The sequence below is a fragment of the Haemorhous mexicanus genome, chromosome 26 (genome assembly GCF_027477595.1).
Source record: "Haemorhous mexicanus isolate bHaeMex1 chromosome 26, bHaeMex1.pri, whole genome shotgun sequence".
Lineage (NCBI taxonomy): Eukaryota > Metazoa > Chordata > Aves > Passeriformes > Fringillidae > Haemorhous > Haemorhous mexicanus.
In genome coordinates, this window is record NC_082366.1 from 3,262,929 (window position 1) to 3,384,824 (window position 121,896).

At 49.1% G+C, this 121,896-nt stretch overlaps 4 protein-coding genes across 16 annotated transcripts; 2 read left to right on the forward strand and 2 right to left on the reverse strand.

The window, feature by feature from the left end:
- Positions 1-10,361: 10,361 nt before the first annotated feature.
- On the reverse strand, positions 10,362-69,402 carry COL6A3 (collagen type VI alpha 3 chain). 11 transcript variants are annotated; one of them, XM_059868131.1, is made up of 46 exons: positions 68,987-69,402; positions 60,279-60,426; positions 58,791-59,408; positions 54,399-55,001; positions 49,870-50,472; positions 47,036-47,635; positions 45,216-45,782; positions 41,861-42,481; positions 40,138-40,737; positions 38,959-39,561; positions 37,963-38,565; positions 35,964-36,310; positions 34,778-34,856; positions 34,282-34,427; positions 32,987-33,079; positions 32,539-32,592; positions 31,547-31,618; positions 30,624-30,650; positions 30,462-30,506; positions 30,298-30,351; positions 30,069-30,131; positions 29,604-29,669; positions 28,865-28,918; positions 28,093-28,128; positions 27,524-27,586; positions 27,180-27,242; positions 26,430-26,492; positions 25,914-25,976; positions 25,677-25,727; positions 25,519-25,554; positions 25,359-25,421; positions 25,163-25,225; positions 24,495-24,527; positions 24,366-24,402; positions 24,243-24,254; positions 23,609-24,102; positions 22,939-23,038; positions 21,748-22,446; positions 20,524-20,632; positions 19,496-19,776; positions 17,900-18,154; positions 16,271-16,345; positions 14,524-14,703; positions 14,355-14,405; positions 11,356-11,526; positions 10,362-11,236 (listed from the first exon to the last, which is right to left on the reverse strand). In XM_059868131.1, exons 2-46 carry the CDS (start codon positions 60,364-60,366, stop codon positions 11,196-11,198), a joined length of 9,645 nt encoding a protein of 3,214 aa, XP_059724114.1. In that variant the 5' UTR covers positions 60,367-60,426; positions 68,987-69,402; the 3' UTR covers positions 10,362-11,195. The 11 variants fall into 11 exon arrangements, with proteins under 11 accessions (XP_059724114.1, XP_059724113.1, XP_059724115.1 ...); XM_059868130.1 differs by having other exon boundaries at positions 14,355-14,408; positions 68,987-69,401; XM_059868132.1 differs by lacking the exon at positions 14,524-14,703 and having other exon boundaries at positions 14,355-14,408.
- A 13,870-nt stretch (positions 69,403-83,272) lies between these two features.
- MLPH (melanophilin) lies at positions 83,273-108,353 on the forward strand. Its single transcript, XM_059868214.1, has 17 exons — positions 83,273-83,755; positions 87,677-87,898; positions 88,988-89,124; positions 90,544-90,582; positions 91,161-91,255; positions 91,936-92,064; positions 93,637-93,823; positions 94,110-94,261; positions 97,563-97,646; positions 99,275-99,466; positions 101,635-101,820; positions 103,587-103,742; positions 103,850-103,942; positions 104,141-104,206; positions 104,348-104,405; positions 105,926-106,023; positions 106,337-108,353. Exons 1-17 carry the CDS (start codon positions 83,520-83,522, stop codon positions 106,361-106,363), a joined length of 2,157 nt encoding a protein of 718 aa, XP_059724197.1. The 5' UTR covers positions 83,273-83,519; the 3' UTR covers positions 106,364-108,353.
- Positions 108,354-110,946: 2,593 nt separating this feature from the next.
- On the forward strand, positions 110,947-111,477 carry PRLH (prolactin releasing hormone). The gene is made up of 2 exons (XM_059868163.1): positions 110,947-111,083; positions 111,335-111,477. The coding sequence occupies exons 1-2, from the start codon at positions 110,984-110,986 to the stop codon at positions 111,475-111,477; spliced, it is 243 nt and encodes an 80-aa protein (XP_059724146.1). The 5' UTR covers positions 110,947-110,983.
- Positions 111,478-112,121: 644 nt separating this feature from the next.
- On the reverse strand, positions 112,122-118,700 carry RAB17 (RAB17, member RAS oncogene family). Of its 3 annotated transcripts, XR_009489485.1 has the most exons (7): positions 115,824-115,987; positions 115,054-115,213; positions 113,649-113,800; positions 113,288-113,413; positions 113,004-113,097; positions 112,313-112,650; positions 112,122-112,279 (listed from the first exon to the last, which is right to left on the reverse strand). XR_009489485.1 is itself a non-coding variant. In XM_059868296.1 (6 exons), the coding sequence occupies exons 2-6, from the start codon at positions 115,208-115,210 to the stop codon at positions 112,538-112,540; spliced, it is 642 nt and encodes a 213-aa protein (XP_059724279.1). In that variant the 5' UTR covers positions 115,211-115,213; positions 118,468-118,700; the 3' UTR covers positions 112,122-112,537. The 3 variants fall into 3 exon arrangements, 2 of the variants coding, with proteins under 2 accessions (XP_059724279.1, XP_059724277.1); XM_059868296.1 differs by lacking the exon at positions 115,824-115,987 and adding an exon at positions 118,468-118,700 and having other exon boundaries at positions 112,122-112,650; XM_059868294.1 differs by having other exon boundaries at positions 112,122-112,650.
- Positions 118,701-121,896: the final 3,196 nt, after the last annotated feature.

Below are 121,896 nucleotides of genomic sequence, written 5' to 3' on the forward strand. Positions count from 1 at the left end.
TCCTTCTTTTTCTCTTTTTTCTTTTAAATTTTCCTTCTATTTTGTCTTGCTCCTTTTTCCTGTTGTCTTTTTCCTTTTATTTTCTTTCTTCTTGTTTTTTTTTTCTTTTCTTCTTTTTTTTTCCTTTTTCCCTTTCCTCTTTTCCCTTTCTCTTTTTCCTCTTCCCTTCTCCATCTCCCTTTTCCCTTTCTCTTTTTCCTTCTCCATTCTCCCTTTTCTCTCTCCCTTCTCCATTCTCCCTTTTCCCTTTCTCCTTTTCCTTCTCCCTTTTCCATTCTCCCTTTCTCTTTTACCTACTCCCTTCTCCCTTTTCCCTTTCCCTTTTTTCCTTTCTTTCCCCTTTTACTTCTTTTTATACCCACATACATTTCCCATTTCCCTTTTTTTTTCCTCTTTCCTTTTTGTTTCCTCTTTCCTTTTCCCTTTTCCCTTTCATACACCTTATTTAAATACACATACATTTCTCTTTTTCCTTTTCTCCCTTTTCTTTTCCTTCCTTTTTTTCCTCTCCAATCCTCCTTTTTGTGGTGCTGCCTTCCCTTCCCTTCCCTCTCCGTCCCTTCTGGCGCCGCCCCAGCCATGAGCTCATGCAGCTCCCGGCTGGATCCCGGATCTGCGTGGGAGGCAGGGAGGCGCTGCTCAGCCCAGGGCTGGCCACGTTTGGGATCTGAGGGGGCTGATCCCGACATCCAAGTGCTCTTCGTGGCTCTGGGAAGGGATGGCAAAAGCCGGCTGCAGTCTGAGCTTGGGGTCAGACCCAGCTTTTCTGGAAGGGAAAAGCAAAGGGGTTGTGCTGTCTCATTTGGGATAACCATCCCAATCCATTTACAAGGGGCTTTCCAACATATCCAACTTCTCCAACATGATAAACTTCCAGCAATACTCCTTGGAATGAGTGTGTGCCCAAATATGTATCTCCTCCAACATGCCCTGCTTGGAACTCAGAGGTGCTGGTTGTGTCTGAGATCACCCACTGGGGCTCTCTCCTGAGGCCAGAGGGGTGAAACTGCACTGAGGGACCTGTTGGACCTGCAGGGCAAATCCAGGACCTGTGGAGAATGTTTGTGGTTTGTGCTTCCCAGTTCTGAGCTTGCCAATCCATGGGAAGCTCATTGCCAGCCTGCAAACCCCTGGAAGCAGGGTGGAGCCAGGGCAGGATTGGCCTCTTCCCCCAGGGAACAAGGGACAGGATGAGAGGAAAGGGCCTCAAGCTGTGCCAGGGGAGGTTCAGGTTGGACATCAGGAAGAATTTCTTCATGGAAAGGGTGGTCAGGCATTGGAAAAGGGGTCCCAGGGAGGTGGTGGATCCCACATCCCTGGAGGTGTCCAAGGAATGCCTGGACGTGGCACTCAGTGCTCTGGGCTGGGGGACAAGGTGGGGCTCAAGGTTGGACTCAATGGTCTTGGAATTCTTTTCCAACCTTCATGACTTTTTCCAGCCTTTGTGACTCTATCATTTGCTGCTTGGCCCCTGCAGGATTGTCCTTTCCAACTCTTCCAAAGTCAAACATGGGCTGCTAGCAACATTCCCAGGCCTTTACAGCTGGGAAATAGCAGCGACCTCCTGAGAGAGCCTGATGTCACAAGACTGTTCAGCCTGATTTCCAGAGCAGTGGTCTGGATGTGCTTCAAACTTCTGACTGCTTTTTCCAAGCTGCTTCTTTGTTGCTCAGGATTTCTGTCTCTCCTTTTTTTCTAGACTCAACCTTGCCCAGCTCTCAGACCTTCTTGTGCAATCCATGTCCCATCGCAGACACGTCTGGGAGAAATGCGGAGATTTCCTGAGAGCGCTGCCATGGAAATTCCTGAGATTTCTGCTGTGGATGGACACGTAGGGAAGGAGGAGGCAGCCATTTAGGAGGTGCATTTTCCACAGAAATAAATCCTTTCTGCTCACCCTCTGTGCTCTGCACCTGCCAAAGGGTTTTGCACCATGTGGTACCCCAAACCCAAGGGAAGGCTCAAGCATTCGCTGCTGCACCAACTCTGTATCTGCTTTGTGCCTCTGGCAGGTTGAGGGCTTGGAAATGTGGCTTGGAGCTCTCCCTGCCTGCTGGAAATACCAAGGGAGCAAAGGCATGATGAAAACTCCTGGGGAGGTGGTGGATTTTGGCAGGGGGCTTCTCCCAAGCTGCTCTGATGCTGGGAACACTCATCATGTCTGCCTCTGGCATGCCTGAAAGAGTTTGGTGGGATGCACAGTTGTGGGGTGTGTAGGAAGGGAAATCAGAATGGAATTAGATGATCTCCGAGGTCCCTTCCAACCCAAACCCTCCTGTGATCCTGTGAGTCAGGATGAGCTGCTCCTGCATAGGGAAACCCATATGGAGAAAGATTTGAGCCTCGTGGGCATCCAGGGATCAGCACAGCCCCCTTGGAAAAGCATTCCCTGCCACAGGCTGCCAAAGGAAATGTGCAAGGGGGATGTTCTCCTCCCCATCCTTACGTGACCACCAGCATCAGATGTTCCCAGGATGGGACACAGCTGTGGGGACAGTGCACGGGGCTGACCAGAGTACAGCCTGCTCTTTTGCAAGGAGCTTGGCTCCAGACTGCGAGCAAAACTGCCTTTTTATTCCCAAAAAATAAGATTATAAAAGGGAGGCAGTGTTCCAGCTGCTGCCTGTTGCAGCAGCAGGAGAGGAGGGGTGGAAAGGACGAGCAGTTTTCAGTCTTCCCAACCCAGCAATGCCCAAACTCCTGGGGCAGGACTGGGGGCTCAAAGTGGGGGGCTTTGAATGGAGAGGGGTCAAATGGAAGGTTTAAAAAAAGCTGTGGAAAAGCAGGAAAAGACCTTCTGGAGTGTTAAGTGCAGGTGTGCAGGGGATGGTTGCTGGTTCCCAAAGAGATGGGGAGCTGCAAGCCCTGGTCAGGAAGAGTCACCATCCCTTTCCCTATGCCCACATCCTTTCCCAAGGCAGCTGGGGCAGGAAAATGGGGCAGATGTGGCTGTTTAGGTCAGATTAGGGGAGAAAATGCTAAAATTGGGAGGTAACTCTCAAGACAGAATCATCAAATCATAGAATATCCAGAGCTGAAAGGACCCATGAGGATCATGGAGTCCAACACCCCAACAACCCCACCCTGGGCATCCCTGAGTGTTGTTCAAATGTTCCTTGGGATCTGGCAGCCTGGGGCTCTGCCCATTCCCTGGGGAGCCTGGGCAGTGCCCAGCACTCTCTGGGAGAAGAACCTTTTCCTAAAATCCAGCCCAAACATCCCCTGACCCAGCTCCAGCCATTCCCTGGGTGCTGTCCCTGTCACAGGGAGCAGAGATTGGAGCTGTCCCTTGGGAGGCCTGACCTCAATCTCCTCCTCAGGCTGTTTAATCTGAGATTAACCCCATCCCTGCAGGCCCCTGCCCTGCACAGCCATCACCATCATCCTTCCTCAGCTCCCACCTCCAGGGTGGAGCTGGCTTTAATCCCAAACACTTCAGATCTCCTGAAGCTCTTCCAAGCTGCCTGTGTTTTTCCAGCACTTACCAAGGCCTTTGCCCTTGGGTGTTAAACCTGGCTCAGCTGCCCTGTCCTGCTGGGAAGGAGGCAAAAAGGGGCTCTGGGCTGCCTTGGGAGGATGCTCTGACTTGGCCAACTTCAAGAAAGGGGGAAGAGAATTCTAATTCTCCTTGCTTAGTCAGTGTCCTACCCCTGTGTGACGAGCTGTGGCTGTTCTCAGACACCCAGGGGCTTGTCCACTGTGGTTTTTCAGGGTGACATTTCCATTTGTGGGTTTCCCATTACCCAACTTGCTGCTTTGGATCCCAGATTGACACCTACAAGCTGCAGGCTTTGAAGGTAGGAAGAGGGGGTGCAGCTTCCAGGCTGATCTGGGGGTGCCCTTCTGCCTTCCTCCCATGGCTGTTTCCATCCTGGGGGGAAAATAGCATTCCATGATCCATCTTGGGAGAGAAATAGCATTCCATGATCCATCCTGAGGGAGAAATAACATTAAATATAATGTCCCTGACATTCTGGAGCCATCTGCATCCATTGCAGAGCTGAGCTGCTTTATAAGCCCAAGGAAAAAGGGGTGGAAAATGAGAAAGCACAGAGGAAAAAAAAGGAGAATTACGGTGCAAGTGGGGATTTTGAGTGATTATTTTAGATCTGGATCTCTGACTTTTTGCTGGGTGTTTTGTCCAAAATCCACCCCTTCATCACTCCAAACACTGGAGTCCAGGGATCTGGATGTTTCACCCAGCAAGCCATGCAGGGACCCAGGGCAAGATTTTGGCTTTTCCAAAATAATTTCTCATTTCTAGCAGCTTTAAAAATTAAAAACAAATATGAACTGGAGCAGAATGCAATGCCATGATATCTGTGGAGCTGTGGGAATGGTCAGGCTCACTGTATGCAACCCTCCTACTGCAAAACTCCTCTTTTAACAATTTTTACTTAGAAAGCCATCCTTGCTCCCAGAATCAGCAGAATTCCAGGGATAAATAGGTGAGCAGTGAGTGAGATTGTTGGCTTGCCCTTCCCAATGGCAGCAGTTTAAGCTTTCAGCTGCTGGACAGTGAGTGGCAGTGCTGTCACCCCACATTCACCATCAGTAAATGGAGCAGGGAAGCAGCAGGGGAGCCTGGAGTCCAAACACTGCAGAGGAGCAGCCACAGTGCTCCCCTGATTTCCAAAGGCTGTGTCATGGCCCTGCAATATTCCAGTCAATCTCATGCAATTCTCATTTTTTTTCATTAACCTCCAACGCAACCTCCCCATCTGCTGAATTAATCACTGCTGGAAAGCCAGAGGAGTATTTTAGAAATAACAAACTACTGATTCTGTCCCTAACAACCCCTTTTTTTTTTTCTTTAGGCCTTTCAGTTCCACTCCAGTTCATTGCCCATGCTCTTGCAGAGCCCATTTGCAAGGCATAAATATAAAATATATATATTAACTCTCACACACTTAAATAATTTCTGCCTTTTTTTTCAAGAGCAATGGCTTATTTGGCCTTTGCCCACTCCCATCTCAGAGGGGATCCCCAGCAGCACATTGGGGTGCTTTCATCCCAGTTTGGAAGCTAACTTTTGCTAAGTGAGAGCTGGATGTTATTCCTAGAGTGCTTCCCTGGCTGCAAGGCATGAAACTGTGAGTTTGGAAATCAGAAAATCATAGAATGATTCAGGTGGGAAGGGACCTTAAAGCTCATCTTGGTTCCACCCTGTGCCAGGGGCAGGGACACCTTTCACTATCCCAGGCTGCTCCAAGCCCTGTCCAGCCTGGCCTTGGACACTTCCAGGGATCCAGGGGCAGCCACAGCTGCTCTGGGCACCCTGTGCCAGGGCCTGCCCCCCACCACAGGGAGGAATTTCTTCCTAATTTCAAAGGTAAATTTAATCTCTTTCAGTTTGAGCTCATTCATGTCAGATTGAAGCCATTTCCCCTTGTCCTGTCACGCCAGACCTTATAAAAAATTTCTCCCTGTGTTTCCTGTAGGCTCCCTTCAGGTACTGGATGGCCACAATTTGGTTGCCTCAGAGCCTTCTCCAGGCTGAACTATCCCAATTCTCCCAGCCTTTCCTCACAGCAGAGCTGCTCCATCCCTCTCTGATCATCTCCATGTCCTTCCTGTCCTAGGGACCCAAAGCTGGACACAGAACTGGGATATCCACATGCCCTCTGAACAGAGAGAAGAATGACCAAAACAATTCTTATCTCATCTGCTACTCCTGTGTTTTTGAACCATGTGGAATGTGTTGAAGATTGTTCACCCAAGGTGATCACTTAATTAGATTCTGGAGAGAGTGTTTTAATTCATAGACCTGTTGGATCCTCGTGTGGGTGTGGGGAACTGTCAGCAGACAGTCACAAATTTCTTCAGTTTAAGGTAGTTCTTGTCAGGATAATACAGTGTGAAATTAGAATAGAATAGAATTAGAATGGAATAGAATGGAATTGAAATAGAATAGAATAGAATAGAATAGAATAGAATAGAATAGAATAGAATAGAATAGAATAGAATAGAATAGAATAGAATAGAATAGAATAGAATAGAATAGTTAATTAACCTTCTGATAGCATAAAGTCAAATGCACATCATTCTTCCCTGTGTCTGGGGTCATCATAAATCCAATACAAAATTCCCTATTTATGGTTTTCTCTCAGCACAGCCTTCTCCCCATAGGTGACCCTGGCATCCCCAGGCATCCCCCATCACTCTCCCACATCCCTCCCCCTTGCACCTTGCTGCCGGGGTGGGAAAATCCCCCAAAAATGGATGAATCTCCTGCCCTTCCTGGGGAGCAGAGCACCCGGCTCATCCCCAGCCCCCTGCCGGGTTACATCTTTACAATATCAGGTTTTTACGGAGCAGCACGGTGAGCTCATCGCGGCCGGCACCGCTTTTATTTCTCCGCGGCAACGGAGGGAGGAAACAAAACACGGGGCTGAGCAGCTCCGAGAAGTTTCCTGGCTGCCAGGGCTGGTTTTTCTTGGTGAGCTGGCTCTGGGAGGCTGCGGGGCGGCCGCTCATGGAAACTCAAACGTCTTTCCCTCTCCCCTGTCTGCTCCCCCGTCTCTCCGCGCAGCGATGGAGATAAAGGTTACACATCTGGTTCGGATCTGCTCTGCTTAACCAAAAAAAAAAACCCCTAAAAAAGCCGTGCTGCTGCTGTCCCATAAATCATGCCGCAGCTGGAGGCACTGCCGGCTCTCGCTGGGGCTGTTTGTCCCGCCACGTCCCACCGAGCCCTGGGGTTTGCTTTTGGGAAGGCTGCGCTTCCCCAGAGCTGCCTGCTGCCGTTTTGGGTGATCCCCGGCCTCTGGGCGAGGTCTGAGAAGGTTAAAGTTATCGTGGATGAAAGTTTTGGGATTTAGAGCCCCCCGGGATGCTCAGCTCGGCTCAGGGGAATGGAGCTTGCTTGCAGCGAGCTCCCTGCCAGGTGCTGCTCCCCAGGAGTAACTATTCTGCCCCCAAACACTTGTAGGGCTGCAAAACATTGGCAGAAAGCAGTGGAGCAATAGAAAATCAAGGATCTTCCAAATCCCCTTCTTTTACCAGGTCATCTCCACCTTACTGCAGTGATTTTGGGGCTGGGAGTTGCAGTATTTCCATCCCACAAGCAGCAGACCCCTGGCCAAGGAAATGCCCACACTTCTGTGCCCGTTTCCCAAAGATCCTTTGCTGCAGGCTCAGATGCTCCAGGTTTATCTGCATCTCTGCTCAAGCACGTGGATTCATTCCTAATTCCCAGGAATGCCCAGCGTGGCAGGATGTCCTTCTCCTTGAACTCCTGACCTTGGAATGTCAACACTGGCTGTGTAGGGCATTGCTGGGAAACCCAGGAAGGATCTGGGCAGGTACATCTGAGCATCTACAGACTTCTAGACTGGGTTCTTTTAGTGATGTAATAAATTTAATAGTGGCTAATAAAATGTGTCAGAGCCACTTTGCCTCTCCTTGTAAAGGTCTCCCTGGAAGGCTGTGATTAAATGCAAAGCTGCAGCATTGAGGGAACCTAACCAAGCATTAAATGCTGATGCTGTCCTAAATTTAAGGGTCTGGCTTCGGTGTTGAACTCTAGGACACATCCTGCTCTTGGTTTTTATGACACCACTGGTACCATAAGTGGTTATGTCTGTGCTCTAGGGTTGATCCCTGGAGTTCTCACCAGGAGGCTTGTAGCTTTCTGGTCTCCAAAGGCAGCAGAGGCATCCAAAACCCTCTGGATTTCAACTGGAAAAAGTGAGATTTGACAGTGACTGTTTGTAATAATTTGTCCCAGGGACTGTCCACTATCACTCTTTAAGGACGAAGTGTGGGTGTAGAAGGGAGTGTAGGATTTTGTGGCTTCTTCTGGGCAGCCTGACTGGGAAATGCTCCATGAGGAAATTCCCTGCTAGAATAAGGGCTGGTGGCTCTGCTGATTGTGCCTCACCCATCTCCCTTCAGGACCTGAAGGGACAATACAAGAAAGATGTATTGACAGGTCAAGAGGGAATGAACTCAAACTGAGGGTTTAGATGGGATATTGGGAATGAATTCTTCCCTGTGAGGATGCTGAGGCCCTGGCACAGGGTGCCCAGAGAAGCTGTGGCTGCCCCTGGATCCCTGGCAGTGTCCAAGGCCAGGCTGGACAGGGCTTGGAGCACCCTGAGCTGGTGGAAAGTGTCTCTGCTCATGGCAGGGGGGTGGAACAAGATGATCTTAAAGGTCCCTCCAACCCAGACCTTTCTGTGGTTCTTTCCTTGGGTCAGAATCAGCACTCAGATTTGAAGCCAGTGTTACGTTCAAGGCTCACCTGGACTATGCAGGTGAGGGAGCCTATCCCAGCCCTCTGAAAGTCTCCCTGACCCAATCCTGGAAAACTCCAGAGATTTGGAGCAATTCCAGTGACACTTCCATCTCACGAGGTGCCCTCAGCTTGAAGGGAAATTCTAGCCCTGCTCTGCCTTTCACGGCGTGGCTGGTCCCTCTCGGGGCAGAGCTGTAAGACTGAGACCTTCTGAAGCAGCTCCAGGGGCATTTTTGAAGCATCTGCAGAAGAAACCCTGCTCAGAGGGGGATCTGAGGCCACCCCAAAAGCAGCAGGGCGTGGCTCTGGGGTCTCCCCAGCGGCAGCCGGAGCGGCACGCGTGGCTCGGGCCAGGTCAGGCTATTTTTACTCCGGGTCCGGTCCCGCAGCCACGCTGGCAGATGCGCTCCCAGCTGCAGATGACTTCCATGTGCAGCCCCTCGTGGCCCTGGCCGGGGGCCCGGGGCGTAACTCGCTTCCTTAAAAGGCTCGGGAGGCGCCTGCAACGCCCCGGGGATGGGAGGGGATGGGAGAAGATGAGGGGCCCCTGCCTGAGCTGCTTCTCCCCCTTCCCGGCGCGCTGTGGATCCCCGGGATGCGCTCCGGCATCCTGGAGGGCTGCACGGGCCATGGAAAGCAGCTGCCCCGGGAAATGGAGGCGGCGCAGGCATCGGGAAAACCTCTCCAGTGCTGCAGAGGGCTGGGAGGACGGAGGGAAGGATCACTTTAACCTAAGTGCAGCTTTTGGGAGCAGAAAGTGGGGGGGCCTTGGCCGTGCTCGATTCGCAGTGAGATGCAGTGAGGACTCCTGAGTCCCTCGGAGCCACTGCAAGAGCCAGTTACAATAATAAATAAATAAATAAATAAATAAATGAAATTTACCCATTCCCCTCTTTTTCTAATGAAGCCCTTGTGGTGTGCTCGGGGAAGGTGCCAAATAAACAGCTCAGCTTCCCCAGCTCAGCTGCCACGGCTTGGCTCGTCCCCAGACGAGCTGTCCCCTGTCCCCACGCAAGCGGCTCGGTGCTGACTGGAAGTTTTGGGCTCTGGGCTGCTCTTCCTGCCAAGAATGGGATGCCTGAACTGTAAATCCCCACGAGGACAATCCCAGAGCAGCCTTGTGAGCTCTTCTTGCACCCTTGGAACCCCCTTGGATCCAAGGGGGTGCAATAATTCAGTCTTGTAAATGATGTGGTGAAGGGCAAATCCTCCTGGGAGACGCCTCCAAAGGCATCGTTGCTGTGTGTGCAGCACACGTGGAACATCTCCTGCCTATGGGGACCTGCCTGAAGTGTTTCAGCAAGCAGCAGGACAGCACCAGGTGACCTTGTTCTCGTGCCAGCCCCACCCTGAGCCCTGGAAGAACACCTGGATAAGCCCTGAATGGCAAGGGTCTCCTTTCCAAGATTTCACCAGTCCAACCCAGTTCTCCAGAAGTCAGTGCCCTCCGCCAGTTCTCCCTCACCAATGCCCTGGTTTTGATGTTCCAGCTGCCCTCTCCATGGCATGTGCCTGCAAGGCTCCATTTGTCCTTCCAGAGGTCATGGGAAGTGTTATCAAGCCCTGGCTGGGGACAGCAATGGAGGCTCAGGGAAACTGAGGACATCAGCCCCACAGCCCAGAGCTGCCCTGTGCCCTGGGGTGACCACTTTCATCTGCTTTGTGCTTTCAGGGGGGATTTTTGAAGGGGCAGGGAAATGTGCATTGTTTCTGGAAATTTTATCCTCCTTGGGTGAGCTCAGAGAAAGAGAGCAAGGGTAAAAATCATGGCTGTGGAAAGTGAAGGAGACAGATGAAAATACTTATGGGGTCATTGAGTCACACAGGGACACCCAGGACTGGCTGAGGCCAAGTTGCTAATTGCCATGTCCAGCTCAGTTTAAATTCCTTCAGGATGGAGATTTCACAACCAAGACATCTCTGTTTCCACCTTTTTTCCAAGCTGGAAATCTCCAGGTTGCCAGCAGCCTCCCAGTGCTGTCCCCCTGAATACCCTTACTACATCTATCCTCCCTTTGAGGAACAGTGGGATTTTCCCCCCACCCCAGATAATTGCTTTCCAGACCCTGGAAAATGATTCCATTCATACCCACACTGGCTTTAACAAAGACAAACCCACAAGTTTCTCAAAACCTCCATTAGACTTTATTTAAAAGTTCTTTGTATAGACTTCCTGACACAGAATCCACAATAAAAATAAAACCCCCCTCCCTCCCACTGCTCCCCCTCCCCAGACTGCTTTGCTTTGTATTTTATAAAACATACAACATCAGAAGAATGCCAGAGGCATCCTACACCACAATTTAAAGATTTGTTAACTGAGGCCTTGGTCCCAGCAGTGCATTTGCATTTGGAAACTTTGCTTCCTTTTCCTTGCTAGTTCGGTTGGCCATATGTGGTACAAATGCATACAAGGGATCTAGTCTGAGACTGAATCCAGCAAAAGGAGGGAAAAAAAAAAAGAAAAAAAAAGAGGAAGAGTAGAAATGGAACCAATTTTTTATCAGAATCAGCCACTCTCTTACACAAAGGCTTCCCCTGTAAAGTTACACTCAGTTATGAGAAGGATAAAAGCAAGCAGGTAACAAGTTGCAGTGAAATTATTATGATTTTTTTTACTCATTTTTGTGATGCCTTATATAGGCAGAGAGCCAGAATTGGGGGGAAAAAAGGCTAATTTAGAGACACGTTGAGAGACAACAACAATCTGCACTTGGGTAAATATTTGGCAATGTTGAAGCTATACAATATAACCCGGGCACGTGTAGCACTCAGTCCACAAACAGTTTAGCACCATATTGATAGGTCATGCAGCAAAACCCTCTCCTCGGGGTTTGCCTGGGAGTTAAAAGCATGAAATATTACAGTGCAAGGTTGTCTATACCCTTAGCTTCTATAGGGGCAAGGTGGCAAAGGTGATGCTGTCTCAGAGGTAAGTGTTGGCCAGCCCCTGGCTCTATGTCCCCATCGCCGTCACCGCGCCGGGGTTGATGGTACCTGGTGGGGAAAGAAGGAATAAATAAGGTTTTGATGCAGGATTTTGAGGGAAGATAAACGAGGTAACTGCCAGGAGGAGCAGAGGGGGGGATTTCAGGGATTTGGCTGGTCCCTCTTACCAGGGCTGCAGAGTTTTTCACATTCTTTCTGCGTGTTGAACCTGTTGTCGTTGCCGCCGCAGCCGCCGTACCAGAAGCGGGCGCAGCTCTTGGTCTCGGGGTCGTAGTACCACTTCAGCACAAAGTTCCTGCAGGTGCCCTCGTCCTTCTGCAGCCGGCACACATCCATCACTGTGGAAAAAACCAGGAGCAACAGTGGTCAGTAGCACTCCTGGGTGAAGCACAGCCTTTTCTGTGTGTCTGCAGGGCAGGGCTGGAATGCGGGCTGAGAAAGGGCATCCACAGCTCAGACTCTGCAATCTCCTGATTTGGATGACTAAATCCCATCTCCATCTTTGCAAAGAGAACCTCTTTCCCTGGAGGTTACCAGTTTGTTTGTCTCCTGTGTTGCTGCCATGCATCCAGGAGCGATGAAGGAGGAGTGATGCATGGCAGTGGTTGTCTGCAAATCCCTTGGATCTGTAGGAAAGGAGTTGGCAGGTCTCAGAACTGGGAGAGGACTGGCTGGGCTGCAAGGCAAGAAGTACTGGCACCACTAAAATGACTGACTTCATTTAAATGAGAAATTTTCCATGTGAAAATGCTCCTGGGTCCACCACACTGCATCTTGCATCCCTGGCTGGGTGAGCGGGGGACAAAACAGCAGAGAGCTTGGATTGTGGCTAAATGAAATCACCAAATAATTTTTTAAAAATAAAATTTAAAAAATATCTGATATCATCCACTGATTTGCCATCAGGTCACACACCTCCCTTCACAAAGGAAAGGAGAAGGAACTTGTGCCCCCTCTGCTCAGCACAGCATAAACACCACAGATAAGGGGGAGTCAGAAATCAGTATTGACCTTCCAGTTCAGCTTTGCTTTTGGGCTCCTACAGCCTAAAGCTTCCCCATGCCTTAGGCAGGCTCTTTGCCTTTTTTATATTCAGATTTTCTTTTTCCAAAGCCCATCTCCCTTCTTCCCCACCTTCCAAAACACTGAAATCCAGCAGATGTGAACACAGGAATGACTCTTCCCCAAAGAAGAAGATGCACAGGAATTCCTGCACAGTAATGAAATCCAAACACCAATCAAAACAGAAGGAGTTCTTTTGTGTATATAACCTAATTTTACCCTATTTCTGTCTGAAATTAAACAAAAGCTTACCCAAAGATTTCCAAGAATTGATGGAGAGCAAGAATTAGGGAGTTAAAATGTGTTTTAAGCTGTAGCAGATAAGGAGAGACAGGGTTTTTAGTCATCCCATGAAGAAAATGTGCCTTGGCTCCTCAGTTACACTTAAGAGTTACTTTTGTCATAGTAAAAAGTTAGTAACAATAAAAAAAATAAAACCATTGAACCATTAAGGTTGGAAAAGTCCTCTAAGACCCTTGAGCCCCGCACTGCCAAGCCCACCACTAAACCATGCCTCATGTTCCACATCTACACATGAAAAATGATCTATAAAAAGTCCATAATTAAAGGGGATCACAGCATTTGAAAGGCTTCCAAAGGGAAGTGGGTCTGGTGCAGGTTTTTGCACCCAAAGTGCCTTAAAGTTTGGGAACTCAACTCATTTCTCATTGTTGCACCTGCTGAGAGCTGAACCCAGAGCCTGGGCACCTTAAAAGCTGAGCTGCACTGAACTCCTGTGTCCATTTTCCATGTGGATTCAAGCTCTGGCTTTGCAGAAAATGGAAAGGGAATAAAGTGAGCAGAGCACAGCAGGCAGAGACCTGAACATCCCTCCAGGGCCCCCAGGCTGCTTTTCTTGACTCTGTGCCCAGGGCAGAGCAATGCCAAGTTGATGAAATATCACTTTAGCCTCAGAAACAGTTGCTGGAAACATCATCAAAGCATGTGACAGTGATCAGGAGGGGCTGGCCTGTGGGACAGGGCTAGCAGAAACTCATGCCCTCCAGAGAAAACCTCAAAACCTCATCAGGGAGGCTTCTCTGCCCTCCCAGGGTGGAATCCTGCTCTGGAGTGAAGCTGTGTGCTGCTTCCCCTGGCAGCAAAGTGCTCAGATCACAGCCAGAGGGTCCATGGTGCCCATTTGCTTCCCCAAAGCACCTTGAAACCCCCTTCTGCCACCCCAGACATCTCTGTGGCTGGTGGTGGCCGCCTCCTCCTTGCCTCCACATCTTTGCCAGGGACAAAAATTCCCAAATGCATTTAAGGATCTTAAAATGAACCTAAGAAAGTCAAATGAGGTGGAAGGGTCTGTAATTCACCTTTTCAAACCCTGTCATGCCACTGCAAGGACTAAAGCCCTGCCTTTAGGTACCAGAGCTGTCTTCACTCCTTGGTTTCCCTCCCAGCTCCACAAAGGGCCCTAAAACACCTCTGGGAGGGGGAGGCTGCTCTGATAAGGATTTTCTGGGCTCTGTTCCCATCCCAACCCCTTGCTGAACCAACACAGGGGATTTCAAGCCTCTTCTCCCTTCCCAGGTCTTGAAGGGGTTTGCAAACATAACCCCTTAACCTCAGAAGCTCCTTGAGGAGAGGAGGGCATCACCGTTTTCCTGCAGGCTCCTCCCTCAGGCTTGGCTTTCCTCTTTTGGTGATGAAGGAAAACATCTCCATGCAATGCCCAAGCCCCATGGAGTCACTTTCCATCAGGTGTTTTGGTTACAGGCAGTGAAATGTTGGGAATTCTCTACATTCCAGCAGAAGGGTGGCACTTCTTGGGCACACAGAGATAACACAAACCTGTTTGGGACCGTGCCACGCTCCAGTTCAGCAACCCCAGGTCCCTGATGAAATCCAGTGAGCTTTGCCACTCAGGCTGTGCCAACACAGCACATCCTGGTGGGACAACACACCCACAGCATGCAAAGTGACTGGCTCATGCAAAGCAGATGGAAGGGCATGGTTGTGTGAAGGAGCAAGTGAAAACTAAGTCTGTGCTGCTTTTGGTCTGGGGTTGGACAGGCTTGGATGCATGCTGTGAAATGGTCAAGGTGAAATGGGTTTGCTTTGTTTGTGATGATTCATTTTTTTGGGGGGGATGTGTTACCTGATGAGAATCTTTTCTCAAGGGGTGGCTGCTGCATGGCTTTCTCATCTGCTGCTGGAGGAGGAAAAAGTGCATGGGTTTGGATTTTAAATGGTGTTTTCTCTCTGATCCAAACATCATTTGACAATAGGACAAAATGCAAAAGGGTGAATCCTCATGGGGTACTTACATGGCTTTAAGCATTTGTTATAGCACTCAGCTTCGGTCTCAAATCTATTGGCATTACCTCCACAGCCACCATACCAACCCTGGCTGCAGAACTTGTGTTTGGAGTCAAAGAACCACACAATCTGATAGTCCTTGCACTGCATGCCCATGTCAAAGTCCAGCAAGCAAGGGTCTGGCCAATCTGCATGGCAAAAGGTGCAAAGGTTAAGTGATTCTGAGAGGGTTAAAAGCTGAAAAAGCAAAGAGATTGAAAAGAGGGAAAAAAGGGAAAATAAAGTCTGGTTCAGGACTGGAGGCATTTCCCTCTCGTGTGTTTTGTTTTGCTTTGCTGGATGCAAACCTTCCTCAGCCTCCAGTTTACCTCTTCTTGCTCTTGGTTTTGTCACAGATCCAAACCCCAGAACCTTGGAGCAACGTAGTGGGAGCCCCTTACTCCCCACTTGTGCACTCAGGACTGAGCCCTCACACAAATCCCCCCACCCACTTTTCAAAGCTCTTTCTCTTGGCAGTGACTTCTAGTCCTTAAGTGTGTTTATCTCTAAAAGCAAGTTGCACCTGGTATATGTGAAGGCTCAATGAACACTTAAACATATGTTCCTTTCCTGCCCCAAAATGATAATTTGGGTCCAAATCTCAGAGTTTTTATTAGCTATGCTGGGCCATCCATGCTATTTTACCCATACAAGCAGGGCAGTGTGAGTCCAAAGTCTCCTCCAAAGTCTCTTGGAAGATTCACACATGAGTGTTCTCCCATGAACTAGAGGAGGCTCAGCTAAACCCATCCCCAATTCCCTGCCCTCTTTAGAGTCTTTATCCTGTTGAAAACCTTGGATTGGTATCCTTGGGGAATGCTCCCCCCAGATTTCTGGCTGCCATAAATCCTCAGGCAGAGGCATTTGCTATAAGTGTGTCAGCAAATGGAGCTGAGAAGGAGAGGTCTGTGTGGAAGTGCAGAGCAAAGCACACAGCACATCCCTTTTCCCTGGGGCAGGAGAAGCCCACACACCTGGTTTGCCAAGGGCTGGTGCCAAGGGGTTAAACAAGGGGTTAAACAAAGCCATGGGGTGCTTGTCACCTGGTGGGAACAAGGGGGGATGAGGGGGATGGCAGTGGCAGGGAGAGGGGCCAAATGAGCAGGAGCACACGGGAAGAGAAGGATGATGGGTCATGCAGGAAGGAGAAACGAGTTGGTCCAGCACAAGCCCTTGGCTGCACAAAGCTCCAGTGGTGCCACCAGCCAGGCATGACTGAGATCCATGCTCATCCCACTCAACACCAGCAGCCAGAGCTCAACAGCAGCTCCACAGCTCCTGGCTGAGCACACTGAGCAGCAGCATCTCCCCGTGCTCTCAGACCACTTTGTGAAGAAAATGAGCCCCAGCACAAGCAAAATGTTTGAAGGAAAACACGGGAGTGATGATTCAGGGCTGAGTTTTGGATGGCAGATCCATTGTTGGTGTGGCTGCAGTGGCTGTGCTGCTGGGTGAAGGCTGAGAGCCCTTCCAGGTCCTTGCAGGAGGGGTTGTGACACTGATGGTGTGTGACAGCACCGGTGTGATGAGCTTGATGTCACCCAAAGCCATGAAAAGAGGCAGAGACCCCAAAGGAGGGCTCTGACCCATGCTGCCAAGGGTGTCACCAAGGCCATGCTCAGCTGGCTCTGCAAAGCCAAGGATTTGCAGATCCCTTGGTGTTAGTGGGACTGTGAGAGCCCCCAGCCCAGCAATCCCCCCGTGGCCCACACTCACCACTCTCAGGCCCTTCCAGTGGCTCAGTGTTGAGCATCATGTTGGCCAGGGACACCTGGGACTGCGCCTGGGTCTCTGTGGGGAGAGGCAGAGGGTCACTCAAAGGGGAGGGCAGTAGCAGCAGCACCCTCAGGGCAGTCACAAACAAACCCCCTGGCCCCTGCTCCAGCACAGGGGCCAGGTCTGGATCTGTTTAGCCCAGCACACACACTGGAGAAATGTTTACTGGAGGCATCTGATGGGATGAGCAACGCCCAACTGCCTGGCTGGGATCACCTTCCCTCCCCAGTGGCTCTGCTTGGGCTCATCCTCAGGGGTCACCACAGAGGAGCATCCTCAGGCCCCACAGGACTGCTTTGGATGGCCCCACTCACCCCACAGCACCAACAGGGCAGGGGTTCAGGAGCTGGATGTGGCCTCTCTGGAGCCAGTTTAGCTTTTGTTCTGCCATCTCCAAGGCCAGTTGCAGATGGCAGAACAAAAATGGCATCACCAGGGGAGCCAATCCATGGTGGATCTGTCCCCTCTTGTTCCCTCAAGGGCCCTCTTGGAGCACACTCCTCCCATCAGGCCTCACATCCCTCTATGGTGAGGATTGTCACAGGTGAAAAATATTCCATGGGGGGGTCTGCAGGCCCAGGAAGGGCTGGATTTGCTTTTATTTAGTGTATGGTTTGGGTGTGGGTAAGGGGGACAATCCTACTCAGTGTCCAGGTCACAGCTTGCCACCACTGCCTACTCAGTTTATTCCCACTCAAGGTTTATTCCATGGGAAAAGCAGCTTCCCTGGGCATTGGGAGCTCCAATTCAGCACATGCAAATGTTACTTCTACCCACTGATGTCTTTTCTCAACATTTTTGTGGGCATGTTTATTGCTTGCAAAGGTAAGGGACTGGTCCAAACCCACTGAAGCCAGAGGAAAGGCTCTCCAAGAGCACCGGAATTGTCTTGGAAGTGCCAGAGGAAGCCAGACATGGCAATGGCAGGACCAGCACAAACTTCACACCACCAAGCCAAGTCACCTCTGTGCCAACTGTATTAAAAAAAAATTTGGCTGTGTCTTAGACAGCAACTTTTGACCATGCCAGAGAGTTTGGTGATGGATGTGCACACATGGAGTTTGGATTCCCAAGGGACTAAATCTTCCATTTCATCTCCTCTTTGTGGGTTTTTCTGGGTAGTGTGGGAAGCAGATCAGTAGCTTTGGAAATGGCTATTAGGGAAGCAGTTTTCTTGCTTATTTTGAAATCAGGGTGGACTGAGTTTACCAGTTTGACTCATTATTAATTGCAGTAGTGCAGGCTGGGCCCTCACCAAGACCTTTTGCACCGATGTACAAACCCTCCAGCACGTAACAAACCTACTCTGGGACTGCCTTTAACTATCCCACATTCTGTGCTGATTTAACCCCACTGAAGTTCAACTCCCATTTTTCAAAGAAACACATTTGCAACGTTTCATACCCTGCTGGTGACAGCAGACATGAAATGACACAACTTAGCACAGCCAGGGCTGGGATTTTTGGTACCAGCTGATTCCCGATCTCTTATTTTTTTTTCCCCTCCCACTTTTTGTGCCCACTTAATGAAAAAAAAATCAATGTCCACATGTTTCTGAGAGTCACTTACTTGTGCTGAATGACCCTGTGTAGGTTACTTTGGGCTGGGATTTTTGGGAGCCAGTGATGACAACAACATATTTCTGCCCGCTCCTGAGCCCCCGGATGACGTGCTCGGTGCCGGTCAGGTTTTGCCTCTGCACAAGGGAGTGGTCCTGTGCCAAGGTGACAGTGACATCAAAGGTGCTGTGGGGCTCAGAGCTGGCCCAGCGCAGCCTGGCACTGCTCTCAGTGACGTCTGTGATCTGGATGTCGTGGGTCTTTGCTGCAGGACAGGATCAGAATCAGAATCAGAATCAGAATCAGAAATCAGAAGAGACACCAGGCAGTGAGTGAAGAGGGAAAGATCTCAAGGAAGAAGTGCCTCAGTGCTGCAGATTCTTTTTTCCATGGCAAGTGCAAGCCAGGCTGGCACTTGACTGTCTCAAATGCCCCTGCAGAGGAGGCTTTGTTTCCCATAGCTCAGATGATTCACCAAGTGGTTTATTTATCTTTAGTAATCTGTTGCAATCTAGCAAATCAAAGCCTTTTTTTTTCTTTTTTGTTTTCCCCACAAGATTCTCACAGCTTGAAACTCCCAGCACTTTCCCAACAACTGTAAATGTGTCCAGTCAGATCCTTCCTCCTCTAGGGTGCAATGGATTCACTGAGCTGCTGAAGACCTTCAAGCCAAGCCTGCCTAAGAGTGAACATAAAATCACAGACTGGTTTGGGTTGGAAGGGACCTTCAAGACCATCTCATTCCAACCTCCATGCCATGGGCAGGGACACCTTCCCCTACACCAAGTTGCTCCAAGCCCTGGTCTTGAACATTTCCAGGGATGATAACCTTAACAGGTCAAAGAAGTTGTTATGGAAAGGTTTTCCTGCTCTGGCAGATCACTGGATGAGACCTTTATAAATACTGCTTGAAGCACTGGTGGAGCAAGAAACACCCAGAAAAGTTTATTCCCCTCAAGCTGATAAAAGCATTAGCCTTGCAAAAGCTGATTGCTTTTACTTATTGGGTTTTGTTTATTATTTATGCAGGGACTTGCCACCAGTGACAGGATGAGCTTCCCTGTGCTTGGACACATTCTTTGATCCTTGCTCAGCTAGTGCAGATCTGCCTGTACTCCCTTGCAAAAATACCCCTTTGTATGAACCATGCTCACATGAAAGAGGCTTGGCATTCCCAAACAGGTCTCCACACTGATCCATTGATGAACTAACTATTCCTGTTAGCTGAGAGTTCAAAAAATGCCATTATATGAACCACCATTAATAGCAAAACTTGGCCAAGGGGCAATGCTCCAAGGAAATCATGGAAACAAATGAGCCCCTAGAGTGAGTCACTAGAAAGAGAAGCTCTCTGTAGAGGGATGGATTGTTCCTGCTTGTGTTTTGCCTAGGGCCAGTCTGTCCCCCACCCATTTTGCACAAGATTCTTAACGCAAGTTGGCAATGCCCCAGCACAGACCTCCTGATTTACACCTAAAACCAAAATTTGGCCTCTGGGTGACATTACCCACAGGAAAAATCCTCTCAGGGGGAGAGAACAGCCACAGCCTGCTGTGGTTCAGCCTAGAGGCAGGCCCTGCCCACACAGGGAGAGCTGCCCACGTACCGCTGTGTCTCCTCCTGCCGCCGGCCGCGGTGCCTGTGGCATTGCTGGTGGCAGCTCGGGCGCTGGCTTTGCTGTGGGTGGTGGTGGCACTGGCTGCTCCCTGGGCAGTGGCATTCCCCTGGGCCACAGAGCTGGCTGGGGTGGTCTCGGGGGCTCTGGCCTGGGCTGTGGTGCTGGCAGGAGGGGTTGTGGCGTGGGCACTCTCCGCTGGCTTGATGGTGGCGCTGACCGTGGTGCTGGCAGGGAAGGTGCGGCTGGCGGTCGCGTTGGGAGCCACGAACCTGAGCAGAATTTTGGAAATGGAGGTGAGTTGACCTAGAAACCACTGGAAAGAACCCACCTGAAGTCAAGAGCCTTTGCCAGCCTTAAATTTTCACTCTTCACAGTGAAGAGTGAAAAGTGCTTAGATCTAGGCAGTGAAAAGTGCCCCCAGTGGAAGGAGTCCCTGCCCGTGGGAAGGGGTTGGAAGACGTTCTTTGAGGTTCCTTCCAACCCAAACTCTTCTGTGATTCTCTTATTATCTCTCATCCCCTTGTTCTGATAAGGATGAACTCAGATCTGCAGCATGCCTGACTTCAAAGGTCTTGGCCTTCTAAAGCCAGGACAGCTCTGTGCCACCAGTGAGTCTGGGTGACACAAGCTTTCACTTCTCTTCAGAAAATATTACCATGGGTGCTTTGCTGCATTCTGTGTATCAGATAACCCAGGGCAGCCCAGCCTCTGAAAATAACATTTGGAGTAGAAAGCCCCAAATTCATAGTAATTTCTGGAATTCCTGACCTACAAGATCAAAGTCAGCATATACCTCCTTCATATTTTTATAAATATATAAACATGAAATTTACCCCAAATTTAAAATTATTAATCACCCTTCTCTATAAGATATCTCTGTTGCTCTTTTGACACAGCACTGGGGGAACCAGTAAAATTAATTGAAATATTATTAGAATTACATTAATTAAAAGATAATCCTGATTTTTGAAAGTGAAGTTGCTTTTTTCTTTCCTTTTCCCCAAAGCATTACTCACACTGCTTTCTGCCCAATGAGCACGGGGTGCTGGCCCTGGATTTGCTGACCATTCTGGAGCCACTTACACTGTTTCCTTATCTCTGGAGACAGGTAGAAAGCAAATTCACCTGGAGACAGAGAGAGACATTAAATACTGGAGTTGAGGATAATGGATACCCACCACCAACACATTACATTTATTTCTTCTTAATTAAAAAGAAACAAAAAAAAAAAAAAAGGAAATAAGTTTCCTTTTCTTGCTTGATGTTTGGTTACCGAAAAATCCTGGGCTGGGAGATTTGTTATTGCAGTCTACAGACATGAGGCCCTTCACTACAAGAGGGCTGTTTGCCTGAGTCTGTCACTTATAAACACATTTCTTGTAACAGGGCAATTCCAACCACACAGGTAATCAAGAGTTAGAAATTTCCAGGACTGCTGTAAGCAGTAAATGGAAAAAGCAAACTGACATAACCTAAACATTTATTTCCAGATGTTTGCTTTCTATTCAGAGCAAGACGTTCCTGAATCTGTGGTATATCAGCCCATTAATCTGGTTTTCAGGAATTTTTGCTAAAAACTAGATTTCCTAAAAGACATCTACTTCTTATCCTTGCTGATGGGTGTGTTTAGGATCTGTGGCAGCTGGAGGTCCAGCCTGGGTTCTCTAGCTAAGCAGAGATGTAGATTTTGGGGGCACAGTCAGCACATCCCAAATACAGCAGCTTTATTTATCCCAGTACAAAGGAATAAATAAAAGCTTTATTTATCCCTGAGCAAAGAATCCTGTACATCTGGTCCTTAAATCTGCATATAGCAACTGCAGATCTCAGCCTGAGCCAGCCAAGGGCCTGCTGGACATAATGTTTATGCTGAAATTGCAAAGAAAGATCTGCTGGGTGTTGAAGGAGCTCCAAGGAAGTGCTGCAAAGGGCCTCAGCAGGGCCTATGTGAGAGGCAAGCCAGGTGGGATGAGATCAGAATCCACAGGTGAGCCCATGAAGACCAAGGCAGAGCACACTGAAGTGCAAACTCTTCTTGGTGGATCAACATGGAAGGGGATGGGGAGGTCAAAGTGAACAAAACCCAGACATACTCAGCTAGGTAAAGTATGAGCAGCCCAAATTGCACCAAACAAAAAAAAAAAAAGAGTCTAACTTCAATGGGTCCTGCTGCTCAAAACCTTTCAGAGGCCATGTGTTGCCCCTTCCATGACACTTGGGCTGCAGGACGTTGCACTTACTTCTGATAAAGGATGGCAGCAGTGTCCCAAAACGCAGCAAGGGCTCTTCATGGAGCTCTCCTGGTTTATCAACCAGCTTGAAGAACACGTCGTTGGGCTCGCTGGCAAGGCTGTAAATGTTCTTGGCATTCACCTTCCTGCCGATGCCCAAGACAACAAAGAAGTACCCTTTGCATTTTGCACTGATGACAGCCTTCTGCAGGTGCTCGAGTTCTTTTTTGTTCACTTTTCCAGTCATCATCAGAACGATGACTTTTAGATCCCGAGGGCTGGGTGCACTTTCGAAGACATGAGCGATTGTGTGTTCAATTGCACTTCCCAGAGCCCTCGTGCCATGGAGCTGGGTCATTTGATTGTGGAGGTAATTAATGATCTTCTCTTTGGATGCATAATCAGTGAGTGAGAACTCAGTTTTCACTGGTGGGAAGCTTGAGTTGGTTTCGTGTTCGTAAGGAGCGTGCTGGAGAACGGCCACTCTGGCGTGGTGCTGGGATACTTTTGGCTCTGAGCTGATCTCCAGGTTGGTTACAATGTGGGAAATGTACTTCCTCATCTCGCTGAACTGCAGGGGGGTGGTGGACTCGGAGCTGTCCAGGATGAAGGCTATGTCCGTGTCCACGTCGGTGGGGGCTGCCCTTCTGTCTCGGAAGGCAGGTCTCTGGCCAGTTCCAGCACAGCTGGGATGGGGGTCACACACATCTGGGGAAGAAACACAATGGGTTTCACCTGCAGGACCCAAACACAACCCTCCCTCATCACCGTAAACATCTCTTGTGTCACATGAAATACCATCAAGCCCTGGACATTCAATGGTCCATTGCTTGATACCCAAGTCATTTCATCCCACAACACATTTAGTCATGTGTTCAGTATTTTTTTATGTGCTCCTTTGTCCAAGGGGATCCCTGAAGCACTCTGTCATAAGTGGCAGAAGGCCATCTTTTAGAGCACTTAGCTATCAGCATTTGGGCTGTAAAAGTGGCAACCAGACAAAAAAGGAATTTCTCTTCACAAAGCAGAGAATGACCAGCAAACCTCATTCACAATGCCAATGTTTTCTGCTCAACCCAAGAATCCCTTGTATCCATCAACAGAAGGGCCGACTCCCAAGTTGGGCTTCCCTTTTTACAAATGACTGCTGTGTGGCCAGAAGGGTTTGGAACTGTCTAGAGGAGAAATTGGATGCTTTACCCAAACAAATGTGACAAGTCAAAAGCCTCTGGATGGTTTGATTCAGCTGTCCACCGCTGGTTGGAAGAACAATGGCGTGACCAACCACTGTGTTGTTGATCTGATGATGGGAACAGAAACACACAGAGTCAGTAATGCTGCCTTCTGCTCCTCTCAGCTCAGGGGAGGGCAGGGCACTCCACAACTATAAGGGATTCTCTGCTCAGCACAATGCTCTTGGTGATCCCTTTTGGAGGAGCCTCATGTCCCTGATGTCAGTTTAGAGTCATAAACTCCAAGAAAAGGAACCCCTTGAACCAGTGCTCAGAGAGTTTATCTGGGGCTTTTTTGTGCCTTTTAATCTCTGTCTGTCCACTCTCCCTCTGCCAACAAAGCTAATGTACTCCCACCTTCCCACCCTTTGCCTTTCTGTCAGACCTTTCCTTCTGTTTCATCCCACATTTGGCACCCTGGAGCCATGGCCTGAGAAAAGAGTGGTCTCACTAGCATTTCCCAGCATGTGCTGTGGGGATTACAAAATTAGCATTTCCCTCCTAATAGATGGATGAGTTTGGCCAGCCTTCCACATTTGAGAAGCCTTTGAAAGCCAAGCATTGCTTGTGGCATCCAACACCATGAAATCAGACCAAGGGCATGAGCAGAAAATAAAGAAAGGGTGAAGGACCCCAACCTCCAGAGCTCTGGCAAGCACTGCATCCTGCCTGCTGGTGAGGAACACCGGCACAACCCCGGCGTCGTAGAGCTTCAGCACGGCATCGTTGAGCTGCGGGGATGCCCTGGTGTCCCCGTTGCTGAAGAAGACAGCCACCTTCCTCATCAGGAAGCCACTGCGGGCACGCTTGAAGGTGTTCCTGGCCACGAAGGACATGGCGGTCTCCAGGCTGCGTGGCTTCGTGGTAAGTGTTGCCTGGAAGTTTTGGATCTGCTGCAGGAGGCTGGATTTCTTCCTGGCGTCAGCAAAGCGGATCTCAGTGGTGACCTCATTGTTGTAGGTGACCAGGGCCACCCGTGCCCCCCGGGGACAGTTGCTCTCAGCAATGGTCAAGTTGTTGACCACTCTGAGCACAGTTTGCTTCATCCTGTTGAAAACCTCCCTCACAACGCCCGAGGAGGTGTCAATAGCGAAGGCCAGCTCGGTTGGGTAGACAGGGCACTCCTTGGGACCTGTTAGGAATGGGCATTGGGAACAAGTCATGCCTCAAGCAGCTGTCAGGATTCAAGGACTGTGTCCTCAGTAAATCGTTCATACGTGGGGAGATCAACATGCAACCATCCTGGGGTTTAAAGGGCTGAATGAGACTTACCATAGCAGCAAGCTGTGGGAAAGATGGACAGGAAAAAACAGCTTGGTCAGTGCCATTCTTGTAACATGATGGGCAAATAAGGGTAGAGAGGGGGGCTTGGCAAAGCACTGAGGAGGTACTCACGGCATTTGTCTTTGATGTTCTGCACCAGCGCACATTGCTTTAGGAAATAAAGAAAGGGGGGGAAAGAAATATGTCACACAGCCAACCCAGGGGTGTTCCAAAACAAGAGAGAAATTGTGCCACACTTACATCTCTGGATTCTCCCTTCTCGCCTTTAAGGCCCTGTTCAAAGAATGAAGAGAAGTTGAGTGCAAAGTGTATCTCCAGGGTGCCTTATGAAACCTGTCAGAATAACTGCTGAACCATGGGTCATGCAGGAGCCAAGGGAAAATCTGCCTGTTTTCAGCTGTGTTTCCAGAAACAGAGTGCAGGGCTCTTCTGTGTGAGGAATAAACCTAGCTGAGGCCAAACTCAAAAGGGAGGTTGGAACTGGATGGTCTTTAAGGTCCCTTCCAACCCAGACCATTCTATGAGTTATGATGCTCCAAGTTCACCTTGGCCTTTCTAGGGAGCCTTGTGCCAGCCAGAATTGGTCACGGCTCATATTCTGTGTGGGGTGGGGAATGATAAAGAGATGAGAATGTCCTAGAAGGAATTTTAAGGGGCATATATCCATGGGGAATTCCTAGTGCCTGGTAAGAGCCTGTCTCTTGACTTTTTCCTTTGGTTTGAGGAAGGGTAAAAATTTGTCAGCGATAAAGAGCTGCTTAAAAATTTACAGAGACACATCCAAGACAAATAAAGAGGGATTTCCCCAGCTTGAAATCAGCAGGAGACAGTGATGGACATATTTTTCAACCCCTGGAACCCACAGGGACCATTACATGAAACCACTCAGCAATGCAATGAACACTTACAGATGGCCCAGGATATCCAATCTCTCCTTTCTGACCGGGTGTCCCAGGTGCTCCTGCATTTCCCTAGAAAGAGAGAGCAGAGAAACCCTCTCCATGAACATCTGCAGGAGGACTCCCAGGAGCACTTGGAGGGAAAGGTGTCCACCTTTCAGGGCATTCATGCAGAAGGGAAAATTTGTACCATGGTCCAACTTACTCTGCGGCCTCTGTTTCCTTTGGGGCCAGGGCCTCCAGCAACACCACGGTCACCAGGTCCACCCTAGGAGTGGGAAAACCACAAACAGCAGCTCTAAACCTGCACAGGCTCATGGAAAATTGCTTGGAAAATAAATGCACAGCTCATGGGCTGCACCCACCTTTGGCCCTGCGTAACCTACGAAGCCACGTTCTCCCTGAAACAACAGAAAGGTTAATTTGGATATGTTCTAGAAAATGCCCTCCTCCATCTGCACTGGAGATCTTGGCTGCTTCCTTGTCCTTGTTGAGGAGAGGGGATTGCTGAGCATACACCTACCTTCCTGCCTTTGGGACCCGGGCCACCAATTCCATCTCGTCCATCATCACCCTGAAATTGGAAAGCCAGAGTCACTAATATGTAAATGATATGTGATATGTAAACAACTTAAACCCCACAGGTCCAGCAGCACCAATAGAAAGAACCCACTGAAGCCACAGGGCTTTGTGAAACTCCTAAATGTTCTCTGAAGTTCTTAAAGTGTCCTTAGAGGTGTGAAGGCATGGCCACACTCACCATCTCTCCTCGTGGGCCTGGCTGTCCATTCGGCCCTCTGGGTCCAGGGTTTCCAGGTTCACCCTAAAAAGAGGAGCATCTGTTAAAGCATGTGCTGAAACTCCAGGCTGCTCTGAGCCTTCCCCACCCCATCAACACTGATTTCTTCTCACAAAGCAGTCTGCAGCCCTCCTTGTGGCAGAAAGAAATTACTGGACCTACACAGCCTGCAATGCTGCCATGTGCATGCTCTTTTGTGGGATCTTTGGTGATTTCAGGAAAGATAAACCTTCCCACATGGGCATTTTCTGAGAATCTGCCCAGGAAAGTTGATTTGGGAATCTCAGTTGCTCAGTTACTTTTGCCTTTCTGTTCACTGAAATGGGAGCCTAATGAGACAATGAACACAGAGTTGCTTCTGTCCACACTGTGCAAGCCCAAAAGGTTCATCTCATGTGTTTCTTTAAGCCCATGCAAAATCCATCAGCTTTTAAATGCAGCTTTAGTTGCTGGTGCCCAGTGCTCCTGAAGGCATACCTTCCTTCCCAGGGGACCAATCCTGCCACGATCTCCTGGGGGTCCTGGAGGTCCACTCCCAGCCTGGAATGGAAATGGGGAGAGGCATGTTGGCAACGTTCAAGGAAACTTGGGTGCCGGGAACTAGGGAACTGGATGACCACAGAAATCATGTACTGAGTGCTAGGGCTGGTGTCTCTCAAAACACCTCAGGAAATTCAGAAGTCTTCTTCATGTTTGGGAGAAGCTGGAGGTCCAGCTCAGTTCAATGCAAATGTCAGCAGCAATTTATATTGTCCCTAAGAGAACACTCATGGGAAAGCAGGAGGGGGAAAATCATGCTGGGGGTGGGGAAATGCAATGTGGCTTTATGTGAAGTGTGGCTGAGGAATGCAGCAGGAGGGAGAAATAAATACATGGGGTGGCCCCTGCAGGCATGTGAGATGGTCATGCTCTGGCTTCAGAGGATGAAACATCACAGAGGTGCCCCACCAGTCACTCAGAGATCCTCTTTAACTAAAATTGCAATAATGGGCCAAACACTGAAGTCCTGACCCCTCTGTGGTTGCTTTTAGCTCTTTCTCTTCTGTGAATCTTGATCAAGAAGTCCTAAGCATAAGTTGAGAGGAGAATCATGCTGGAAGAGTGTGTTGAAAGAGACTGGAGCAGAGCTGGAGCTCTAGAAGAGGGGGATGTGAAGACACATTGGAATCTTATTAGTTGAACAACAGTATAGTTGGACTAATATCCAGGAAGCAGCAGAAGGATTACCCTGGGTCCAGGGATACCCTGCTCTCCTCTGATGCCTGGTGTGCCAACCTGGCCAGGGGGACCCTGTGTGGGAAGAAAAGAGAGGCTGTCAGCACATGTGGGCAGAAACACACCAAGATCCAAGGGGAAGCAAACACTGCAGTGTCTGAGGGATGCTTTGCAAACACATCACACCTTGGCTGGTGTGAACACGGTGGCAGGCGGGACCACCAGGCCACAGCACACCCAAAAATACCCAAATCCCAACAGTCTTTGTGGGTGAGACTCTCTGGGAAAGTGGCTGTGATGAAGTAACACCCCAGCATCATGAGGCAAGGCCTTCCCTCTGCTGTGAACTCACTGACCTGTGGCCCTCGCATGCCTTGTTCTCCAGCTGGCCCTGGCTGACCAGGTGAGCCCTTGGTGCCCTGGAAGTATAAAACAGCACAGTGCAGGTTAGATGTGGTCAGCACCATGGGAAGGGAAAGGGGCTCCACAGCTGCACAAAGAGCAAGGAAGAAGACATTTTCAGTTGGGTTTTTTCTTTGTTTTTGGTTTTTTTTCCAAGATATGGTGATAGCAGATAATAAGCACAGTGATGGTGGGGGCAATTTGCCTCCTGCAGTCAATGGCCATCAACCATCATGTCTTGGCCCTGTTACACTGGCCCAGCAGCACATGGGGACAAAACATCTGACCAGGGAATGCTGTGGGACACAGGCAGGCACATGGACAGTTGGTTCTGCACCGAGTCCAGCAAGGAGCACACAGGGACATGAGCCTGAGGAGGAGCTGGGAAAATTGGAGGACAGAGGAGGCAGAGAGGAACAAGCAAAGCCTGCATGTGCCTTCTCTTGGCACCTCCCTCTGGGTGCTGAGGCTGCCTGACCCATGGTATGGCAGGAGCCCCATGTGTTGTCCCATCACCACCTACCTTTACTCCTATGGGTCCCCTCCGTCCTGCCATGCCCTGCAGATGAAGGAACAATGAGGCTTGTTGATCTAATATGTAAGCACACCTTTCCCCATTGCTTTTAGATAAATGCTTCTAATAGTCCAAAAATTACATTTGGCTGTTTTAAACTACTGGGGGGAAAGGGAGAGGGAAATCCACATGGTCAGATCTTTTAAATCACACTTGGGTATGTGTTTTCCTCCTCTCATCCCCCACAGAGGAAAGCTGCTCCTTCATGCATGTCAGGAGTGTGTCACCGTCCCTGGGACAGGAGTGACACACACACATCCCAGACATTCCAGCTCCAGCTTGGTTTTTGCCTTTCCAAAACCAGCAGCCAAATGCAGATGCATATCATGGAATCACAGACTGGTTTGGATTGGAAGAGACCTTCAAGACCATCTAATTCCAACCTTCTGCCATGGGCAAGGACACCTTCCACCAGACCAGGTTGTTCCAAGCACAATCCAACCTGGCCTTATATATAAATCATGTGTAACTCCACTGATCTGAGCACTGAGTTATTTGCATGGGAATAAATTTGATTTTTAAAGTCTCTACAACAAGACAGGAAGCCATGAGGCATTTTCCTTTTGAGATTTTTTTTTCTAATTTTTGGGGTGGCTTGTTGGGTTTTGAAGTTGAATTCCTGTTGTTTGTGAAACAAAATACATGGAAAGGAAGGAGGGGAAAAGCTATGGTCAATCTAAGCTTGGGCCTTGCTGACTGGAGGTCTGGCAACTCAACTCACCCTCCTCCCTGGTTCACCGTCTTGGCCCTCCGGCCCTGCCGGTCCAGGATCTCCCTAAGGGAAAAACAAAACTCAAGTGAGAGCCCTGAGATGAGCAGGCACTGGGAAAACAGATTCAGTTCTCAAAAAATGGCTCCTTTCATGCTTTCACACAAGTTAATGGTCCTGCCTTTGGTAGGAATCCTTCTAACAGCTCACAGAGACTTTCCATCAAGTTTCTGGGCCAGCAGAAGTCAACATTCCTATTCTTTGGGAAATGCCTTCTGACAAATTAAGATGCATTTTTTATTGTGAGCTGATGTGAAAACAGATGGGTTTTGAAATTTTCCAAGGAATGTGTGGGGTTTTTTTCCTTACAGAGGTTTCAGGTAAATCAGGAGGTTTAGATTTGGTGTAATCTAATCAGTTCTCTGTTTTTATATATGACCCATGAGAACATACAAAGGTAATTTCCAAGCTCTTTTCAGAGGCAATATCCCAAAAAGGCATTGTAAAATAATAATAAAAAAAATTTTAAAAGGTGCTTTTTCCACAAAACATCTTCTAAACTGACATCTTCCCAGAGAAAGTTTTGGTTGCAAACCAACATTTTCTAGTGGAAAACAATATTCCATCTAACAAGGCATGATGAGTTTAAGGAACTTGCATCTTTTTGGCAGCATCCTTTTTTCTCCCTTTATCTGGCCCATTCTGTTGTAAAAACCAAAAAAAACAACACAAGACAACAAAGAAATTTTACCATTGGTCCAATTTCACCCTTTTGTCCTCTGGGGCCCCGTTGAGTATTATCAGCTCCTGAATCTCCCTGAAAGCAACAGAGCAATGAGAAACATCTGTGTAAGTGGGACATGAAAATCAAATCTCATAAACTGAGAGGGTTCTCATCTAGAGCTGAGAACCAACTCTTCTTTTTTTCCTTTTTTGACTGAAATAGATGAATTATTGCTGGTGTTTTCAGACAGACACATCTTTCCAACTGAGAAGTAATCCTGAAGGAGACAAAGAAGGGGAATTTCAATATGGTGAAGCAGTGATTGATGGGTTGGTATCACGTGGTATCCACGTGTCACCTCTGAGTCCTTGCTCTGTCATGGGACCTGCCACTGTCAAACAGCATTAAATAAGTCAGAGCCACCCTCTCTGATGACCCCAGGATCAGTGGGAAGTGGTTGGAAAATCGAGAAGAAGCCTTAGCAGTATTTACCGGATCTCCACGGAGCCCACGGTCGCCTCGTTCCCCTCGTTCACCCTTGACTCCCTTATCTCCCTGTGGGAAGAGATGGAGAGTTAGGAAGAGCAGCTCTTGCTCGTTGAGAGCATCTCTGCCCAGCCCTCAGCCCTGAGGGGAGCATGATGGCTTTCCACCATCCCCTGGGCTCAAATCCACCTCTACACCATCATTTAGCCCCACTGTAAATGGGATTGAAGCCTACCCTCCTGCCAGAATATCCCTTCTCGCCAGAGGAGCCAGGCAAACCCTTGTCTCCCTAAAAAAAAAGAAAAATATTTTAGAATATTTGCACCACTTCCAAGGTGCTTTTTAAGCACTTGACTGAAGCACCAAGTCATTAAGAGAAAAACAATTAAAATTACTGACCTCTTCTCCATCAATGCCATCCAGACCCATTTCTCCCAGTTCACCCTGTGGAAGGGAGGCAAGGGGCAAATGCTCACTGAGAGGAAGGGGGAAGGGGGAGGGGGATACTGATGTGCCACACACTCATGCTCACTGCTGTGGCATGAGGAAATAGCTCCCTACCTTCTCTCCTGGGAATCCCCGAGAACCCTAAGGAGATAAAAAAGAGAGTTACTCCAGTTTTGTCCAGCTCACTGCCAGAGAAAGCAGTGGAGAAGGAGGGCTGGGCTTGGTGGCAGACCCAGAGCCATGATCAGGACAGGACTTTCCCTAATTTCTCTTATGTCAATGTTTGTCTTCAGCTGCCTCCCCAATACTTGTGACAAGATAAATTATGTGGGGCATGGGGGTTAATCCAGCTGATCCAATAAAATATCTCACAACTCTTCCTTCCCTGACTTTTGTTTCTCCCTAGACTCATTTTTATGTTAATCAAGAGCCAGTCCTAGTGCCTTTGTCCAAGGCTGAACAGATTTTTAATGACACTCAGTATCTCAGCTAATGGGCTTGGTTCATGCATTCCTCTTCTCCCTGCCAGAGGATCACATGGTCAGAGCAAATGGTAGGAAACATCCCCTTAATTTCACTACTTCCCATAAACATTATATGTTTCACCACCTTTTCTGGCTTGGGGTGCAGCTGCTGTCCTGGACCATTAGCTCAAGGTTCCTCTTTAAAGCCTCAGCCATGGCTCAATTGTCTCCCTCTTCCCCAGCAGCAGAGTTCCACCCACTCACTGTCCCAGCCCTGTGCCAAGACACGCACATCCAGCTCTTCCCAAATCTTTCCCCCAGAGCCAGACTGCAGAAGATAGATCATCCTTGTCTGTGGATTGAGCCTGGGTCTCTGGGCTGCCTTTTTCCTCTTCATAGCAACACCAAAGCCACAACAGCCTCTGAAAGCCCTGGTGCCTGGCCAGGTGGACACAACCACTCGAGGGCACGTGGCAGAGGTTGTGTGACCTGCTGAAGAAGAGGAGTTACCCCTGGGGGACTCCCACCCCCTGGACTCTGGGTCTTCTCTGAGCAGGCTTGTTCCAAACATACCTTTGTTCCTCTGTACCCGGGGCATCCCTGGAAACCTTGTGTCCCATTCACACCCGGTGGTCCACGCTCACCCTGGTGCATACAGGGGGAAAAACAGCAGTCAGAACTTGCCTGCTAAGCCTGTTTCTGTGGCTACCTGTCACAGGAGGTGGCTTGGAGTCACAGGAGCAACAGATTTTGCCTGGCCACCCCATCATCACTTGCCCACAACATTCCTCATGTAGAGACCAACTGCATCATCAAGAGAGAAACATCCTTCCCAGCCCCTCAGCTGTGAAAGAGCTTTGTGAAACTTCTCTTTCAAAACCAAAATGACAAGATGAAGCCCTCAGAGCTGTGCACAGATGTCTAATCCTATCCTGACCCTCAAGCCCCAGGAAGGCATTGCCTGGCATGCAATGTCTCACAGCAGCCTTTGGCCCCTGCCTGTGCTGTTGGAAAAGCCATGAGCACTGTCAGCCCCTTGGCCTCAGCTTCAACCCTTGGGAGTGATGCATGGAGGGATGTTTATTCCAGGGCTGACGTGGGATTCATGCAGAGTTTGGATGAAGAGTGCTAGTAAGAATTCATGGGATTCACGTTGTCTGCCGTGTGAGGGATAGGAACATCACTCTTGGTTCCTCCTTTGGACTAACTCAAATCTCAGCTGCAGGTGGTGTGGATAACTTTGGCATAGGCTGCAGATTTTATGAAGTTGAGGATTTTATTTGCCTTGGGAATAGCAGAGAGATGGATCAAATAATCAAATAATGGAGTTTTTCCCCCATCATCCTTCTCCAGCTCTCAAGAAGCCCCTACTGACTTTCTCTCAGGAGAAGCTGGGACCAGCAACTCAGCAGGTCAGGTGTGGGAAACTCAAAGTTCTGCTGTCTCTTCTAAGCCACATCCACATTCCCAGAAAGAAAAAAGTTTGGAGGCTTTTCATTTAGTGGAAATCTCTCCAAACACTTGACTATGGTGTGGTTCCCATTGGAAGAGGGGCAGTCACTCACCGGTCCTCCTTCATCACCAGGGTAGCCTCCGTAGCCAAGATCGCCTGTGACACCCTAGAAGACAACAAACAAAATTGGGAATTTCCTTCATAGTTCTGTGATTGATATTCAAGGTTTCCCTAGATAAGCACAAAGCAGCTGCTTGGCCATATGTTAATGAGAGATATAATCTCCTTTTGATGTCCCTAAATTGTTTCACAGCACGTTTCACCTGTCTTTCCAGACATTTATCCTGCCCTCTTGGATGTTTTGCAGCACTGAGACTGTGGAGAAAGGGAAGAAGAGCAGCCCTCAATTGCTCTGCATGTCCCAGGGTCAGTTTTCAAATGGACAGAGAGTACATGGAGCTATCTCCCCATTAACATCACCCACTGCAACAACATGACCTGCACATCACCACCAGGTTCCTGTGCACAGGGACCCTTCATCCCCAGATGAAGTGACCTACCTTTGGTCCTATAGGGCCTGGCACACCTCTGTCCCCTCTCTGCCCTGAGCACTTGCAGGGGACCTTGCAGCACGTCCTCTCTGCGATGTTATCCTGCAGGAAAAATGGGAAGTGAAAGCGTTAGAAACCTGCCAGAGCCCCAACACCTGATTTTGGACACCAGAGGGAAGGGTTTAAACAGAAACTGTGTGGGGCAGGAGTGCATGTTGAGTGCATGTAGTAGGACACCAGTCTCCAGAGCTGTGCCTGTCACTGAAGAGAGAAATCCCATCTCCAAAGGAAAAAATCCAGGCTGTGGAGCAGGCCATGAGAAAGTTACTGCAGTGAGCAGCTCACCAGCAATCCACAGGCTGAGAACAGTTTGCAAGCACACAGTGAAGGAAGAAAAAAAGGTTAAAAAGGATGATATGGACTCAGAGAAACCACAGCTTGGTTTTACATCATCCAACAGAAAAAAGAGGGGGAAAAAATCACTTTCTTTGCCAAGTACATTGCTGGCTGCAAACGTTTCCTGCCAGCTTTGCACATTTACATTTTGGAAGGATTTTTCTAGGCTGAATTACCTGGGGAGGGGCTGAGGACTAACTCTTATCCCAAAACCCAAGGCTCACTCACAAGTGGCTGCACTTTGATTTGTGGGGAAGGGCCCAGCAAAGTTACCACAGGGACCAGTGGTTGAGCCCAATCTTATTAAATCTATTGGAAAAGGAGCTCAATCATGCTGGTAGCAGCTGAAGAGTTGGGAGGAGCTGGACATACTGAGGCTGACAGCAAATTAACTCAACACTTGAGAGGGACTATGCATTGGGAAACAAGTAAACCTATGAAGAAGAAAGAATCATGGAATGGGTTAGGTTGGAAGGGACTTAAAGGGTTGTAAAAGCATGTCTAAAATGCAGGCAGTGCATGAGATCAGGGAAAGAAACCTCGAAAGCAACGCTCCTACAAGAGGTTTAGCACTGACAGGGCATTACTGTAAGGCTAAAAAAACCAACAGAGTAAACACAGGCAGAGGGCGGGTTTTTGGCACTGCAGCTTTTGATGGCATCTTATCCCATCCCATTTGACCTAAAGCCTTGGCTGGAGTAGGGTTTCTTCAGGAGTGGGAAGAGACTGTGATCTGCTCTGAACTTTGTTTGCTGTGGCATCTGTGAAAGGAGCTGACATGAGACAGGGAGGGGAGAGGAGCAGAGCCAAGAGGGTGTAATCCAGCCACGGCTCAGCCCCGCAGGACATCCACCCGTGGGCTTTCCTCCAGCATTACAAGGCAGCACTGCCTGTGCCAAGTTACTTACAAGCTGCTCTGCCAGCTCGAAATCCAAGTCCAGCAGATTAACTCTGAGTGGTCTGTTGTAGGTGAAGCCACGGCCAAACTCCAGCTGCATCACTCTGTCAAAGTTGGTCACTCGGTCCAGCCCGACGAAGATGAGAGCATTGACTCCTGGCAGGGAGAAACAGAAGGGGCTTTGTGATGGGGAAAGGTGTTAACTATGTGTTATCACTCTCCTCTGAGATAACACGTGGTTATCCACATCTTTGATTGCAAACAGAGCCTTTTCAATAGAGAACAAGCATCTTCAGACACATCCAGTGTAAGGTGCCCACGTGCTTAGGTGGCAGCAGGCAGCTAAAACATCACAGGAAGGCAGTGAAGAACAGCAAGTGCATGTAGAACTCACAAAATCCTTAGCTCTTACTATCAAAAGCAGATGAATTTAGGAGAAGTGGTGGTAAAATGGGCTACATGTTAACATGGACTATAATCACTGCCTGGAAGAGCAAAAAAATTACCTTCTGAGTGTAAAGTAGAGGAAGCAGCCTCCAGCTGATTTATTGGCTCATCTACACCATCAGTAAAATGGATTATGACCTGGGAGAGAAACAAATTTCTGTCAGGACCCAGAATACTTCAGGTGTGAAAAACAATCAGTGTGCAACCTGAAGGGCCTTTTTCCAATGCTTCATCTGAGAAGGTGAGGGGACTTCTACACATTTTCCAGGCCATGAAGCTCTGCATTCCTGTGCCAGGTTCCTGTACCTTCCTGTTCCTGTACATCATGCAGGTGTTGCTAGAGCATAACACAGGAAATATCTGGAGAGCAATAATTTGCAGCTAAGCAGTGATTGTGGAAACTGGCGGCAGTAATGCTCATCAATTGTCAGGACCTTGAAAATGCAGGGAGAGTGCTGCAAACAAGTAGGGTTTAAGTGACTAAATTTATGGTTAATAAATTCAATTAATTAAATTAATTTTTAAAAAAATATTATAGGAATTTAGAGTTTCTTTACCAACTAAAGGACACTAGTGTGGGAGCTCAGCACATCACTCCTGATGTCCAGAGCTACTGAGAGAACCCTTGGGGGGCTCGGGAGTCTTGGAATGTTGCCAAAAGCACTTGGTGGCTTCATTTTGATCCATCTAGAGATGTGCCACTGATGTATGAAGAAATGGAACCTGCGAGAATCACTCGAGTGTAAATAGTGAAAGGAAGACATCATTATAGGGTGAATCACAAATTTTGGGGTTTTGGTACAGGGGGGTTGCAGAGACAAGATTGAGGAATCAGGGCGTGCCACCAGGCTCTTCTTTCTTCTTCCTGTCTTCCATCTTCTGGAGTGGTGTTGGCATTTGGGGATTGGTCTGGGATGAGGGTGTAGTTGGTGACGAAGATGATAGGTATTGGGGACAAAAGGTAAATATGATATACGTAGTTTTTGTTATAAAAGATGCGACTGCCTTGGGGGTGGGCAAGAGTGTCTTTGGCTGCCATGCTGGTCAGATCCTTTGGGCAGAGAAAGGACTTTATAGATAAGAAATAATAAACAATTCTGAAGACCGAAAAAACCTAGCGTCCAGACTCATCTTTTGAAGAGCCATCCTGAGCGTGTGTGGAGGCAGAGACAGACAGCCGACCCCATACACCAGAAGCCAGCTTTGCTGGCCAGTACCACCCCAGAGGCCTTGGCCCTGACTCACCTTGGTGCTGCCAGCAGGTGAGGACCGGAATTTGCTCAGGTAGGACCTCAGTGTGTCTGCCCTGAGGTAGTAGGGCCCGCGGGTCCGCATGTCCAGGAACCTCTCCAAGAGCTCGGGCCGGTACTCGGAGAAGTCCAGCCCCTCCACAGGTCCCCCCTGGGCCTGGGCCATGATGGCCACCCTGACATTGGGTGCCTGGTTGCCAGTGCAGCTGATCTTCTGCATCTGTGTTATCCTGTTCAGCACGGACTCCACTCTCGACTCCAGGCCTCGCTGGGAATTGAAGATGTTCTGACCAGGCCCAACATCACTGACATCAAATCCAATTATCACCTCTAAGTCACAGTCTGAGAGGGAAAGAAAGAGAGAAGAGCATCAGGGAGCAATGCAATGATTGGATTTCAACTTCTAATTACTCTTTTAGCAGTTAATGAGGACACTGCATCAAGAACTGACATCACTTGCTGCACAAGTGTCTTCTGTTTCCCTTCACCATAGCAGTGATAACCTGGAAAAACTTACATTTTATTAATTTTCTTTTTTTAATTTTAGCACTGGGACGAGCTGCCTAAACCAAGTCCAATAGAAATTTGCATTTTCATCAGGCAGCTAAGCCTTCTTCTCTCTCTCTCCAGCCCATGGAAACCTGTTAGTACTTCTACAGTGTGCACCTTCTGCCTGTGCTAGAAGTGACACTCAGATAATCACAGTGAGATGTTTGGATTCTCTTTGGTATTAGCCTGGTTAATGTCTTAACCACACTTGGGATAAGTTAATACCACCAGCAGTGGTTTGCTTTTCCCAGCACTCAGTTTTTCTTCTCAGCTGGAGTGCTGCTCAGCTCAGGGCTGTTGTGCCTATCTTTCCTCTTCTCCAGGGGTTTAGGAGACGCCTCTGCTTAAAGTCAGAGGGCTGAGCCATAATCAGCTGTGCTGGGAGTAGGACTGGCTGTAATGTAGTAAGTAAAACCAGCTGCTGGGAGCCTGATCCGACAGCAATACCAGCTCACTTACTCACCACAATTCCCCTGCTTGGCTTCTGAAGTAGCCGAATCATGGGATTACTTGTTAAGGCAATTTTACCTTGAACTACAACCACTTGTGCCCTGGTTTTCCCTCATATACCTGTCATGAGATCAGGTGGGCATCCTGGATGATGTGGCAAGGGAAATTCTGTTTTTCCCCTCCATTGTCTAAAGGACTTTCAAGAGAGCTGGACATAGGCTTTGGACAAGATCCTGCCATGACAGCAGGGGAAATGGCTTCCCACTGCCAGAGGGCAGGGTTAGATAGGATATTGGGAGGAAATTCTTCTGTGTCAGGGTGGGCAGGCCCCAGCAGTGGTTGCCCAGAGAAGCTGTGGCTGCCCCATCCCTGGAAGTGTTCAAGGCCAGGTTGGACAGGGCTTGGAATAATCTGGGATAGTGGAAGGTGTTTCATGGCAGGGAAGTTGGAACAAGATGGTATTTGGGGTGCCCTCCTACTCAAACTATACCACAATTCTATGATTCTGTGATTTCCAGCATACCATGCAAGCCTGGATGGCCAAAAATTTCAATTATATTGTAGTAGGCACAGGGAGGGGAAACAAAGGGCATCACTTTTCATTTTGGCAAGAAACAAGTTGGTCTGTCACGATGATACTGGTATCAAGTCCCTGTGAGAAAATCCAAAGTGGGATTTAGTCCAAAGGCTAAATGTGGTGGTAGGACACCAGTGACTTAGTGCCTGGTTGTCACATCTGAAATGAGTTCCACCACGGTGGCACCTCTGTGATGATGTTACTCCAGCCATTCACAGGCTGAAGGCCACAGAGAGGCAGCTCTTGTACCAAAAGTTTGAAGCCTCCATCAGACTCCTGGAGGAGAAATTAGTCCACCCTGCACCTCAGGCCATTGACAAAGCACAACAGTAGGACAGGCAAGTCCATCAAAACACACTGGACATTAAAAGCCACCACTGAGAACAACCTGAGAACGTCATGAAAGGATTGTCCTTACCTCTTGTCACATCTGTTGTTCCTGGGCACAATCTCTCCTCCATGGCAGCTTCCAGCGTGACCAGGACCTGCTCATTCAGCTCTGACAGCTCCTGGGCTGTGGCTGCTCTGAAACTCATGGCACTCTCACTGGCCAACAGGCTGACTTCCTTCAGGTCAATGTTCCTCACTCCAACTGCGAACACCTTGACGCCTTTCTGCGTGATTTCCAAGGAGGCCCTGGGCGCATCATCCGTAGACTTCCCACCCGTGACGATGAAGGCGATCTGGGGCACCCTCTGGTCAATCCTGCTGCCAGCCTCCTTCACAAAGTGCCTTTCCTGGATGTGCTTGATGGCTGCACCAGTGTTCGCCACTCGCCCACCTTTGTAGATGACTTTGTTGATAGCATCTAAAATCTGAGCTTTGGTGGAGTGATCCTTGAGGAAAAACTCATCAGTGACATCCGAGTTGTACTGGGCCAGTCCTACCTGGATAGAGTCACCATCCCTGTAAATGGCATCCACCACGGAGTAGACAAACTGGAGGACTTCTTGGAAGTTATCCCTCCCAAGATTGATGGAGCCATCCAGCAAAAACACAATGTCAGCCTGCTTTTTGCCTCCTGAACAGATTACAAAGAAAACACAATTGTTAGTAATTATTTGGGGCATCTATAACATTTAAGCAGCCCAGGGCTTTGTGAAGTAGCACTTTGCAAATGAAATTTCTCTCTCCTTTCTACCATTTTAATTTCCTTAACCCTTGGCAGGATTTTATATCCATATAAGAAAATTTTTGTATAACACTTCATACAGCATTAATTCTGATAGTCAGCCTCATCTCCATTCAGATTTAATTATATTCTTTCCAAACTCAGCAACTTCAAAGAGTTCTTTTAATAAATGCAACTGAAGGTTTGAGAATCAAAAGGTGTTATTACAGAATCATTTTCACTTTTTACAAATACCATCTATAATCTGTTCAGAAAAGTCTCCAGGAGGAATAGCAGCCTTACCAGTTAGGGGTGGTCCAGGTGAGTCTGTTGTAGGTATCGGGAGCTCATCTAGAATGTTCTGCACCTTCTTTTCTAAGGTTGAGAGTCCTGTAAAGTCCTGTACCACAAGCACGCGCCCAGGATCATTGGTAATGACCTGCAGCTGGTCCCTGTCCACATTCCTGGCTCCGACACCCAGAGGTTTGATGTTTGTGGAAGTGATCACTCTGGCAGGTCTGTCCACATCATCCTGGGACCGGTCTCCAAGGATGACCACCAGGTGCTGGGGCACTCCATCTTCTATCCTGCTCCCCGCAGACTTGATGAAGTAGTTCTTCACCACGAAGTCCAGAGCTTTGCCAGCATTCAGGGGAGACCCACCTCTAAGCCTCAAGCGGCGGATGGCTTCCAGGACGGCATTTTTGGACTTGTGGGTCTTCAAGTAGAACTCAGGGAAGACACTATTGCTGAACTGCACCACCCCAATCCGCACTTTGTTCGGCCCCACTTCCAGCTGCTGGACAATTCTGCTGATGAAATCCCGAATATGAGCGAGCCCATCCGGCCGGACGCTGTCAGAGCTGTCAATGAGGAAGACTATGTCCTTTTCATCTCCAGAAACATCTGTAGGCAAGCGAGAAGAGAGGAAATTATTGTCATGCCAAGGCTTTGCTTAAGCTTTGCTGGAGGATTTCTGTGTGATCTGCTGTCATGTGAGGTAGAAGCATGTGGAATATTTTGGCCAACTTTAGGAATGGTGCTACAGGGAGACTCTCCAAAAGGGCCCGTGTGCCAGTGGGAATGTGTGTCTGCCTAGAATTTGAAGAATGCATTACTCACAGCCTTATCTGTTTCGTTCATTAATACTATTCTATGGATTTGTCAATGTTTCCAGCTTTATTCTGCCCTGATTTTTGCCTGTTTCCTAGAGAGCTGCTAAGTGGGAACAGGAAATAGTATACATTGTGTATTTGATTTGAAATTGACCCAAATAGGTGCCATGTTTAAAGCACTTGACTTGAAAATAAGGGGTTATAATGTATTTAGGTACTTGGGTAGAATTGACATCTGTCTAAAGCTTTCCTTCTAAAATTGTACATGTCCTATGACTTTGGTTTTAACTAAGGAAAACCTTGACTTAAAGAGGTCTTTTGGGCAACATTTGTTTGAAAAGCAGCCCAGAGAGAGCCAGTGCCTTACCTATGGGGGGCTGCACATCTCCCAGCAGCCGCCTGATTTGGTCCACAGTCAGAGTTTCAATTGGAGTCAGCAGCTTCTGCTCCAGGCTGGGCAGCTCCTGGAAGCTGGAGACTTGGAATATATACTCAGGACTAAGAGAAATCTGTATCATCTCTTCAGTATCCACGTTCTTTGCTATCATCATAGGTGCCACCCCCACTTGCTTGACTTGGAGGGACGGGTACTCAAAGTCATCGTCGGACTTGCGGGAGGAGAGGATGACCAGGAACTGCGGGACGCCCTCCTCTATGCGGCTCCCGGAGGGCCGGGTGAAGATGGTCTTGGCCACAAACTCCAGGGCCTCTCCCACGTTCACCAGCTGGCCACCTTTGGACCGCAGCTGCCTCACGGCGTTCTGCACCTCATCCTTGGTGGAGTGGGTGTTGAGCAGGAACTCCACGTGGGGGTGCTCGCTGAACTGCACCACTGAGATCCTGGTGGTGTCGATGCCCACGTCCAGGTTGTTCACAATCCTCCCGATGAGGTCGCGGACGAGGTAGAACTCCTGGGCGGCGTAGCGGGAGCCGTCAACCAGGAACACGATGTCCCTCTTCATGCCCGCTGCAGGAGAGAAGGCATTGGTCAGGAAGAAGCACCAGGAATTTATAATGGAGAGCAGATAAGCTCATCATCTACACCACTGACCCATGCCTCTGGCCATGGGGATGGTACTCCTTGTTTCCCTGCCTGGGATAACTCCTGGGAGCCCCAGCAGGAAGCTCTGTGTTCAACCCAGAGACACGACCAGACTGCTAGGCACATCCCAGGGGGTGCAAGAATAGCAAATTCCAGAGCAAAAGAAGAGAGAGGGAGCAACGGGACACCTGTAACAGTAATTCCTTGTGAGATCTCCACCCGAGAGTATGTAGCCTGTAGGTAGTCCTTACTCAGGGCAGGTTGCTTTACATTCAGAACCACCCCTCCTTCTTTGGCTTTGCCCTCTAGGAAAGATTCTATCCTATTATTCTCTCAACTTCTGCTTTTCCAGGATGATTTTTTGATTCCTAATGAAGTGTTTTCTGCAGTGGTAATTCAGGCAATTCACAGCCTGAATTATCGCAGAATATCACACTGATAAATGGGGATGGAGGAAAGTGGTCTTTTTTAGAAGGGAATGAACAGAGTAGGACAGTGAATTTCTAAGGGACTTCTCCAGGCTGAATACTCTTCATCCCAGGCATATGCTGGCTGGATTTCATTCCAAGGGAGACCAGAAATGTAAGATCTGATCCTTCTCCTGATGCCTGCCTCTAATTTCCCTTTCCCTAGTGAATGAAGGAGGCAAAAGTAGGCAAAATCATCATGCTTTACATTTAGCAGAAAGCTGACCTTGATTTATAGTGGTCTGAAGGTGCCCCTGTAGCATCTAAATGACACAATTTCCATTCCAGAAGGAGCAGCATGGACTTAATATCCATCCACTTAAGATTAAGGCGATAACATTCACTTTGTGGGTCTTCCATGTGGATACAGCATGGACCACCTTGAGGGGCTGGGCTTAAAGGTGACTCAGTTTAACTGCAGAGCTCCTACCAACCCTGAGTGCACCAAGAGGGAGACCACAACAGACTTGGAGTCTTAGCCGTGACCATCTTTGCTTTTCTCAGTTTGTGTTGCAGCCATGATGTTACTAAACATCATATTTTGCCACTGGCTCTCGGTGCAGACACAAACATCTTCTCACCTGGGCTGGGTGATGTGAAAACCAGGTCAGGGGCAAGAGATTCTATCTCTTGCTTGGTCAGCCGGATGACTCTGTTGGAGACGACCTGCTGCACCGAGTCCAGCTGGCTGAAGTCGGGCACAGAGATAGCAAAATCTGGGAGGAAGGAAATGGTCTGCAGCTCTGTGAGGTCGGCATTTCCGATCCCAATGCCAAAGGGCACCGTGCCGCTCGTCTTCAGGACCACTGAGGGCCTCCTGACATCGTCCTGGGACCGGTCAGCAGTCAGCAGGATCAGGAACTGTGGGACACCCTCTGCTATCCTGCTGCCGCTTGACACCGTGAACACGTTCTTGATGAGATAGTCGAGGGCTGCCCCCGTGTTCAGAGGAGACCCTCCCATGAGCTTCAGCTGCTGGATGGCACTGATGAGATCTGCTTTGTCCTCGTGGGTGTCCAGCAGGAATTCGGGCTGTATGCTGTTGCTGTACTGTGCCACAGCCACACGCACCTTGTCGCGGCCAATGTCCAGGCTCTCCACAACTCTTTGGACAAACGTCTTCAGGAGAGGGAAACCTCTTCTGACACCATCCGAGCCATCAATCAGAAACACCACATCCTTCTTCTCACCTCTCTCAACTACTGTTTGAGACAAGTAAGGGGAATGGGGGGGAGAAGTGAGATTCTCTTTTGCAGTGGTTAATATTCTCCTCGTACATTGAACCGAAGGAGAACAAAGCTCGGGCAGGGGAAGGCGAGGTGTCAGGAAAGGTGGTTTGGTTCCTTTGCCACTGGATGCAATCCCTGGTGAGGAGGCAGATGGGTGGTAGCTGGTGGAAACTGGAGTGCAGTGCATTCCATGCCTTACCCACCGAGTCATAGAATCATAGACCCACTGGAAATAGGGCACCAAGGCACTTCTGGGTGCCATCTCCTACCTGAGGCTGGGAGAAGCCAACAGCTCCCAAGGGGCATGGGAAGGTAGCACGTGGCTTTGCAGTATGCAACAGGAGCCTGGGATCTTTTGTTCCCAAGAAACAATGAGTTTCTGAATGAAATGGCATGCAGGGAGTGCTCACAGGAAGATGGTGAAGAGAGGGAGAGAAAAGCTTTTCTGAACTTAGAAATAAGTACTTCTGAAAAGAAATTAAGAAATTGCTGGAGAGGACATCCAGATGAAAATGCTGAAATGCTCTTCTAAAACGCTAGATACAGATCTCTGGTTTTTTTTCTTTACTATCTTCAGGCAGGAAAAAACATGCTAATTGTGACCAAACTATTCTTTTCAAAAAAAAAAAATCAAACAAAAACCACAAAGTAACAAACAAAAAAAAAAATCTCAAAATCAAGACCATGAAGTGTCGGAGATCAGAGAACTTTGACCTGTCACGCTATTGACCAACAGAATTGCAAAGCTTTGGCTTGGCCAAGCAGAAAACATCACTGCCTCTCAAACTCAACAACTGCTGGATGACATCCCAAAAAGTACTGTTGGCTTGCTTAGAGCAAGGTCGAGTGGGACAAGCAGGGGCATGATCTGCTCCTCTGAAGAAAATATTAATTATCTACTTACGAATGCTTAGCCATCTAAAGAGTTAACAAGGGCAGCTGAATTCTTAATGCAGACTTCAGATCAAATTTATTTGTTAAGAGGATTGCTGGAAACCTGCATAGGAGAGAAAAATTAATATAGGTGGGAAGAAGGAGCAGACATTGCCTGGTATATCCCAGTTTCATATACTTCCTCTAAAGTTCAAGAACAATGGAAAAGTCCTATTAAAAATCCCTGTGTAGCAGATAAAGAAGAAAAAAATAAAGAAGAAAAAGATTATAAAGATAAGGTAAAATAAGAAGATAAAAAAAGATAAAGAAGAAAAAAAGTATGGTTGCTCCTTTGGAATGGATGTCTTTTAGCCAAGAATACCAGGAAAACTGGGTGGATGCTGCTGTCCCTGAACACATAGCACAATTATTAATAGTCCTTGGTGGTCAAAAGAATTCCAAATGGTCAGGACAAGACAGAAATGGTTTTAAAAGGGAGGATGGAACGCAAGAGCACTGATTGCACAAGTCTTGGTTGAGACAGAAGCTGCACAAATATGGGAAGGGTCATGAATCCTCATGGAAAGGATGGGGTAAGAGATGATCAGGGGATGCCATTCTCACACTCTGGTCATTTGGAGCAGACTGATGTTGGGGAGGCAAGAGTGAAAATGTGGAAGAAAACCTACAAGATCTACAAATAAGGATTGAATGAGGGGGGTACACAGTTGGTACACAAGGAGCAAGACAAGATCTACATGTCAGGCCTAAAGTAGATGAAAAAGCTGCCAGACAAAATTTGGGAGCAAGCTGACATCTGTGTCCTCCTCAGGCTGAAGGTGTAGAAAACTTCAACTATGACTAGGGAGACAGAAGTGTGATGTGAAGGGAAAGTGCTGTCTGATAAAAGCAAGAGCACAGACTGGCTATGGAATCTGGGAAGTCGCCCCCAAAGGGTTCCCAGAACAGATCAGATCAATGTCATCTAGTTCTGGGCAAAAAGATCCTGCTGGGGACAAGGGTGTGTAGCAGATGGCACCCTGAGATTCCTTCCAGCCCTATTTCTTTTTTATGTTTCTATGATTCTAAGTCCATCTGCCCCTTTAGGGAGAGAAGAGATGGATGTTATTACACTTTTCCTTGTTTCCACCTCCTGTTGGGAGATGAGCCAATGCTCCAATTAGGGCTGCCCCAGGAAATCACACAGCTGGACATGCATGATCTCCAGCACTGTGGTGTGAATTTGTTGTTGTGGCCATGTATTTATTTTGAAGACCTTTTAAAAATTATTCTTCAATTAATCCATCTCATCTAATGAGCTCACATGGTAACTGAGTCAAGAGCATCTGATTTATTGGTGTGTATGTAGAAAATGTAGAAACTGCCATCATATCCTGGAAGAGATAGCAGAGCAAGAGTGAATCCAGTGTGCTGGAATCCACTCCTCCAGAAAAGGGAAGATGGAAAGAGAAATTGAAACAAGCCAGTATTTGCTTCTTTTAGCCCTTGTCCAGATTGCACATCAATTAATGCAACATCTCTGAGGCAACAACGTCCTGTTATTTCAGGTTTGTCCCATGTTCTACACACTGGAAACAGCACCAGCTGCAGCTCTTGCAGCTGAACAAAGGCATTTTCCCCACTTATCATCAAAATATGGTTTGGCACTTAACACTTTGCCGGATCAGAGTGTGAACAGAAGAAACTCCAAGCACAACAGCAGCTTCTACACAATCATTTTATACATCACCAGACCAGATGCTCCAGTTACCAATTGAGCAGGGCATGTAAGTCATGTCTTTCAGCCTCTTGGAAACCCCGAGGCTCCCTGTACCTGTTGGCTGAAGCTGGACTGTTCTCAGCAGGTTGACTATGTCTGGCTGAAGCTCTGAAATCCGCTGGAGGGATTCGACATTCAGAAGGAATTGAGGGGCGTAAACAATCCTTTCCAGCTCTACAGGGTCAGCATTTTTGGCTTTGATGCCAAAAGTTACCACTCCAGCGTGCTTCAGGACATCTGATGGCTCCTCCACATTGTCAGTCGATCTCCCAGCAACAAGGAGAACCAAAAACTGAGGAACCCCTTCTTCAATCCTGCTTCCAGCTTCCTTCACAAACAGCCTCCTTATAGCCTCATCAAGTGCAGCTCCAATATTCAGCTGCTTCCCAGTCTTAATCTTCATCCTTTTCACTTTGACAAGCATGTCTTGCTTGGATGAGTACTCGGCAAAGTCAAATTCAATTTGGATGGTGTCACTGAACTGAGCTACGGCGACTCGCGTGGCGTCGGAACCCACATTCAGGTCAGAAATGACTTTGTGTACAAAGTCCCGGACGGCAGGAAAGCTGCCCAAGAGGTTGGCTGAGCCATCAATCAGGAATAAAACATCCTTCTTGCTTTCTGGAATAAATTCACAAATGAAAAGAGGGGGGGAAAAAAAGAAATGAAAGCATTTTTCTTCTCATGTGCCATCCTAGAAAATTGTCGGCAAGTTAGCTGGGTTTCAATCTTTCAATATTCTCATTTACCAAAATATTCAAAGTCTGCAGAACTATACAGCATCTGAGGAAAAAGGGAAAGCAAGGACATGTCTATCCTAAGACTCAATAAATTCGGGCACCAGACAGAAATATCACATATTGTATCACATCATGAATTGGCTGGTTCAGTGATGATTTAAGTCTAGCAATATGTTGACAATACAAACATGAAGTAAAGCAGCAGTGGAGAGTTGGTTGAGGGTTTTTTCTATTTAAAGGCTCAGTAGACAACAAATAGACAGTTCATGCACATGTACACAAAGCATTTTTTGGATCTTCTCCCACTTGCATCACAAGGAGCATCTAAATCCATAAAAGCCTTTCACCTGTTTCAATTTGATGCCCTTTTGATCTCATTGAATACCCAAGGCAAACCCAAGCCTCTTGTACCTTCATATTAATCTTAATTAGTCTCCTTTCCATACTGACCCATCCCAGTTGTTCCTATGTCTTCCTGGGCACGTAGCCTCAATTATGGATTTCGTGAGGAAATACCTGTTTAAAAAGGGTTAAACTTGCCAAAAGCCTTTGGGTTTAATATTGGAGAATAACTCTGAATTTCTGGAGTCAAATCTAGCTTCTGTGACAGCCTGATGAAATCACTTTGGCCAAGTGGTTCTGAGGATGGATTTGTCCACCTGCTCCTGGCTAGACCTCTGCTCCTGCGTGCTCTTTGGCATGATTTTAACCTTTCCACTCCACTTCTTGTGGTCAAAATCTCATGCTCCCATTGCCCGATTTACTGCACATGATGCATTTACAGGTTGTGGCCCTATTATGGGAACAGCAAGGGAACACCAGAGCCAGTGACTGGTGGGCACAGACTCACTCAGGTCCTCTTTTGGTCCTGACCTACCAAAAAACTTAAAACTGTGTTTTCAAGGTGCGGTAGCAATGGCTTGAACAAAATTAAGAGCTGCCAGTGTCAAGCCATGTATTCATAGAATCATAGAATGGTTTGGTTTGGAAGGGACCTTAAAGATCATCAAGAACAGCCATAACCACTTTGATGACTCAGGGCTTGGACACGTGTCAAGGCGTACAGTGGAAACAAGAAATTCACTTAAACAAGATCAACTTCATGCAGTCAGCATGCAGGAAGGTAGGCATTACCTGTTGGGGCGAGTGGAACCTCTTCCACACCTCCACTAACATATGTTGTTATGGGCTTATTTAACTCCTGGGGTAAAGCTGCCAGGGCACTGAAATCATCCACAAAATACACCATTCTTGGATTAAAGGCAATCTGTTCAAGTTCTGCCTTATCCGCATTCCTAACGCCGACAGCAAAGGTCAGCACTCCGGCCCGAGCTAATTCATTGGAAACTTGGAGGAAGGGATCGGCAGAGCTCCCTGCTGCCACCAGGACCAGCACCTGGGGCACTTGTTCATTTATCCTGCTCCCACCGGCCTCTGTGAAGTGACTGGAGAGCACAAAGTTCAGCGCGGAGCCGGTGTTGAGCACCGAGCCCCCCTTGGGCCTCAGCTGCCCCAGGCGCTGGATTATGTCAGATTTGGTCTGGTAGGAGTACAGGGAGAACTCGGTTTGGGGGGTGTCGCTAAATTGCACTAAGCCCACTCGCGTTTTGTCGCTGCCGACATCAAGGTAGTTAACTAGGGTGGCCACAAAGTCCCGCACAAAGGGGAAGTTGGCATTTCCGACGTTGAGTGATCCATCCAAAAGAAAGATGATATCCCTTTTGGTTACTTGAACTGCAGTAGAGCACAGAAAACAACATGAGACATCGCACAAAACGAAAAATGGAAATTTTTTTTATCATGTGTGCATGCAGCGTACGCCGTACACGCATGTGGACCGTGTTAGGGTGGAGAGAGAAAGAGAGAGAGAGGAGCAAGGGTGTGATTGGTGTGATCAGCACAGAAGTAACAAGGACCTTGCTGGAAATGACTGAATTGGGCAGGGAAAGATCAGCAACTCTTTTAAATGTCAGGCTCAACAGCTTCCTGAGGATACCTGACTTCTTGAGCTCTGCACTTTACTGTCTGTTGTTACAGACATCCATTTTTTGGACAGTTGAAGGGGGAGAAATTTCCCAGTTTTGGCAGCTCTTAGTTCCCTTTTTTAAGGTTAAATCCTTCCTGAGCTATCTCCAAGCATCTGAGCTACAGGACTACACCCAAAAGACACCACAGGGTCATCATCTTGTGCTCTTTTTTTGCTCTAAACACGTCCAGATCACAGACCAAAATGCCAAGATTTTAAATAAAATCTCGGAGAACTGATGTCATCCAAGACATCCCCCTAGATGCCTTCCTCCAGATGAGTTATTCAAGGATTTATTTATGCCCATTGCTAATTCTGCTCATTATATTTCTGTTTAAAGCATTTCTGGCTAGATTCATTAATTCTCTAGCTTGCCTTGTCCCTGTAAGTTTGCTGTCCTGTATATAAAAGATATAAATACTGAGCTATTCAGAACAAAAAGGAAATAAATTCTTCAGAATAGAGGGATTGCTCTCAGATTTTACAGATTGTCTTGGCTTTCTGTATTTTAAATTTTTCCCAGAAAAGTGCCATTCAAGGCCCAGGGTGAGACAATAGCCAGTTAAAATGCAACTGCCCAGTGTCAAAATCAGTTTTGTTGCTACCAATAATAATTTGTAGGGGCGGTATATGATCACTTGCTTATAATGTGTGTGAATAGCTGTGAGCACAAAAAAAGGACTGGAAAAATAGAGAAGCTGCATGAATGACCTTTAAAGAATGAGAAAACAAAGGAACATTTTTAATTTACATTGAAAAATAAGCACATCAGCTTTGGTGTATAGCCATGCAAAACTGTATTAGCTGGAAACACACTCTGAAACAAAGCTTATTAAATTATAGGTCCTGTGATATTCATCTTCATTAAGGACAAGTATTTGCAAACTGATTTCAAAATGTCTTCTTCTCATGTAAATCAGACAGATGCTTTAATTCTTTCAGGATTCTTTCCAAACATTCTGTTTCTTTTCCACTGCGGTTTATAATTTTAAATTACGTGAGAAACTAGAAAAAAGATGGACACAATTCAACAGCTGCTTAAGCCAGTGGGAACCTCACTATTGATCTTACTGGGAGCTGGAAGAAATCCTGGTTTTCTAATGCTCATATGCCATGAGACAGAAATACAAGGTTCAAATATGATCTAGTGCAACATGGATTTCACCTCAAACATCTCTATATTGAAGAAATCCTGAGAAATTTGACATAAAATCTCTGTGCACCTAGAACTTCTCTTGAAATGCAGGGGGAACTTCCTCAAAAGCCATGACCCTATCAGTTGGTTTCTTCCAAAGTTTAATGATGTCAATGGCAAGGACAACTAAAAAGAGTCCACTGGCTTTGTGGAGCTTTGGATCATCTTCCAAACAGATTAAATGAAAATCAACACTGAAATATCCTTGCATGCCTCTTGGGCTTGAGCTGACTAAATAATAAGAAACTAAATATGTTCCTAAAGGGTGAGTTTCTGTCCAGCAATGTCAGCTCTAAACATCTCCACAAACATACTGGCTTATGTTCTTTATACTCCAAAGAAACCTCTCCTTTCCTGAGCAAACATCCACTATGGATGATTCCCAAACTGAGGAAGAGACTTTAACACTCACAGGTGTCCCATTCATAGGCTACACAGGCCCTAGGAAGAGAAAAACCCTCCACTGAACAATTTGGGTACCTAACTAGTAAAGCACATCTTCTACATCATCCAGGCCTTTAAATGTTGGTGACAAAATGAGAACAGGACAAAAATCTCCAGGAAGGAACCATAAATCTGTAACAACAACCACGCTACCAAGTTCACTGACCCGTTCATGCACTCACATTTAACCATGCTGGAACATGCATTTGGTATGGCTTTCCCCATTGTCTGTACATGTCATAGAATAAGAATTGGCAAACTTATAAACCACACCTCCTTAATTAGAAAAAGGCCTTTAATTACCTGAGGGTGGCTCTGGGATGATCAGTCCTCCAGAGAGTGTCCGGATAGGTGACAGCACTTCAGGAAGGATGGCTTGCATGAACTGGAGGCGGAAGTCGTTCGGGTTGAACACAAAATCTTGTTCATGAGCAATTTCTTGAAGCTCTGCCAGGTCAGCGTTTCTTGACCCAACAGCAAGGGTCACTATCCTGTTCCTCTTCATCTCTGCTGCAGCTTGGTCAACAGCATCCCTGGACTTACCCCCAGTGATGAGCACCAGCATGGGGAGCACCCCTTCCTCCATTCTGCACCCAGCAGCACTGGTGAAGAAGTTGTTCCTCACAAAGTCCAGTGCCGAGCCAGTGTTGAGTGTTGTGCCACCCATGAGCTTCATCTTTCTCACATTGGCCATCACATCCTTCCTGGTCTGGTGGGTGTTAAAATAAAACTCTGGCTTCACAGTGTCTGCGTACTGTGCCACCGCCACTTGGATCAGGTCGGGTCCAACCTCCAGCCTTTGGACAATTTTGGCAACGAAATCACGAATTGCATTAAAGGGGGCGGCCCCCAAAGCAGTTGAGCCATCTATCAGGAAGACTATATCCTTCTTGTTCACTTCAATAACTGCAAGTAACACATGAACATCATGTTAGCTTCAAGACACTCTGCATCAGTTCTGTGCCAACAGCTCAGCAATGTTCAGGACCTCTTGTTTACTTGGAATACGGTTACTCTCAATGCCTTTAAAAAGGTCTAAATTATTTTTTTAGGCTCTAGCAGAGGACTAATAGTAAATCTGACTGTTCTCCCTTTCTAAAACACCAAAGAGTTGGAGATTTGCAAAAACGGTGATTTTTTTACACACGTGAATATTAAAATACACATACATGTCAAAGGAAAAATGGAAAGCAGGAAGGAGAAATTTAAGCACTCAGAGGGCACATGAGATAAAATAAGCAGGTGATGCTCCTTCCATCTTCAGAGGAACCACCTGAATGGTGGTGGCTTGGTGTGAGAAGTATTAGGTTCCTGAGAGCAATGACACAATAGTCTCCACCTACTCAACATACCTGGATTTTGGGTCTTTGCATCCTAAATCTTTTTCCTTATCTAACAAAAACAAGTTACATTTTTTCTTGGCATAGCTGGCCCAGTCATGGATGAGCTGGATTATGTTCAGATGGCCATGTCTTTAACAAACAGGTTCCCTGGCTTGTAACTTCTGAAACTTTATTATTGATGATGGCATAGGACACAGAAAGGGCACAATTAGCTTTCCAGTGCCCTGGCTCAGTTTGAAGAAAGATAGTCAGGGAGAAAAAAAAATCTTGTTGTGTGGCATTGGGACCAAAGCAGCATGATATTTAATACAGTAAATATATTTTTTTTAAAAGTAGATATTAACAAGACCAATATGATTGTGATAACAGCATTATACATGATTATCAAGATGCCTAACCTTAATACCATCTTTTAGACAAATCCTCTCACATCATCACCTCCCTGATTTCATGCCATTGACGTGAGAAAGGAAACTCTGTGTTGCTTCCAAGTTATGCTGGAGCACTATGAATCATTGTGTTACGCTGGACTTGGGGTATCCTTAGATCACTCACCCACCTAAGGGCTCCTGAGATGGGTTCAGGATTCAAGGAGGCAGGTCCATCACCTCCCAGGCTTACTGCCTCACCCAGTGCACAGCCTGCTCCCACTGGATCTCACACCCCCCAGGGAAAGCAGTAGCAAGCACTGCCTTGCCCTGCCTGGACAGAGAAGAGCAGCCCCCAGCCCATCAGGGCTCCTCTGCATGAAGGCTGTTTACTTTGGATTTCAACAAAGAACAAAACTTTGGCTGCAGTCCTCCTTGGCCAGACACCAGCTGGCCATGGAGAGCTGTGCTCCCAAAGGCTGGATGCTGTCAGGTTTCTCACTAGGGGTGAGTGTCATGAGACTGGGCTGCCCCAAGGGGTGACTTGGAGCTGGGGGTGCCGTTTGTGACTCAGCTGCCCCTCTGCCCCCAGATCCTGAAAGATCTGCCTGCCTTGCCGAACCTTTGCAAATGCCTCTCATGGAGTCAGGCTAGAAATAGTATAATTAAGGACCAATTGTAAAAAATGGGTGTTTAAAATTGCCTGCCATGGTGCTCTCAGGCATAAAATGATGAGGACATGCACAAAGCAGACGTGGTGGTGCCCTCCTCAAGCCACAGCCTCAAGTGAGCTGACAGTGGTCTGCAATTGGCTGCCCAGGCTGTCAGAACAGAGCTACACACAAAGCAATGAGGGTTTGTGTAAATGATCCCTTTCCCAGAGCATGATTTCCAGCATTCGTCCCTCCAGCCAGGCTTTTTTTTCCTCCTCAGTTACTCCAAGGAGGAAAGGGCTGAAAACAGGAAACTTTCCAAATGGATAGCAAGGGCTGACATTGCTGCTTTGTGTGACCCAGGAGAAATGTCCAAAGCACATCCTTAGCTTCTCAGCAGCTAGAAACCCAAAAGTGGAGAGCCTGGAAACTTTTGACTTTTGGGGGAAACATCAAAGGAGCTTTGGAAAGATGAGGGAGGCTGGGAAGGAAGAGTTCCCTCTGCTTCTCATTTCTGTTGCATCTCTCAAATCCTGCAGTACTTTTCCCTCAGAGGAATGCAAGAATCAAACCCAAAACACACAGGAAGAAACAACCCACGGATATGGTTTGCATGGACACAATTAATGTGAAAGCCTTTGAGCAGGGCTGTGCACATCTCATAGGGTTTAACCCAAAGCCCTGTGAATCTGATGGCAAGCCTCCCAAGAATTTCAAAGGATTTGGGATCAAAGCATTGTATCTTTGACTCTCAAAGTTGGGAATGTTGGAGGGTGTCAGCGCTGAACCCAGCCCTGCATAGTTCCATCCTCATTGCCATGTCAGCTGTCTGGTGAAGCACCTCATCTACCTCCATCATCCAGGCTCCCCCAGTAGGTAAAGGAGCAGAAAGCCACTTTGCAGCATCCCTTCAGCCCAGGATGAACAGCTGGCAAGCCAAAGTGAAGCAAGATGACTTCAGCACTTCATAGGAGCACTTGGCACCTCAGAGGGTTTGGCATCCCTTTTGGGCAGCAGCGTCTCCCAAACTGCTTTACACTGCAGCCTTCCAAGTTGTTGATCAAGCAAGCAAACCAGTCAAAACTGATTTCCATGGGTGTCAGGGGAAGGAAATTCCCTAAAGATCCTTTGAAAAAAATCTACTTCCCCATTTAGCACATGAATCTGTATGTAATTGTACAGGCTGACATAGCACCTTCCACAAATGAGCTGGCACTTTCAGTGAGAAATATGCAAGTGGAGATGAAAAAAAATGTACCAAAATGTTTTAATCTTGCCATTCAAACTGTTAAAAATCACACAGGAGGAAAGAGAGATTTTCCACTGAGTTGCATGGATCCCAGCATGCACATTTTAGCGACACATGCTGACTTCATATTATTTGGCTAAATATGGTTCTTGTAGGGTGCTACAAGAAGAAGTTCTACATGCTCTTTCCTGGAATAATCAAGGCAAGGTCATAAAATGATCTTTAAGGCAAATTCCTCCCTTTGATTTGAGCCACAGGATAGCAATCATGTTTAGGCATGGATCAGCAAAGACATCTGGAATGCAGTTTTATATGTCAACATACACCATGAGGAACAGTGTGTACAGAACTCCAGACTGACAAGGGGATCCCAAAAGTGCTGTTTGCATTAAGCATCCTGTTAATTAAGTGCAGCAGCTGCAGGCTAGCCCCTTCCAGAGGCCTCTGCAATATGTCATGTTGTGTCTTTCATAAATCACCATAAATCCAGGTATTCATTATTCTACCACATCTGAGCTGAAATAATGACAATGGGACTTATGGGTGACAAAGTAACCTAAGTAGAATATTAACACCTGCATTTTTAATTCCCATGGCCTCATGGAAAGCAGTAAACTTTCTTAGCTGATGGATTAAAAATAGGGATTTCACTCAGAAGAACTAAGGGCTGTTCAGTTTTTAAGAATATCACCCTTTTACCAAGGGCAGAGCAGAGCTTCAGTGAGCTGTAGAATTTTACTGTTTTAGCAAGCAGATAATTTCAACTCTGGTACATAGGGATCCATTTAGCATTCCTGGTTCCTTCCTCAGCCACATTTTATGGTCATGACACTTCCAACTGACATATAATGTAAGCTCACACGGCATAAATATTTTTACAACTGGCAGTTCTGCTGTGTTTACTCTCAGGGTGCTTAGATATCTCGATAAGGATTATATGAGGTTTTTTTATTATACCCTTTTTTTCTTATACTCTGCTCCTGTCTTTTAAAACATGTCATGTCAGTTATTGCAACAAGACCTCATGGTTTTTGAGAGATAACTCACTAGGCCAATGAGTTTCTGCAGAGAAACACTGCTTCTCCATAACCAGATCAGAGAGATTAATTGAAAAAAATAATTAAGAATAATTAAAACTTTAAATATGCTCATAAAGCGTGCAAAAGCTCGATCATTCATCGATTCACCAAAATGCAAGGGTCCAGAAAGGCATACATACCTTCAGTCACAATGGTTGGGGCCGCTAACAAAATGAGTCTTTGGGCCACTCCAACAATGTTGGGCAGTAATAATTCTTGAAGAGCATCAAGGTTACGGATATCCAGGGCAGTATAGGCGAAGCTTCCATCAGTAGCAATCTGCTGCAGCTCTGCACTGTCAGCATTCAGGACCCCAATGCTAAACGAAAATATACCAGCTTGCTTCACCGCTAACAAGCCCTCTCGGATATCATCACTAGACTCTCCACCACTTATCAGCACTAAAATCTGAGGCACTGCTTCCTCTATCCTGCTGCCTCCCGCCTGGGTGAAGAGGTTCTCCACCACGAACTCCAGTGCCGCACCGGTGTTCGCTTCCTCGCCCCCGCGGAATCTGAGTGCCTTCACGGCATCCAGGACATCCGCTTTTGTGGAGTAGCTGTTCAAAGAGAACTCGGTTCTGGGTTGATCACTATACTGCACCACCCCAATGTGTATCTGCTGAGCTCCAACTCTGAGGGTTTCAATCAAATTTACAAGGAAATCGCGTATGGCTGGAAAATTGACACCTCCGATGTTGTTTGATCCGTCAATAAGGAAAATTAGGTCAGCAGACTCTTGAGCTTTAAAAAAAAGAAATGCAAAAGGTGAAAGCATTAAAATGGGTGATTACATGCAGTTGTAACAGTGTTCTGACATGTTTCTTGGAAAACCAGTGAGAAACGCAAAAATGAGAAAACAAAACAACATGATCACTGAGGAGGTGACTTTTGCCTCTTAGTTCTGCATTCTGATTGAATATGAGCTCTCAGGCCCTTCCCAGTAGCATCCACAACCCATCAAGGGAGGGCTTGAGTGGACACAACACGAGCCAGAGGCTGTAGTAACATGGGGTCAGCATTATTGACATGCAAGGAGAAACCTCAGCAAAAAACAGTTTATGGAAATCTAGGTACATTCCATCAGTGGCCTGTATTGTCCAGATATTTAGACAGAGCCAAAAGAAAAAGGTGGACTTTGGTGGCAATTCACAGTGAAGGCAGAGGGTGAGGAGGTTTTCATCATTGCTGCCTTCTATTTTTTGAGAGGAAAAAAGCCAACATTTACTGGAGGCAGGGAAAGTTTCAGCTTCTCTGTCACGATTCTTCTCTTTTGCTGGTTAAACACAGAAGCTGAATGTATGGGCTTCTCCCACCATGAATAAATATTATTTAAAACACATTTGTTAGAAACAATTGAAAAGGTTTTAGTTATTTTTCCTGGCCTGTAACTCCTCGACCAGCTGCCAGCATCCACCTGAAGTTATGTCTCTAGAAGGCTGACCCACATAGTTCTCAACCCAGGCCATGCAAAAATTGTGTCACTTTAAACATTTTGCACAAAGATGGGTTGATTATTGTCAGAGGGGTCTGGTCTGTATTTTTCATGTGGATTCTGGGTATTCAATCAAGGAATGCAGAATCAGGTTAAAAAAAGGGTGTGATGAAATCAGTCATGACACAATTATCCAACTCTAGTTGTTGTGGCCATACCCCAGATGATCACAAGCATTTGCTGACAATAGACACACACCAAACAAAGCTTGCACATGGCATGAACCTGGGGTTGAGGGGCAGTATTTTTGAGACTTACCAAAGCAGACCCAAAATGGTGTCTGCTCTTACTCCTTTTGCTCAACTAATGTTACCATCAACATCATCAAGAGCTGTATGCATGCAAAAAAGAGGGGGGGGGGGAACCCCAAAGCATGCTTGGATGTTTCCATGTTGTTACTCTCCACTCACATTAAGAACTCTAACTTCAGACTGTTTGCAAATGACTGACAAGCAACATTTGGAAATCTCTCTGTCAGCTCTCAGCTTTGGAAAGCCAAAGGCGAAACCAGCAGCAAAGCTGGCGTGTGGTTTAGCAAGGCCAGGAATAAACCCAAGAGCTTTGCTGTTAACCAGCACTGCCAGTAAATTATTTATTTATTGCCAATTTAGTTGTTTTTCTAGTACATGTTTTCATAAACCAGGAGATTTAAATAAAGCTGCAATTCCAGTGACAAAGGAGAAGATCTCCAAGTCACCACTGCTCCCCTAGACCAACTCAATGGCCAGTGTTGGCTCAGAGGAAATCACCAGGGTTCAGATATTCAAGGAGCTCCAGGATTTATTTTTCCATGGAGGCAAAATTTAGGGGTGCTTAGGCTTGATTTTACTGAGCCATTTTCGGTTGGAATGTCCATGTTCCACTTCATTGTAAAAATGAAAGGGAAACCTCACAGTGGTTTTACCCAGAGATGCTTTAGGTAATCCTGGATGTCTTTTTGGAGGAACAAGATTCCAGGCACTAATGGGTTGCTCCCATGGAAGAGAAACTAGATATGAAACAGATGCGTTGGATAATTTGTCATCACTGTAAAAAAACCTTGTACTTCAGTGCACATTTATGGAACAAGCTGGTGTGGAGAACAAATAAAAAGCATGCTGGTTACACAACTAAGCAAGAAGGGTCAGATGAGACAGACAGGTCAGATTTAACAAATACTTCAGGGCAAACTTGGGGCTGACTGTTGGACTTACGTGAGTCAGCTCCAGGGACTGCCACAGACCAACGTTTTTGGTTCTCTTTACTAGAACCACTACAGGACTGGGGCTTTTTAACATTTTCATTTCATATTAGGGCTCATTTCTAACATAGCATCAATGGCAATTTTAGACATTTTCATGCCACATGTAGTAATCAGCTGAATAAATGACTTCTTAAACTCTTATGCAGATATTTGTACCATGTTTTGCACACTGTTATCGTCCAAGGTTTAGGACCTGTAACATCTTTTCCCATGTTTAACAATACTCTGTATATCACCCATGCAAGTCACACAGGGACAACACTACAACAGTAGGATTAACTTAAATTTGTGTTATAGGATGGGAAGGAAATTATTGCAAAAAATACCATTAAGCAGAAGCAAACTTGGAAATGCACGATATACACAAAGTAGGAATTTGGCTTTAAAGCTTTTAAGGGAATGTCTGTGATTCCAGATGTTTCTATTCAATGGGGTTACCTGCTGGCATGGCCCAGAGGAGGACAGCCAGCTTCCAGAGACCAATTTCCCAATTGATTTCAACGGGGAATTTCACTGGGGTCCTTCACAGCTAAGACGCCCAACAGCCACTGAAGTGCTGTCAGCAGGTTGAGTGTTACATTCATTTTCCACCAATATTGGTGTCATTTCCTTAGCACTGGTGAGCCTTTTGTTGTGTTTGTGGGGCAGCTACTCCCCTGTGGCTTTCCTGTGACCTGGATATTTGCCCTGTCAAGCGCTTTGCACGACAAAAAACACACATGAGCACGGCCTCTTGGTGTTGCTCGGTGTCATGCAGTGATGGAGAGCACCCAGTGGGACTGGCGTGAGGGTTAATCAGGCAAGACAACACAGGGGGATTAATGTCACACTGCCTCATCACACTGCTGTGGCCTTACGTTGCCCCACAAGCTCTCGACCTTCAGATGGAGTCTCAGGAATAAAAAGAAAGGTTTGATCCCCAGGACTTCTGTTTTGAAAAACAACAAAGCTGCTCAGAAGGCTCTTGCCATGCTGGAATTTCATAAACAGAGAAGGGACGGAGGAAGACTGGTTGGGGTTTTTATTCAGGGAAATTGGGCCCTGTGTTGCAGTCAGTGCAGGTCCGTTGAAGCCAACGTGATTTGCAGAGAGTTTTCAGTTATGGGAAGGGTCCAGTGCTCCAGCAGGTGGAAGCCATGGGCTTGTAGAGAAGACTTTTCAATCACACACCTTCTCCAGGTGCATGAGGAGAGAAGTTAAGGGACAGCTCAGGGGTGGGCTTTCAGCAGAGAAATTCCCCACCCAGCTTCTTTTGCTGTCTTCAGCCAAGAATGTGACTTTCTGGAATGGCACGCTGCCCAAGACTGTGACTTTCTGGAATGGCACACTGCCCAAGACTGTGACTTTCTGGAATGGCACACTGCACATCTCCCTGTCACCCCACCTGGTTCTAAGGAGACATCCATCACAACCAGCAGCGACCTTCTCAGTCTCCAGAGGATTTTCTGTAGTCAGGGTCACCATCAGGTCTGGTGTGTTCACCCCCTGTTTTCCCCCCTTGGGAGTAAACAGGACATGGCAATTTGCTAACTCTGCAGAGCTCCCTGAGCTTGAATTTCCATGCCATATGTGCCAAAGGATGGCCACAAGGTGCCACTGCCCATTCAAGCATTCCTGCTCTGACTCCTGGCAGCCCTAGCTCAGCCTGCAAACAGCACCTCAGCAGCTGCAAACACGGGGCCACACGCTTCAAACCTTTATTTTTAAACCTCTGAACGTCCATCTCAGTCTTGCCCCTACAGAGTGGCAATGCCAAACAGCGCAGCGCCAGCAGATACCACCAGTCAGCCATTACCTGTGATGTCTTTAACCAGTCCTTTGGCTCCAGCCTTTTCTGGAGTCATGGAGGAGCGGACACTCGCCACTAAGTCCCCAACTATGCCGTGGAGAGTGGTAAAGTTCTCCAGGTTGAAGCGGTGCGTATCGAGGGGTCCGCTTGCTACTTCCTGCAACTCCCCTTCCACTGGCTCCTGAACGCCGACCGCAAACAGGTTTACACGGGCCGAGTTAAGGAGAGATGAGGGCAGAGCCACATCATCCCGGGGCTGTCCATCTGTTAGCACTACAATAACCTGGGGCACGCCTTCACTGGCTCTGCTTCCAGCAGCTTTAGTGAGGTGCTTCTCGATTAGGTACTCTAATCCTTTTCCAGGCTCGGCGCCTCCCCCCACGTAAGTCATGTTGGCAATATGGGACAGGACGTCCTGGGTGGAGGGGAAGGTATTTAACTGGAACTCTGTGTGGGGGTTTCCGCTGAACTGGACCAGGGCAAAGCGAAAATCATTTCCTCCCACATCTAAAGCCTTTACAACATCATACAGAAACTCTCGAACGAGTTGGAAGTGTTCCTTCCCAACGCTCCAGGAGGAATCCACTAGAAATATTATATCAGCCACGGCAATGGTTTTGACAGCTTTAAAAAAACAGATGGGGGTTTAGGATTTTCTATCGGTCAGCATAAGCATGCCTCCTCCTCCTCCTACTCCTCCTCACCCAAAACAACCAACAGCCTCCTTGGCATGATGAAAGTGAAGCTCATCTTCCCCTTATCGCCCGCAGCAAAATGAGAAGTGCTGGAGAACAACCACACAGCCACCAGAGCCCCACAGGTGCTGGGGTACAGCAAGCCACTTGCCCTGCCCAGAGAGGGGGAGCCAAGGTGCTCCTGCCCTCCGACAGAGCCTCGCCCATGGGTTTGGACACCAGCCCTGAGCCAGACAGAAACCCAGGCAGCATCACCTGTTCATTCAGCTTCTAGCTGCCTGTGTCTCTTGCATGGTTTTTGCTGGCACCATGATAGTGCTCAAGGAAGGAAGGACAGCTTGGTTTAAGCAGCCTGGGTGCTGGCATGAGTTTTCTGCATTTTTCCTGCTGTCACACTTGGTGACACCAGGTCCGGTCCCAAAGGCACCAGCACCACCTCTTTAAACAGCCTTTCTGCAGGTCAGTGGCAGTGCTCTTCTCACTGCTAAAAGCTCTCCTACACATGCAGGGAGGGCAGAACAGCTCTGCCCAGGAGAAGACCCTCTCAAGACCACCCTGAGTGCAGGTCCCACACCCTGGGGCCCTGCAGAGCATCCTCCATGGCACCAGCCAGTGTCATGCCTGGGGAGGCACCGTGAGTGTTGGCCAAGGCCCATGTCCCAAGGACCCTCAGCAAGGCGGGAGTTGAGGAGCAGAACACAACCATCCACAACATCCCATGGACATGCACATCAAACACCAAACAGTGCCAGTGAGGGCTTATACAGGGCCAAAGTCAGGAGAAGTAGCCCAAGCTTACCTGCTTGCTGCTGAGCACCAACCAAGCCAAAGCCTGAGAACAGGAGGCAAAACATTGCCACGAGGGGCAAATGCCGATGTTTCCTCATTTTGCTCTTTTATGAGTTTTCCTTTTATTTTCTTTTGTTTCAAAGCACCTGACGTGAGACCTAAGGGGAGGAAAACAGGGAGAGTGAGAAATAGCAGCAGTGCTGGCCAGGCACAGATGAGGCATGAGGTAGAAAAGCCAAACCACGTGGGTTTACAAGGCTTTCGTGGCACTTTGGCAGGAAAAAAAATTCTTTGCTGCTTGACAGAGTGACAATTCACATAACTGACCTTTAATCACCTCTGTGGAATTGGATGTTTTTTTTTTTTTACCTGTGCTGTCCCAGGCAATATGTAATATACAGGAAAATGTTTAGGTTTCTCTACCAAAACACACAGTGGCCTCCCACCTGCCCTCCCCACCCATGGATGACCAGCTGATACATCTTTGCCAACATGCTTCCTCTTGCTGTTGCCTTTTCTCACTTTATTTCTTCCAAACACCGCAATAATTGCCCTGAACATCCCCCCTTGCCTCAGCTCACCTTTTCCAGCTGTCCCAAATATACAAATGGAAATTTAAGGACTCTAGACTCAAGTGAGCCACATGATCTGGCTGCACAGCAAAAAGCCCTTGGACTCCCCCAGGCTCAGAGCCCTGGTTGTAGAATAGCCTGCACTGGGCTGATCATATTTTGGAAAGGCACCAAGAATAATATTTTATCTGCTGGAGCCAAAAATATAATTTAAGCAAGTTTTCTTATCTGTGATCCACCTGGCAAGCCTTCTGAAAAAACGTCTCCACCATGAAGGCTGTGTTTCTGTTGTCATAGAGATGACCAATTTATTATTTAATCTTCATTTCCAAGTCTACAGACCAGAAACCAGCAAGGCTTGCTTAACTGGGAAAATATCCTCCCAAAAGGGAACACAGTGATTTAAAACCTTTCATTCCCCAAAGGGGATCAATTACTCAAATCAGCCAAAAGTGACTCCAATACATCAAACTCTTAACCAGGTCATCATAAAAGAAAAAAAAAAAAAGTTATTCAATTTTTTTATTACCATCCTTGCCAATTCTATCAATCCAGACAGTTACGACCAAAACACGAACCTAAGAGAGCTAAGGGGGAAAGTTACTCTAATTTTTGAGGAAAACTGTGGTAATTACAGTGATGGTTATTGCTGGCATGGCTGGAAACAGAACCAAGAACCAGGAATATGGGAAAATCTGGACATAAGGAGCTAATCCCACTTCTGCTGTAGAGACACTCCTCAGGGATATCAGAGGGCAGTTCTGTGAAAAGGAGGGGACAACTTCCACCTGGTTTCCTGAAATCCAATGTGATCCTGACACTTCCTCTCTTTCCCTGTGTGTCAAAGCTGGCCTGGGGTCTGGTCCTTCTTGGGAGAAATGATCTGCAGCATTTGGTCTTTCCTGTGCCCCAGGTGGAATTTATGAATGGCCTATAGCATGAGTCTGGGAAAAGCTCTCCTCTGCCTTTTCCCCTAACATTACTACTACTACTACTACTACTACTACTACTACTACTACTACTACTACTGCTGCTGCTGCTGCTGCTGCTACTACTACTACTACTACTACTACTACTACTACTACTACTACTACTACTACTACTACTACTACTGATAATAAATTGAGAGACATTGAACAGGCCCCCAGAGCCAGCACACAATGTTAATCAAGACATGGCAAAGTCTTCCCTTTTATTGGCAGCCCCTCAATTTATAGAGGCAGCTGCTGCAGCCCAGAGGTATCATTGTCATTCCTAAAGAGATTAAACCACCACCTTTGTGAGCTGGCACCCATCCATCCCCTTGGCTGTTCCAGTGCAAGCCAAACCTCCCAGTGCCTTCAGCAGGAGCAAATCTGCTCAGATGGCCTGTGTCCCTGCTGGGCATCTTGCTCCCAGAAAAAGCAGTTTCAGCCAAAGGAGGCATGGAGAGGGTTTGTCCCCTGAGCACTCAAATACAGAAGGGTCTGTAGGTCCTAGACCTTTCTTTCTGCAAAAAGCACCAAGCTCACAACAACCACCCACCCAACCCCATGGGAGAGTCTTCCCTCTGGGATGAAATTTATGGAAGAGCTGCAAGTTTTTGAGTGGGATTCGCTTTGCAGCATCCTTTGGGATTGCATAGAAGCCTAGAAGAACCTAAAGTGCTGGACAATGCTCTCAGGCATAGCATGGGGTTGTTGGGGTGTCCTACACAGGGCCAGGAGGTGGATTTTGATGATCCTTGTGGCTTCCTTCCAGCTCAGGATATTCCATGGCTCTCTGATTCAAGATGTGCATGTCTCAAATCCTCATAGGTGTGGAGCCAACCAAGGATTGCTGGTGATAACAACCCAGGATTGTTGGCAGTAACCCACCCTGGGAAAGAGCAGGATGTGGCTGGAGAAGAGGCCACATGGAGGTAGGGCAGCATTTTATGGGACAAACTTCCTTCTTCTGGCTAGGGGAGATAAGCATAGCACAGGGATGGTTTTGAGAAGCAGGAGGACCTCTGGAGCCTCTTGACCCATTTCAAGAAAGGTCTAGGAAAAACTTGTTAGCTAATTTGCATAGAAAGTGAGAAATTTTTTCTCCAGGGACAGGGAAATGTAGCAGCTATTAAAGATACAGCCATGAAGCCCAGGTGCATCTGTGCCCCTACATACCCCATCAGCTGGATCAGTGCTAGAGTCAGGAATGGTGATCTCTCTTTCTCCCTGCCTCTCTGTCTCTCCCTGTTTAACCCATCACCCTCTCTCTCTTCCCTTTCACTCTGTCCTTTATCCAAAAGCCACTGCCACATGCTTATACTGAGATCAGGGAGATCACTGACTAACACACCAAATTCCATGCCAAGTGTGTAATTTGTTAATAAAACTTTGTAAGCTTTTGCAGGCCCTCTCACTTCTGTCTTTTCTTTCAGCCATGAGCATCTACAAACCTTGGGAGCCCCCTTCCCCTTAAGGGTGGGATGCCACAGAGTGAAAAGGCTGCTAGCACTGAATGAAAAACATGAAATAAAATGCATGCTAAGGAAAACAGCCCACTAAAGTAACGTGTGCTGTAAAACTGCTCATATTTCTTTCCCAAAATGCAGGAAGTTATGTTATCATCCTGTTTATTAGCTGCTGGCAGCCAATCCCTCTTCAGACACAACAGCTGGGGATGAGCAGAGCATCAAGATAAACCAGTGAAAATTGATGTCTTGCTGGCTAAAAAGTGACAGGACTGAAGCAAACATTTGGGGGCTTTTTTGGTCTTAACGTCAAGCAGCTGCTCAGAGCCTGTTTACAGCCACGAGATGTAGCCAAAGGGAAAAGTGAAACTCCCTGAGGCTGTGGAATCTCCCCTGCCCACAGGATCACCCATGAACTCCCATAGCAGTGGGAAGCTGAGATTTTCCACAGAATTTCTTAGGTTGGAAAAGGCCTCCAAGACCAAGTCCAGCCTGGGGACCGATTCCCACCTTGTCACCCAGCCCAGAGCACTGAGTGCCACACCCAGGTGTTCCTTGGACACCTCCAGGAATGGAGACTCCACCACTCCCTGGGCAGCCCATTTCACCTCATTCCCCATTTTATCTTTTAGGAGGCCTCCAGATCTATCTCCAGCTTTCTCTGCGACCTCCATCAAGGTATTTATAGATCTGTGCAAGCAGGGGGACATGTCCATCTACAAGAGAAAAGTTTTAGCATCACACAAAATCATCCCAAAGTCATAGGAGCCAGGATTAGTCATCAGAAGGAAAAAGGCAGCAAAGAGGTGATGGATGTCTCTTAGAGATTGACAATTTAAGGAAAAGAAGAGCCTTTAAGAAGACCTGTTCCTGAGCAGGGTTTTCTCTTATAGCCCCTTCTCCATGGCACTCATCAGCTAATGAAGAGTTCAGTGCTTGCAGAAAGGGGTGGGCAAGGAGATGATTTTCCTGTAGAAGAAGAAGAAGATGCAGCAAGGACAGCAATGTTTTTTGTAAAGGTGGGGGGTAATTTTTTGTTATGTAGTGGGGTTGCGTGGGTGGGGGTAATTTAGTTTTTCTTTCCTTGGATGGGGAGTTCTCCCAAAACTCTACTCAGCTCTTTTTTGATGGAGCAAAGTCTCTGGCTCAGCAAGAAAAGTGGGTTTAAGAGAATGAGTAATGTGATTTTTATTGCTTGGCTTGCCTCAGTGAGGCACAAGAAATAATTTCCGTTGCTCAATGTGTTCTTGCTTTGTGTCCCAAATTACCACCAGCCACAGAAGCTGGAGGTGGCACCAGCTTGCAGGGGATGGATGATAAAACCAGAGATGTGAAATCATTTTAATACTTGGTTATGGTAAGTATTTTTTTTAAACTTTATTCTCTGGCATTGTTGAGTATTCAATAATGTATTTTCAACAAGGCAATTTAATTGTGGATTTATTTCATTTTTAAAATGAAAAGTTCCTTGCAGGCCTGTGGGGTAAAAGCTCTGGTGAAGCTTTTGCTATATCCATTTCAAGCTGGAAAAATATGCTGAAAAACCTGACTCCTTTCCTTTAGGAAAGGAAAGAGTTTTCCTGAATTAAGTTAGCACCAAAGCCTGGGGAGCCAATTTCTTCATGATTCATGTGCTAAAAGATCAAGTCCTGTAGCCTTCAATAATCTGAAAGTTTTATGTCTGTCTAGAGTTTATATAGTCTGTGCTGACCTCTTAATATTACAGTATTTCATCAGAAGCAATACATCTGTTCCTAATACTGCTCTCAAAAAGCAATCATTTCTACCTCCGACACAATGAAGTGATTTCCTTAAATATTTTCCCCAGCAGCTATTTTTTGCATATATTGCATACTTCTCTGGGCATAAAATTTGACATTTTACATTTTTTTTTTCCTTTCAGTGGATGTTTTAAATTCACTTTCTAAGCTGTTGTTTGCTTGTGTGTGTTGGGGTGGTTTTTTTCACTAGTGTGTAGTTAAAATAGAATAGATGGGATAATGGGAAGAAATTCTTCCCTCTGAGGGTGGCAAGGCCCTGGCACAGAGTGCCCAGAGAAGCTGTGGCTGCCCCATCCCTGGAAGTGTTGAAAGGGGCTGGAACAAAATGGTTTTTAACATCCCTTCCAACCCAAACCATTTTGTGATTGCATTTATGAAATTTGTTCCCATAATCTCCCTGTTCCTGTGACACATTCCTGCTGGAAAGCTGAGCAGCCTCTGGGAAGGAGCAGAGCATGGCAAGCATGGTAGGCAGAGCCATGATTGGCACATTTTCTGGGGACAAATGGCCTGGATTTGGGCTTGGCCTTGCACAGCTTTCCCAGCTGGCACGCCCAGGGACCTTTGGGATGCCTCACTGCCCCAGATCACAGGATATCTGGTCCAGTTTTCCTGCCCAGCCATGAGCATCCACAAAAAATATATTGACTAAAAACCTGAGGAGCAATTGCAGCCCTTAAATTCCCTTGTGCATGTGGGGTGGATCATGCTTTTCTTGTGGAAAAAAAGAGGTGCATTTGCAGCTAGCTCCCAACAGCTTTTCTGAAAGGGGGACAGGGAGAGCAAAGCATCATCCCACAGCTGGTGCAGGATGCTGGGAGCATCCTCTAGACCCCTCCAGAAGTCTCTTATGGGGATGTCAGAGCCAAAACAAAGAGGCTTCTGCCTTCACCTGCATTTGCCTTGAGGGGATTTTCCCTTGTCCATCATCACCCTGTTTCCCAACCAATCTGCTCAGCCTCAAATTCCCTTGGCTTGGCTGTTCTCTGCTGCATCCACAGCAGTTGTAAGCCCAGCCAGTGGCTTGGAAGTGGACACCAGGCACCCAGAACAACTAAATTTTTTTGCAGCCCCAGCAGTGGGATAAGATTGCAGTCACGGCTGTGGAGTGAGCAGCTGGGAGAAGCAGCTCCCAAAATCCTGATGTGGAGCCAGGGAGCTGCAGATTGCCCTCTGGAGGTGAGGCATGCTCCTCTCTTGCCTGGATGAATTCCCCCTCAAATATCCCTGAGCTGGGGAAAACGTTAGCCAAAAGCCACTCCCAGCACAATTTTGAGGCTGAATGCCATGAATTTTTCCATGCAAAAGAAAAAAAAGCTTGGTCACCTTTTCAAGGGGCAGAAGTGTCCCATGCCTGGTCACCCCCTCATCACAGAACACTATTCTGCCAGGTTCCACAGCCTTTGGGAGAAGCAAAACTAGTTCTAGAGACTCAGGATGAGCTGAACAGGACAGATCCTGGATTTATTCATGGCTCCAGGTGGAGACATTAAGATTTGTCTCAGCTCTTTTGAAGTGTAAAAGTTGCTGCCAAGTGCTACTGGGAAGGTGAGGCTTGTGGGGTTGAGAGCTGCCCCTGAAAAAGTTTATTCCTACAAAGGCAGACCTGAACATTAAAAAAAAAAAGAAGCCTGAAAGGGTAGGAAAAAAATCTCCCTGCTTTTGCAAGCCACTGGAGCTCTGATTTTTGAAAACCAGTGTTCAGCAAAGCAGTAGAGTTCCAGTGCTTCCATATCCTACTCAGGCAAGTTCCCTGGGTGCTAGAATTTAATATGAATCACATATTCATTGCTATCCTTCTAAGCATGCTGTTGGCTTAAAATCTAGTTGTTTTCTCCATCCAAAGACTGAGACCAAAATAGAGTCGTTAATAAGAGGAAAGGGAGTATTTGCTAAAAAAAAAAAAAAAAAAAAGGGGAAACTCCCTCAAAGATCAATGACTCTTTATGTATAGTAACCCGAGCCTCCCGGAGCCTCTCCACCCAAACAAATCGGCTCCTTAATGTGGAACACAGATCACTTAAAAAGGTGGAAAAAGTGATGGGCATGTGGAGGGGTAAGGCTGGCTGTGATTCACGGCGGGGAGCAGGCACGCAATGCCACCCGGCGCCGTGCACGCCCAGCACAGGGCAGGCTCACCCCTCTGCTGGAAATCCAGTGGGGAACACAATCCAAGGCTGGCAAGGCTGTGCAGTTACCACAGCTTGTACTGATGGAAGGAATAAGATGTTCCCTCCTGTTCCTGGACAGGCACGTAGCAAAAGTAGAAGAGGAACATTATTTTTTTTTAATTCTTTTCCCCCTCCTTGACATGTGGGAATAAAGCGAGGGCTGGTTTAGCTCACCCTGAAATCAGGGAACTGGAAGTTACTGAGTTTGAATGGAAAATCGTAGAGATGTTTGAAAAACCAGAAAGGGGACTGGGCAGGGTGCTGGAAACTGGAGAGGGAATGAATGAACCATGGTGTGGTGGCAGCAAGCACGCAGCCCTGCACTCCTGTCTTAAACGCTGTCACAGCCCTGGTCATGGTCAACCTCTCTGCAAAGACAGAGAAAGTTTGGGGATGAAAAGCCTGTTTCCCTCAGCTCTGACTGAAGGGATGGTGCCAGGGAGAAGTGGAGTTGAGTCTCTCCTCTGCCACCACTACATTCTTACATGACCTTGGAGGAATTCTCCAGCTCTTTGCAACAGCCTTAGGCTGCCGGCATCTCTCTACAAACCTCCTAAACTGGGCATTTGTGCCCCAGAACAAATATAATATATATCACTCTACAAGCACCATAATCACCCAACCACAAATACTGATTCTTTTTTTCCCTAAACCAGCAAGGAATGGGGCAAAACCAGAATTTTGAAAAACGCAGGAAGGATTCCTCCCCCAAGGGCGCGCATGAATCATCACAGCAACCAGAAATGAGCTGAGAGTTTCCCATTGCACCCACTGGAACCAGAGGGGCTTTGGCTACCCCCATTCCAGCCAGTTTTGGCCCTTTTGCTTGGTCAGGAAACCAGTTTGGGCACAAGCATTTCTCACCCCAGCTCTGCTTGGGAAGGGAGGGCTTTGCTGAGCCCAGCGGGATGGTGGAAGGGTGTCTCCAGATCAGTCATAGCCACCCCCTCAGCAAGTCCCAGGAGGCTGAGGGCAACTGGGGCTGGAGGAGGAAAGGGCTGGGGAAGGCAGGAGGGAGAGCAGAGGGAGCTGAGGAGAGGGACAGTGGCTGCATGCATGGCTGGAGAGCCCTTTCCCTTAGGGGAAAATCTGCTGTTTGGCTAATTTCCCTCTCTGTGGATGACCACAAGAGGATAAGGATTATCCTTGGAGCCACATGCTGGCCCACCCCGGAGCAGTGGGGACATGTCTGGCAGCAGGACCTGAGTTGGTGCAGCTGAGCACCTCTGCTGGGTTCAGCCTACCTCACCTTGGGGCAGGAGGGTTGAGGCAGCACCCCCCAGCCCTTGGAGCAGTAAAGGGGCACTGAGATACCCCCTCAACACGTTCCTTGCAAGGTTCCATTGATGCCCCCACCTCCTTGTGCTGATACATCTTCCCAAGCCACCACATGCCCCCACTGCTTCCCGTGTCATCCTGCTCCCGTCCCATCACACTGCTGCTGCACCAAGTCCGAGGCATCAAATCCAAAAACCACGCTGAGGCAGCAGGGTAAATACACTGGTCTGTGCTTTTGAATGGGTTTCGTTTTCCTGCAGTGGTGGGGACAGGAGTGTTCCCACACACCTGCGGCGCATCAGCCCCGGGAGGAGCTCACGGGCTGAGGAAGCCGGCAGCATCGCTCCGCTTTTCTAAGAGTGATGCAAACCAGGGGATGGCTGAAAAAAACCCAAATACTACCACTCCCCCAAAGAGAAGAACCGCGCCTTAGCAGCTGCCGAGCTTCGGCTGAGGGCTCCTAAACGGAAAGCAGCACTCACCCCTGAGTGAACCTCCAGGAGAGCTGCTTACTCCAGGATTTTCCGCTCCGAAGCGCCTCTCACCCTTGCTTCATGGCGTGCGGTGCTGCTCAGCCTTCCCGGTCCCCTCTGGCCGTGCTCGGTGGGGTGCAGGCACTGCTGGGATGAGGGAACGGCGGGACACCGGCGGGACGAGGGCACTGGTGGGACTCTGGTCCCTGCGCGACGGCTGCCGTGGGTCTGAGCGCGGCCGGAGGAGGCAGCTGGCTCGGGAATGCCGGGGGGCCGGGCGAGCCGGCGTCGCAAATGGGATCCAGATGGTTGGTGCTGGCGTTCTCGGGGCTGAGGTCAGAGCTGCTCATCACACACACAAAGTCACCCCCCCTCCCCTCTTCGGGGGACGCCTCCGCGCTCTGTGGCTTCCCCCTCTCCGCGCTGGCCCTGCCGCCTCCAAAGCGCTGCTCCCATGTTGGTGAGAAATAGATATTAAAATTTTAAAAACAAACAGGGAGAAAAAATTGAGGAAAGATTTAAAAAAGCCCTGTGGGATTGGAGGAAGCTGATTGAACCATGTCTTTTGGTCGGGAAGGGCTGGCTCTGGATGTTTGCAGGAGTGGGGATGTGCCAAGGACCATACCAAAGGAGCAGCGCCGCTCGGAGATGCTCGAGGCTGGGTAAAGCACAGCCTCTCTCCCTGAGTGTTTATAACACCAGCACACGGGGAGAGAGTCTCCTCTCTGTGCATCTTCCCATTGAAATGTAACAGCAGGCTTTTATACCTCCCCAGATGGGGAGGCAGAAGTGGGGGATTTGTGTTATACAAAACTTATAACACTTTAGCATAAGGATGAATATTTTAAAAGATATAGGTTTAAAAGGAAAAGTATAAAAGGCAGAAAATCCAGTCTGCAAGTTCCTGACTGGTGGTTTTAAAATTTTTTTAAACATATGTGAAGTGAAAGAATACTTTAACCTTTCATTACGCAGAGCCTAATAAATTTGGGGCTAATTTAATCCTGTTGTCTATTCCTGTATTCCAGCAGTACCACTGGCCAAAGTTAAATATTTCAGGCTGCACTGGGTTGTGTTTTGCAATAAGCACTGGTATGGAAATTTAACTCTTATCTCTTGCTCTTGCTTGGTTCCATATAAGGCTGGAGTGGAGATGGTGTCCCTGGAATCAAATAGTCAAGTTCTTTTCTTTTCAAAGGGGGATTTATGATGTTTGCTCTTGGGCTGGTGCTGTTTGAAAGAGCAGCCACATAAAGAAATAGCTGGAATGCTTCAGGGAAGTGCTGAGCTCTTGGACTGAGGCAATAACTCCTTTTAGAAATTGTGCTTGCCTTTGTGCTCGCAGAGACTGAAGACAGAGTGGAGAAACTCCCCAGCCTCATGCCCAAAGGCAAGCAGGGCGTTATGCCACCCCTCCAAATTCTGTCAAACTGCAGCTTACAGGCAGGGAGTTCCCAAATAACAAATAAGCCTGGCAAAAGGGAGCTGCAGCTCCTCACTGGGTGTCAGCGGGCACTGAACAGGGGGTGGAAACAGGAACTGCTGGAAAGCCATGACAATGAGCTTATTTTATTTTACTGTAATTTAAAAAAAAAATTACTTTAATTTTCACCCAGGGTGAGGGACAAAATATATATGTTAGAGGAGCATTATGTGGGCAGAAGGATCCAAACCAAAGGCCTTTCCAGGTGATTTCAGCTGTCAGGCAGAGCTCAGCTGGGATGCCCCACCCCTAGAAGTGTTCCTGGCCAGCTTGGACAGGGCTTGGAGCAACCAGGTCTAGTGAAAGATGTCCCTGCCCACGGCAGGGGGATAGAACAAGGTGGTCTTCAAGGTCCCTTCCAACCCAAGCTATTCTGAGATTCAGTAAAGCAAGAACTTGAGGCTACAAATGTTATTGTAATGAAGAATTATATCCACCAGTGGTTCCAGTTTGCCACCATCAGTGGTAACCTGTATGCAGCTGGGATCTGTATTGTCTTTTCAGATCTGCCTGGAAAACCAGATTTTTCTGTGTGGCAGTGAGGGAGTGCAGGGAAACACTTTAATTGCCTGAAAAAAACCAAAAGAACAAACCACAGGAAAGCTCCACGCACCCCCAGAAGAGTGGTGAAAAACAGCCAAGTCCGGGAATTCCAGATAACACAACACTGGTGAAATGTGTGTGAGCAGTGCAATGTGCCTATCACAGCTCAGTTGAGAACATGATCAACTCGGGAGTTAGACTGATTTCTTTTCGTGCTGTTAGCATTTCTTCTTTTTTTTTTTTTTTCCTTTGTCTTAACATGGTTTTAATATCGAAGTGACTTTTACCAAGTGCTCCAGTAATTAAATGAGGCTGCAAGAGCTCTTCAATTCCCATCTGACTGCCTCTGTGGCTGTAATAACCAAGCTGGAAGATTTTAATTTCCAAAAAGGGGCCTTATCACTGACACATAGTGAGGGAGCAGCCAGACAGGATGCTCAGGGCATTTTGGGGCGGGGTTATTTTTTCTCCCCTTTCACTAACAACCCTTTACAATCCTTCCTTTAGCAGTTGCCTTTCCATTTGTGTTGGTGACTCCCAGCAAAGTGATTCCCATTCATCATGGGAACCTGGGCTGTGGCTGCTGTGGCATTCTGGGGGTGGGTGACCCCCCTGGGGAGGGGGTGACATCTGCAGGGACAGACTACTTTCCACCCCCAGACACCAAACAACCCTTTGATAATTAGTAAAAGACTGGATCACATCACTCTGGTAATTTCTAGAGGCAGCTGGGACAAAGTTCAGTAATATTTCCTCCCTGGTGCATTAATAACTAGATGTGATTAATGCTATGAGTCAGGAAGAGGGTTTTGAGGAATTCTCTTTCTACCCATGAAAAAAATTAAAAGCCCTGAGTGCTACATCATCTCTAGGATGCAAAGGTGACTTTGATGTCCTCCCACCGCCAGCATGAGGGTCCCATCTTAAAAAAACATCCAGTAAAGCTGGCAGAGAGTGGTTAAATTTTTTTGGCTCTGTGTGATTCAGGCAAAGCACAGGGCAGCTGGCTGTGGGTCCCTGGTGACACATGGTGACACCCAGGAACTTCTCGCCTTGGCTCCATCCTTGAGCACCATCTGCTGGCTTTTTCTCCAGGGACTCCTCAGGCATCTGCCAAATCCAAAGTCACCTTTTCCCCCTCAAATAAAAGCTGCTCCTGCAAGAGAGAGAAGCTTCTTGCTCTGAAATCAGGGAATACTACCAAAAGCCAGGGCTGCTCCACTACTTTTCCATCATCAGCTGATCAGGGGTGCAGTATCCCACCTCTCATAGCCCTTTTTTAAAGAACAAACCCTTTGTCCTGCTTGGAAATCAAGGCAAAGAGCAGCTCTGCTGGGACAGAGGGCAGGGATGCAGATTGCATTTTAATTTTGCTTGCAATAGATGGTTTTCATTAGTTCCAAAGGATTTGCTATTGCTTTTATCCAAATGCCTCCCCAGCACCCTGGTTAGGAAGTGGTCCAGGAAATATTTTCCTGAAGTTCTCTTGGTTCTGCTCTTCTCCTATGCTTTCTGTTGGTCTGTCTGCCTTCATGCAAATATTTCTTTATATATTTTTGTCTCATCAAAGGACTTTGGAACAGTCAGGGAAAGGGGCAAGAGCATCTCTAGATGGGCAGGTCAGAGTGGGAATTAAGAAAAGATAAGGGACACTTGGACCTGCCCTTCCCATCCTGCAGCACTGGCCAAGAATTTAAAACATCTTTGCAAAATCTCCCAACTTCCATTCCTGGGAGTGTTCAAGGCTGGGTTAGATGGGCCTTGGAGCAACCTGGTCTAGTGGGAAGCGTCCCTGTCCATGGCAGGTAGCTGGAACAAGATGAACTTCCAAGTCCTTCCCAACCCAAACCATTCTGTGATTTTATGATTCTATGATTTATTTTTCTCCCTCTCACAAAAAATCTCAGCAACAAAAACAAGCCCACACCAGGCTATGTGCATTATCTGAGTGTATATACACACACTTAATCCACGGCCTGCAAAAGAGATCATAATTCAAAAGGTGAAACTTGGAGCTCTAACCAACCACATCCTGCAAAAAAGCCCTTCTGCTAGAAGGGATATTCAGCTTCTGTGATTACAGGGAACAAACTATGCACAAGTATGTAAATAATGTGGATATTTTCCCCTCTAACACAATGCACAGCCTGTAGGTCAGTAAACTCTAATGTGAACTGGGCTTCTAGGAAAGATAGCTCAGCTCTTTTTCAGAATAAGAGATAACTCATGGAGCATGAAATGCATTTTGGTCAACACAGACCTTGCCTTTGCTTTGGGTTACTCATGTTTTCTTGTTTTAGAGCCTTCCAGGTGATGCCTTGCACAAGGGGATGAAAAAATCTTTCCAAGTCTTGGCCTCAACGTCCTGTGGCACCTTGTGCTGCACAAAAAAAACTGTTTAGGAACGGATTTCAACAGTTCAGCGAAACGTCCAACTTTTGTGATGGAAAAGCCTGTTACTAATTACAGGGAGAGAGGTGAGGTGGCTTGAAAAGAGCTGGAGTCAGAAAAATGGAGAGGCCAGAAATACTCACTGCCCACACGGACAGGATGATGTAACGGCAGACGAGCCGAAGAGGAGTTATAGGGAATTTTTTGTACTCAAAGAGGATTTGTAAGGAATTATTCATACTCATGAATGAGTGTTGTGTTATTTGGGAAGGTGCAGAGGGGAAAAATAGACCTGGGGGTTTGCTGTAGGCTGTTCCTTGGAAACCTGTGGTCATTGTGCCCCAGTGCTGAAAAGAAAAAGTCATGTGTAATGGCAAAAGGGGAGAGGAGAGCCCAGGAAATGCAGAGCTCAGTGGTGGTGTGCCACACATCCCAGGCCCAGGGGGGTGTTCTTGCTAGGGTTTCCTACTAAAGAATTAAAAAAATACATTTTTTATCTTTTATCTTATTTTTTTACACGATAGAATATTCCATTGCTTTTCTTGTCTGTGAGTAGGGCAAGATGGAAGTTGGGGATCAGCAATGCTGGAGTCTAAAATGACCTGTGGGGATTGTGGCCCACACCCCAACTTTGCCAGGGCTTCTGCTTCTCCCCTGGGGCACCAGGTCCTGACTCAGCTCTGGCTGTGATTTCCTGACAGGGTGCTTGTCCAAAATGCTGCTGCTTTTTGATCTCTGGGGCTAAATTGAACAGGTTTAATTCAGCTGTGAAAATTGGACCACTCTCCTGACTTGAATTAAGGGGTGGGAAAATCCCTACATACTGCTCAAGGTGAGCACAGGGATTTGAGGAGGGTTGAATCTACTCTCTATCTCTTTCCATAGAATCACAGAAGGGTTTGGGTTGGAAGAGACCTTAAAGCTCATCCAGTTCCACCCCCTGCCATGGGCAGGGACACCTTCCACTATCTCAGGTTGCTCCAAGCCCCCTCCAGCCTGGCCTGGAACACTTCCAGGGATCCAGGGGCAACCATTCTGGGCAACCTGTGCCAAGGCCTCACCACCCTCACAGGGAAGAATTTCTTCCCAATATCCCATCTAACCCTGCCCTCTGGCAATGGGAAACTGTTTCCCCCCACCCTGTGATTCCATGTCTCTCTTAAAAGTCCTTCTCCAGCTCTCTTGGAGCCCCTGTAGACACTGGAAGGTGCTCTAAGGTCTCCCTGGAGCCATGGGAGTTCCCCTGGGTGGGCACAGGGATCCAGGCTGCATCATCTTGCTCTCTTCCCTGTAAACTTCCTGTCGGTTGATGGGGGAGCTTACATAAACATCATCTCCACGTCGTGGCTGTTTTGTTTGGAGCTCATGTCCAAAAAATCCCAGGAAACAGCACGTATGTGGTCGGTATGTATTTATTCCTGAGGGGCTTGTCCATTATTTATATGGAGCATATGGAACAACTTGTGCTTTAGATGTTTGATACATCTGGAGATGCTGAGTTTCGAACAAGGAGGGGAATCTTTGGAAGCTAAAAAAGCCACAAGTTTTGCCTTTAGAAGCTCACTTGAAGCTGGTCTAGGCAATTTTCAGAGAGATGGATTTTGCTGCATGACAGCTCTGTTGGAGAATTTTTCTTAAAGCAAACATCAGTACTGCCAGGTTATTCCCACACAGCCAAATACAAACTAGTAAGAAAGTGGGAGACCGTAATTCAGTATTGAAGTCATTTTCAAATTGTGAAAAACAAACCAAATTAATCTGGTACAGCAGCACAAGTGACCAGGTGTAAGCTCCTGCTTAAAATTGGGGTAAAAGGGATAAAAAAAAAAGCATTAGAAATTACTTTCCTGTGGAAAATAATGTAGTTTTGCTAATTTGCTTGGCAAGTGGATTTGTTGTTTGTTTGGGTTTTTGGTTTTTTTTGTTTTTTGTTTTTTTTTTTTTTTTTTGCTAAGGAAGCCATCCTGCTTTAACAGAGCCAAAGGAGAAGTTGAGTCTTTTTGTCCTGCAGTTCAGTTTTGGGGAGGAAACAGAGACTCAGGAGGTTGTTATTGGGAACCACCTCCAACTTAATGGGAAACCTCTAATGAACTTTTCCCCATATTTAGGCATCTCTTTGGGCAACCAGCACCTGCAGCTCTCACAGTGCCAGGATCCTGCCACAGCCCCTGGGCTGGGGATGTCCCTGGATGTGAAAGATCAACCTGTGCTGGGACAGGAAGAGGTGGAGATGGCTTTGCATGGTTACAGTTGCTGTTTATCACCCTTTCCAACCACTCGTGGCTGAAGGAGTGGAAAAATAGCCTTCAGCTCTCCATATAAAACCTGGAGCCAGAGGCCTTGCCAGCCTTACAAAGTATCCTCTGTCAAATGGCTCATTCATTCATTCTGCAGTGGGGACACGTGAAAATCACATCATTTCCCCAAGGTGGAACAGCAGCGTGCTTGTCCCTAAAAAATCCCAGTGTGGCAGCAGGTCACCTGTCACCTACAAGTGAGAACAGGGATGATCTTTATGGGACTGAGCATCTGTGGGAGTAAAGCTCAGGCAGAATGAGCCTGATGGAGATTTCTGGCTCCCTGAGGAACAAAAAATATCATGGCCAGGACTGCTGCCCCCTTCCCTCTGGGCAGGCACATCCCCATGCCTAGGGAAGAGGTGCATGGAGAGGATGAGGTCACAGTGGGTGATGGCCTGTCCCAACCCCTTGCTCCCAAACTGTGACCAGGCACTCTGCACTGTCACCCCCAAGGGTGTCCCTTTCATCTGAACCTGCTCTGCAAAGCTCAGACACCAGGTCTTTTTGGAGTATGGAGCCTGCTCCACTTCCACAGGGAGTGTTTTATCCTCTTGAGAGCAAGGCCAGCTGCAGCCTGCCTAGTCCAACCCCCTCCAAACATGGAACCTCCACCATCCTGTCCCTTTGGCAAACTGCTAATGCCCAGCCACGTGCCAGGACAAGGCTCTGCATCCAAGATAACTGATGCCCCAACTCAAAGCCCAGCTTTACCTCCAAGGGATGCATGAAAACATAGGGGGTGAACTCACCAGCTGCTGTTCCTCTGTAGGGATGGGTCCAAAAGCTTGGCTTGTCTTGCTTTAATCTGTGTTCAGGGTTTTTTCTGTTTTATCTAACACTCAGGGGTCTCTGGTCCTCCAAGCAGCAAGGAGAGGGATGGCAAGTTGCCAGCAAGCACCATCCACGATCACCAGCATTTCTTTCACAGTTAATCTGCATTAGGCTCCCTCTCTGCCTTCAGAGCAACCTAATTCTTTGGAAATATGGGGTTTTGTCATCTGACATGGCAGCTCTGATTCATCAGTCCATCAGGCTTATTGTCCTTGAATTAGGAGGACCTGCATCCAGCCTGGCCAGTGGTGAGGTTACCACTAGCCAGAAAATACCTGTGCAATTTATTGGGTGAATGTGATCCTTTTTTGATTCCTAGGGAAGCTTTATCCATCTTAATGCATCCAGCAAATGTCCAGCCCAGGCAGCAGCACTGAGGCTCTAGGCAATCCCTCAGCTTTTCCATGTTGCCATTCCCTCCCCAGTTTGGGTGCACACACCAGAAGGTGAGCTCTGGCAGGGCACTGAAATGACCTGATGCCTTCACAGTGGGAGTGCAGGAACAGGATACTGGGCTATAATAGGAGTGGCTTTCCCTATGGCATCATCCTGGCAACTGGATAAATCCCTCATGGAAGGCAAAAAACTCAGGGACCATCTCTGTGTCCAGCATCTCCCAAGGCCTGCTGACTTGTGATGTTTTGAGGGCTGCATTATGTGGCTTTAACTAATTTGTATGGCTATAGAGATATGAGGTTCTGCATTGGGAAATGCCTTGAAGGCAGTGGTTTCCCCCAGCTGTGCTTTGAGGAGGACAGGAGCAGATACATGGCAGAAAGGGATCAAATCTTCTTTGGGATTTAACAACAGGAGCTATTTTTACACAAACAACCTGCAACTCCTCATAGAAAAGCTAGTTTGGTATGCAGCTAGGATGAGAGATACCAGAGAGAGAGAGAGAGAGAGAGAGAGGAGGATTTGGGTTTTTTCCCCTGTTAGAGGCCAGCCCTGGCCAGGCTCCACCAGTCATGGGATAGCAGCTGTGATTTTCCTTCTCTATCAGCAAAAGGAACAGGGAGGAGAAAACTTTGATTTTAAGCCTTGCACGGAGGGGCTGTGTGGGGCTATTAGTGCTCTGAGGTCTATGGGGGCTGGGAAGGGCTTGATCTGCAAGGGCTATAGAGATTTTGGGGGCTGTGAGGACTAGAGGGACTTGGAAGGTTTGGGGTCTGGGAGGTCCTTCAGAGCTCTCAGGGCTGTGAGGACTCTGGGGGCTCATGGGATCCATGGTGCCTGTGAATGTTAAAATGTGGCTTTGAGGTTTGTTAGGGCTATGGAGCTTGTGAGGGCTAAGATAGCCATGGGGACAGCAAGGTCATTTATAGGTAGGAGGAGAAGTGATTGACAGGTGGGACTAGGTGATTGACAGGCTACCAGATTGATTGACAGGTGGAACTAAGAGTGATTGAGAAGGGGGTCAGCCCCTCAGGGTGATGACAGACAGTGAGGGTGACAAGGGGTAGGGCAGCTGCAGGATTCAAACTGAGGGGAAAGATGAGCGAAAAGGAGTGGGAAAGGTCAGGGGAAAGGTAGACAAAAAAAGTGTGAGGAATATAATGGCGAAGAGGCAGGAAAAGGTAGATAAAATGAGGGGGAAAGGGCTGGAAATGTGAGGTGGAAAAGAGCAGGAAAGATGAGTGAAAAAGAGTAGGAAAGGGAGACAAAAAAGGATGAGGAATATGATGGGGAAGGGGCAGGAAAAGGTAGATAAAATGAGGGGGAAAGGGCTGGAAACGTGAGGTGAAAAAGGGCGGGAAAAGGGGAGAATAATGGCGGAAGCGGGGGGGGGGGGGGGGGAAGGGTGGGAAAATGAGAGAAAAAAGGGCGAGAAACATGAGGAGCAAAGGGAAAGAAAAACAGGCGGCAGCCCTAGCAGGGTGAGGACGAAGAGCTCCCAAAGCCGAGCTGCCGTGCAGAACCTTCCAGGGAAGCTTGGGGTCGCTCCAGGCCTTGGGAATGCAGCAAACCGGGGCGGCCGGAAGGGAAAGGAGCCTGGATGGAAGGAGCCATGCCGGACCTTCCGCTCTCCCTGTGCTCACCTGCGTTCCTAGGGGGGCGCAGAAGGAGCTGGGACAAGCAGGGCTGGAGCTGGGACAAGCAGGGCTGGAGTTGGGACAAGCAGGGCTGGAGCTGGGACACGCCGGGCTGGAGCTGGGACACCCGCCCGGCTGCCACCCACCGCCGCTCCCCTCATCCCGTCCGCGCCATCGGGTTTCTTTTTGGAGGGCGATTCTACTTGTTTATTTGTTTTTCCGGCGGAAAATAAATAAATAAAGGAGACAACTCAGACCCACAAGAAAAAAAAAAAAAAAGAAAAAAAAAAAAAAAAAGAAAGAAAAAGCCACGCTGGAGACACTCGCCGGCCGGTCCTGAGTGCGGCTGGAAAGGGAAGGGATCAGTGTTGTCACATCCCGGCCGGGCCCCAGAGCACGCCTAGCCCCCGGTGAGGGATCTTAAACAGATTTAAAGTCAGTGCTTCTCCCCAGTGACCTCTCCAATGGGAGTCCATGGGGTTTTTATATAATATATTGCGTTGGAAGGGATTTCAAAGCTCATCTCATTCCACTCCTCTGTTACGAGCAGGGACACCTTTCACTGTCCCAGGTTGCTCCAAGCCCTGTCCAACCTGGCCTGAGACACTTCCAGGAATGGGGCAGCCACAGCTTCTCTGGGAGACCTGTGCCAGGGCCTCCCCACCCTAATTGTAAAAATCTTTTCCCAGTGTTTATATCTATATTGAGCCCTATCCTTCAGTTTAAAACCATCACTCCTTGTGCTGAGGAGTGGGGCAGCCCCAGGTGTGGCTGGGTGAGGGTGATGAGGGGGACAGCATTTGGGGGCCTTGGGAAGATCTTTTTCCTTTCTCCTTTTTATTTCATCTTCCCCATCCCTCACCAGTGCATCCCAGTGCCTCCAGTTTCTCCCCAGTGCATCCTGGTAACCCCAGAACAAAGACGGGGAGTGCAGGGAAAAGGGATTTTAAATTGAGGGAAAAACCTCCTTTTCCATTATTATTTGTGTTTAAACTGGGGGGGAGGGGGGGGTAACCCTTTCACCTGTGATTTAAAGATTATAAATTGAAGGAAAACCTATCTTTTCTGTGTTTTTAGAGGTATCAGTTAATTGACCAGGAATCCCCATTGTTCAGTTCAAGTGGAAAAGAAAGATCTTTTTTTATGTCATGTTATGGGTTTGAATTGAGGGCAACACCCCACTCCCCATTTTCATCGTCATAGGGTTTAAACTGAGAGGGAATTCCTGTTGTCCCTCACCTTTGTAGGGTTAAAACTGAGGGATATTACCCCATTTTCCCATCATTTGGGTATGTGTCCTATGGGGTTGTGAGGGCTATGGGAGCTCTAAGGTCTGTAGGGTCAGTGTAGGCTATAGGGTCTGTAAGAGTTATCTGTTACATGAGCGATGGGACAGCTGTGGGGTTTGTTAAGGGTTAAGGGCTGTGTGAGGGCTGACAGGGCTTTGAGGTCTGTTTGGGGTATGTGGGTTCTGAGGTCTGTGTAGGGTATGGGGCTTTTGGGGGGCTGTCAGTGCTGTGAGGCTCACAGGGTTTTTGAGGGTCTGTGAGGGCTGTGGGATTGTGATGTCTGTGAGGGTTATAGGGGCTGAGAGGGCTCCTAAATGGTCACATTGGTTGGGAAAAATGTCCTTATATCTTCAACCCCATAAATAATACTCCACAAACTTTGTTTTCATGCTCTCAGTTGATAGTTTCCTAATTGCTACAGATGTCAGAGCATCGTTATCCGTGATAATTAAAGTTGAATGGTTATTTTATCTAAGTGAGGCTGTTGGGGTCATTCCAAATGAGCTGTGGTCATGCCATAGCATAATTTAATTGCTGTATTAATACATGAAACCCATGGCAATCCCTCGTGAGTCACATACAGAAATAGCAGTGGCATTGTATCCTCCTTCCCTGTCCTGCTTGTTCTTCTCCAGTATGATGGTGGTGATAAGGTGTCTTTGTAAAGCTGCCAAGAAACTGAAGGGAGTAGGAATGCCATCCCAGTGAAATCTCATGACTTGGAGATGATTGCAGGAGGATGGGGGGAGAGGCAGAGGCACCCAGGAAGCTCCTGGGGTCAGCAGCAACGTGCTTGTTGGAGCTCCTGGTTTTGTTACATTCCTGTGAGTAAGGATCCTGTGACCTCTCTGCCTGTGGCTTTGAAATTGGTCAGAGCTCCTGGTGGATGCTCCTGGTTCAACTCCACCTGGCTTTTGGAAGCTCCTCTAGCTTGGCCAGGTGTTTGGGATGACCCTGTGTTAAGGGGAGCCAAAACACCCATCAGTGTTGATGGAGTGAGAAGCAAAGCTGGAGCTGACACCACTGTAAATCACCATTTCAGCACCTTGTGTAGGCACATCTTCCCTCTGCAGCTCATCAGGCACTGGAGAAATTATTGGGGTTTTGCCCCTTGGTTTGGCCAAACAGGGACCCCTTCAGCAGGAAGAAAATGAGGATGTGGGAGTGTTAGGTGGCTTCACTGAGGTGGTGCTTGCTGTCTTTAGAAGCAACTAGATATTATCTTCACTCATCAGTTTTGTTGAACTCTGATTATGGATTTACTTCCAGTTATCAGTTAAAACATTGTGAAATGAATGGCTGGAGGAGGGCCAGGCCACATGTCCCATATATCAGTTCACAGTTGTCTTACAAATAATTACCAAGAACTGCAAAGATAACAGCTCATATGACTGTTATTTTTAAAAGAGTGGCCCTGCAGCTAGAAGATCTCTTAAAGATACCCCAGAAATCCATTATTTTCCTCATGTGGCAATAATGAAAATCAGAAATGGTGCCTGGGATCCATCTGTGCTGGGTTTCCCAGGAGAGTCTTAGCTTATGACACTTCTCTCTCCCATTTTGCCACCAGGTCCCCAATTCAACTGGAATCAAGGTCCATTTGAGCCTCCAGCTAACAGGAAACACATCACTTTTCCTTTACATTCCTGCTCCTGATCTGCACCCCACACATGTGTGGTCACTGCAGGGGCTGGTGGACTTAGGCAGGCATATAACATCATCTGACCCTACAACTTGGAATCACAAAGGGAGGAAAAGACTTCCAAAGCTGACTCCAACCATTAACCTAACACTGCCAGTTCCACATCCACATATTTTTTGAAGACTTCCATGTGACAGTGTCTGCCTCAGAGGTTCTGAGTGTGTGGGTTTTTTTTGGTTTTGGTTTTTCCCCTTTTGCCTGATTTTGTAAGATTTGGGAGCCTTTATTCACAGTTGTATGATGGGAGAGGGAGCTGTGGGCGGGCAGGTTTAATTGTCCTCCTTAAGGCAGAGGATTGCTGGGAGCTGGTGATTGCTGGGTCTGAACTGCTAAAAAATCCAAAAATCTGCTTTGAAAGAGGGAAAAGAAAAAGAAAACAATTCTATCTTTGCTGTTATACATGCCAGTGAGCTGAGGGAAGAGAGTTTTCCTAATGAGACTCTGTTCCCAGGCAATAAATACTTTTAATTTATTCCTGCACCCGGGACATTTCCCTTGAGGTGGTTTTCTGGCTAAGCCAGCCCTTTTTAGGGGGTATTGGCACTGCTGAACACTTGCATTTTCCCCCATTTTCATTGCGTAGCAGGCCACATCTTCCTGATTTAACGCCACCTCTTTATCCTTTTGGAGGAGGATGTATTGGGATCTGGGGCGGTCAGAGCTGCTGGCGTGGCTGGAGCGGGAGGCCCTGGAACAGGGTCTCGTTGTGATGTTAATTAGTAGCTATTGACCGCTCCCTGTTCGGGTGCAGTGGGGCGCAAGGGCTCTCCAACACGCTTACATAAGGACCTGCCCGACTGATGTCTGGCTCCTGCCAATAAACGGATTGCTTTTGTCAGGACCTCTGCTGGACCAGGAGCTGGAAATCAATTTCTGGCTTCCAGAGAAGATCATGCATTCCCGATGTCCAAGCTCAAGCACTGCATCTGTAGTCATCACCTTTCCTGCACAAAATCCATTCTAATTTGGTTTCAAAATGCTTTTCTGGCTCTGATCATGGAGTTTAATCGAATCTTTCTTTCAAGTGAGTTATCAGGGTGGATAATTCCCTGTACTCCTGCGTAGGCAGCAGGGATTTTAATCCCACCAGGCAGAAGTTTTCCTCTTTGGTCTTGCTATCTTGCTCCCTGTTTACATCCCTGTCAGGGTGGAAAAAAAATAAATAAATAGACTACTCTCAATGTTTGCTCTGATGAAGGTGACAAATGGGTTTACTTTAATATCCCTAGACACAGAGGGAGTTTTTTACTGAGCAAGAGAGCAGCCTCTGCAGTTGTGTATGTATATATATATATATATATATATTACAATTTATATCTCTTTGGTTGTGTGATGTATTTAGCACTTTTCCTAAAATCCTGTCAAACCGTCTTTTCTTGCTCACGGCAAACGAGGGAAGTGCTGCGTCCTAATTAAGCAAAGCTCAGCTGCCCAAATTGCGGTGAGAGCAGCTCAGGACGCCAGTCTCTGCTGTGGGGGGAAGCCAGATCCGCTGAAGTTTTCCTCACAAACTGCTGCTGGGGGCAAAATCTGTGTAATGAGATGAGACACAGGAGAGCGGGCTGGGGAGCAGAGCATCCTGGTGGGGCAGGAGGCACCGCGAAGGAGCCGGTCCTCCCGGGCGTGCAGGCGCGGCTCCTCCCGGGGATGCTCCGCTCCCTCCCAAAGCCCGTGGCCTGCCTTCCCCGGGGAGGCGTGTGAAGGCTCCCTTTCATTCGCACACCCTGCATCGGGCAGGCAGAGAGTAAACATCTCCCGTAGCCCCAGCCAGGCGGGCGAGGTCTGGAGCGGCGGCAGCTGCGGGCAGGACCCCGGGGGAAGGCAGGGCCTCCCTGGAGTCCCCGCAGCCGATAGGCGCCGTGCCAGCCCTGCTCGGCGGCCGGCTCCGCGGGCAGGCTCGCCCGGCAGAGCGGCTGCGGTGCTGGCAGGAGCCGGCTGGCCTGCCCGCAGCTCTGCCCCTGCCCGGTTATATGGGCAGCCGCGGAGGTGGGGCTGGGCTCTTCTTCCCCCTCCGTCAGCAGCATCCCAGCGTGCGGGACAGCGAGCGCTCGGGGGTAGCGAGTAACGGGATCGGCTTCAAGTGTCGCCGCGACGAGATGGGCAGGAAGCTGGACCTCTCCAAGCTCACCGATGAAGAAGCCAAGCATGTTTGGGAAGTCGTTCAACGGGACTTTGATCTGCGGAAAAAAGAGGAGGAACGGCTGGAGTGAGTATCTGCTCTCCGGTCCCTGAGCTGGGGGCAAGCCAGCCAGAACCTCGGGTCCCCGTGGGCTGTAGGGATAAAACAACCTGCTGAGGAGTGGGCGAGGAGGGACGGCAGGAGAGCGGGCTGTGGAAGTCAAACACGGTTAATAGATTACCTTATCAGCGGCAAGGTGACGCATTCGGGCAGCAAAGGTGCAAACTGGCGCCGTGCCACCGGCAGCGATGCGGATCGGTGACACCGCCGCACTTTATGGGGACAAATACCAGGAAATGCCTCTGTGAGGCTTGAGGCTGGTGGGGCTCTCCAGGGGAGGCTTCACCCGGGAGAAGAAGATGGGATTTAGCTCCCTTGGCTTTGCTTCATGTGATGGGTCTCTTGTGTTTAGGGCAGGAGTTGTTCAGTGGGTCCTGGGAGTCCTCAAATCCCTGAGGAATCCTGGAAAAATAACTGAGAGGAGTAGTAAACCTACTACTACTAGTAAACCAATTTTAGTAGCCTTAAATATGCAATACCGGGGGCTGTTCTATCCTGGAAAGGTTTTAGGGGCCCACAGATTGGGAGAAGATTGAAAAGTCACTGGAGCAGCAAATTCTATGAACTTCTAAATCCTTATAAACAGGGTATTGGATGAAAGTGCTGATTAAAAAATGTTTTGTCAGATCAGATTAAATTTTGAGCATGAGAAATCATAGGGGTTCAGGTTTTGTTCATGAACTACATCAGATGTTGAACTTAATGCCCTAACATATTTCAAGAAGCTGCAGTGACCCTCTTCAGGGTCTGGCCAAGTTCTCATTATCCCAAGGGATGGTCCATGCTCTCAGACTGGGTTTGGGCTGTGCTGCACTCCCACTGAGCCCTCAGACCCTCCCAGCTCTGAATTTTGTGTGCCAGGGCTGGTGCTGATACCAATGCCTGGAGAGCAGGAGCTCATTAGTTCCTCTATCAGATCCAAAAGGAGGTGTGAGGAGTGATAGCCATCCTCGGTTTGGGATATCTGCAACCCCCAAAATCTTTAAATTGTGGGACTCTCTCCATTTACACCAATGGCTACAAGAAACTCTCAGTGGTGTATTTTTCATCCCCCTGATTATTACTTTTTTTTTTTGCCTAAGAAAAAACAGCCTGCGTGGGAGGCAGAGATAATTCAATATCATCATTACTGCCTTCCTCTGCTGGTAGCTCTGAAGAGCAGGAAGGAGACCAGACAGGGGTATTTAAAAAAATTATCACCCTGCAAAGGGTGAATGTCTCCCTTGTGATGAATCTGAGCTCAGCCTGGAGGGAGGAGGTGGAGACCCACATTGCTGTGCCCTGCAGCAGAGAATTGGGCGAGGTGAATTCCTTCTTCACTCGACCTTGGCGCCAGACTGGCTTATCTGGGTCCTCTCTGCTGCCCAGGAAGCTTCCAAATTGAGTTCCATGCTCTGGGAGATGCAGGATGGGGGAAGGTCTTGAGATGCTCCTACCCAGTTGCTGTCTCTCCTCCTAAGCATCATTTCCCCTGGTTTCTTATTTTTATTTTCTTCTTTAATCATGCCCTGCAGAGGGCTGGCATTAAGCATTCTGAACTACAGAAATTTCAATACTTTCTGAATAATTTCTGCAACAGACCAGACCATCAGCCTGGGAAAGTATGCCACATTCTTGAGTGCTGGACATGGAGCTACACAAGAATTTTCTGCCTGCAACAAGCTGGGACATGATGTGACATTATTGGGAGACCCTGCAGCCATTCACTCTGTGCTCTGACCAGCCCCATTTACTTTTCTATTCATTTACTTTTCTATTCACCGGGCTTGTCTCAACCTGCCAGCCTTGAAGAAATGTCCTGTCCACCCCCTCCCCAGCTTGGTCTTTTTCTTCCCTTTTGGCTGCTTCTCTGTATTTTGTTTTTGACAGATGCTATTCACCAACAAGGGACAAAGGCTTCAGCTGGCCACAAGCTGCACAGGCATGTGAGGGCAATACTTTGCCCAAAAAATTAAATAATGCCCATTTTGAGGGGTTTCTCCCTGATTCTTTCCATGCCCACAACCCCATTTTTGGGGGATGGCTCCCTGCATCTCTCCTGGAGCTCTGTAGGTCCACCCCTGCTGCAGCTGGCATCCCAACACCACCAGATTTATTAATCCTGCCGTGAGCAGAGCAGGGAAGGGGCTGGCTGGTGCTGCTGCCAGCAAGAGGAGACAGGAGGCATGCGGTTCCTGCGGGTTTTAAACTGGTTTGGCTGAGACTCTTCCTTCCTTTGGCAGGTCTGGTGGGTGAGGGAGGAGAGGTGAAGGGATCCAACCGGTCTCTGGGAACCAGAAAAAGCAGTTCCAGTAAAAAAGATCGGATCCTGCTGGCAACAGCCTTAGCACGGGAGTGGAAAAGGAGTACAGAGTCCAGCCCAAGGGTTTTCTATTTGAGGGTTTCTTTTCAGAAGTCACTTAAATTCACTGCTGGGACATTTGCACCAGTTTGTCCAAATCACTGCTGGGATGGTGAACAGCAGATTATACAAACCAGGTTTCCAGTTTTCTGTCTTTATGCTGGTTTTTACATCTCCCAGTTGCCAATGCAAGTTGGTGTCACTCCTGCATGACCACAAGCAGAGGAGTGAAACCAAAAAATGTGTCTTGTGTTGAGCTGGCTGCCAGCTGGCCAGAAAATCCTTCCTCAGAAAACAAAAAAAAAATCAAAAGCTGAGCCCTAATGTGCAAACTGATTAGGTTAAACAGAGATTAGCTTGCTTGACATGCCTGCCCTTCCTGCTGCCAGTCACACCACTGCTCCCAGGGCCAGCCAGGCTCCTGCTATGGTCACCCCAGCTCCTGTTGTGGTCACCCCGGCGTCAGTCGGGCACTGGGAGCATCACCAGTGCCTCGTGGTCCACACTGTGATCCTGAAGCAGCCTCCAGAGCTGATTGCTTGGGGGTTTTAACCCAAGCTGACTTCTGCTCTGGAAAACACAGCTTCCTAATCCTGTCTAGAGAGAAAACAACTTTCTAGGACCTTCCCTACAAGTCAAACATTTCCCTTTCAGCCATGGCCCCAAAGGCAAACATGCCTGAGGTGCTGCGTGGCACGGGCAGCAAACAGAGAGCTTTTGGGCAGTGCAGGGTGCCCCACCAGCCTGGCAGGCATCTCAGCTGTCCCCAGCTGGTGCTGGGGCCTCAGCCTCATGCAGACACTCCTTCCCATGGGCACCTGCTCTGGCAGCCAGGTCTGGAGGATGAAGGAAGCCTGCAAGGATGCACTGCCAAGTGAAGGTGCTCTTGGAAAGTGCTTCCCTTTCACGGGATTGTCACAAGCCTCTCCTCCTGCTGCATCCTCTGAACAGCCAGAACTTTGTTGCACGTAACTTTATAAAGTTTTCTGTTGAATTTTAATCCTTTTTAATCCCAGATTTCTTTTCTTCTTTCTTGCCCCCCCACCCCACCCCGCCTTTTTTTAAACTAAGAATTCCAGAAAGATTTTAATTCCCTGCAGGACTCCAGGCTTGAAGATTGTGTCATGTTGGGATAACAGCCACAGGGTTTGAGAAGAGCTGCTCTCCCGAGGTTCTGGCATTAATGATCAACACCCTGTGAAACAAACAGGACGGGTTTTGGCACAATCACTTTTTTTTTAAATGATCCTTGTGGGTCCTGTCCAACTCAGAATATTCTGCGATTCTAATATTAAATTAAATCTAATATTAAACTCCAGTTACCCATCCGGATTCTGAAGCCTACTCTGTTGTTAGCTTATTTAACTCGTGATATGTTATTTATTAGATTTGCCCTACAGCTGTTTCCACAAGCTGCAGACTTACAACGTTCCCTGGAAAATCGTTCCTGAAATGATTGTGGCGTGATGGGCTTTGCCATGTGAGAGTTTGCAGTGAGACAGTAACAAACTCAAGTTCCTGCTTTTGGGGGGGTTTGTTTCCTACAGGGAGCTGAAATGCAAGATCGACCAGGAGAGCAGCAAGAGAGAGTTCCTGACCAGTCAGTCCCACCTCAACGAAACTCACTGTGTGCACTGCCTGCAGCCCTTCAAGTTCCTGCTGAACAGCAAACGGCAGTGCCTGGACTGCCGCTTCTACACCTGCAAGAACTGCAGCCGCTACAACAAGAAGGAGCAGGGCTGGGTGTGCGATCCCTGCCGCCTCTCCAGGTGCTGCTCCTCGGGGAATCACAGGGTGGTTTGGGCTGGAAGCCCAAAGCCCATCTCGTTCCTTAAAGCCCATCCAGTTCCACCCTCCTGCCCTTCCATTGAGCCCCATCCAACCTGGCCTGGAATGCTTCCAGGGATGGGGCAGCCACAGCTGCTCTTGGAAACCTGTATCAGAGCATCCCCACCCTCACAGGGAAGAATTCCTTCCCTATATTCCATCTAACCCTGCCCTCTGGCAGTGGGAAGCCATTCCCCCTTGTCCTGTCACTCCAAGCCCTTGTCTCAAGTCCCTCTCCAGCTCTCCTGGAGCCCCTTCAGGCACAGGAAAGGGCTCTGAGCTCTCCCCAGAGCTTTCTCTTCTCCAGATGAGCACCCCCAGCTCTCCCAGCCTGGCTCCAGAATAGAGGGACTCCATTGCTCAGAGCACTCTGTGGCCTCTTCTGGTCTCATTCCAGCAGCTCCACATCCTTTTTGGGGGGGCCCCAGAGATGGAGGCAGCTCTGCAGGTGGGGTCTTACCTGACTGGGGCAGAGGGGTAGAATTCCTTACTCCCCTGCTGCTCACACTGGGGGATCAGCCCAGCACACAAGGGGGTTTCTGGCTGCCAGTGCACATTTCTGGCTCTTGTCCACATTCTCACCCTGCAGCACCCCCAATCCTCCTCCTTAGAGCTGTTCCAAATCCATTCTCCACCCAGCCTGTATATTTGCTTGGGATTGCTCCAACCCAGGGGCAGGATCTTGCACTTGGCCTTGTTTAGCCATATGAGTTTCTCTCAGCCCCACCTCTCAAGGCTGTCATGGCCTCTCTGGGTGTCATTCCTTCCCTCCAGCATGTGACAGCACCAGACAGCTTGGTGTGTCAGTGAACTGAGGGAACACTCAATCCCAGTGCCCATGTCACCAACGTGTATGTTAAAGAATTCCAGTCCCCATATCAGCCACGGGAACACCACTCCTCACTGCTCTGCTCTGAGGGACAGATGAGGCTCAACAAGACTTGCCCAAACTCAGCATCCTTTTTTTTGTTAAGACACAGCTTTTTTGGGTGAGGGCCTGCTCACCTGGGGTGCCTCCTCTCTTTGGGCAGGATCGTGAAGATCGGCTCCCTGGAGTGGTACTACGAACACGTGCGCTCCCGCTTCAAGAGGTTTGGAAGTGCCAAAGTGCTGCAGTCCCTCTATGGCAGGCTGCAGCCAGGCCAGGGGCTCAACTCTGCCTTTCTGGGTGAGGAATGGCCACTGCTGCCCTTGGGGAATCTGTGCTGCACAGCCTCGGGGAGCAGAAGTGGTGATGCTGCTCTGAGTGTTGCGGGGGACCAAGACTGCTCAGAACATCTCAGGGAGGAAGCAGAGGTTCAGGGTTGTTCATTCAGACACAGAGCAGGTGCTCTTGATGGCTTTTCTATTGTTAAGTCTTAAGTTTTTACCACACACTGAAGAATGTAAGATCATTACACTTGGAAAACACCTCTGGATCATCCAGTCCAACCCAGTATTACCAAGAATACCACTAAACCACATCCCCAGGTGCCAGATCCATGTTTTTTGAACACTTCCAAGTATCGTTGTTCCATGACTACCCTTTCAATGAAAAAATTCCCTAATGCCTCATGTTTAATTTTGAAAGTCCCACTCCTGCAGTTTGTATGTACGTAAATTTGCAGCTCTGTTTTTTTTTTTCTTTTTGGTCTTTTCATCACAGAGCTTGTGGAATTAACCCTAGTTTAACCTGCAAGATAAAGCCAGCCCTCTTTTTTTTTTCCCCAAGACCTGATGATTTTTACAACCAACCTGACTATCCCCTGGCACTGACAAAACTGTGCCAAAATTGGTGAGCTACCTGTCACCATAACTGCTTTCTTCAGACCTTCTTCTTCACAGACCTTCCATATTTCTGATTTTTGTCCAAGGGTGCATAAATATGTGATTATATTAATATGGCATTATTACTAACCAGCTCCTAGTTGTTATTCATAGAGCTCCTACTCCTTGGCCTATTTCCTTTGGAAACCAGTGTGGAGTTTATTCCCATCTTGAGGAGCCACAGAAAAGTTTGCACACATACCATTGACATGACCTGATTTAACTGCTCCAATCACACTTTTAGCCAGGCCACTCATGGCAGAAATAGCAGCATAAAAAAATTAATGGACTGAGAGACAATCCATGCATTGTTTGGACTGAAAATGCATCAGAGCACACAAAAACCCAACCAAGCATGAGGGTAACAGGGCCTTGGGCTGCTTTAAATTGATATTCTGATGCCTTTTGCAAAGGGAAATGATTTTGTTGTTTATTACTTCATTAACACCAGTGAATTGGCTTGACCCTCGAGCGAGCAAGAATCTCCTCCTGGGATGTATCTCTGGCCATCTGCAGTTGGCTGTGCCTTCCCCTGCAGCTCTCAGGCATATTGCATCAGCCTGGGGAAGCAGTGGCGAGCAGCTCTTTGACTTTTAAAAGTCAAGTTCCATCTCCAAGTGCCTGTTTTGTTCTCTCTAAAGAGCGTTTTCAACCATTGTTTCTTGTGAGGGCTAGAGAATGAGAATTCCAGTTAGCCATGGCTCTGAGGCTTGCTCTCTGCTCCAGGAACAGGAAGAAAATGTGATTATTGATTTTTCCCACCATTTTTCTCTTTGTTTAGGTCTTCATGACAGAGTTTATAGCCTGCCAGACATTAACAGTAAGTAATGAAGGGGATTGCAGCAGGGGGCTTGCAGTTCAAGCAAGGTTTCCAAGTCTTTTTGTCTTCACACCCCCCCAGCTGTGGGCACTCCTGGATAGATTTGGAGTGGTCAGACCAGGGAAAACATTCCTCCACTGCAGTGAAGATGGGCTGTAGTGCTCAGCCCCTGCATTGTGGAACACCTGGGGTCTCCGAGGGTAGATTTGGATACAAAAGGACTTTTAGTTACATGCCAGACTTGAACTTTGCAAGCACTCATCATCTTAAAGCAGTGGGTCATGGATAAACAGAAGAGCTGATGGGAATCAGGAATAGCTCCTGAGTCTTCAAGCACTGGAGTCACCCAGGTGGCCCTTTGGGTGCTCTCTGGAGTACAGGTGTCCCTTCACTTCCACATCTGTGATGGTGCACATCTGGCAGGGGAAGCAATGAGAGGCCAGCAGAAAAAAAAAAAATCGGGGAGTTACTTTTAAATCTGGGCTTTTTCACTCCTTATAAGAAGCATGGCCTCACCTGCAGGTATCTTGGTGTGACCACCAGGGTGGGGACTCACCTGCTGCCTGTGTCCCCTGCAGGAGAGTGCCAGCTGCTCAGCAGCGGTGATGTTGGGGATGACAGTGATGAGGAAGACAATGTCCTTCGTGGGGCTGAAGCAGAGCACTACAGCAGGGTGAGTGTTTGGTTCTGGAGCTGCCACTGCCTCACTCTGTGTCCCTGGCCTGCCCTGGGTGATGGTGGTGGTGGCTTTCTGTGCCACTTTCAGAACTGGACCTTTGCCTCTGTTTTTCTTCTCTGAGATAAGCTCCTCTCCCAGTTTGTGTAAAAACAACCATGTCAGTAGCATCATAATTATGCTCTGGAAAAAAGACCCATTCCTAACACTATGGATGTCACCAATCAATATAGAAGTCCCAGCTCTCATCTGCATAATGAAAACCCACCTGCTTGGGGTTTTTTTACTAATGACCTCTCAAATATTCAGGGATCTGCCTGCAACATCCTTCCTCTGAGGACAGGGAGATGCTTCAGGGCTCAAAAGCATCACCTGGATCTCTCTCTGAGTTGTAATCTGGCTCAGCTTTCCCAGAGTGCCTTCATAAACCAGGAGAGAGATTCTCATTCTGCTTACAGAGGCTGTGGAAATCAGGAACCCACTTCTCCTTGCCTTTAGCACGAGCACACGCTGTACCAGGCTCCCTTCAAGCAGGACAGTGTCAGGCCCAAATTCTCTCTGCAAAAAGCAGGGCAAACTCAGGCAAACTAAGGAGAGAAAGGTCCTCCCTCCCCCTTTCCTCAAGGTCAACTGTGTCTGACACTGAATTTGCCTTTCTTGCACTTTGTGTGCTAAAGATGTGCAAGACAAAGCGGCTGCTGTCTGTGCACCCCTTTGATTTCGAACTGGACTCGGATTACTCTGCTCAGTCTCGCCGCCAGTCTGTGCAGCTCTCTCCAGCAGCCAGCAGCCCGGATGCTTTCCAGGTACTGGGAGACTCCTGGGGGGTTCCTTTCCTTTCTTCCTCCTTCTCTTTGCTTGCTACCACTGCTCCTTCAGCCTCAGAGCTCCTTCAGCTGGTGTTGGGAGACAACAGGCCAGTCCCTGATCCTCATCACTTCGATCTCTTCTTCCAGCTGAAGTCCTTTGCCTCAGGCCAAGTCAGGAGCAGGACATCTGATCCAAGTGAGGATGAGTGCTAAGATGAGACAGCAGGAGGTTCTCTGGCCCTGTCCCTGCAGATTTCCTTGCTCTCAGCAGACAATGGTTTTCTTGTGTTGTACTCAGACTGTGGAACACACCCTGGTTTCCAGCAGACTTGGTGCTCGAGGGGTTAAATGAAATCAGGTTCTTCTCCCATGTTCCCATCTAGCTGGGGCTGGGTTTGCCCTGTGGTGGCACTGGGATGCAGCTGGCCAGCAGCTCCAGGAGGTACAGGACCTTTGTGAGGTTGAGGTGAATCCCACAGAGCCAGCATGAGTGAGAGCCAGCCAGAGGGGTGAGCACTGGGAGAGCAAACACTGCAGGAATGCTGGATACTTCTAAATAGGAGACTAGATGTGCCTTAGTATCTCCAGGAGCAAGACTCAGAGAGATCCAGACTGTGCCCTGTGATCCCACCTAGGGCCAGGGGCTGACCAACTCCACCTTCCTGCTCTGGGGAGGAACACGGATGGGGTAGCCCTGGGTGTGGCAAAAAGTCTTCCAGCCTGAGAGACTTCAGGTCCAGCTTTTTGGGCTGCTCTTGTTTGGCTTTCCTGGTGAAACTGCACTTTTAAAGCATTAAACATCTCCTTCTTTTTAAAAATGCTCTGATTAAACTATTCTTGGGTAGAAATAGGATGTGCTGAGATCTGTAACAATAACTTAAACAAATAAATCTGCACAATTCCACAAAAAATAAATTAGAATTTGGGGGAAATAATTAGATCCCTCTTTTTGTTTGCCTTTCCCCCCTCTTTTTGCAGCAGAATTCAGTGTGAGGGCTGGTCTCTGTCAAGCTGAATTTATGGATTACAGATTATTTGAGGTAGTGGCTGTTTGAATAAGTAGAAGGGGATGGTGTTTTAAAAGATCAGAGGGTGTTGCAGCCTGGCTGAAGGAACTCTGTGCTTGTAAAAATTACCAGTGCCCCCTGGCAGTGATGGGCAGTATTGCTCAGGGTTCAGCAGCCAGGCAAAGCCTTTAAATGGGATTATTAGGAACTTCTATATTTTATGTAAATATAATTGGCATTATAAAAGGTCAATCCATGCATATATTGAAGAATGAAGAGAGGAGCTCTTAGTGGAGGTCAGGAGAGACAAGGAATCAGAATCATAGAAGAATTTGGGTTGGAAGGACTGTAAAGATCATCTCATTCCACCTCCTTCCACTATCCCAGGTTGCTCCAAGCCCTGCCCAACCTGGCCTTGGATGCTTCCAGGGTTCCAGGGGCAGCCCCAGCTCCACATTGTTCTTACTCTGCAGCCCCCTGAGCTGGAGGCAGCACTACAGGTGGGGGGTGACACAAGCGGAATCTCCGTGGGCAGCTGCTCAGCAGCATCCTCAACTCTCAGTCCTTCCCAGATTTCCCCAATTCAGCTGAGGATGGCTCCCAGGAGTCCAGGATCACGGATGCAGACCTGGTGTTCCACCACGTGCTGCAGGAGCCGGGGGCGAGCGCTCCGGAGCAGCACTTCAGCACCGAGGTTCGGCTCACCGTCAACGCACGGAGGAGGAGCCTGGAGAGGAACCCAAAGCCTGGTGGGTGCCCTTGGCCAGCTTCCTCTGGTATCCTCTTGGGACAAGTGGCTGCAGGTGTTGGAACAAAGTGGAAACATCTTTGGGGGTTTTTTTCCTGAACAACCTCAGCTGTCCTTGGTCCCCAGCTAGAGAAGGAATTGTTTTGTCTCCCTACTCTGGGAAGAGAGCTCACCATCCCTTAATATGAAGCTCAGAACTACACACTAGAGCAGCACAGAACCTGAAAAATATACAAGCTAAAACCTGAGGCACCCCTGTGAATGCCTTGTCCCTTTCTCTCCCCAAGGCACGCCCTGGAATGAGCCGCCCCGGGCGCGGTACTCGGCCGACATGGACACGTCTGACGAGGAGGTGAGGGGAGCCCAGCTCCCAGCCCACCCCACCAAACGCAGGAACAGAGCCTCCTCCCAGGAGAACATCAGCCACTCCTCCAACCAGGTACCAAACAGCCTCTGCTGGCACCAGGCCACGTCCCTTTGGTTGCCTCTGAAGTGCAGGGGGCTTCAGGGGATGAGAGAAGCAGCAATGGCCAGCTGGGGTGTGCTTTCACAGTCATAGAACAAAGAAAAGCAGGCACTGGTTGGTGCTTCCATGCTGCCATCACAATAACAAACCTGCCCTTGTTGCTGCTGCTCCTTTTCCAGCTTGTCCTTATTAATCTTAGTTACTTGTGGGTTCTTGTGTCTCCAGAAAGGCTTGCTTAAATGGAATGTTCCAGTGCTTAATAACCAGATGGAGGTCTGGAGATGGATATTTAATAAGCACCAAGATCCTTCTCTTCCTCTGCAGTGTGTTCCTGCCTTGGTAGGACTGGGTCAGGATGACCTGTCACATACCTCTCCTGAGTGATGGTTATGGGGGGAACAGCCTAAAGAAAGGTGTCAGACAGGATCTAAGCTTGTGCTTTAATTGCCAAGCAAGGACCTGCTGTTCCTGGTGCACCCTTTGCCTGTGGTGGGCAGTGAGGATGGTAAGGCTGATCTGGTTCCTCAGATCTCATGAGCAGCAAAATGCAGGGTGGTGTTTGGTACAGATGCAGGGGCAGAATCACTTTTCAGTCTCACAGCTGTTAATTTGGCATGTCCTGGACCCCTCTTTGGGCAATCAGTGTGAGATCTGTGACCACAACCATCACTAGGCACCACACTTCACGTGCCTGGGGAGGCAAAGCTTGTTTGCCATTTACTTCTGTGGGCACATGTTTTAATTAGCAAATGCCATTCCTTCCTCAGCCAGCAGTAAATGGGAGAACCCTGGACTGGGTGTCCTTAATGAGGCCACGCTGTGTTAGGCATGAAATGTGCACCATGCTTTACAGTGGGCAAATGGGCCCAAATTCCTACCAACGCCTCCCACGACTTCCTCCAGGAGCTGGGAAAGCTCCCACATCCCACATCGGGCTGTGGGTTTGTTCCCTCACACCTGGTGGTGTGGAGCCTTGTCGCCCTAATGGTTACAAGGCATCTTCTCACTCCCACTTTACCCCCATTTGCTCATGTGGCAGCGTTGCTAATTAGCTGAAATAGCTCCCCATCCTCTCTGCCCTTTGTGCTGCTGATGTGTTTACAGCCAGCAACCATCCTCCCACCCAGCCTGCTCCTCACCCAGCTCTAGCTAAATCAGGGGCTCTTCCCTGGTCCTGTGACTCCAGGAGCTGAAGGTTCAAGAACAGATCTTAAAACAAGACAAAAACTCTATTTTAAAAAGCACTTATGAGGCACAGAAAGGAGCCCTGAATTGGTAACTGTGTGGGTCTTTGCCTTCAGGTTTTTGAAAGTCAGGTAGCAACAGGACCAAGCCACAAGAAATAGCTCCAATTTACCATGTTTCTCCCCAGAAGCCATCCTGCTGTACCTCAAGGGAGCTCAGTGCTCTGGATTCCCAAGGCTTTGATGCTGTCTGGCTCCCCTTCTTTACAAAAAGCTTCTGTTAGAGGCTTGGGTAGAGTAACCTGTCCTCCCTCCTCAGCAGCAAGGGGTAGTTTCCCCTACCTGATGTTATGGGCTGTGCTTTAAGCTTATTCCCCTTAAATGTTTTAATGCAGAGCACACTTTGCCAGCCTTTGTCACACTGGAGAAGTGCAGGGTGACCCAGTCCCTGCTGGAGATGTGCCCTAATGGGGTGAATCAAAACCAGCCTTGACTGGGAAGGAGAATGAAGCTTTTCAGCTCCTATCCTGGTAGATATCCATCAATATCAACAGCAGCCCGTGCTTTAGGTTCTGATCTCTCCCAGCCTTATGGAGATGGGGCAGTGGTGACTCCTGGTTTGTCACCATCATCAGAGGCTTCTCATTGTCCCTGGGAGCCATGCAAGACTCAGGCCTCAAACAGGACTGAAAAACCTCTTAGCAATGGGCTGAAGTGCTTCCTGCCAGGGGGTTTAATGCTGCCTGGAGAAGCTTTCACTTTGGGGTGGTGATGACAGCTCTGATCTCCACAGGGCCAGGTTTTTATATTCATCTTCCCTTAAGCAGATGCAATCATCCCTAGCTGTTGTGAGGGTCTAATTAATCAAAGGCTGGCAAGCACAAAAACTAAGTGAGAGGATGGAAATTGTTACAAAAACAAAACCTGCCCCTCACATCTCTTTGTTACCACCTCTGCATGCTGCTTTTTCTGCTTTCTCCCCTTTGAATGGGCAGAAGCCACTCAGAACAGCAGTGATGCACTGGTAGTGTCATAAAACAGGCAATATTTGTCATCATTTATGTTTTATTTGTCTGGATCAAAGGAAAGAGACTTGGGGTTTTTTCAAAGAAATAAAAACTTCAATTTCTAAAGGGGATTAAGAAAAAAAGCTTCCTTTAATGTTTATAGTGATCATAGATCTCAGAGATATTTTGGTTTAAATGGATCTGAAAAATATCTCATTCCAGCCCCTTCCCATGGGCAGGGACACCTTCCACTGTCCCAGGTTGTTCCAAGCCCCATCCAGCCTGACCTTGGGCACTTCCAGGGATCCAGGGGCAGCCACAGCTTCTCTGGGCACCCTGTGCCAGGGCCTGCCCACCCTCCCAGGGAAGGATTCCCTCCTAATGTCTAATCCAAATCCACCCTCACCACTAAGGTTTGTCTTGGTTCTTGAGCACAGGAAGTAACTTCTCTTTGATTTTCAGGGCTCTGTCTGTCTTTAATTCCTCTGCCCTTCTTTTCATGCCCCATTTTAGTCAGAGAGTGAGGGAGAAGAGAGGGGTGAGCATCTGGGTAAATCAGTGCACAGAGAAGTGAGAAAATTTCAGAGTGGTGGGGAAAACTTTCAGGTTTTTCTACTCTGATTTTTTTCGTGGATTCCTCTCCACCACTGTGTTGGCAGGCATGTGACGGGGTGGTTACAGCTTGAAAAACATGTTAGTAGGAAGTGAAAATGGATGTTGACTTCAATTTGGGGCAGCATGGGAAGGAGGGCAAGATGAGTGGCTTTATTACAGGCTGGTGCTTTTACTGGTGGTGGGGTTTTACATTCACTGCATCAAAGCTCCAGATGCTATGGTGGGATTTGCCTTGTGCTAGGGGCTTGGCACTGCTTGGAGTTTTCCAGGTTTGAGGTTGCTCTGCCCCTCCTGGAGCTTACTGGCATTTTTAAGACATTATTTAAAAGATATTATTTTTTTATGTCTTTCAACTCTGCCCACGGTGGCAGTGTTCTGCTGCTTGCATTCCTCTGCTGGTTTCCTCACTGTGCTGGCAGTGGTGGCTGGTCTGTTCTCTCCTCCTTTTCCCTCTCCCCTTTCCTGTAGATCCATGAGCTCAACACTCGCATGTCCGCAATCGAGCGCGTGCTGAACCGCTTGGAGGAAAAAATCCTGACGCGCCCTGACGAGGTAACCAGGCAGGAATCCTGCAGGGATGGACTGTGGGCTCTGCTGCTCCCTTCCCCTGCCCACTGCAGAGGCAGCCAGCACTGCAGGGAGAGACAAAATCATGGAAATATTTAGGTTGGAAGAGACCTCTGAGATCATGGAGCCCAGCTGTTCCCCTATCACTGCCAGGTCCTTCACTGAACCCTGTCCCTAAGTGCCACAACAACCTGGGCTGGCTGAGTTCACTCCTGTTTTGGCCTTGGAGGCTGTTCTCCAGTTCCAGGTGATGGAGTGCCTTAGAAAACATTGCATGGCAGGGCAGGAACAGCAGGAAATTGAACCCATTCAGATCCTGTGCAAACCAGTGCTTTCCTTGCCCCCTTTGCACAAGGGAAATTTGGTTTCAGGCTGATACTTCATGAAGTGCTAATTTCAGGAGTTTTGTTAGGTGATGTCTGTATCTGCAGAGCTGTGACAGCTCATTTGAAATCATGGGACACTCAAGTGTACCTATGAGGAAGGCACCAGGTTATTGTGACTGTGAGAGCTGAGTCAAGGAGCGTTTCTGTATCTCTTCTGAGCTGCCCTGATCCTACCATGCCATCAACCTTGGAAGAAAGCAGCTAAATTAAGTTAAAGCTGAGCAACAGTGCAGAATCTGTGAATACTTAGACCCGCTTAACATTGATTTTTGGGCTTCTAATTTTAGACCATGCACTCTTTTCCTTCATGTGAACCCATCACCACTCTGGCAGCTGATGGCTCAGTAGAATGGATGGTGATAATTACAGGCAAAGCCCCCAGGCATGGATGAAACAATGCAATTTCTCCATTTTTTTTCTAAAATTCACAGAGGGGGGTGGCCACAATTTTAATCATTCAGGGTTTCCATCTGTAATTCTGACCAAGGGAGGAAGAGGTTTTCACAGTGTCAGGTTCCCACACTTTGTTGCCATATCCAGGGCAAATCAGAGCACAGGCAATGGGCCCAAACAGCTGTGGGACAGGCTGAGGTTAACAACAAAGTAAAGCTTCCCAGCAGAAAGGATAGCAAAGCCCTGGAATAGGTTTCCTGGGAAAAAAGATTGCCTGCTGTAGATGCTGCTGTTGGAGGCTGTTAAAAACCAGCTCAGACAAAACCCCACCAGGAATGATGCAGGTAATTGTATTCCCATCTTAATGCAGGGGTCAGCAAGTTCAGAAACTTCTGGAGATCTCTTCCAGTGCCTGGGAGTTTAATAGGATTCTTCTCCAGCTACCATGAATTGCACCTAACAACAGGGGTGGGTGGCAATTTGCCACCTATCCTACAGGGAAATTTGCTGTGTGGGTTCTCATCCCAAATGAGATACCCAGAGGTTCCAAAAGTTACTTCAGGGAGTGGCAATTCCCATGGCTGCTTCCCTCTCTCTGGTGGACCTTGTTTCTGGGTTGCTGTGATCTCTGCCCTCAGAGCCACCAGCCATGCCATGGCTCCTAATGAAAATGTGGTGGGTTTTGGCTCCAAATCCCTCATGCCCACCTTTTTAAGGGTGGGGGAAAGGCAATTTTCCATGGAAAAAAGCAAGCAGGTTCTGTGCATGGGGAAAATGGGGCCCTGTGTCCACCACAGGAGGTTCTCACACCTTTCCCTTCTTCTGCTCCTCTAGTCTCTGGCCCCAGAGTCCCACACTGACCCTGATGCTGAGGAGGAGGAGCTGAAGAGGAAGCTGGAGGAGTTAGCCAGCAACATCAGTGACAAAGAAGTCTCCTCTGAGGAGGAGGAGCGTGAAGAGGAGAAGAGAGCAAAGAAACCAGAGATGAGTTCCTCCAGCGAGGCCATGGCCAGGGATGTTAGAAAGGTAATCTGTGGGTGCCCTACCACCCACATCATTCCAGGCTGCATCCATGGTTCCTCCTGCTCTCAGTGGCTGGTTTTACACCATGAAAATGTGACTCTCCTTCTGTCCCACACCTCCACAAGGGCTGTGTCTGTGTCTGCTTTAACAATGTCAAGGGATAGGGAAGTCACAGGGTGTTAGATCTGGATATTTATCATTTTAGGCTCTCCCAGTCTCAGACAAGAGTCAAAAGTAAAGCCTCGGAGAGTTCTTGCAGGCTACTGCCTGTCATGGAGAGGTACACAGCCTCCACATCTACCTAAAGGAGTGGTCCCAGGATCTGGAAGTCACTATGGAGAAGAGTCCTGGTGGGGGAGAAGAGCTCGGTGATGATTTAACACCAGCAGCCTTTGTCAGGCCCCTGCTACAGCCTGAGATGTCTTTTCCACACCTGTCAGTGCTCCTGAGTCCCTAAATCCCTGACCCCACTCTGCTAGATCAGCATCTCCTGCATTTCCAGCTCTGTGCTGCCTCCTGTCCCTACTCCGTGGTGGGTAACCCATGAGGACAGGAGAACAGATCACAGCAGTGTGTCCCCAGTTGTGCAGAGGCTCCAAGATGATCCATTAGCACAGATGGAGAGGTCAGCACTCCCGGTTGGGTCTCTGAGGGCAGGTTTGCTCATTCCCTCCCTCCAGGATGTGTGCATTTTCTCCCAAATGGTGGCAAAGGAAGGAAGCAGGCACCATGCTGCCCCTCTCCTCTCCTGCAAAGCTTGGAGGTTGTGGTGACTTTCATGGTGCCATGAAGCCTCCCTTTAATGTGCATTTGTTCCTCACCACACAAAACCTGGTGGGTTTGGTCACCACTTGCTGTGCTCTCCCTGCCACTGGAGCAGCAGACCTTCCTTACCCACAGCATCCTTTAGTGCCTCCTTTTTCCTGAAAGCTGCTTTCAGGTGGTTGCTGCAGCCAGACTTAACTTCTCCTAGACTGAACAATCTGCATCATCTTAATAACCATTTCTAATTAACTGTAGGCAAGTCATAACTCACCAAGCCAAGGTTTCTGTGTGAGCTGCTGATCTGCAGCAGGCAGAGGCTCAAACCCTGAACTGTTGGTGTGGCATCAGTGTAAGATTCTGGTTTCTTATGAAATGAAGCCTGGATCCTCCAGATCTGCTACTTTCTATGCCCCCAGGCCCTGCTATGAAGCAGGGAGGAGTATTGAGAAAGAAATGTCTGCAGTAGCTGGACCAACCTTGGTTAAAGGCTGTCAGCATGGATGATGTTTAACAGCAACTTTCCTTACACTTGCAACAGATCCAGGTTTGGATTTTGTGTGATTCTGAGGGATTTTTGATAGGAGGTTCCTCCAGTCAAGAGGAGATCTTCTGACTGGGGGAGCACTGTGATGGAAGCACACGAACCTAATGGAAAATGTGAAAAAACTCTGCTGTACCATGAAGGAACCATAAAATGATAAAAATATCATCTGCACTGAGTTAGCTGGTTCTCTGCAGGACAGCTTGCCCGGAAATACATGCAGCTGTAAACACAACCAGCACATATGTCACCCCCATCTCCTTGGTTTCCAGGGAATTATCAGCTGGGAGAGACCTGATGAGTTTCTTGGGCCCATTTTTACCCGTGTTGAGCACCTCATCAAGCCAAGGGCAGCACTTAGGGGCGTTATTGCCATCAGTGCTCCTTGGGGTAGGAAGAGAGGGCATAATTAGCCCCAAGTTCTGTCGGTGTACAATCATTTTATGGGGTCAGGTTGCTTTTGTTCTTTTGCCACAAACTCAAGGAGTTGTTTGCATCCCCGCTCAGGCCCGCTGAGGTGTAAAGCAATATGCTGCAATTAGATCTTAACTGCTGCATAACCGAGTGGCCCTCAGGTGGCCAGGTGCTTCCAGTGAGAGAAACATCCCTCCATAACCTCTTCTCCAAGCCCTTGGAGGTGACCTCTTTTGTCACATCCATCCTGCAGAAAGCACAGGCTGAGATCAAAGCTCTGTTGGTAGAGAGCCCTTCAGGAGCAGCGTAAGCCCCTTAATCACCACTCCTCCCTCTTCCCACAGCTCCTGGAGGTCTGGTGCCCCTCTCCCCCTGGCTTGTGCTGTTTTATACACCACTTTACATAACATCCATATTTTTTTCCCCCCTCCCTGTGCTTTGGCTCTGGCAGAGGTCGTCGGCTCAGGCTTTGAGTGAGATCACGGCCAAAGTGCTGAGAGCCATAAACGCCACGGAGGAGGCGGTGTGGGAGTCGGTGCATGGACACAGCCAGGGCTGGGCCCTCCCTGCAGGGCAGCTTCCAGGCCTGCCAGGTGGGAAAGAGGTGGCCGAAGTGTACCAGGAGCTGGAGGAAAATGTAAGACTCCCCAGAGCTTTTGGGCAGAGCGGGGGGTGGGAATGCAAAGGAATCCCCCCCTGGAATTTCTTGTTAGGGGGTAGGTCAGCACTGAAAGGATGGTCAGCACAGGGATTAAAAAATCTCTTTTGCTGTTGTGGTACAGCAAATGAAGGTTCTCTGTCTTGTGGCTTTCCCTTCCCTTGGTTCCTGGGTGATGAGTTGCTCCCCACCCTGCTGTAGCATGGCTTTGCTGGATTTCAGCAGTCCCTGCTGCAGCAAAACTCATGTCCCATTCCCTTCAGTTCCTCCCCAGCACTGTGTGTGTTTCATCAAGGGGTTCATGACCATTTCACTAAGGCTGCTTGTGCCTGGGGCTGATGGGCTGATGTGGGTGACAAGTCCACAGCCAGAGCCCAATCCCCCTGCAAGGTTTGTGTGAGCCCAGAGCACTGACAGCTATTTTAGCCACCATAAACCCAAAGGAATTGATTCCCTGTGGAAATGTTGTGCATCTACAGTGCCCTGTACCAAGCTCCAAAGGAACAGTTCAAAGAAGAGCTGGATCTCCATCTGGGTGGTTGGGTTTTGCTGTAGGGAATGCCCTGCAATGGGGAGCAGGGTTTTGGGACACGCTCTGTGGCTCATCTCTCACTGGGGAAAGCTTATAAATGAGGGAGCTGCAACACCTGGATGCTTTCTGGCCAAATACAGCACCCCAGGGGAAGAGGGTTGGATGCATGAAGGTTTTGGGGTTCCCCCTCTCCCAAGAGAGGATAGGACTGGGAAGGATGTGAACTTGGGGCTTGCTGTCAGCTGGGACAGGGGTGGGTAGACAATGGCCCTGGGAGATGTGTGTCATCCTGCCACTCCCTCGGGGACCCTGGCTGAGTCACAGCTGGCTGGCCACTCTGTTCTCCTCTGCAAGGCATGCCACCCACCTTGGAGGGCACTGGGAGAGCCTGATGGGCCAACAACAAATCCCTGTGACTCAGGCTGAGTGGTGCTTGGCCTTAGGATTTGCACTGGGATGGGTGGGACCTCTGGGAGTGTGGTGCTGTGATTTGGGTGGATGGGCTGTAGCTCAGTGCATGCAGAGGGCTCCTGCCAGGCAGCTTTGCACAATGCCCAGCCCAGGGAAAGCTGAGAGGGCTGGAGGAGCAGAAATTGCCATGGCAGTACTGAGATCTTGGGATCAGTCAGCAGAACAGTGGCCACATCTGATGGGATTGCATGCTGATGTGTTAATGTTTCCTGAGCTTGGACCTGTGTCCTTGTAGTAACCTGGGAGGAGACAAGTGGCAGTAAAACCAGAGGTTTTATTGGGATAGATCCTTTTACCTTTCTTCTCTAGGCAGCAAAGGCTGCCCTGCTCTGACCCTGCTCCCAGCAACACAGACACCCTTGAAACAGACTGAGCAGGTTTGGAGAGTCAGTTTGTCTCCTCCTCACAGGACACAGCAGCCTGAGCTGGTTTGCAGCTGGCACCTGCTCTCCCTCTGAGCACACAGCACAAAGTGCTGCTGCTTCTCCAGCAGGTCACTGAGTTTTGGTCCTTCCTGTGTTCCCACTGAGCCTCTCACCACTTCACACTGTTGGTAATTGCTCTCCAAAAGCCCAGGGAAGGGAGAAAATGAGAAGAGAAGCTGTGTCACAGCTGACTGGCACTGTCTGTGCTGCAAGGCAAGAAGGCAGTCAAAAAGAGTGGCAGGAGCTGCTGCAGCCGCAGCAGGAGAGGAGAACTCCAAGAAGGTTAATTCTTCAATGCAATTTTTGCTGTATTTCAGGTGTACCTGACTGCTGGAAAGACCTACCAGCTTGAGAAGACCCTGAAGGAGCTTGAGGAAGGGGCTCAGCACAGCGGCACTACTGACTCGGAGCTGTCGGAGCTGGAGGACAAAGTGGCCTCAGCGGCTGCTCAGGTGCAGCAGGCAGAGAGTGAGGTGAGGGCCTGCCCCTGGCAGAGGCTCTGCCCAGCCAGTGATGGCAAACAAAGCCACTGATGGATCCCCCACCCACCATCTGTGTGTCTTTTCTCCTCCTCCTAAAGATCTCGGATATCGAGTCCCGAATCGCAGCCCTGTCTGCTGCAGGGCTGACAGTGAAGTCTGTGGAAAAGGCAAAGAAGAAGTCGAGTGTGCAGGTGAGCATGGAGGCTTGTGGCTGTGATGTACCTGCTCCCCTGAGCTGTAGCTGCTGTCCCTGGGAGCTGGGAGGGGCTGTCTGGTTCGCTGAGCCATTCCCAGCTGTCCCTGTGCTGCCTGGTGCTCTGCCATGGCAGGCTGAGGTGTCTGCCTCCTCCTGCACCCCCAGAGACACCTCTGCCTTCCTCTGTCCACAGGCTGCCTGTCTCCATTCTCCTGGTCCTGCCAGCAGCAGTCCTGGGGAGTCTCTGGATGACATTAAAGTGAGTGTGTGTCTATCACAGGCTGTGGCACAGCATTAAGCCTGGGCACAACCAGGGGGCTGCCATCAGAGCAGTGGCCTCACTGGAGACCTCTGCCCTCCCATCCCTTCCCCACAGCAGGCTGCTGCCCTTCTCTTGCAGGCAATGCCCGGACTGCAGAGGTTCAGGAGGAAGTTCAACAGCCCCCTGGAAATCACCAGTAAGGAGCACAGCCCTGCCCCTGGGAGATGGGGCAGGATGGGTGGCTGGGCTGGGCTTTGGGGATGCTCTCCCCTCTCTCTCTCTCCCTCTGCATCCTCCCTCTGCTGTGTGTCTGCAGTGGAGTCCCCTTCCCTGTGCTCACAGCCTGCTGGGGCAGCCCCAGGGGGAACCTGTGCTGGGTAACTGGGAAAGGAGGCAGCAGCTGGCAGGGCTGGGGGCAGTGATGGCAGCAGAGATCAGGCTGAGGTGGCCGAGTCCTCCAAGAACCAGGACTTGTCTGCAGCCACCCCACAGTCCAGGGAGACACCTGTGTGCCTTCATCCCCTGGGCTGTTAGGTCTCAAAGCCTCACATAAGCCCATCCTCTCTTCTGACAGCAATTTCCCCCTTGCTTGGCCATCTTGGGGAAGGTATCCTTCCCTGGATGGCGTGCCCCACCCCTGGAAGTGCTCCAGGCCAGGCTGGATGGGGCTTGGAGCAACCTGGGACAGTGGAAGGTGTCCCTGCCTGTGGCAGGGGGTGGAACAAGAGTGGATTTCAAGTTCCTTTCAACCCAAACCATTCCATGACTCTGTGAATTTTGACCCTGCTGCCCACCTGACTCAGCCACTGCTGGGGGCAAGAAGCCCTCCAGGGCCCAGCTATGGACAAACAGCAGCTTGGGAGAGCTTCAAAGTAGATGGTGACCTGAAACTTGGCACAGCAGCTGGTGTGGTGGGGGGACAGTCACTGGAAATGCTTCATTCTGACCAACATCAGCAAAACTCATTAGGAAATTACTTTTCTATTTCTCTCTTACCTCTCCTCACAAGCTTAAAGGCAGAAAGAGTGGCTCTCCTTCCAGATAATTGAAGATGAAGGGAGGGAAGGGGGGAAGGATCATTTATTGCAGAGGTAGAGCAGAATTTCCCCCATTCACACAGACAATGAACAGTGCTGTTCCCCAGGCTGGTAGGTGGAAAGGTCCCTTGTCCCCATCCTGAGGAGGAGTCATCTGCTCTCCTTCCTGCAAAGGGCAGGCAGATAAAGGCAGCCCTGCCAGGAGATAGAGGGATATGCAATGGGGACAGATGTCAGCAGGCAAACCTAATCCAGTGCCTGGGCTGGGCCAGGGGGGGATTTGGTCTCCTGACTGCCTGCCTGGCAGGGCAGGGACTTGGAAAGTTGGGCCTGAAAAGGAGCAGCTGGTGGCAGAGGAGATGAATGAGCAGGTCAAGAGAGTCTCAAGGCTGGGACAGGGAGAGCTGAGAGCTTCTCCCAGGCTGGGGTTTTGTTGCACCACCAGAGCAGAGTGTGGAAAGGCTGACCCAGCTCCCACAGAGCTCTGGAAAGCTGAGCAGCAGCAGCAGCTCTGTCTCCTCCTTACCAAAGCACTCCCCATCGCAGAGAGGGGAGTGCCGGGGTGCACCCAAACCCGCAGCCAGAGGGGGATTAGTCAATCCCAAGTGACTTGGTGGGTGGCTGAAAGCTCTGGTGAGGTGGGTGAGGAGCTGTGGCCACCTCTCCCCCCTCCCTGCAGGTTTTGACGACTCCTTTGAGCGCAACTCGGCGTACCGCGGCTCGCTGACGCAGAGGAACCCCAACGGCAAGAACAGGAGGGTGGAGCGGCTCTTCGCGGTACGGAGCAGCCCCAGGGCAGGGCTGCTGGCCTGGCTTCCCTGGGACTGTCCTTCCCCACGTTCTCCTCGAGCTGGTGGAGCCCTCAGCTCCCTCCCTGCTGCCTGGTGAGGGCAGGAACGCCTGGGCACCACCCCCTGAGGTCGGGGATGCCCCAGAGAAGATGAACATCTCTGAATTCCCGCTGCCCGCGTAGTCCGTGGGGTGGGGCAGGGGCTGACTCCGTGCAGTGGCAGCCAGAAAGGGACAGGGAGATGCTGGGTTGGCTCAGGGTGGTGTGGACACTGAGGTTTCTCCTTCTTGTGCCCTGCAGAAGCCTGTGATGACCCACCTGTCCTGAGGAGAGGGGACCTCCCTGCTACCGCATTTCAGTGAAGATACAAGACCTCAGCAAAGCAAAGCCTCTCACAGCCTTCCCTGCAACACTTCCTCCTCCTTCTCCTGAGCCCCTCTTTCTCTGAAACCCTGGACAGAAAGGAAGCCAGAGGCCATGGGCAGGAGGCCTTGCTGGGGCTTGATGGGAAGAGGAGCAAAGCACTGGGGTGCAGACACGTGGCCAGGGGTTCTCATGGGAGGATGCTGGAATGAGACCTGGGGTTGGGACAGCTCTTTGGTTCGGGGTCAGCCAAGGGGAGCAGAGAGGTGCAGAGCAGGAGTGACCTCCTCAGGGGCAGCTGGGTGTCAGTGTGACATTCAGCACAGGGACAGGGCAGGGACATTCAGCACAGGGACAGCCCTCACTTGGCAGCAGCTGTCAGTGCCTGTCCCTGCTCTCTCCAGGTTGCTGTGAGCAGGGACAGGAGCTGACAGTGAGTGTGGAATGCCCTTGTGGTGCCCCAGGTAGCAGAGGGATCCAGGCATCCCAGTGCTGGGATTCACATCCTGATGCTGGTCCCAATTCCCTGCCATGTCCCGTGGAGATTTGTTTCTCTTCCCTGAGCAGCAAAGCAGGATGAGAGCAGTGCTGGTCCCTTCCCAGTGAGCACTTGCTCTTTGCCCCAGGCCATGCAAACACCCACTGAGGCTTCTACCACCACCCTGAAGCAGCTGTGGCCATCAGGGGATGGAGTGAGGTGAGGCCTGAGGGGAACAGTGGCAAGAAAAGTGGGAGGAAAGGCTGGAGGGCTTGTTGGGGATATTGGTTTCCTTTTCCAGCTCTTGAAGACATCTCTGTTCCATGTGAGGCTAGATCAGCAAGATACAGAACCCCAGCACACAGAGTGTAGCTGCTCCTCTGCTCCACAGAGGGATCAGCCCCTGCCAAGATGCACTTGGGTGGATGAGCACGTCCCCTGTCCCTGGTGATGGCATTGTGGAGCCTCTTGGGACCACGCCATCCTTTGGCAGGGCTGTGATGACCTTTGGGGGCTGCAGCAGCCCTGGGCCCCTGGTGTCAGCCTCCCCCAGCTCCCCCAGGACGTTTGTTTTCCTCCAGTATTCCACTCTGCACTGATCCCAGTGGATCAGTACCAGCCCCATTCCCATGAGCAGAGCACCAGGATGGGCAGAGGGTTGCTTTCTCTTGCAGGTCACTTTGGAAGAGGTTTTTTGTTCTGTCCCTGTCCTGTACAGCCCCCACTCTCCTCCCTCCCTCCTTCCCTCCCTCCCCAGTGGGCAAAGTGGGGAGGATCACTCACAGCTGGAGCAGGGACATCAGACCAATGCTGTTTCCCTTCCATGGCCACCCAGGCTGGATCATTTTAGGCAATTCCTGTGCATCTGAGCTAAAACCACTTTAATTAGGAGCAGTAGGGTGAGTTCTCGTGCAAGTAACACATTTGTTTTGCTTTGCTAATAGTAGAGGCTGCTAACTGTGTAGGAATTGCTCCTGTGGTCATTCCAGAAAGTATTGGAAGTCCATAGTCTGGGCTTCCCTGCTGGAAACAAAACCAGTTTCTTAATTTAAAATTAAATCCTTGTGGCCTGAAGCTCAGCAGGGTAAGTGCAAACCTCTGCTGTGGCTGAAACTGCCAGGCACTGCAGCTTCACTGGATCCAGCCTGTGCTGTGCTGGGATGGCAGCTCCTGGGCTGGAGAAGGGAGCTCCACCAAGACCATCCAAAGGGTTTGCACCCACCCTTCTGGCATCAGGGCTCAGCCTTCAGCCCAGCCCATCTCTTGCTTGTCTGGTTCCAGCCATGGCTCCAGTCCTTCCACGCCTGACCCTGTGCAGGAATCCTCGAGGGGAACCTCAGCAGTGCCCACCAAGGCATCATTCAGTAGCCACCCACATTGTTCTTTGCTGGTTTCCTGACCTGTTTGCCTGTGTAGAGATGATTATAAATGTCCACTAAATCATGCAATAAAGCCAATTCTGTGTCCAGAACCACCCACCCATCTCCCAGGGTCTGTTTTTTCACTGCACTCGAGTGAAGGCTCCTTCCTCTCCCCATGGAATCCAGAATGGGTGGGCTTGGAAGGGACCTCAGAGCCCCTCTGCTCACACCCCTGCCAAACCAGGGATGCCTTCCACTAGCCCAGGTTGCTCCAAGCTCTGTCCAGCCTGGCCTTGGACACTTCCAGGGATCCAGGGGCAGTCACAATCTTCTGAGGGCCTCCCCACCCTCACAGGGAGGAATTCCTTCCCAATATCCCATCCAGCCCTGCCCTCTGGCACTGGGAGCCATTCCCTGTGTCCTGTCCCTCCATCCCTTGTCTCAAGTCCCTCTCCAGCTCTCCTGGAGCCCCTTTAGTCACTGGAAGGGCTCTGAGGTCTCCCCAGAGCTTTCTCTCCTCCAGGTGAGCACCCCCAGCTCTCCCAGCCTGGCTCCAGCCCTCAGAGCATCTCCACAGCCTCTTCTGGACCTGCTCCAGCAGCTCCATCCATTTCTTTACCCATCCTGTGCACTCCTTGCTTCAAAGCTGGCCAGGTGGAGCAGGCAGGAGCTGAGCCAGCAGCACTGAAGCCTAGTGGGGCAGATGGTGCACATCAGGATGGCCACATGAGTGGTCAGACACTGGCCACAGGGCCACAGGTGTGAGGATGGGGGTCAGTGGTGCCCAGTGATGGAGCCACTGGGTGGGCAAAGGGGACGCCCAGGCTGGTGCTGAGGAGGGGCTGGCCCTGAAATAAAGGCACTGCATGGAAACCTTGAACCCAGCCTGGCAGCTGAAGCCACAAGAAGCACAAGCCCACAGCATCAAGGGATTGCTTTAAATCTATATTAAATATCAGCAGCAACCCTGGGGTGGTGCGAGGCCTGCTGAGCCCGGGCTGGGGATTTCCCTAGCTGAAGCCCAGGCTGGGGCAGGTTCTCCTCCCTTCAGCCCTTTCCCTGCTTTGCTGCACATCTGTGGCAGTCCCCTGTGTCCCACCTGTCCCCAGCAGGGGAGCTGGCACTGCCTGAGATGGAGCTCTGTCCCAGGGCAAAGCCACCCCACATGAGGGTGGCACACAGAGACCTTCCCCTGCTGGTGACAGTGTCTCCACAGTCCTGCCAGCACAGAGATGTCCCTGTCTTGGGATGTCCCACTTCTGTTTGCTTGGACACCAACTGACCCTCATGCTGGCTCCTCCAGTGTCACATCCAGCAGAATAAACATCAGAAATCTTTAAAATCCATTTAAAATGGGAGTGAGGGGATTTGGAGCCCTCATGCCCAGAACAAGCCCGTTCCTGCCAGCCCGTGTGCCCCAGCACATCGCCTTCCCCGGTCTCTGTGTTTAGTGTTCTGCTTTCCCTAAAGCAGGGGTTTGGGGGGAGTGGAGGGGAAGGGGTGGTGGCACGGCTGTAAATCCTGCGGTGGAATTGCAGCGTTCAGGGCAGCAGCACACACCGACCCCGGCAGTGGGCGCCGGGGGGGTGAAGAAGAAAACTTCCCCTTGTCCGAAATAACCCCGCGTCGAGGACGGGCATTAACAAATTCCCAAACTATCTCCCTCAGCCAGCGCCAGATAAAATGCTGGTCCCTTCTGACTCACCAAAATCCCGGTGCTGATTTGATGAGAGGGGACAGCGGGGAGGGAGGGGAGATGCCCCGGCTCGGTCGCCTCTGACATCAGCACGAAGCCGGCATAAAAGCAGCGATGGAGGGGACTCCGGCTCACACCGCCGCCCCTGACACCTCTGCTCGCCCCGCCCCGGTAAGTGCGGCTCGGCAGCGGCGCTTTCCTCTGCCTGCCGGGATGCTCTCGGTAATTCCCGAGCGCTGCTTTGCCTCTCCGTGTGTCTGTCCTCGCGTCTGTCCAGCCGGCTGGCGGGGATGGGGGGGATCCAAAAGTTGGTGGCCACAGCAAACCTGAGCTCCCCGGAGCGCGGGGTGTCTCCTGCTCGGCGCGCTGCGAACTTTTCCTTCGCAAAAGTGGCTGGAAATGGAACAGCCGCAGCCCCCCCGTGTCCTGCCTCGCCCAGCTCTCCCGCTTGGCTCTCCGGCCCTGCTCCCTGTTTTGGGCGGCTGCAGAGACCCAGCCCCTCACCGAGCCCCTGACCCAGCCCGCCCTGCTCAGCGCCCCCGTGCCCCGAAGTGTGGCACAGGGTGTTCCCAGGCTGTCACTTCAGCAGCCGCTGCCAGGGGTGGGTGCCAAGGCTGCAGAGGTGGTCATCATCCATCCATCCATCCATCCATCCATCCATCCATCCATCCATCCATCCATCCATCAATGGCTCTGCAGCCACAGTTGCATTTTGGTGGTGGTCCCCATCCCTTGGGCTCTGGGGTCCCACAGGTTTACTGGGGGTCCCTGAGAAGATCAGGCCTGACCTAAGGCACCAGGCTAGGATCAAAATCTGTTTCAATGACCATGAGGTTTGTGCAGCTCATGTTTGGAGATGGTATTTTCCCCAGAGGTGTCAGCCCCAGCAAACCCCTGGGTTTGTTCTGACGCTGTCCCCGAGCCCTTTGCTGCTGGCCTGGGGACACACATCAACAGCCAAATCCCTTCTCTCCTGCAGTCACATCGGAGCCTTCAGCAGAGCTCAGGAGACTTCCCAGCCAAGTCACAGCGGCCCCAAAGTGCTGGGGATGAAGCTGGGGGTCGCCTGCCTCCTGTGGCTGCTGCTCGTCTGCCTGAGCCTGCCCGCCACCCACGGCCGCGTCCTGGAGCGCTCCATGGAGATCAGGAGTAGGGAGAACATGAGTAAGGGACCCATCCCAGCCACCCCCTGCCTCCAGCCCCCTCTGCATCCCCTGGCTCAGCTGCACTTGGGGGGTGAGGAGCTGCTGCCACTGTGCAGGAGCTGCTTTGAGGGAGAATTGCAACAGCTGTTATCCTCATCCCCCTTCCCTGCTCCCCTGGTGCTCCCATCCCCGCACTGGTGAGCACAACGCCCCTTCCCCTCCAAGCCCCTGACGGGTTCTCGGCTTTTCTCTCAGACCCGGACATCGACCCCTCGTGGTACACGGGCCGCGGGATCCGGCCCGTGGGGCGCTTCGGGAGGCGGCAAGCGCTGGGCGGGGGCACCGGGCCGCGGGGCTGCGCAGCTCCCCGCCCTCCCCGGCTGGAGCTGAACCCCTGAACCGAGCTGGCAATAAAATCCCCTCTCCTCTCAGCCCTGTGTGCCAGCCTCTCTGTTCCAAACCGCAGCATGGGGGGAGTGACCCCCAAATCTGCACGCCTGCCCTGGTGGTGGGACATCCCCTCACACCACAAGAATCACCCTAAAAATAATCACAGAGGCTCCCCTTTCCCAGGGGTATCCCCCTGAGCGTGCCAGCTCCCAGGGGTGTCCCTCACACCTTCATTTCCCCGAGCTGGGGACAGAAACAGCCACCCCGTTTCTGTGGGGTCAGAAACGCCTGGGGAGGATGTGATGCTCTGTCCACCCCACTGCCATGCCCCAAAGCCTCAGAGATCACTGCCCTGCAGTCAGGGTGAGTGCTGCTGCCTCTGGAGAGGGCACTGGTGGTTTTTTCTCCACTTCCAGCCAAGGGGAGCTCCCACAGTGTAAAGGGGAGGCTCAGCAAGGCACAGGGCACTGACACCACACATTGGATTTGACCCCATTCTGGCTCAGTGATTGCCCCCAAGGATGGGCTGTGACCCCTGTTTTGGGGTGGGTGGGGTGAGGAGAGCACTGGCTCTGGTCCCTGCCACCCCCAGGCTCCCTGTGGTTCCCTACAGGCTGACATGCAGGACAGGGAGGGGAAAAAAATATACACCTTTAGGGCAATATTCTCTTTATTTGCAGCCTGAGTGTAAAACCACCAGGATCTTTGCTTTGGGAAATGAAACCCTCCCTTTTCAGAGGGAAAGGGAGATGGAGGAGGTGACAGCTGGGGGTGGGGGGATGTCACCAGTCAGGGCTGGTGGCACTGTTCCTGGCAATGGGAGATTGGTGGAGAAGAGGAAACCTGGAAATGGGAGATTGGTGGAGGAAACCCCTGTGCTTTATCTCCCGGCTAAGGATGGAGCTAAAGGTTTGAAGAGGCCCCTTGTACCAGGCCAGGATGGGCTCTGAGTGGGCTTTGAGAGCGAGGGTGGCCAGGCTGAGCTGTCCCTGCAGCTCTGAGCCCCCCTGCTCTGTCACTGCCCCTATGGAGGTGGGCTCCAGCCCTGCTGAGCACAGTGTCACATCCTCAGCTCCGGCAGCACCTCGTCCTCGCCCCGCTCGCCCTCAGGTCCACAGTGGACCTCCCATGGGGGGATGGTCTGGGTGCCTTCTCTTTCTCCTTCCTCAGGAGCTCTTGGACTAGGAGGAAACACAAGGCAAAGAAGGGTTCTTTTCTCCTGCCAGTGGTTGGGATGCCATGGCCACCCCGTGTCCCACCCCTGGGCACCCTGAACAGCTGAGCTGGGGACACCATTGCACTCCCAGACTGGATACCAATGCAAAATGAAATTGTGCCTCTGGGAGAAGGCCTGAAAACCCTCCCTGACACTGGAATATCTCGGGATGGATCTGTGCATCCTTCTGCCTTGAGGGGTGGTGCAGGCTGGACTGGCTGGGAGGAACATCTCAGTGACAAGTAGGAGCAGTGAAGGGGCTGAGCTTTTCATGGTTCCCCTGCCTCTGCTCTCACCTAGAGCCATCCCATAACTCACCTATGGCCATGAAGACATCATTCACCTGGTGGTTGGATTTTGCAGATGTCTCCATAAACAGGAGACCTTTTGTTTGTGCAAAGTCCTCCCCCTCCTAAGAGAAACAAGCAGAGTTATTCCCCTGCCCCCTCTGGGGCTGTTTGTTCAGTTTTTTGGTGGATTCCATATACAGGGACTTCAGAGGTGTCTGAAAACCTCTTAAATGCTTGGCTTTCCTTGGAAATTTTCCCTGGTTGTATCCCAGTGCTTTCTGTGAGGGGTGATGAGGGAACCCCAGCACTCACCTCAGTGGTGACCTCTCTCTCAGCAGCAAGGTCTGTCTTGTTACCCACCAGAGCAATCACAATTTCATCAGGCAGGAATTTCTTCTCCAGCTCCTCCAGCCACAGCTTTGCTCTGCTGAATGTTTGCTGGAGAGATGGAGACAAAACCACCCAATGATCAGGTTTTGATGTAATCCCTTTGTCTCAGACCAAGCCAGCTGGGTGGCATCAAACCAACGAGGGTGGGGAGGTTCTGATTGCCCCTCTCAGGGAAACAGGTGACCAGCCCTCAAACACATTGAAGGATAAATCACCCTTAGGTGGGATTCATGGCAGCAGGAACCACCCCTGGGTGGTGGCATGGTGCTGCCAGGGGCCTTACCTTGTTGGCAATGTCATAAACGAGGAGGGCAGCGTGGGCATCCCTGTAGTAGAGGTGACAGACACTCTGGTACTTCTCCTGGCCCGCCGTGTCCCAGATCTCAAACTTGACAGTGGCCTCATCCAGCTCCAGTACCTGTGTGAAGAAGGAGCCTGCAGGCAAGATGCAGGGGGTGTGTTCACTTGGAGCAAGAGCAGGGAGCTCAGATCCCCTGCCCTGAGGGGGTTAATGATGGTCTAATGCACAGAATCCAGGGGGGACTGCTGGTGACCACTGGCACTGGGCTGAGGTGGCCCTTCCTGGCAGCAGATTTGGGTGGATGACTCCAGGTTTGATGTTGGGTAACTCTGAGCTTTGTAGAAAGCTCCCAGACAGAGACAACTCCACCTTGTTGGTGGGTGAGAGCTGTGAATGGGAATATTCATGGAAAGGGCTCCTACTGGAGGGGAGCCTCCAGCCTTTCCCTCAGGGAGCAGATGGCTGGTCCACAAGCAGAGGGACAAGAGGAAAAGCTCCACCTTGCCCTGCTCCACCAGCTGTAGGTGGGATCACAGCCTCTGTACCTGCTTAAGGCAAAACCCAGGTGCATCTTGTAAATAAATATATATAATATCTAGGTGCTGTAGGAATTGAAACCAGGTGATCTTTAATGCAAACCTTTCTAAGAGATCCAGGCACCTCCTGGGGTGCCTGAATAGCTGGGAAGGCAGCACAGCATGCAAAGAGCAGATGGGCTGCACAGTTTACTCATTATTCTGCTGCTCTCCTGCCTGCAAAAAGCAGCACAAAGCCAGACCTGTGTGATGTGGATGTGGCTTTGCTTGTGCAAATGCAGAGATGTGAAGGGGCAGCGTGGCCATGATATTTTCTGAAAAATCCCTTTGCCAGGATTTTTTCTCCTGAGAAGCTGAGAGGCCTCAGGAACAAAATGCAAACAATGATTCTCTGCTGCTGTGGAATGCAACAGGTGCATCTGGGATTGGTCTCATGTGGTTGTTTCTAATTAATGGCCAATCACAGTCCAACTGTCTTGGACTGTCTGGTCAGTCACAAGATTTTATTATCATTCCATTCCTTTCTTTTCTAGCCTTCTGATGAAATCCTTTCTTCTATTCTTTTAGTATAGTTTTGGTATATCATTTTCCTTTAATATAATATATATTTTAAAATAATAAATCAGCCTTCTAAAACATGGAGTCAAGACTCTCATCTCTTCCTCATCCTGGGACCCCTGTGAACACCATCACAGGCAAGGATCTGGCTTTTGGGCAAACCTTCACCATGCTCCAAAGTGGGTCTGTGCTACTGCAGGATGGAGCAAGGAGCTCTCCTGCATCCCACCCCCCTGCAGGGAAGTGCACCAGGCCTGCTCTCTTGTCCAGAGCTGTTGGAGCCACTCACTCACATCCCACGGTGGGCAGCAGCTCCCTGAAGTCGTTCTTCACGTATCTGTAGGCCAGGCTGGACTTGCCCACGGACATGCTGCCCAGCAGCACCACCTTGTACATGTAGGAGGGACGGGGTCCCTCTGAGGAGGTGCCTGATGTCACCTTCTGTGCCATGTCCTGCAAAGAAACCAGCTCTGCTCAAGGGGCACCTGCCAGGGAGTGGTCCCAGCATCAGCTGAGCCTCCTGCAGCAGCTCCTGACTGGCAGCTGGGGCTTAACTCCCAAATAGGCTGGAATAAAATCAAAATCATTCATATCATAAGCTGCAGATTTAATGCATCAAAGCATCTGCCACTGTCAGCTACGACCAGAAGGTGGAGATGTTTAGGAAGAAACCTGATGCCAGAAGCCTCCTTGGATGTAGGCAAGGAGATTGGTGCATCTCCTTGAGGGAGGAACTGGAGGAATTCCTGGCAGAGGGAAATCCCTTCTGGCTGTGCCTTGCTCTCCAGGACACCTCCTTCCCCTGGTGAAGAGCTTAGGCTGACGTCCCACATTTATCCTGGTTAGGAGTTACATCAGGAGAGCCTCAGGAGTGAGAGACCCTGGCCCCAGCAGCCCAGCACACAAAGCAGGTGGCAAATGCTCCTGCACCCCAGCTAAAGACCCCCATACAAACCAAGCCCCTGGAGTGCCACCCCAATGTCACCCCAGAGTGGGACAGACCGCCCTGCTGTGCCCAGGGATGGCAGGAAACACAGACCCAGTAGCAGGGATTGCCTCAAACCTGACTGGAAGAGAGCTGCTGCAGAGCCTTGGTGTACCCTGGTCGGTGGGAGCCCTCCCGGGTGACACGTGTGTCCCCTCCTCCCAGCCCTGGGCCAAGGAAGTGCCACTGCTGGGTGGGAACTGCCGGTGCAGGGCAGCAAACAACACTTTGCCCTGCTTTGCCCTGGTTCCTCCTCACAGAGGTCCTCCTCCAAAAACACTCAGCTCATGTGGACAGTTATAAAGGAGAGAGGGAAGTTCACGGGCTGTTGGGCTGAGCAGGATGCCAGGCTGAGCTCTGCTGGAGTGGGGGGATTCCCTCCTCATGGAATAAAGCCCTGGTGAGGCAGACAGCAGGGGTCTGCAAGATTTATGATGAAGAATTGGTGCAATTTCTACCTGGGCCTCGGAGATTTGGCTGTGGAAGCAAGAAGAACCTTTACAAAGACACCTCCAGCAGCAGCAGTGGAGCTCCTGCAGTTCCCTGCTCCCTGCAGTTCCCTGCTCCCTGCAGTTCCCTCCCCTGACAAAAGCCCCTTGTTCCTGTGAGCTGCTCATCCCACGTGGCTCCTTTATTTTGCCTGTCCTCCCTCTGCAATCTGGCAGGCTCCAGACCTTTAATTCTTCATCAAGGCTGTCATTAAGAGCGTTCCTTGGCTGAACCCAGGTCTGTATCTTTAGATCCAAGCAGTTTTTCTGCTGGGTGAGACTGGCTTTAATCCCCTTAAAAAACACCAGTAACATCATCTCCCCCAGCTCATGCAGCCCTGTGATGAAGAGCAGGACCATGGTTTGTGCAGAACAGCTACTTAGTCATATTTTTCAAGCAGGAAAAAGATAAGCCCTGTGGCACAGCATGAATGTGCTCCTTAGGGTATTGATTACATACATTGTAGGCTGGAAACAAGACTGCCATCCATTCTGGCCAGTTATTGTCAGTGATAAGCCATAAAACTCCCTAAGGAAACAGGAAGCTGCTTGAAAACTACCCAAGGTTGTCTGTTTTAAACACAGTTTCTCATCATTTCCCTCTGCTGCTCTCTGTTCAACCTTAGAAAGGTGGGTTGATGCTGGAACAAAACCCACCTGAGATTTACTGCAATGAGTTTTGCCAAAGCTCACTTGAAAAAATTATTTTCCCCATGTTAGGAGGCAGAGGGGGAGTCTCCCTTCCCACCTGAGGGGGATGGCAAGGAAGCAAAACAACTGTTCTGATTCAATGGAAAACAGGATTTGGGAGGGAATGGTGGGGGCTTTGTCCTCTTTTTTTGTTGGAAAAGGAGAATACAGAGTAAAACCCTGCATCTCCTGGGTGAGGGACTGTGGGAAAAGTATCCAGATATCTACTGTCATCAACCTGGGGAGCAACAGCTGAGGTGGTGCAGGTCTTCTTCTTGTGCCAAGAGGCCACGCTGAGGGGCAGGGAAAGCTCAACCTGCTCAGATCCAGTGTAGTCAGAGAAAACAAACCAATTTATCTTCAATCTGCTGTAAAAACCCTGCTGGTGGATTTAGTCTCCAGGTACAGCTTGGTATTTTGTGGCAGCTGTGTCTAGCACAGATATTAGGGGCAGGATTGCTTGATCCTACACTTGTCCTGAAGGTGAGTTCCCAAACAGCCACAACACCAATCATTTCTCACTACCTAACGGAGGATTAAACATTGCTGCATCAGGAAATTGTATTCAGCATCTTTATCCTGGGCTGGAGGGATCCTGGTGTATTTGTTCTCAGGGGATAAGCCTGTTATTTCCAAAGGAAAGCAGTAATAAAAGAAAAGTCATGAATGCCTTTGGGGACAGAGTCACTGAGAAGTCTTATTTAAAACCCTGTTTAGCTTCCTGGGAAATTAGTGTTGTTCAAGTGTAATGATGTCTAACTCTTGTCTAAGCTTTTCTAGGTCCTAGATACCATTAAAGCCATTTGCTGAGTTTCTGCAAAGGGGTGAAAGGGTGAAGCAGAACAAAATTACTAAGCACCTCAGAAAAATTACAGGACTTCAACACTCAACTGTGTAAATCTGCAGTGTTTAACCCTGCGGGTTTTGGACATGATATTTCAGGTTCTTTCAGATTTACATACTTAACTTTTCCCCCCAACACACAAGACAGTTGTCATGCATCTACCTCCCCAGTTAAGTTCTAGCATTCAGCTCAAAGCTCTCCTCTGCTTTTGGGAGCCTCCTCCTACTTGCTTAAGCTCTGGCTTAAATAAGAGAGTGGTCACTCAGAAAGTTCACTTAAGCCAGAGTTACCGGGGGATCCAGCAATCCCAAGTGCAAAGACACAATGTGTAAATATTAGATTTACACAGCGATGATCTCTCAGAAGAAGCAGCCGCCCTCAAAGCGAAGGGGAAGGGAATGAGGATCATTAACCACGAGGGGAAGTCAGGCTGCAATAAACGAGACTGCCCAGAGCCCCAGAGCTCTGCTGAGCCCTTCACAGCAGCTCTGGGAGGATGGGGGAGGACACAGAGCTTCCTAAGACCTCTCCTCTTGGGCAGCAGTCACTGCGGACCGTGGCACCCTTCGTGCCTCGGATGCGGGGCTGCCCCCTGAGGATGGGAGGATTCTGGAGCTCGCCTGGGAAAGGCACCTTGGAGAGGGCGGCTCGGGGGATTCCCCTGCCCGCTGGGCAGTTCCTGAGCGGAGGATGCCTTTACCTTCCCGAAGGTTCTCTGTCCCCAGTCCGTGTGTCAGGGGTGACAGGGTGACGTTCCCATCCGTGCGCTCCAGCCTCTCCGTGCCGGGAGCAGCTAAAAGCGAAAGCAGCGGTGCCAAAGGTGGGAGAGGCAGCCCGAGCTCAGTGAACCTTAGACCTGACACCGGGTCTAAGGTCTGGCAGCCAGGCAAGACGGCGACAGGTTGTTGTCACCGTGGCCATCCCCCTGCACCCCTCCATCCCTCCCTCCGTCCTTCCATCCCCGCTTCCCACGCTGGGGTTGGGGGGTGGGTGTGTGGATGGATGAACGGGTGGGTGGGGCTTTCTTTCCTCATGTCTTGGGATTCAAGAGTGTCACCGCGATATTTTCTGAAAAATCCTCTTTGCCCAGGATTTTCTCCTGGGAAGCCGAGAAGATTCAGCTTCTCCTGTGTTTGCTGCTCTGGAGATGGTTTATCCAAACATGTGAATTGTTTTTACTTAATGAACAATCACCATCAGCTGTGTCAGACTCTGAGGAGTCAGTCACGAGTTTTTATCCTCATTCTTGTTAAGCCTTCTGTCTGTGTCCTTTCTCTTTCTTTAGTATAGTTTTAGTATAGCATTCTTTAATATCATATCATAAAATAATAAATCAGCCTTCTGAGAACATGGAGTCAGATTCTCATCTCTCACCTCGTCCTGGGGACCTCACAAACACCACACAAGAGCATCCCAGCTAGCAAGGAGATGGGGGTAAAACCCCCCAAGGTTTGAGGGTCAGGGAGGGCAGGGTGTGGCTGGAGTCATGGCACACAGAGGATCTGTCCTCTCTGGGTTTTTATAACATGGCAATTTCTGCTGCTGAACATTAGACCTGGCTTTGGTCTCGTGCCAGGCTCAGATATCCTGGGCTGGGGATTGCCAAGGGGATGTGTTTTGTGGGAGAAGATGTGCACACTTGTCTGGCAAAATGCTTCAGCTACAAAACAGCTGCTCCCGAGTTTGGGAGGTACAAAGTGAGCAAAACCTGAGCATTTTACTGCCTGTAAATTAAGGTAATAGCTGGTTACCCCAGGCAGCTGGGGCTCAGTGCTTTGAAGAAAGCTGCTCTTGTTTAATAACTTGAGAGAGAACTCACAGCATGTAAGATTGCATTGGGATAATGGGTCTGGAGTGGGAATGGGAAGATCTGATAATTAAACATCTGAATGATGATAATTCTGTGTTTCTGTCACTCCTCTTGTCATAGACAGTGTCTTTCCCTCAAGAAAGAGATCTGGAAGTGAAACAGACTTAACAAAATCTAGTCCTAATGGTTATAGGGAACAGGGTGAAAAGCAGAAGTCCTACAAGAAAGCTTAAAAACAATAATACCCTAGTTTTGAAATTAAAAATGTGCCTTGTGACTTCTAAGGCCTAAGCACTGCAGTTCAATCACTTCCCATTTCAGTGATGAAAAGCCATGTACAGTTTACATTCCCAGGTCCTTCCCATCAGCTCTGCAGGGGATAGAGCTGGATTTGGGGATCCTTTGAACACAGTTCCTATGAATATATATAATTTTTCCAGTTCAGGAGCAGTTTAATGTGCTCCCACCCCTTTCTTGTAACTTGTTTCCCAAAGGAACCGACTTAAATCCTTTTTTTTCTCCTTTTTTTCCTCCTGGGGCTTTGGATTAGTCAGTCCTCTGTGACCCTGTGCACTGTTGCACTGGTACAGCAAGGGGGTAGGAAGATGTTTCAGGATTTTGGAAGGGCTGAGTGTGGATACCTTGAGATGGGGTTGCTGCAGCAGGAATCCTTGCCCACAGCAATGATTTTACCCACTGGTTTGGACCTCCAGGCTCTGGTAGCATCATGCACCTAAACTCAGCATGTAATTTTTAGTAGGAAAAAAAGGCTGGGAGGCTTTGAAGCCTTATAAAAGGATGGCTTTGTCAGGGCTAGGAGAAACTTCATTCCCAGTTTGTGCTGCTCTGTAATTTTCATACCAGCCTCCTCTGCCCCAGCAGGTGTCACCTCTCAGAGGCCTTTGTGAAGGGCTTTTATAACAGAAGGTGGTGGGGAGGAGGTGCCCAAACAGAGTGCAGTGGCCTGGCTGGTGTGAACGCCCCGGGGGCCTGCAGAGCCCAGGGCAGTGGGACCCCTGTGTGGGCTGGGACAGCCTCCCCTGGAAGGCTCCTCCGCAGCTCCTGCCGAGCCAGACCCCACTAGAGGGCACAGCTCATCTACCTTTTGAGACAGCGAGGATGCTGCTGCTGCCCAGCCTCATTTCTGACCCGGACAGACAGACAGACACCATGAGAGACTGACCGAGGTCTCCTGCCAGAAGTGTGGATGGACAGCCAAGCTTCTCTTGTTCTTTGCTCTCCAAACAACTGGAATGTGAACATCTCTGATAAGCCCTGTTGCAGTGCCAGGGAGCCAAGTTTTTTCCAATGTATCTCTGTCTGCTTGGCTGCTTCTTGTGAGGGAAAATATGCAGGATGCTGAGGATCAGACCCCTTCAGTGGTGAGTGGTTTGCAAATAAAGACTGTGGCTGCATTGGTACTGGATGGCACCTGGAGCATCCTGCACAAACCTGGGGATGCACATTGCTGAGCTTGTGCAGTGAAGGGCTCCTCACTTGAAATAAATTTTACTGGTAAAAACTGGGCATGGGTTGTTTTTCTGGGCTTTAGGGACTGCATTTCATTTTACAGCCACCTGATGTAATTGTGTCATGAGAATTTGGAGGACGGGTCTGGCCACAGGAATGGTGTGGATCAAATACACCTTGTAGACCTTCCCCCACTGCTCCACCTCAACCTTTTTATTTGATTTTTAACTGTGAAGGAAAGGCTGACACGTCAGTGGTGCACAAGAATTCCAGAGGAGGTCAAAATAAAACTTCTAGGCTAAGCACTCAAGAATAATTCCAATAATCTTGTATTTCTGGCTCTGCCTGCAGCATAACTTTGAGCAGGATGCCTCTCCTTCCTCCTTTATCTGAGTTAAAGGACAAGGCACAAGCACACAGATCTTTGTGGGGCAGTTTAGAAACTCCTGGAGGGTTCTTTGTCAGTGGTTGTGTAGCACTTGGCTCTCCCTGTGAGGAAGCATCGATGTGGGCACTGTAAATCTTCCCTTGCTTAAAGAAGAGTGGTTCTGGGGGAAAGGCAGCAGAGTCTGGCAAAAAAGGCACATCCCTGAGCTGAACACAGAGACTGAAACCTCAGCTTTGCCACTTGTTTGCTGTCTGCCTGTGGGAAGAGTTCTTTTTTCTCCTCTGACTTGTTTCTCCCCCTCTCCTTGGGCTCATCCATATGGATTCCATGTTGTCCCTGGTGTGCCCTGTGCAGGCAGCCCAGCTCAGGAGGTCTGATCACTATCAAAGCTCCCACGCTGTGGAAATGAGGCTTAGACTTTGTACTGCTCTGAAATTATGCTCATCTTCAGCATTTTTGGT

Bases quoted from the DNA above. Each gene is read 5' to 3' on its own strand.
- COL6A3 (XM_059868130.1), bottom strand. From the start codon at position 60,366: ATGAGGAAACATCGGCATTTGCCCCTCGTGGCAATGTTTTGCCTCCTG. The intron at 30,507-30,623 runs GTAGGGAGCTAT...TCCCTTCCACAG, and splicing joins GGGGATTCCCAGGAGAGAAG to GGTGAACTGGGAGAAATGGG. The intron at 27,243-27,523 runs GTCAGTGAGTTC...CTTCCCACACAG, and splicing joins AAGGCATGCGAGGGCCACAG to GGTCCCCCTGGCCAGGTTGG.
- MLPH (XM_059868214.1), top strand. From the start codon at position 83,520: ATGGGCAGCCGCGGAGGTGGGGCTGGGCTCTTCTTCCCCCTCCGTCAG. The intron at 101,821-103,586 runs GTAAGACTCCCC...GCTGTATTTCAG, and splicing joins ACCAGGAGCTGGAGGAAAAT to GTGTACCTGACTGCTGGAAA. The intron at 104,207-104,347 runs GTGAGTGTGTGT...CTTCTCTTGCAG, and splicing joins AGTCTCTGGATGACATTAAA to GCAATGCCCGGACTGCAGAG.
- PRLH (XM_059868163.1), top strand. From the start codon at position 110,984: ATGAAGCTGGGGGTCGCCTGCCTCCTGTGGCTGCTGCTCGTCTGCCTG. The intron at 111,084-111,334 runs GTAGGGAGAACA...CTTTTCTCTCAG, and splicing joins GCGCTCCATGGAGATCAGGA to ACCCGGACATCGACCCCTCG.
- RAB17 (XM_059868296.1), bottom strand. From the start codon at position 115,210: ATGGCACAGAAGGTGACATCAGGCACCTCCTCAGAGGGACCCCGTCCC. The intron at 113,414-113,648 runs GTAAGGCCCCTG...CCATCTCTCCAG, and splicing joins TTTATGACATTGCCAACAAG to CAAACATTCAGCAGAGCAAA. The intron at 112,651-113,003 runs GTGAGTTATGGG...GTTTCCTCCTAG, and splicing joins TGATGTCTTCATGGCCATAG to TCCAAGAGCTCCTGAGGAAG.